At 43.2% G+C, this 138436-nt stretch overlaps 21 protein-coding genes across 27 annotated transcripts; 14 read left to right on the forward strand and 7 right to left on the reverse strand.

The window, feature by feature from the left end:
* The first annotated feature begins 357 nt into the window (after positions 1–357).
* On the forward strand, positions 358–2988 carry LOC4327953 (metacaspase-5). Its single transcript, XM_015766468.2, has 2 exons — positions 358–807; positions 1857–2988. The coding sequence occupies exons 1-2, from the start codon at positions 459–461 to the stop codon at positions 2759–2761; spliced, it is 1254 nt and encodes a 417-aa protein (XP_015621954.1). The 5' UTR covers positions 358–458; the 3' UTR covers positions 2762–2988.
* Positions 2989–9773: 6785 nt separating this feature from the next.
* Positions 9774–12166, forward strand: LOC136355496 (uncharacterized). The gene is made up of 2 exons (XM_066308131.1): positions 9774–9902; positions 11354–12166. The coding sequence occupies exons 1-2, from the start codon at positions 9774–9776 to the stop codon at positions 12164–12166; spliced, it is 942 nt and encodes a 313-aa protein (XP_066164228.1).
* Positions 12167–15959: 3793 nt separating this feature from the next.
* Positions 15960–18785, forward strand: LOC9268592 (phosphoglycerate kinase, cytosolic). Its single transcript, XM_015766808.3, is given in 6 exon segments — positions 15960–16476; positions 17088–17165; positions 17257–17517; positions 17683–18000; positions 18143–18301; positions 18371–18785. Coding segments are annotated over 6 exon segments (1449 nt in total). The 5' UTR covers positions 15960–16038; the 3' UTR covers positions 18566–18785.
* A 601-nt stretch (positions 18786–19386) lies between these two features.
* On the reverse strand, positions 19387–22748 carry LOC4327955 (uncharacterized). Of its 3 annotated transcripts, none has more exons than XR_001542678.3 (3): positions 21485–22748; positions 19973–20023; positions 19387–19815 (listed from the first exon to the last, which is right to left on the reverse strand). XR_001542678.3 is itself a non-coding variant. In XM_015766805.3 (2 exons), exon 1 carries the CDS (start codon positions 22475–22477, stop codon positions 21488–21490), a length of 990 nt encoding a protein of 329 aa, XP_015622291.1. In that variant the 5' UTR covers positions 22478–22748; the 3' UTR covers positions 19387–20023; positions 21485–21487. The 3 variants fall into 3 exon arrangements, 1 of the variants encoding a protein (XP_015622291.1); XR_001542677.3 differs by having other exon boundaries at positions 19387–19873; XM_015766805.3 differs by having other exon boundaries at positions 19387–20023.
* Positions 22749–24892: 2144 nt separating this feature from the next.
* On the forward strand, positions 24893–27151 carry LOC4327956 (pentatricopeptide repeat-containing protein At1g33350). 2 transcript variants are annotated; one of them, XM_015773748.3, is made up of 2 exons: positions 24893–26632; positions 26749–27151. In XM_015773748.3, exon 1 carries the CDS (start codon positions 24983–24985, stop codon positions 26303–26305), a length of 1323 nt encoding a protein of 440 aa, XP_015629234.1. In that variant the 5' UTR covers positions 24893–24982; the 3' UTR covers positions 26306–26632; positions 26749–27151. The 2 variants fall into 2 exon arrangements, with proteins under 2 accessions (XP_015629234.1, XP_015629239.1); XM_015773753.3 differs by having other exon boundaries at positions 24893–26586.
* Positions 27152–28261: 1110 nt separating this feature from the next.
* Positions 28262–35676, forward strand: LOC4327957 (nucleotide pyrophosphatase/phosphodiesterase). The gene is made up of 13 exons (XM_015765889.3): positions 28262–28928; positions 29065–29152; positions 32301–32570; positions 32664–32772; positions 32881–32998; positions 33099–33231; positions 33354–33541; positions 33614–33800; positions 33898–33965; positions 34141–34234; positions 34332–34523; positions 34704–34784; positions 35411–35676. The coding sequence occupies exons 1-13, from the start codon at positions 28627–28629 to the stop codon at positions 35471–35473; spliced, it is 1893 nt and encodes a 630-aa protein (XP_015621375.1). The 5' UTR covers positions 28262–28626; the 3' UTR covers positions 35474–35676.
* Positions 35677–37675: 1999 nt separating this feature from the next.
* LOC107277329 (uncharacterized) lies at positions 37676–40898 on the forward strand. Its single transcript, XM_015791222.3, has 2 exons — positions 37676–38018; positions 40870–40898. Exons 1-2 carry the CDS (start codon positions 37676–37678, stop codon positions 40896–40898), a joined length of 372 nt encoding a protein of 123 aa, XP_015646708.2.
* Positions 40899–44828: 3930 nt separating this feature from the next.
* LOC4327959 (uncharacterized) lies at positions 44829–46739 on the forward strand. Its single transcript, XM_066309314.1, has one exon. It carries the CDS (start codon positions 45971–45973, stop codon positions 46604–46606), a length of 636 nt encoding a protein of 211 aa, XP_066165411.1. The 5' UTR covers positions 44829–45970; the 3' UTR covers positions 46607–46739.
* Positions 46740–48738: 1999 nt separating this feature from the next.
* LOC136355783 (probable F-box protein At5g04010) lies at positions 48739–49909 on the forward strand. The gene has a single exon (XM_066308792.1). It carries the CDS (start codon positions 48878–48880, stop codon positions 49739–49741), a length of 864 nt encoding a protein of 287 aa, XP_066164889.1. The 5' UTR covers positions 48739–48877; the 3' UTR covers positions 49742–49909.
* A 764-nt stretch (positions 49910–50673) lies between these two features.
* On the forward strand, positions 50674–55898 carry LOC4327960 (DNA-(apurinic or apyrimidinic site) endonuclease, chloroplastic). Its single transcript, XM_015770176.3, has 12 exons — positions 50674–50864; positions 51293–51449; positions 51540–51637; positions 51728–51792; positions 52508–52729; positions 52826–53079; positions 53235–53345; positions 53500–53637; positions 53722–53769; positions 54376–54456; positions 54753–54912; positions 55459–55898. The coding sequence occupies exons 1-12, from the start codon at positions 50821–50823 to the stop codon at positions 55578–55580; spliced, it is 1500 nt and encodes a 499-aa protein (XP_015625662.1). The 5' UTR covers positions 50674–50820; the 3' UTR covers positions 55581–55898.
* Positions 55899–57850: 1952 nt separating this feature from the next.
* Positions 57851–61120, forward strand: LOC4327961 (DNA-(apurinic or apyrimidinic site) endonuclease, chloroplastic). Of its 4 annotated transcripts, none has more exons than XM_015771937.2 (8): positions 57851–58040; positions 58632–58950; positions 59126–59230; positions 59355–59492; positions 59590–59637; positions 59807–59887; positions 60032–60185; positions 60701–61120. In XM_015771937.2, the coding sequence occupies exons 1-8, from the start codon at positions 58009–58011 to the stop codon at positions 60820–60822; spliced, it is 999 nt and encodes a 332-aa protein (XP_015627423.1). In that variant the 5' UTR covers positions 57851–58008; the 3' UTR covers positions 60823–61120. The 4 variants fall into 4 exon arrangements, with proteins under 4 accessions (XP_015627423.1, XP_015627440.1, XP_015627431.1 ...); XM_015771954.3 differs by having other exon boundaries at positions 58636–58950; XM_015771945.3 differs by having other exon boundaries at positions 57851–57935.
* A 416-nt stretch (positions 61121–61536) lies between these two features.
* LOC4327962 (uncharacterized) lies at positions 61537–64218 on the reverse strand. The gene is made up of 2 exons (XM_015769850.3): positions 63818–64218; positions 61537–62727 (listed from the first exon to the last, which is right to left on the reverse strand). The coding sequence occupies exons 1-2, from the start codon at positions 63894–63896 to the stop codon at positions 61781–61783; spliced, it is 1026 nt and encodes a 341-aa protein (XP_015625336.1). The 5' UTR covers positions 63897–64218; the 3' UTR covers positions 61537–61780.
* A 16473-nt stretch (positions 64219–80691) lies between these two features.
* LOC4327963 (putative glucan endo-1,3-beta-glucosidase GVI) lies at positions 80692–82993 on the reverse strand. The gene is made up of 2 exons (XM_015788363.3): positions 82796–82993; positions 80692–81838 (listed from the first exon to the last, which is right to left on the reverse strand). The coding sequence occupies exons 1-2, from the start codon at positions 82857–82859 to the stop codon at positions 80889–80891; spliced, it is 1014 nt and encodes a 337-aa protein (XP_015643849.1). The 5' UTR covers positions 82860–82993; the 3' UTR covers positions 80692–80888.
* Positions 82994–83492: 499 nt separating this feature from the next.
* LOC4327964 (probable glycerol-3-phosphate dehydrogenase [NAD(+)] 2, cytosolic) lies at positions 83493–87435 on the reverse strand. The gene is made up of 5 exons (NM_001401740.1): positions 86236–87435; positions 85403–85624; positions 84796–85043; positions 84550–84689; positions 83493–83870 (listed from the first exon to the last, which is right to left on the reverse strand). The coding sequence occupies exons 1-5, from the start codon at positions 86885–86887 to the stop codon at positions 83729–83731; spliced, it is 1404 nt and encodes a 467-aa protein (NP_001388669.1). The 5' UTR covers positions 86888–87435; the 3' UTR covers positions 83493–83728.
* Positions 87436–88052: 617 nt separating this feature from the next.
* LOC4327965 (protein GAMETE CELL DEFECTIVE 1, mitochondrial-like) lies at positions 88053–91404 on the reverse strand. Its single transcript, XM_015762521.3, has 3 exons — positions 90762–91404; positions 89170–89359; positions 88053–88752 (listed from the first exon to the last, which is right to left on the reverse strand). Exons 1-3 carry the CDS (start codon positions 91379–91381, stop codon positions 88525–88527), a joined length of 1038 nt encoding a protein of 345 aa, XP_015618007.1. The 5' UTR covers positions 91382–91404; the 3' UTR covers positions 88053–88524.
* Positions 91405–93164: 1760 nt separating this feature from the next.
* LOC107278258 (uncharacterized) lies at positions 93165–94799 on the forward strand. Its single transcript, XM_066304606.1, has 3 exons — positions 93165–93337; positions 93432–93524; positions 93675–94799. The coding sequence occupies exons 1-3, from the start codon at positions 93312–93314 to the stop codon at positions 94420–94422; spliced, it is 867 nt and encodes a 288-aa protein (XP_066160703.1). The 5' UTR covers positions 93165–93311; the 3' UTR covers positions 94423–94799.
* A 5226-nt stretch (positions 94800–100025) lies between these two features.
* LOC4327967 (probable E3 ubiquitin-protein ligase RHC1A) lies at positions 100026–102148 on the forward strand. Its single transcript, XM_015773478.3, has 2 exons — positions 100026–100323; positions 100886–102148. Exons 1-2 carry the CDS (start codon positions 100047–100049, stop codon positions 101878–101880), a joined length of 1272 nt encoding a protein of 423 aa, XP_015628964.2. The 5' UTR covers positions 100026–100046; the 3' UTR covers positions 101881–102148.
* A 403-nt stretch (positions 102149–102551) lies between these two features.
* Positions 102552–107971, forward strand: LOC4327968 (4-diphosphocytidyl-2-C-methyl-D-erythritol kinase, chloroplastic-like). The gene is made up of 11 exons (NM_001401741.1): positions 102552–102836; positions 103742–103837; positions 103933–104001; positions 104722–104826; positions 104930–104986; positions 105143–105343; positions 105993–106085; positions 106148–106247; positions 106400–106499; positions 106947–107032; positions 107372–107971. Exons 1-11 carry the CDS (start codon positions 102648–102650, stop codon positions 107479–107481), a joined length of 1206 nt encoding a protein of 401 aa, NP_001388670.1. The 5' UTR covers positions 102552–102647; the 3' UTR covers positions 107482–107971.
* Positions 107877–108728, reverse strand: LOC4327969 (uncharacterized). Its single transcript, XM_015766648.3, has one exon. The coding sequence runs from the start codon at positions 108514–108516 to the stop codon at positions 108088–108090; it is 429 nt and encodes a 142-aa protein (XP_015622134.1). The 5' UTR covers positions 108517–108728; the 3' UTR covers positions 107877–108087.
* Positions 108729–128308: 19580 nt separating this feature from the next.
* Positions 128309–129623, forward strand: LOC4327532 (EID1-like F-box protein 3). The gene has a single exon (XM_015790096.3). The coding sequence runs from the start codon at positions 128436–128438 to the stop codon at positions 129339–129341; it is 906 nt and encodes a 301-aa protein (XP_015645582.1). The 5' UTR covers positions 128309–128435; the 3' UTR covers positions 129342–129623.
* A 5401-nt stretch (positions 129624–135024) lies between these two features.
* LOC4327533 (probable auxin efflux carrier component 9) lies at positions 135025–137796 on the reverse strand. The gene is made up of 5 exons (NM_001409128.1): positions 136752–137796; positions 136484–136569; positions 136178–136335; positions 135508–135584; positions 135025–135396 (listed from the first exon to the last, which is right to left on the reverse strand). The coding sequence occupies exons 1-5, from the start codon at positions 137642–137644 to the stop codon at positions 135330–135332; spliced, it is 1281 nt and encodes a 426-aa protein (NP_001396057.1). The 5' UTR covers positions 137645–137796; the 3' UTR covers positions 135025–135329.
* Positions 137797–138436: the final 640 nt, after the last annotated feature.

The raw sequence follows: 138436 nt of genomic DNA on the forward strand, positions 1-138436 counted from the left end.
GAGAAGGAAAAAAAAATCTCGTTTTACACGCATACGTTTCCCAAACAGCTAAATGGTAAATATATATTTTTGTCTACTCAATCCTTTTTTCCCTTCTCTCAAACATTCTCTTCGTAAAAAAAAATAAATCCTGAGTTTGAACCTATACAGGATTGAACAGGATTTGTTTTTGTCTTTTTTACGGAGGGAATAGCGTTCAGCATTGAAGGGGGCGTTGCTCATCGCGCGCGGCACACCTTCACGCTGCACCAATCCGCATCGCACAAGTCCCCACCTGCCAGATCGGAAACGCCAATCAACGCAGCGCACCTTCGGGCAAAAGAAAAAAAGGTAGTAAAATAAAAAAAAAAAGAAAACAAGATCATTCCCCGATCACCAACCGACGAAACCCGCACCCACTCCTCCGGCCACCGACGCCGCAGCCGGCGGCGCAGAGAGGGGAGATCCACGCCGCCGCGATGGGCCGCAAGCGCGCGCTCCTGGTGGGCATCAACTACCCAGGCACCAAGGCTGAGCTCAAGGGCTGCCACAACGATGTGGACCGCATGCACCGCTGCCTCGTCGACCGCTTCGGCTTCGACGAGGATGACATCCGCGTCCTCCTCGACCGCGACTCCTCCGGGACGCAGCCCACCGGCGCCAACATCCGCCGGGCGCTGGCGCAGCTCGTCGGGGACGCGCGCCCCGGGGACTTCCTCTTCTTCCACTACAGCGGCCACGGCACCCGTCTGCCCGCCGAGACAGGGCAGAACGACGACACCGGCTATGACGAGTGCATCGTTCCCAGCGACATGAACCTTATCACAGGTGCGATCGGGAACTGGCCCTTCCCCTTTGTGTTCTTTTCTACCTTTATCATACTGTTGCAATCGATAAGCTGTAAAAGTTAGGAGTTCAAAGTTGTGTGCTGCCTTCAGATGTGAACAACAAACTGGGAAGACGCAGGTCAACGCCGATGTGATGCAGATCTAATTCAGGATTGGTTATTGGGCAATAAAAATACTAGATGGTTCCATTAGATTGTGTTGACAGTTTATGATTTTAGGTCCTATGCAGCTATGCTTCAGATTGATTACTAGATGATTCGATCAGACTACTTTTTTTTTTCTTTCTCTGTGGGGGACAGAGAGTTCATTACTCACGTAGTGTTTATGATTTAGAGCTTATGCTTAAGATCGATTAGGCTTCATTTGTTGTTATTTCCCTGTTGGCTGTTAAACTAAGAGTCCCATTAAATGGTTCTGATCTGCTAAAAGTTTGGATTTCTTATGCCCTGACTTCTGTTGAACTGTTAATTTCAAGATGCAGCTCAACTACTGATACTGTCGGAATTAGAAGGGAATAACTTTTTTTAATATAAATACAGATCATTTATTTATCAAGAACTGGTTTTTTCTTGTCGATCAATGGCTAGATCAACATCTAAATATCTAATAACTCACAAGTTACCTTTTTGTTTCTTAGGGTGAAGCAAAGAATGTCTCTTGCCACTTAGGGAACTTTCTTGTCTGAATTTTGCTTTGGTCTTACCAAATGTTAGTTATCGTGCAGGATTAGCCAATCATTCATGTCTAAGTGAACACTTCTTATCACAAATGCCAAATGCCTGATCGAAAGTGAGAAAATGTTTAGACCAGATTTTAGTTTGTTTCAACCATTTCTGATTCATTCTCTTTTCTAGTTGATAGACTGTTGCTTTCTATCTAGATGATGATTTCCTTCTATCAATATGCCAGGCCAAGCATTTTGGCCTTTTGCGCTCCATATTTCTGCTTTTGATCTGAAAATATACTCTCATATCAAGATGAATACAAACAATTATTATAACTTAATTCATTCGTTGTTGCTATATGCAGATCAAGATTTCAGAGAACTTGTGCAAAAGGTGCCCAATGGTTGCTTATTTACCATCGTCTCTGATTCTTGCCACAGTGGTGGCCTATTGGACAGCGCCAAGGAGCAGATAGGTAATAGTACCAGGCAGAATCAAACCCAGTCCCGTGAACGCGAAGAGCCTTCTGATTCTGGCAGTGGTTTCCGGTCATTTCTCAAAGAAACTGTTCGGGACGTGTTTGAGTCTGAGGGAATCCACCTCCCTCGTAGTCGCCATAGCCAGAGCCACTATGGAGGTGAGGACCAGTATGAGACATACGCTCAACCAACTGATGGCCACACTAAAAATCGGTCACTGCCACTTTCAACTCTTATTGAGATGCTTAAGGAGAAAACTGGGAAGGATGACATTGATGTGGGCTCAATTCGTATGACATTGTTCAACATCTTTGGAGATGATGCTAGCCCAAAGGTCAAGAAATTCATGAAAGTCATGCTTGGGAAATTCCAGCAAGGCCAATCAGGCGAACAGGGTGGTCTCATGGGAATGGTTGGCTCCCTGGCTCAAGAGTTTCTGAAGGTTAAGCTTGAAGGCAACGAGGAAGAAGCTTTCAAGCCAGCTATAGAACAAGAGGTTCACAGTGTTGACGAGGTGTATGCTGGGACTAAGACATGGGCACCTAACAACGGCATTCTGATCAGTGGGTGCCAAAGTAATCAAACATCAGCCGATGCAACCACACCGCAGGGTTCTTCATATGGTGCCCTCAGCAATGCTATCCAGACCATTCTTGCAGACAAGCGCGGAAATGTGTCAAACAAGGACCTTGTGATGAAAGCACGGTCATTGCTGGCTAAGCAAGGATACACTCAGCAGCCTGGACTTTACTGCAGCGATGACCATGTTCATGTGTCTTTTATATGCTGAAACATGTATCATTACACTTTATGGTGTTCTCTTTTTTTTTTTTTTGTGTTGAGCTGTGCATGAGGGCTTGAAGCTTCCCTGGTATACGTTACTGTTGCGTGTCTATGGCAGTACCATTTAAACGCTATGCTTTGATGTAGACCATGTCTATACTAAAATAAGGGTGTGACTAAACATTTATACATAATATATGCATATATATGCAAACAAATTTTCCTTGAGTTTTATCCAATTTGTTTGTATCCCCTGTTATGCTCTTTACATGATACCTACTACAGTACTACTCAACCCATTTGAGTTGATAGCTCTATTTTTCTTGTCTAGTTTGAGTTATGTTCGTGCTTTTGCCATTTTTGCTACTTTTTATTGTCTTAGGTGTATGAAGTTGAGGTAGAATAATCAATTAGTTTGGTTCCAAACGTTTCATTGTCCATCCAAATCTACCAAACATTTCTTCTGGTTCAAAATTGTCCTGCTGCTCACTAAGCTAGCAAAACCTTAGCCTTGGTGGCAAACTTGGATGTGCAAAATTCTTAGACCTCTTGTCGTACATAAAGAAAGAAAAATATGGCCCTATTTAGATCTCCCCTCAAAATTTTTCACCCCGTCACATCAAACGTTGAACACCTGCATGAAGTATTAAATATAGGCTAAAAAATAATTAATTGCATATATTGCGACTAATTTGTGAGACGAATCTTTTAAGCCTAATTGCTCCATAATTTGACAATGTAGTGCTACCGGAAGCATTTGCTAATGATGGATTAATTAGTATTAATAAATTCGTCTCGTGGTTTACTGATGGATTATATAATTACTTCCTCCGTTTCATAATGTAAGACTTTCTAGCATTGCCCACATTCATTTAGATGTTAATGAATCTAGTCATATTTATGTGTTTAGATTCATTAACATCTATATGTATGTGGGCAATGCTAGAAAGTCTTGCATTGTGAAATGGAGGGAGTAGTTTTTTTTATTAGTGCCCAAACACCTCATGCGACACCCTATATAATACCCGATGTGATACGCCGAAACTTTACACTCCTGGATCTAAACACACCTATGTAGCTGTAGATCATGTTAAAATATGTTTGCATGAGAGTATGTGTTGAATCATGATCACATATGTACGATACACAAAAAGGAGACATAGCTTTCCCGTCTTAAGTTACTTCTGTTTTTTTAACATTACTAGCAGGGTGGCCCGCACAATTGCGCGGCTAGCACTGAACTAAAGTTATATTACGATGTAGAATTATCTACATTTGTTCAACTTGAAATATTTTTTAAGAAACAGAATAATCGACCCGCTAGATTTTACAGCTTTTGCAGGGTGGCCCGTGCAATTACACGGCTAGCATTGAAATAAAATTATATTACGATGTAGAATTATCTATATTTGTTCAACTTGAAATCTTTTTTAAGAAACAGAATAATCGATCCGCTAGATTTTATAGCTTTCTTCACTTTGTTACAAACTCTTTTGTGTGCGCGTGTGTGTTTTGGCTATGTGCATCCTAGTTATGCAGAGACCGGGAGCGTTCTTTTATAGCTTTCTTCACTTTGTTACAAACTCTTTTGTGCACGGGTATGTGTTTTGGCTGTGTGCATCGTAGTTATGCAGCGGCCAGAAGTATTCTTAGTATGGTTGTATCAATTTGATGTAGTTGTCTGAGATTAATAGAAGCTTTCTTTATTTAAAAGAATTGCACATATATAGGTATATCTATATGACAGAGAGATTATATTTCTTGAACCATATACTCTCCAAGGGAAATAATTAATAAAGTGACAATAACAATTTTCCTGCTTCGAGTTCAAAATATGATTGAGCATCTCCGACGTACTCCCTATCATGCGCCATTAAATTATAATTTTATAAAAAAAATGTTCCTTCATTTTTATAGTTTTTAGACCATACTAATTTTCCCTCTTTGACTGCAAAATATTGATAATGTATCTTCGACAAACTCCCTATACTATACCATTAAATTTATGATTTATAAACCAACGTTTCTCTGCTTTTTATAGTTTTTAAAAGTCTCGCCAGTCGCTACATCCCTCTGCTCTTCTACATCATGTCCCTTCTCTTCATTTCCATTGCTTGCTGCCCTTCATATTGTCTTTTAGCACCCGCTGCCACTTTGCTACTCCATTGTTGCCCCTCCAATCGACTTACTTTTCTTAGTCAGGCACAATACCTCACCATTTTTTATAGTTTTTAAGAAGCCGTCACCATCAACTTACTCCTCTACAGCCCCTCAGATTGCTCTCCTTGGCAAGTGACACCTCTATACTCCTTTACGCCTCTCCGCTCCTTTCTACATTAGACACCTTACAAATCACATTGAGGTTCTGTTTTTATATTTTGTAGAAGTCACCACCGTCGCCACCCTCTCAGCTTGCTCTCCATGGCAACCACCATCTCGTTGCTTCTTTTGCCGCACGCTCACTTGTAGGCCTATTCTGCCGTCTTTCATCTTTATTATCGTCGATACTTTGTAAAATCGAAGCTCATTATCATTAGGGTTTATTTTTAGAAGCCGTCACTTCCACTTTACTAATTTATATTGCCTCTTGGCTTACTCTCCATTGGCAACCACCATCTCGCTGCTCTTTTGTCGCCTATCCACTCATTAGCCCACATAGTCTCGCTTCTGTTTTGTCATCAATGTCTAGCGAAATCGAAAATTATTCACCGCGATTATGTTAGAAGTTATTATTATATTTGTAATTATAATTTTAATGATTTCATCTTTATCTAGAATTCATATGGAAATCCAGTTTTGAACTTATTTTATTTTTATTTCAAAATTTAGTTAATCCTGTGTTGTGTACTATATGGACTTTTTTCAATATTTCTTATTTTCATCGCAAATTTTAGTAATTTCTAAATTGTTTTCCTACTTTATTCCGAATTTTCATGACATTTTAAAGTTTATTTGGAATTAGTGTTGAAAACCAATTTCAGAATTATTTTTTTCCGAGTTTCAATTACTCTTACTTTTGGATATTTATAGATTGTGTTTTGCTAGACTTCTTCGCATGTAGTCTTTGGTTGTTCAATTTTTATTACTATTTTGAATTTTAGTGACCTTTTTGTGGAATTCGTATTAAAATTCAATTTAAAATTTTATTTTAAACAAAATCCGGCGGCTTGGATCTGTTATTTTGTGATTACCAGCCCTTGTGTGCAGTAGTACGTTGATTGCAACTGACTTGATTTATTGTTTGATTACCCGTGCTATTGGTTTGCTTGGTACTCCATCGGAATCGGTGAAACCGTGAAAGGCTAAGTGGATAGGACTATAGGAGTATTGAAAAGCTTCTACTCTATAAAAGCTATATAGAAATCTCTAATAAGTTGCTGTCACTAATCCGTGCACAATATACTGTTTCACACTTTTGAACTTAAACCGATTCCAAGTCTAAGGCCCTGTTTAGATTCTAATTTTTTTTCTTTAAACTTTTACCTTTTTCGTCACGTCGAACTTTCCTACACACACAAACTTCCAACTTTTCCGTCATATCGTTCCAATTTCTTCAAACTTTCAATTTTAGCGTGGAACTAAACGCAACCTAATTTATTCGGTTTCTATTACACCGTATATATTCTATGGGAAACAAAGTGCAATTTATACAAACTTGTATTAAATCTTACCGTCAAAATCAATACGTACTACGATCCAATAGTTAGTTTAATTTTTATTTTTCTGAAATTTATAGGCCTCCGCAAAGAGCGTGTTGCGTCTTTTAAATATTATCTTAATATATAATACTCTCTTTCATGGTTTATCTCAAATGATAAGAGCCTAACTAATTTTGTAATAGAACTTGGTTTCTACTGTAGTTCTGCACTTTGGCACGTTTGCATGTACGATGTGTTAGATGTAGTTTTTGCCTTTTTATTTCACTGTGATAAATATTTTTTATCTAAAAGATGCATCAATATTTTATTTATCAGAAATGTTTTTATTTATTTATTTTCTCTGAACGGTGTATCGAATTTCATTTTTATTTTTGAAAATCATATATTATCGATATCCAATTGGAAACCTCGGACGTACTTGCAGTTCTCACACGAAGTGGAAAACAGGGAGGCAGTATTGTTCTAATTTTTACATGGACATGAGTTCATTTTTAAGGGACGCAAGCTGTGGATCAATACATTAATTTTAATATGAGAAAAAGTTCAAATACTTCATATAGACAAAACGAATTTAAATATCCCGGTTAGAAATAAACTTTTCCTTTTCAGATTGGTTGGTTTCACATATACGTACAGGCTGTTTATTTAGCCGTATTGATCTCCAAACTCTTTTTTTACTCTGATTCCTAAGTACGTTTCTCCTTTTTACTTCAATTCCTGTTCTTAGTATGTTTCTTTATGCTTCCGTGGAAAGATTTCCATTATCTGTACAACTCTGATATCTTTATCTATTAGATCTGAGGCGTTAAAATCTAGATATACTATGATCTAACAGTTAATATTTTTCTCCTTTTCTCCGATTAATGTGGGAAACGTGGTGCCTTCTTTTAAGGCTGTTTTAATAATATAATAGATACAAATATTTAGCATGTTTTCACATTTTTATGTAAACATACTTTGGCATGATCAACATCTGCATATTTTAAATTACAAGATGTGGAAATATGGAAAGTGGTGATGTACCAAGACTCAGCTGCTAAACTATATGTTTTTTTTAAAAAATTATATATATAGAAATTCCTTTAAAAAATTAAATAAACACATTTTTAAATAGTTAATACTTAAATACTTATTTGCTAATGGCAAAAAAAAAAAGAGGAAAAGCTAATCGGGCTTTGAGCGCTATGATGTGCTGGAACTTTCTCTACTGCATATCCGCCCTCTTTTGTATAAAACAAAAACATGCTACAAACTGAATGAAATACAGGTGCAAACTGAACGGAAAACAAGTGCATAGCTTGAAGGGACAGTCCCACAACGGCACAACTCAATCTTTTCCCACTTGATTTGAGATTAGCGAAGACAGCAATCTCCTCCCACTTTATTAATGAAGTACCAATAGCAGTGCTAAGAAACCAGAGCAGAACAAGTTCTAGAAAACATCAAGGAAGCAGACAAGCAGGAGATCACTACACAGCCACATCGAAGGCAAGCGCGTATACGTGACTACGTGCACAGATCGTCTTGGATGAGACGGATGGGATCACGGATCAGCGATCGCCGGATCGGCGCCGGCGGCCTGGCAGCAGTCCGGGTGGTAGAAGCAGCAAGCCGGCACGGACTCCAGCGCCAAAGGCCGTCCCTGCACCGTCCACGACGACGACGACGCCATCACCACGAGCAGGCAGACCTGCATAACGAAGAAAACCACGAAGGCGTGGAGGCTACTGGTCGACATGGCCTCTATCGGCACAGAGCTAAGAATGATCTGATTCTCTCCCACAGGAACCTCTGGTGTGTGTAACAGGCGGTCAGGCGCTCCTATAAATATTGATGACATCTTCACAGAATCACAGGCAGTGTTTTTTTTTTGGTAAGACAGCTCCTATGGGAACCTCTGGTTTGCAACTTACCAAAATTACCAAATAGCAAACTAATGCTGATTCGAAATCTATCTATCTGTCTATATATCTATCTATTATAATTAGGAAAACTCTATTCATCCCTTAAGGGGACGATATCTCTTCGTTTTTGCATGTCACTTCAAAAATCATCAAAAATTTGAAAATATTTAGTATGATAGATCAATACGTGATATGTCACTTCACAAACACGCATATTCAAATTTAACTTATACAAATAGAAACAAAAATAGTAAATTTGACTATAAAAAGAACGCGTAATTCACGGTCAAATTTGTTTTTTTTTCGAATTGTATAAGTAGAATTTTAACTTGCATCTTTACGAAAAGATATATCATATATTGATCTATCTTGACAATTTTTTTTAAAAAAAAATTGATAGCTGTTTGAACGCCATGCACAAAACAAGGGGATGTCTCCTCGAGAGACAAAAATCTACTTCCATTATAATTAAGACAACTTTAAGAGGCTAAAAAATAGAAATATATCTATCTATTATTAAGGCATCTCGAAATGAGTAGAAAACTAAAATCCAAATATATCTATCTATCTCTCTATCTATAATTAAGATAGCTAGAACAGAGGCTAAAAACTAAAATGCTTACCGATCGATCGATCGATCGATCAATCTATCTATCTATCTATCTATCTATGCAACTCGAAAAGAGACTAGAATACAATTAAGAGATAACTGAAATAATGACAATTCTAAAAAAAATCAGAATAAAGTAGGAATACAATTTAAAAATAAGTAAAATTCATAAAAATATCTTTCGTAATAAAAATATAACAAAACGTGCTCTTGTGATTGATTATGGGCCCTAAAAGAAAGGATCAATATTCACTTTGGATATCTAGAAATTACTACATTAATTAAAGAAAAAAAACAAGAGCGTACACCATATGATGAAATTAGATTATAATTTTGTAGATTAAGAAAAATAAAAATGATGAGCCACAGGCTGTATTTTTATATGTAGATGTATTTTGGAACGGAAGGAGTACTTAATTGATCTGTAGCTATTTTAAATCGATCATAACCTCCTCGTATAAACAGCCCAATAGAAACGTTTGGATTAGAGGATGAAGTAGGCATGCTCTTAATCTTTCCAAGCGGTAGAAATGTATACTTATGGTTATGGATCACACAAACAGAAATGTCGTAAAAATTCTACGAGTGCACCACACTATCGAGTACACGGGGTGAAGAAAACAAGCAACAAACAGGAAACAAGAAGAGAAGATAGCTCGAACTTCTGATAATAATCTCCTTCCATTTTTATTTGCTAAGTACTCATCCGCAATACGATGAACTTCGTTACACCACAACCATATATAAAAAGTACTCGCAGCTAGCAACACGCTTGCTCTGTCGGAGCACTGATACAGAACCGTCGGAGGAGATTACAGGAAGACACAAGAAAGCAGTGCTGCATGAATGGGTCATGGATTGGACTTGGTGGCCAACTGGCCATGGCGGCCGGTGGCTGCAGCACGACAACATTCGGCGAAGCGGGGGCATGGGCAATTAGCCGGGAACATCGCGGTTGCAGACCTTGCATGCACTGTACACGGTGTCGCCAGCAACGCGAGCAGGCAGACCTGCACGACGAGGAGGACCACGAAGACGCGAAGGTTGCCGCCGGTCGACATGGCCTGGATCCGCACTGAGCAAGAACACCACTAATTCTTCCACGGGTACCTCACTACCTCTCGTCTTGTCAAAGCAAAGCAAGGCTTGGATCTAATTTTATATGCAGCAGGGATCATGGCAAACTGCATAGACATAGGCAGATTTGGGAATGGATTGATGTGCAAACCTGGCCATTGATTATCCAGCTAATATTTTAAAAAGTGTGATTGATTCATTCCATATCAAACTTAAGAATGGATGATTATCTAAATGTAAACATTAATAATCCTGTTTATATTTTTAAACCCATTATTGATTCATTCCATATCGAACCCAAATTCATGATATCTTGGCCATGTGCAAACCTGGCCATTGATTATCCAGCTTCATCCGGTAGACATGCATGGCCTCCATCAGCACTGAGCAAGAACACCACTAATTCTTCCACGGGTGCCTCTCATATTGGGTTGCTTCTTATTTACTCTCTTCATCCCAAAAAATTCAATCAAATGTATCTGAACATGCACATTGTCTATATACATCTTAGGAATTGGATTTTTTTTAGATAGAGTAGTATGTGTAATAGGCTAGCAAACACATCAACATAGGCTATTTTTGGAACGGATGGTTATCAAATCTGACCATATATTCCAGCTCATATTTTTAAACCTATGATTGATTGATTCTATATCGAACCCAGAAATGGATGATTATCCAAATCTGACCATCGATAATCCAGCCCATATTTTTAAACCCATGATTGATTCATTCTATATCGAATCTAAGAATGGATGATTATCCAAATTTGACCATTAATAAGCCAAGCTGTATTTCAAACTCATGATCGATTCGTTCCATACCGTGGTATCCAACCCAAATATACTACCATACTGTGGAATTTTATCTCTGACTATACAATTAATTAAAGTAGACAAGAATGGGTAAATCCGTCACTTAATTTTAGGGGATATCTTTTTTAACTTAGAAAAAAAATGGTCAGGCGTGAACTAAGCCAACGGTAACACTCCTGCCTACTGCCTATTTTACCTTAAATAAAATAGATAAGCTATTTGATTTTCTTTTTCCAACCGAGCAAACTTTAACACTATCCAGCTTTATGAAAAACAGGTATAAACAACAAGTTAAGAATACACTAAAAAATCAACGTGTCTCTTGGCTCAATTGCTAATTTGACCCATATTTTTTCCCTGAAGAACATTTTATATTAGGGGCATTTGCTTATTTGACCCTGTTTTGGACTCTAACTACCAATTTGACCCTACTTTTTAGAGTTTGCTTATTTGACCCTCCTTTTTAAAAACGAAGCTCCTCTCTGACTCTATTCCGTTTAGGTGAGTTCACGGTGTTAAGTTAGGGGTAAATAGTCCATTTTGCCCCCCATCTTCCCCATCGTCTTCAAACGCCCCATTGTCTCCATCGTCCCGCCGGAGGCGCGCGGCGGTGGCGGCAGCCGCCGGGAGCACCGGTCCGGGTACCGGACGCCCGAGCCGTCATCGCCCAAGGTCTCCTGCAAGAACGGCGCATGCCCGCTGCCGCCCCGGCCGCTGGCCGACTCCGCCGCCACCGCAGCGCGCAGCCGGCAGAAGAGCTCGCTCGTCGGGAGGGTGCTTTTCCGTCGCAGCAAGTCGAGGAAGGCGTCGCCGTCGCTCCCTTCCTCCGCGAGCCGCCGCCGCAGCCCCCTTCCTCCGCTTCCCGCCGCCGCCGCCCCTTCCCTTCACGGCCGGGCGCCGGCGCGGATCCCGCCGCCGCCGCTCCCTTCCTCCACGAGCCGCCGCCGCCCCCTTCCTCTGCTTCGCGCCGCCGCCGCTCCTTCCCTTCACGGCCGGGCGCCGGCGCGGATCCTGCCGCCGCTACTCCCTTCCTCCGTGAGCCGCCGCCGCCGCTCCTTCCCTTCACGGCCGGGCGCCGGCGCGGATCCCCCCGCCGCCGCTCCCTTCCTCCGCGAGCTGCCGCTGCCGCCGCCCCCTTTCTCCGCTTCCCGCCGCCGCCGCTCTTTCTCTTCATGGCTGGGCGCCGCGCGTGGGTTTGCCGAGCGGGCGCCGGCGGGGGTCGGCTTCACGCCGCCGCTGCTTCCTCAGAGTGCCGCCGTTGCCGCCGCGCCGCCCGACGCCATCGTCGTCGCACCGCCTGACGCCGCCGCAAGCCCACAAGCACAAGAGACACGGAGTTGTGGATAGGGTTTGGATGGATAGGGTATATGAGGGTAATTTAGGCATTACGAATAATAATCATATTTCTTTATTTTTTTAAAATCTAACCTTAACGGAGGTGTGGAAACAGGGTCAAACGGGAGCTTCATTTTTGAAAATGAGGGTCAAATTAGCAAACTCTAAAAAGTAGGGTCAAATTGGTAGTTAGAGTCCAAAACAGGGTCAAATAAGCAAATGCCCCTTTATATTATTTTTAAATCATTTAAAGCATGTGATCATTTTATAGTAATTACTTCAATACTATTATATGTTTTTGTAAATATCAACATATATATGTTTTTGTAAATATCAACATATAAAAGTATTCTTTAGTGTGATTTAGTTTTGTGTTTGTAGAGTACGGATAGAAAAAAAATTCTTTAATGTCATGTCTCACTTTTGTTTTTTTAAATGTTTTAGGTAGTTAGAATTTGTACAATTCAACGAAAACATTGCTACTAATTGTTTTATATTTTCTAGAAATTTAGGATATTAACACTGTCAAGTTACCCGTTTCCAAACATTTTTCACTGACTTCATAAAAAATAGTAAAAATTTGAATAATTATCGAAAATATTTTTATCAAAAAATAGCGGAAAATCTCTCGTTTATCTCGACAAATGGTCTACCCAGGGCTTGAACGATGGGTGAACTTTTCAAAGTATTACTCCTTTTTTTTTTCTAAATGAGCAAAGTGTAGCATTCGCTAGCTTTATGAGAAGCAACAGACTGAGGGCTACAGTACATTTTTGTGCCCCTAATTCAGAAAATATTTTCAGAATTGCAGTACCGCACAGCACATATTCACAAAATCCAGCTGTTATTTTTCTTAGTAGAAGAAAACAAGCTGCAAACTAGACAGAAGACGAATTTACTTAGCCTGAAGACAAGAATCTCTTCCCATTTTATTTGCGAATTATTCTCACAATACCACGAACTCTTAACATTACAGGGACACGAGCCATTTGTTTATTCTGTCACAATGCTGGATACCAAATACCGGGAGGAGATTGACGGAAGCCGCAGGAATGTGGCGTTTCCATGGATGCATAGGTCAAGGCTTGGCCTTGGTGGCATCGCCGCTGCCGCCACCGCCGCCGGCAATGGCGGGGCAACAGCCGGCAATGTGCATAGAGCAGCATACATTCGAAAGCAACGAGACCACAGGTCCGGCCTGTACCGTCCATGGCGCGGCCATCATCGCAAGCAGGTAAACTTGCACGACGAGGAAGACCGCGAAGACGCGGAGGTGACCGGTCGACATGGCCTCGATCAGCAGTGAGCTCGAATACCACTCTAGTTCTTCCGCGAGTACCTTGTTCTCTTGTCAAAATTAACAAGCTTCCCCTCCTATATATAGATCAACAGGGGCCATGACAACTGCATCGGCAAAGGTAGAGTAACGTATGGATAGTGCACAGATTTGGATATCCCATCCAAATCTGGGCATTAATCATCGATGTATCCAAATCTGTGCATTAATTGTCGAAATCATATGTAGTGTCGAAATCATATGTAGTAGGGATAATCTTTGTCTCTACTAGTACTTCCTAAAAAATGACTTCATTCCAAACTGTCCTAGAAAGTAGTAGTTTTTATCCTCTTACCTATTCTAGGTTTATAAATAGAAAATTTTATATCTTATCGCTTTTGAAGCAGAACATTATCTTATTGATAAGGTACACTCTGGTCTTTCATTCTTGCCACTAATTTGTCAATCATCAATGGCTAAAAGTGAAGTCTTTGTAGGGGATGGAGGAAGTAAAGAGCATCACCAAGAGTATCCCAATAATCAATTCCCAAAACTATATTTTTTTGGATCTTCTAAACTGAATATAGGAAGTGAGAAAACTATCACTTAAAAAAAAGCCTAAAATTGATTTCCTATAATGAAAAGTGGGCCCTCCCTTTAACTACCAACGGAGAAAATTAGTTTTTCTATCCCTCCCATATGGGCATTCTCCTTCATCTTGTTATTATTTTTTTTATCGGTGTGTGGTTATTTTTTCTCCGTGCACGCGAGAGAGCGATGGGGAACAAAGAATTGCACCCTTAAAGTGGGGAACGAGATATTAGGAGTTGGGAACCTAGAATATTAAGAGACAGGTTAGTGCTTATGTTGGATGCGATTTTTGACTAAAAATTTTTAAATTTGATAATAGGAAATAGAATAAGAAAGTTGTCGGTAATACTTGTTTCTGTGAGAAATTTTGGTTCATCATTCTCCGTGGCTTCGTCATCATATCAGTGTCCTCCTACCCCGTGCTCGTAGGGAGATTCAGACGCGCTGCGCGAAGCCTCGCTACTCGCTGGGCGGGGTGGATGGGCCTTCTGCAGTTCTGCCTGTCTTTTGCTATCGTGTGTGTTTATCTAAAAAAAAGTATCGTGTGTGTTTATGAACAGTTTCACGGAGGTAGGAGCCTGAAGTACAACGCTATCCCCTTTGATTTGAAAAAAAAAATCTTACCTTTGCATTTTTTTTATTATTTTCTTCTCAATTTTCGACACATGCAAATCGATTTATGATGCCAATTTTCTATCACAATTGATCAGCCATACACAAACGGTCTCACAGTTCAACCGGTGATGGACCAGCTATAGCAGCTTTATGATACCAATCACTATATATTTATACTTACTTTGTGATAGTGTCCACGTAGAAAACACAAATTTTGGTTGTTACCAGATAGTGGTAAGGATGAAAACGGTACGGAAACGGATGGAAACCATCTTTATCGATTTCGTTTTTATATTTTTTTTTTGAATCAGAAACCCCGGATACGAAAACGAAATCAAATTTATCGAAACCGAAATCGAACCGGCGCGAATACGGTAAAGAAAATTTATTAGAATAAAAAATCCCTCAAACTGAAAAACCCAATTCTCAAGTCTCAATGGTCAACAATTCATCATAAAATACAATCATAAGTCCAATTGTTAAGTTTCAACAGTACATCACAAAACACAATCTATGGAATAAATTATCTATGTTTAAGAGAGTAATGTTGTTGATAAATCCCAATGCAGGAAAAAAATATTCTTATGTAACTTCAGATTTGCATAACAAATATTTTTTAAAAAAAAATAAATAACAGCCAAACACTATGGTATTAACTATTCAGTGCTTAAAAAAATCTAGGGTATTTCAATCACACAATTTCCGGAAAGTTTTCGACCAATTCTGAGTTCTGACGGAAATTGCCCTTATCATTTTCGATTCCGTTTCCGAGAAAATATTTCTAAATTTCTTTCCGTTTCCGAAAAATTCTAAAAAAATTCCGATCAACGGATTCTGTTTTCGAAAATAGGTTTGGAATCCGTAAAATTTCCATACCATTTTCACCCCTAGTAGATAGTGGTAGCAAATCTGACACTTCACTTGCTCTCGTTGTAAATTTTGTAAATTATCCCTGAAATTTCTAATATCAAAAAACAGTTTAACCTAAATGCATAGTTACGTATAAATTCAAATAAGAAATATTTCATATAGAAACATATGTGCAACACATTTCATGAAAATTATTTTTTAAATAGATAATATTATAACATACTCTTTTTATTTGTAGGAAGCACTTGCATTTAGCTAGTATATATGCAGTTTGATCCTTCAATTATGTTCGGTTCTTTTGAAATTATCTTCTCCCGTTGTTGCAACGAGAATTTTGCTACTAAATTAAAATGAAAAAAGAAAAAAGTTTGAAAAGAAAGTTTTCTATAAGGGACCGAAGCTTTCACGAAATTTCAATCCAATATTCCAGGAGATGATCCGGTGCTCGCAGTCGCAGATCCTTTCCCTGTCTCCGAAGAAGTCGTCCCTCTCACTCCTTCCCGCTCTGCACGACTGCACCCAACTCCTGCCAATGGCGTCGGTGGCCGCTACCACTTTCCCCTCCATGGCCCGCCCCGCGGCCCGCGGGATCGTGGCCGGCGCCGCCGCCTCCACCGTGCCGCTTCCCCGCGCTGGCGTTGCCTCCCCGTGCCCGACGGCGCGCTCGCTGGGCTTCGCGGCCCGCGGGACCGACCCGCGGCTGGCGATCCACGTCTCGTCGCGGCGTCGAGCGGCCTCGGCGTCGGCGGGGAGCCGCCTGGCGCGCGCCGTGGCGACGATGGCGAAGAAGAGCGTGGGCGACCTGGCAGCCGCGGACCTCGAGGGGAAGCGCGTGCTCTTGCGCGCCGACCTCAATGTGCCCCTCGACGCCAGCCAGAACATCACCGACGACACCCGAGTCATAGCCGCCATCCCCACCATCAAACACCTCATTGGCAACGGGGCCAAGGTCATCCTTTGCAGCCACTTGGTAAGCCGTAAGACTCGCCATCCCGATACTGAATGTTTTGTTTTTAACCGAGTACTGAATGTTTTCTCAGATATAATGTTGTTTGCATACTTCCAGTTGACTAAAACTTGACAATCAAAATGGTCGGATGGTGAAATTTGTAGGCCTGACAGAGGTTCTAGGCTGTGGATTCAGATGTGGTATCGTATATGCGCTTCTATGAGTGCCCGTGGCCATTAGTGGTGCTGAATATTATACTGTACTACATTATTCCTAGATTTACTATAGATGTTATCAGGACATTACTTGATTACTTCTACATCAGGAATTGAATTATTGTATTCACGGACAGAGAAAAGTGTGCAATTCGTTCTATTGATTTTGAGATGACATGCATACACAGTTGTTTACTTTGTATTAGGAGAAATTAACCTTCTGGTTAGCATGTCCTTGGATCTGGCATTATTGATTTGATTATCGTAGATGCAGTTCATTATGCAGGGGTATGTGTAAATTGTGCTGAAATTTTTTATAATTTACTCCTCACCTGCCTTGTTGGTGAACCTTTTCTTCACATACAAAGTATCATAGATTCATAGTGCCAGTCTGATGAGTAGATTCTTATGATTCAGGGCCGTCCTAAGGGTATCACTCCCAAATTTAGCTTAGCTCCTCTTGTACCAAGGTTATCTGAACTTCTTGGCATACAGGTATCTTTCCTCTGTTACAATGTCAACTCTTTTGGTGTACGCATCTGTACTAATTTATGCTAAGAACATTTGCATTTGCATGCACAATCAGGTTCAAAAGGCAGATGATGTTATTGGTCCAGAAGTTGAGAAATCGGTCTCTGTGCTGCCAAACGGCAGTGTTTTACTGCTTGAAAATGTCAGATTTTACAAGGAGGAGGAGAAGAATGACCCAGAGTTTGCGAAGAAGCTTGCCTCCCTCGCTGATCTTTATGTAAACGATGCATTTTGAACTGCTCATAGAGCGCATGCATCAACTGAGGGAGTCACCAACTACTTGAAGCCGTCTGTTGCAGGGTTCCTTTTGCAGAAGGTTTGCATCTCTTCACTTTTTCGCTAACTCCTGAACTTGGAGTATAAACACTCACCTTTAAAAGAAGAATCATTAATTTCTGCTTCCATTTTTTGTTCCTTCAAAGAGTGTCTGAATGACTGAACCTCTCTATTTTTCTTTTTCATTTTTATAACAAAATCACAGGAGCTTGATTACCTTGTTGGAGCTGTTTCAAACCCCAAGCGGCCATTTGCGGCTATTGTAGGTGGTTCCAAAGTGTCATCTAAGATTGGAGTTATTGAATCACTCTTGGAGAAGTGTGACATCCTTCTATTGGGTGGCGGTATGATATTCACATTTTACAAAGCACAAGGATTTCCAGTAGGAGCTTCCTTGGTGGAAGATGACAAACTCGAGCTAGCAACATCTCTCCTTGCAAAGGCAAAAGAAAAGGGTGTATCTCTTATGTTGCCAACAGATGTAATTGTTGCTGATAAGTTTGCTCCTGAGGCTAACTGTCAGGTTTGTTATAGCTCATGATCAATTAATTACCAATAAATACTGGAAGCTTTTCAGTAATTCCTTCAAAAAAAGAGAAAACTTTCCACCCAAATTTGATGGCTGAAAATCTAAGCTTTGATATGCCCATGGGATTGTTCTTTAGGTTGTTTCTGCTTCTGCAATTCCTGATGGATGGATGGGACTGGATATTGGCCCAGATTCAGTTGCTGCATTCAGTTCTGCCTTGGAAACTACTTAGACAGTCATTTGGAATGGGCCCATGGGAGTTTTCGAATTTGAAAAATTCGCAGTAGGAACTGAGGTAATGATTCACTAAAATCCTGTTTGCAGTTGCATGCTAAGAAACATAAACATGAACTGTCTTCTACAGGCAATTGCAAAGAAGCTGGCTGAGCTTAGTGGCAAGGGTGTAACAACAATAATTGGAGGTAAAGACTCTGTTGCAGCTGTTGAGAAGGTAGGAGTTGCCAATGTTATGAGCCATATTTCAACCGGAGGTGGTGCAAGTTTGGAATTGCTGGAAGGAAAGGAACTTCCAGGAGTAGTAGCATTGGACGAAGCTTAGAGCCTGTTGTGCTATATATTAACCAAAATTTTGTTGTATTGAGTCAATATGAAGCTCCTCGGCAACATGTAGGAAATTGAGTGATTCAATCTTCTGTGCATTTTATCCAACGGCTTGAAATTGAGTGAATGTTTTGTAGCTTTTGGAAACCGGCTGAATAATCTGCCAAAAAATTGCTGTATACTCACACTATCTCATCACAAACATTTAGAAAGAAAAACTTCTGTCGATTAATGTTGAAACTTCTCCAAGCTACTCTTGCTGTGACAAAGTACAAATCGTTTTGCTCATCGCTGAGTATTTGAGTAAAGATGTTTCGTTTTGCCTTTTTGTTCCACGTCAGAAGAGAAGACTACGATACTTGAAACTACACGAAGGTTTTGCTTCTCGAGATTTTAGTGTGTACGTGCCAAACTAACATATATTCATTGACGTGTCATTGTCATAGAAATCTGTCACCAAAGTACTCGAAAGAAAGCTTCAGCATTACAACTTCTGTCCTTTGAGGCTTTGACATGCTCACATGCATCTCCAAGACTCCAACAGTGCCCATAGATGTAAGGAATGAGGATCTTGACTCTGACTTTATGTCAGTGGCACAACTGCAAACTGCACAAAGTCAGGGGATCTGTTTCCAGATGTAAGTGTAACTAGGAAGTGCATCACAGCATCAGTGTATTTTATAGCCTTTAGCAGCTGCTATCCTGCTATTGTTGCTGCGTGATAACTCATTTTGCTCCTTCGCTGAGTAATTAAGGATGTTCTAGTTTTGCTACGATACCCAAAATCCAAAACTATGCAAGTTCCTCAAGATTTTAGTGTGTGCCAAACTAACATAAATTCATTGTTATATGTTATTGTCAAAGAAATCTCCCACCAAATTACTCAAAATGAGCAATCGACTGTAACTTGTCCTTTGAGTGCTCACATGCATCTTCAAGAGTGCTATAGGTGAAGTACTAGAGCACTAGGAAGTGCATAAATGCATCATATGTTATCTCATAGCATTTGGCAGCTGCTATAGTGCTATAGCTGCAGTCCCCCCAAATAAAAAAACGAAATGAGCATACGCATGTTCCTGAAATGAGCATACGCATGTTCCTGCTACAAACAACGACGGCTCCATGAATCATCACTCATCAGCGTCCAAATCTCCAGCTCCAGCTTCTGTCGGTCTCAACTCATGGGTGGAATTCCTTGCCCAGTCGGGTGTGTCGATCTCAACTCATGGGTGGAATTCCTTGCCCAGTCTGGTGTTGGGAGCCAGGGTAGTGAATTTGGTGGTTGACAAGTTGAATTTATCAGATGCTACTCTAAGAAGATGGGCAGTTAGCAATAACTGTCGTTATCCTGCCTTTTCAGTCAGGCTCAGCCAGATAAACTACATTAGGAACAGGAGCAGCTCACCAGATTTCTTCAGGTAGTCACCACATTACATATCCCTTGATCTTCACGGTTCTGACAGTAGTGAAGAGACGAATGACGACATTAATGAATACTACTAATCAACAACAGTTTATCTCCAAGACATCCACAAAAACAGATAAAGCCTCACCATAGGGAGAACCATATAGACTGTTAAGAAACAAAAGTTGGATAACATGGGGATTGCATGATGCGTCATAGACTTCTACTTTTCAGTCAGCCAAAAAAACATTGCACACAGCAGCGAAGGCAGGCAAAGCAAAGGTATAATGCATGATGACTTGGGATCAACAATCTGAAGCCAGAAAGCATGTGACCAACTGAAACCCACCAAAGCATATATTCATTTCATGGTTTTCATCAAAATTTGTAAGGTATTACCGTTGCATACTGACTTAGCATCAACAATCTGTAGCCAGCAAGCATGCGAACAACTGAAATCCACCACATCATATATTTATCAGAATTCATAAGTTGTTATTGTTAAATCTTTCTCTCATTGACTCACCATATGTTAGTTTTTGCAGCTTTGCTATCTTCTTTGTACAATTAAGGATAGTAACACACATGAGGTTCCCCCATTATTATCGTCATGCTTTTGACTAAAATATAGTAACCACTAATACTTGATAGAAGAAAATCTAGAAGTCATCGTATGACAAATAACGTCCAAGGTCAAGCTTTTTGAAAGATTTTAAAAGAATGAGAACTAGTCTGAAGAATAAAAGAACCATAATATAAGTTACTACCTCTATTGATTATTGAATCTTTGCATGTTCAAAACAGATTGATACATCATGTGATTATTTGCAATTCAATAAAGTAATCAGCAGAGACGTAGCATAGCACATTTTTGTAGGGCAATGACTAGATTTAATGCTTGTCAATTTCAACAAGTTTGTTCTTCCTATTGAGGTGATGAAAATCAGAATGAAATTTAGTGCCTTTTTATAGTCCTAACAATCATACCAGTGGGTGATCTTTTACAACTAGATACAGCCAAATACTCTCCACCACTAACAATATGATATCTCCAACCCTGCCTTAAACCATCTGTACCTTCCAAATAGTGTAATGTGTAAAATCAACCCTGCCCTAAATCATCTATACCTTCCAAATAGTGTAATGTGTAAAATCATTTTTTTTATCACAGTGCATTATTTATCTAGAACAAGTTTAAGAATCTTTACAAGTGTCATTTAAACCCAGTCGAATATAGCACTGACAAATGAGAACTACTCCTTACACTAGTATAAAGAGAAGAGGAAAAGAAACCCGTATATCATAAATTAGTCATGAATGACAGGAAAATAATGTAAACAGAGACACAATAATGCAAAAGAAAGAGAATTTTCCTTATGCATCTCTGTTCCATTGCATAGACCATTCCATATTATTACTACTTACAGATTACAAAGCATCATAGTGAACTAGATAGAAGAGCACAAAACAAATCCTACTCTCTTCTTTAGAGCAAGATCCAGCAGTTCTTACCCTTTATGCATCAAGGTTCTCCATCTGAATATTGCTCTTGAGAGGCACGTATTCACCAAGGTACCCTCCGAGATGCTCATACAATGCGCTTCGATCAATCTGCTGGTTGTGGAAGGCCTTGCAAGCGTAGTAAAACACGCTCTGCACGAGTAGCCCCAGCAAATTGACGCAGACAAGAACAGACACCAGCACAGCACCAGCAAGCACCCGACCGGGCAAGCTCAGGCCAAGGCTCCCCTCCTCGCCGCGGCCCTTGACTACGGCCGCGCGGAACAGCACAGCGGTAACGCCGCAGGCGGCGAAGTAGGAGACGACGAGCACGCCGGCCGTGCGGGTGCGCCCTTGAAGCAGTTGCTTGCTTTTTGTCATGGCGGCGAGACCGCAGAGCGGCTCGAGCACGGAGATGACGCTGGCGAGGTGCCACAATGCGGAGATGTAGACATGGATCGCGAGGAAGACGAACACGACGACGACAAGGATGAGGACGAAGGGGAGGGAGGGCGGGGAGGAAGATGGGGCGAAGAGCAGGAGGAGGAGGAGGACGGTGAGGGCGAAGACGAGGTGGTAGGCGAGCATGAGGAGCGAGACCCAGAGGAAGGTGCGGAGGAGGCGCGGGAGGATGGGCGGCAGCGCGGCGAGCGAGGAGGCGATGGATGCCGGCTTGGCGGCGTAGAGCGAGGCGACGGTGAAGACGGCGGCGGCGGTGGAGAGGAGGGAGAGGGTGAAGAGGAGGATGAGGTAGAGGAACTGGTACGCGAAGAGCTTGAGCCACTGGGCGGAGTCGGAGGAGGAGTAGTCGCCGTTGGCGCCCTGGAGGCGGAGGATGATGGGGTGGGTGAAGAGGGAGTGGACGAGCACCGCGGCGGAGAGCGGGAAGACGAGGCCCGCGGTGAGCAGCGCGAAGGTGCGCGGCGCCGCGCGCGGGATCGAGGCGGAGACGCGGACGAGGTCGGCCGCGCCCAGCGCCGCGAGGTCGTGCGTCGCAAGCTCCATCGCCTCGGCGGCTCGGCCCGCGGTGCGGCCGCTTTGGGGTTTCACGGGGATTTGGCGATTGCCCGTTTTTCTTCGGTCGTCTTGTGGGAGGGGGGATTCGGGTGGACGCCGCGGCGGTGATGTGGTAGGGGGAAGGCAGGCACGGTCGGTGGGCTTTGGCCGCGGCCGCGTGGGCGAAGAAGGGGAAAGCAAGATGAGAGGAGGGACGGCGAGGCAGGGAACTCGGGCGAGAGGGATGGATGGGGGGAATCCACCGTGGAAAGCTCGTGCCGCCCCCGCGTGGCGTGCCGAGCGTGTTTTGTACTCGCGCGGCGGCGACACGAGCAGGCTGTTCGGCAACACCGGATCGGCCTGGACGCAGCGTGTGCCGCGTGTTGTCAATGTGGTTGGGCCATAACGATGGTGGTAATCTGCCAATCTATCGTGTCTTTTAATACACAGGAAGGCCGGGCCGGACCCAGCTTGGTTGACCGCGGGTACTTCGGCATGAAGCATCTGGAAATGGAGGGTTTCCTTTTACTTTTTTTTTCTAAAGGGCATGTTTAGTTTCCAAAATATTTTTTCTAAAAACATCACATCGGATTTTTGGACACATGCATAAAGCATTAAATATAGATTTTTAAAAATACTAATTACATAGTTAGGGAGGAAATCGCGAGACGAATCTTTTGATTCTAATTAGTGCATGATTAGCAATAAGTGCTATAGTAACCCACGTGTGCTAATGACAGATTAATTAGGCTCAAAAGATTCGTCTCGAGGTTTCCAGTCGAGTTATAAAATTAGTTTTTTTTATTCGTGTCCGAAAACCCCTTCCGACATCCGGTCAAACGTCTAATGTGACATTCAAAAATTTTCTTTTCGCGAACTAAACAGGCCTAAGTATAGTAGTATCTAAACAAGCCAAATAGTTAAAATTCAGAAAATGGATAGCTATTCCCGTGATAATCAACGGAATTTGGTGGAAACAGACGGGGAGTGTTTTGGCCCTCCGTAATCTTTGTTAACTTGTTGTCTTTGCACAGTACATTGGTAGAGTTACAGAGACCAAAGCTATTCAGCAGATGACAAAGCCAGGTGAGGTGACGAAACACCGAGCGGGCATTCTCGTAGCTTGCTGACCGGAGAGCCAAGTGATCACAAAGCTTCATGGTTACTAATGTACATTCAGTTTCTTCTCATGTTGCAAACATGTCTTCGTATGTGGAAGTGAGCGCAAAGGAAGTAGACACATGCCAATCATTTGTGTGTCCTCACAGCAGCCACCGATACGTATTCGTTAAGCAGGCCCTTGTATTGTGCCTCCGCCTGCTGAATTTTAAGGCGTAGTTGATGTTCCTGACCAGTACAACAAATAATTTCATCAGATTTGTCAATTGTTGTGTGGTTTAGCCAAGATGCACTGGTCAGCACTAATGTGTTTGAACTCATTGCAATGTCAAATATAACCTTGAGCAAAAGATCCATCTACGCTGGCTCAAATTCCAAGCACCTGCAAATGGAGAGAAAAAAAACAATGAAATCCTGAGACTTTTAGGCCAAGATTATTATCTGGCAAAAGTAATTAAATTTTATGCTCTTTGGACTTACTCTTGATTCTTGAAGGAGCATTTTATGCTCTAGCTTCAAGTAATTAAATTCATTCAACTCTCGTTCTCCCATATATTGGCACACCTATATCCAAAGTCATCAGCTTTCAATACACATATAGACTATGATGTTAGATAAAAAAAGTATTATCTGAGAGTCAATTGGGCCAATTATAGAATTAATAGAAAATAAATTATTTAGAGTCCAACTCAATAAAAGGGCCCTTGTTGGATTTGATTCCAGTTTCCTTTTGTGGGCTCCATGAATGGAATAAGTTCATTTCAGATCCCTTAACTTGACAACGAGTTCGATTTTCGTCCTTGAACCAAAAACCGAATACAACAAGTCCCTCAACTATCAAAACTTGTGTAATATATATCCCATGGCAGTATACCAGGTAGTTTTGTCCGACGTGACAATCTAAGTCAGTGTGGACCCCATATGTCAAGCACCCTCACCCGTTCTTCCCTCTCTCTCTCTCTTTCTCTCTACATATGAGACCCATGCTGACTAAGATTGTCACGTCGGACAAAACCATCCGGTATACTGCCGTGAGACCTATATTGCACCGATTTCGATAGTTGAGAAATCCGTTGTATCTGGTTTTTCTTTTCAAGGATGAAAATGCAAGTCGCTGTCAATAAGGGACTTAAAATAGACTTACTCCAAAAAGAATTCATCTAAAAATACTGGTCCGTCAAGCAACTGGATGGGCCTGTAGTGATTCCGGTTGCTTGACAGCTCGACCGGCAAGCAGCCCAACCTGTTCGAGCCGCCGCAGATACCCGACCGAAGAACCAACCGGTCGCCTCCCCTCACCTGCCCAGCTGCCCTTGCCCCGCCCAAATTCCAAACCGAGCTCACCAGCGCCGGCGCCGGCGCCGGCACCGCGGCACGCCGTGCCCTTGCTCCCCAATGTCCCATCTCCAGCACCTCGCCGCCGGCGAACTCGTCACCGCACTCCGCGGAGCCTCCTGCCCTTCATCAGCCCTCCGTCTCTACTCCCTCATCCGCATCCACGCCCGCCCCTCCGATCCCGCCCTTTTCGCCTGGCGCCCCGCCGTCCTCGCGCTCAAGCCCCTCTCGGCAGCCGCCTCCCTCCCTCTCCTCTCCCACTTCCACGCCCACCTCATCAGGTCCAACCTCCTCGCCTACCCTCACGTCGCCTCCTCCCTCCTACGCGGTTACTCACTCCTCTCACCCGAACACGCCCACCACCTGTTCGATCAAATACCACCCTCCACCTGCAACCTGGTCGTCGTCAACGTCATGCTCGGGTCCCTCTGCCGATCCTCCGATCTAGCTTCCGCGCGAGCCTTCTTTGATGGCATCCCTGACAAGGACGTGGTTTCTTGGTCAACCATGCTTGCCTGTTATTTCTCCCACAGTCGCGTAGCCGAAGGCCTTGCTTTCTTCCGCACAATGACATTTACCACTCAGCTTGCTGCAGATTATGTGATGCTCGTCACCGTTCTCACGGGTTGTGCATCAGCTGGCTTGCTGCCAGTGTCCTGCAGGGCCATTCATGGATATATTGTCCGGCGCGGAATCACCTTCACCATGCACCTTGGCACGGCTTTGATTGATTGCTATGCCAAGGCTGGCCGCCTTGATTATGCATCCCGTGTGTTTTGCCGAGTCCCTTTGAGGAATGTGATGCACTGGACCGCAATGATTTGTGGGTCGGCAGCGCATCTTGGCAGCGAAAAGGCCATCCAGCTGTTTGAGGAGATGTGTCGGAGTGGAGTGCAACCAAATGAGATGACATTCACAGCTGTTCTCAGTGCATGCGGGCAAGCTGGACTGGTGGATCAAGGGAGGAGGTTCTTTAAACTTATGGTTGACACATATGGCTTTGAGCCGACTATACATCACTATGGCTGCATTGTTGATCTCTATGCAAAGGCTGGGAAACTGGAGGATGCTTATGAGGTTATCAAGACCATGAGAATGGAGCCAAATATCATCATTTGGACTTCATTGTTAGCAGCATGCAAGAAGTTCAAAAATTTTTACATTGCAGTGGAGGGAATAGAGAAAGTCTTGTCAATGGAGATATCAGAAGAAAATGGTGGATTATATGCACTGATTTCTGACCTTTATGCTATGGGTGGACAGTGGGAAGATGTGCTAAGGGTTAGGAGTTTGATGGAGGAACGTAATGTGTGGAAGATCAGAGGGTCAAGCTCCATCAAGGTGGGCGAACCCCAGGACTTTACTTTTCCTGCAGTCAGTTGATTTTTCATATGGTTTCCACAACCTGGAAGTTTTGGGACAGAATGGAAGGACACAGCCTCTTTTGATTGGCTTCACTGCTGAAGTATTCAGAGGATAACTTTACATGCTACTTGGTGAAATCTGTTTGGGGGCATCAGTGGAATGAATACAAGTTTTTACCCGATCTTTTTTCACTGCTGCGTTGAGTATTTGAGATAATCGATGATATTTGGATATGGTTGATCAGGATGATAAACTGGCATATTAGAAGATCATCTGTTTGATGCATGGAGATTACTCAGGTGCATATGAATATATGATCAATTGATGCTTCAAACAAACTAATGAGTATGAGTTGCTCGATATCCTTGTCTTCTGGCTAGTTTACTATGTGTCTAGGTAGTTGTGCCATCACAATTATCTGATTTTGTACTGGTTTTTCCTCTTGTTTATATGGATCACAGGGGATAACAAAGGATATCTCTGAGTAATGGTTTTCATGACTTCTTCCTAGCTGATTTGGCTTTCCAGACACAACCGAAGACAGCTCAACAATTGAGTTTCAGCTCCTTACTTTCATTAAAACTCTACAGTTGATCAATTATCCAGTCTGTTTTGTCGCTAACAGTTTACAAGTCCTGCATCTTCAATAAATTCTGCAAGCTTGTATCCAGGTGACATTTTTCGTAGATTGCAGTTTTTACATGTTATACGGCAAAAAAAAATATTCCTGTTGTGCTCATTGGAAATTCTTTTAGGATCAATGTCCTGGAGTTGCTGTACATTGCTATATCACTTGTATTTGAGTGGATAAACTGTTGGCTAATGTAAAAAAAAAAGCCTTCTGTGAAAACAAATTGATGGAAATCATGAAACTGTTCTGTGTTGCAATGCTTGCAGTATATCCCCCCGTTAGTGCAAAATCATTGCCAAGATAAAGATAATAATAATATTTGAGCAATAGTATTGTCACTGGCAAACTTTTTCATAGTACACTTGTGAGGTGGGCCATAAGCAACTGATACAATAGTCATTAGCATATTCCATTCAAAAATAGTCATTAGCCTATCAAAGTACATTACCTAGTTAGAAAAAGGAAGGATCATACGCTAGTTGGTACATAATCAATTAATGGTAACACGACTGGCCAATGCCATTTGGATCTTCAATTAACTATGTTTGGCAAATCACAACGACGCGACGTGCACGATCGATGGCGTGACGTCCTAGAGTTTGTTCTATGCCAGTTGACAAAAACTGACGGAGAACGTCCACGCTAAGTCACTTTTTAATCTTGATCTTAGTAGCTGATGAAATCTTTTCGGCACGTGCATTTGATATATAGTAGGAGTATATACCAAACGAAGCTGTACTAAGAAACAGATACAGTGTCTGAAATATCGAGAGAACTAGCAAATAGTAGTAGCAACCAAAAGAACCCTTATTTTAAATCATCTATGGTATCGGTGTAATATGTCAAGACAATTTAGCAATAATCGTGTCCTCGCAGCGAAGCAATTGCCCAACGAGAAAACCATTGGCTGCCGGGAACAAAAGCAGTCGAACCGAGCGGCAAATTAATGTATGCCCGGCTTGTTGCGCCTAACATTGTCATGAACCAGTACTGCTGCCCCCATGTTCCATCCGCCCATCACCCATGCGTTTGGTTGGAACACCCTAAAGCCGAAGCCACACCGCCACACGGTTCGGCCACTTGATCACCCCCATCAACTGCCCGCCGATGGCAGCATGGCGCAGATACACTGATACACACAGGGTTCCCCCTTTTCGCCGTTTGACAGGTAACAATCCTGTGAACAAGACATATTCTCGGGCATTTTTCCGGTGTACATGTGAAAAGCTATTACAAATGCAGGAGGGATTGCAATCGCGCGCAAGCGACGTGGTTGCGGACAGCGAAAGGAATTGGCCGCTCCGCCCGTTCCCGCCACGCTCGCCGCGACGTACAGCATATCCCTCTCGATTCCCTCGTCCCCCATATATATTTCCCTTTCAGAGAGGCGCAGATATCACCGATGGCTCCGCGCCCAGAAGCGTCCGCCGCGACGTCTCCCCGTTAATTGTCATCCACATTGTTGGAGGAGGAGCCGTGTGCCCGTGTGTGTGTGTTCACGTCGGCGTACGTGTTTCATCGCAGTGTGCCCGTTATAACGGCCTCGTCTCACCAGTGCGCGCGCGGCCGGGCGCGCGTATAGGTGTAGAGCCAGCCACACGCTCACACGTACTCCCGTGCAGTTGCCAGTTGATTGGTTCAGCGTGGCTGCGCGCGGCGCGGGGCGGACGGGCAGACGCGATCGACGACAGGCACCGGCTCCGGCTCCATGGCGCGCCTCCTTCTTCTGCTCGTGCTCATCGGCGGCATCTGCGCCGCCGCCGCGGCGAGCTCGCCGCTACTCCCGGCGGCGGAGACGATGCGCGTGAGCTTCGCGGGGAAGTCGGAGTTCAGGACGGTGAACAGGAAGCCGCTGGGTACGTGCCTGGACCCGAGCCCGTACCTGGAGATCAGCGTCAGCACCGGCGGGGCGCCGCTCCCCGACGAGGCGTTCCTCAACGTGACCGTCTCCGGCGTCCGCAGGCCCGACCGCTCCCACTGGCTCGCCATGATCACGCCTTCAAACTCCAGGTGAATGAGAAAATGCATGCAAATCGATTTCATCATCACTGTAAACGTCTCTGTTTGAGTTTGATTGGATCGATCTCTTCCTCTGGTAATTAATGCAACTGTGTGCGAGTAAATTAATTCATGGATGCGCATGCAGTGTCTTGGGGTGCCCTCTGAACGGTGTCAATTACATCGAGACAGGTGATCTGGCGAGCCTCCCTCTTCTGTGCCACTACCCTGTCAAGGTGAGTTCTTGCATGCAAAGACAACCGCTTTTTCTATGCTCTTAATTAACTTGATCTAATTTAGCTACTAGTAGCAGTTTGCACCAGTAACTCTTCCACTGTAGTAGGAGGAGGATTTAGTTGCCACACACCAACGTAACCCTGATCAAGCTTGTCGATCAGATCTAGTAGTACGTATATAACGTGACATACGACACTTGCCATATTAAATCCTTGATGATGTCCACCATGTCTGAAGATTTCCTTAAATTGGTTGTTGAGTCCAAGGAAAGACAGCGGCGATAGCAAAATTAATTGGGACATTTCGACAACGACGTGCTAATCAGATCGTTAGTTGCTACACGGTGCAGCAATGCCTGTGCTATATAAGCCTCACATGAATGATCATTCGTGAAGCAATCCTATTTGTCAAGAGCGTCAGGGGCGGCGGACCTAGTTGTCATGGGTCTACATCTGTACACCTAAATACTTTAACAAAAAATTCCAGTATGTATCATGTATTTATACTATGGTTAGATCTAAATAATTGTGTGGTTCCCTCCACCAGAAACACCAGTTTCAACCCAACCAAATCACATGTGGAACTGCCTCTGTTTTAGTGTTTGCTCATAGGCCTCAACTTTTAAATTAACCAATGGTTTCTTGATTAGCTTTATTTTTGAACGAGGATCTTGCTTGATTTACTTTATACACTCATTATGAAATTCCTGCGTTCTCCACTGTCAAGCGTGCTAATGACCTATCGTCAACGTCTCACATGCATGAAGTATATATATATATGGTAACGGCACACACACATGCATGACAGCATGACTCAAATCAGACAACCTCGTAATATCTACTCTAAAACTACCTCAGTCCACACTTTATTCAAAAAAAAATTAATTCTTACCTATAAATCTGAATATAACGTTATCTAGGTTCATTTTTTTTTCTGAGCGAAAAAAATGCCCATACTTATCCATGTTCATAGTTTAAATTTGTTTATTCTTTTTAAGATAGAGGGAGCACCTTATTTGGGTAGAATTTTGTTAATAGAGTCATCAGCAACAACTAGAAAAGTGCTCATGCTTTGTTATAGGTAAAAGACAATACATTACAAAATGCTATAGACAATATATATATTTTTTATCAAATATGCATGTTACTATCACTTCATTGCTTATTTAAATATATATATATTCACTTGTTTGAAATAAATACTGGACTATTCCATAATATCATAAATTATCAATGGCTCATTTATAAAAATTGCAAAAACAAAGGGTGAGTTGGTCGTGGCATATTCAATGTTATCATCATCAGTGGCTTCTAAAGAAGTATATACTCCATCCATTTTATATTATAAGCCGTTTGATTCTTTTATGAAAATTCTTTAGGTTTAATTAAGTTTATAAAAATAATTAGCAACATCCACACCACTAAATTAGTTTTATTAAATTTAATACTGAATATATTTGATACGTTGTTCGTTTTGTATTGAAATGTATTGCTATTTTTTTTCTATAAACTAGCATAGTGGCCCGCGCAAATTGCGCGGCTAGCATCATTATATTTTCTTTCATATAATAGCATATATATTTTCTCAATGTATTATTCAAATATATTAGAATGGCAACATAATTTAAATTTTGTACTAACTTTACGAAACTATTAATGTGTAATATTCATATTGTATTTTATATGCGTGTTAGTTATTAATAATTTTAAATATCAAATTTTAGTTATTTGTAAATTATATTCCTATATGGACTCTAGACTCGTCTTTCAATATTTCTTTTCTTTAATTCCGATTTTTTGTTTTCTGTGAATTGTATTTCTATATAAACTCTAGACTCTTCTTTCAATATTATTTATTTTTAATTCTGAATTTTTATTATTCTAATTGTATTTTTATGTGAACTCTAAACTCATCTTTCAATATTCTTTAATTTTTAATTTCGAATTTCAGTTACTTCTAAATTATATTCTTATATTGACTTTAGACTCTTCTTCCCATGTTTTTTTAATTTCGAATTGTAGTTATTTGTAAATTGTAGTATTTTTATATGAACTCTAAACTCTACTTCTAATTTTATTATGTTTATTCTGAATTTTAGTTAGTTTTAAATTTCAATATGGACTCTATACTCTACTTCTAATATTTCTTATTTTTAATTCTGAATTCCTATTATTTCTTAATTGTATTTCTATACGGACTCTAGTCTCCTCTTCCAATATTCCTTATTTTTAATTCCGAATTTCTATTATTTCTTAATTATATTTCTATATGGACTCTATACTCTACTTCTAATATTCCTTATTTTTAATTCCGAATTTCTATTATTTCTTAATTCTATTTCTGCATGGACTCTAGACTCCTCTTCTAATATTTCTTATTTTTAATTCGGAATTTCTATTATTTCTTAATTGTATTTCTATATGGACTCTACACTCTACTTCTAATATTCCTTATTTTTAATTTCGAATCTATTATATTATTAAAGGAATAGAAAAAGGAGCCTCCACGTTCGCTCTCATGGCCTAGAAATTCTCACATTAATCGGAAATATAATAAGAAAATAATAGAAATTAGGAATTAAAAATAAGGAATATTAGAAGTAGAGTATAGAGTCCATATAGAAATACAATTAAGAAAAGGAATAGAAAAAGGAGCCTCCACGTTCGCTCTCATGGCCTAGAAATTCTCACATTAATCGGAAATATAATAAGAAAATAATAGAAATTAGGAATTAAAAATAAGGAATATTAGAAGTAGAGTATAGAGTCCATATAGAAATACAATTAAGAAAAAAAAAGAAATTCGGAATTAAAAATAAGGAATATTAGAAGTAGAGTATAGAGTTCATATGGGAATTTAAACTAACTAAAATTCAGAATAAACATAATAAAATAAACTTATTTTTAATTCTGAATTTTAACCTTTTCTAAATTGTATTTCTATATGAACTCTGTTTTTCTTTTTCTCCGATTAATATGAGAATTTCTAGGCCGTGAGAGCGAACGTGGAGGCTTCGTTTTCTATTCCTTTAATAAGTTAATAGATTAGTTAAACTTTTGACTAAGAAAAAAAATCAAATAATTTATAATATGAAACGAAGGGAGTAGTTGCGATCCAGCCAAAATTTTAACGGGGCCGGGCGTGCAGGCCCAGTACCTGACAAGCGACCCGGGCTACCTGGGCTGCAAGGCCTCGGCGTGCCAGAAGCGCCGCGCGTCCGGCACCTGCAAGGTCCGGACCTGCGCCGCCACGCTGGCGTTCCACGTCATCAACTTCCGCACCGACGTCGAGTTCGTCCTCTTCTCCGGCGGCTTCGCGACGCCGTGCGTCCTCAAGCGCTCCGGTGCGCTCCCGTTCGCCAACCCCGCCAAGCCGCTCCACGGCCACCTCTCCAGCGTCGACTCCAAGGCCACCTCGGTGAGCACATCTACTATCATCCAAAGCTTTTCCACCTTGCTTTTCTGCAGCTGCAAATGGAGTAATTTGTTGCATTTCTGTATGATGAATCAGATGAGGCTTACGTGGGTGAGCGGAGACGCGAGGCCGCAGCAGGTTCAGTACGGGACGGGCAAGACTGCTACCTCTGTCGCCACGACATTCACTCATAAGGACATGTGCAGTGAGTAGTAATTAATCATGTGTTCATCACTGGGAAAATGCAATGTAAAAGAGGATAATTCAATATCATGTTTATTATCTCAAATGGAATGAAAATTCCAATGTGCAGGCATCGCCGTGCTGCCGAGTCCTGCGAAGGACTTCGGGTGGCATGATCCGGGTTACATCCATTCGGCACTCATGACCGGTCTCCAGCCATCTCAGTCCTACAATTACCGTTACGGAAGGTACAGGTTCCCCCCTTCTTTTTTCACTTTTTTGCTGTAAAAATTAGCAGTTGTCACTTGTCAGTAACATCCTCAATACGGGCTTGCCGCTGATGTGCAGTGATTCCGTGGGTTGGAGTAACACAACCGAATTCAGAACCCCACCAGCTGCAGGTTCAGGCGAGCTGTCCTTCGTGATCTTTGGTGATATGGGGAAGGCTCCACTGGACCCATCAGTGGAACACTACATTCAGGTACACAAAATCCTACATTCCTGCAAATGTTCCATTTTCATTAGCAGCTCGTACATTTCCGCGTGGTATATTTGCTCTGAGACAACGATGATGATTGGTGTTAAACGATGCAAAATTTGCAGCCTGGATCGACCTCCGTGGCCAAAGCAGTAGCTGCAGAGATGCAAACCGGAAAGGTCGACTCGATCTTCCACATCGGAGACATCAGCTACGCCACGGGCTTCCTTGTCGAATGGGATTTCTTCCTTCACCTCATCACGCCGCTCGCGTCGCAGGTGTCCTACATGACCGCCATTGGTAACCACGAGAGGTGATTCCTGCACCCAGAACACTGTGCATATTCTAGGTGTGGATGACAATGAGCTGATGATGCTTTCATCAGAGACTATGCAGGATCTGGATCGGTATATCCGACGCCGGATTCAGGCGGCGAATGTGGAGTCCCCTACGAGTCCTACTTCCCCATGCCTGCTTCCGGTAGGGACAAACCATGGTATTCGATCGAGCAAGGGAGCGTTCACTTCGTTGTGATGTCCACCGAGCACGAGTGGTCAGAGAAGTCAGACCAAGTAAGTGATCAAAGTCACCTTTCTATTCCTTTTCACTTATTCAGGAGTACATCGTTTACATGTTCATGTCACTCTCCAAATTTTGTTGTGTGAGTAGTACAATTGGATGGAAATGGATTTGTCATCGGTTGATAGATCAAGAACACCATGGGTGATCTTCATTGGGTAAGCTAAATGATCTTTTATTCTTCTAAAAAATATATGTTTGCCTAGAGATCAAACAAACAAAAGATATTATTTTCTGAAACAAAACAGGTAAAAAAATATGTTCCGTACTCCAGAATGCAAATTGTCTGATACTAGAAAGAATTAACACTTGTCACTTCAATGACCGCTGCAGGCATAGACCAATGTATTCATCCAGCAGCGGTATTCCGCCCAGCGTTGATCCGAACTTCGTTTCCTCTGTTGAGCCACTCTTGCTTAACCACAAGGTAAGATTGGAATGCAGCTTTAGTCACACTTAAATCTACCTTCATAAGTTCATAGAATACTAGACTATAGAAGGATGTTTTGATTTATGATGAACAGGTCGATTTGGTCTTCTTTGGCCATGTACACAACTACGAGAGAACGTGTGCGGTATACCAGGGCAATTGCAAAGGCATGCCAAAGAAGGACGCAAAAGGAGTTGATACCTACGATAACAGCAACTACGCCGCACCTGTTCATGCCGTTGTTGGAGCAGGGGGGTTCAACTTGGATGGCTTCCCTAAGATTGGTGTAAGAGTCATATCTACACCTTTGTGTATGTTGTTCTCCTAGGCAATTATAGACATCGTTTCAAACTACATAGTATGGTGGTAACAAATTGATATACTCCTAATTGATAAGAACGCATTAACGCCTGAAAACTCACATACTGTTAAAGTGACAAGCTTGTCTTTCTGTTAAATTGTTCAGCTGCATAGCTGGAGCTTATCAAGGATTTCAGAGTTTGGATATGCCAGGGTACATGCGACGAAAACTGATATGTTGGTTCAGGTCAGTCCACATATATATATTCTACCTCGGTTTCTGTTAACACGCTTTTTAAATTACTGAACGGTGGGTTTTGTGTAAAAACTTTATATATATAAGTTCCTTTAAAATATAAAATAAATTTATTTTTTAAGTTTGCAACAATTAAACTTAATTAATTATGTACTGATGGTTTTCTTGTTTTTCTTACTTTAACTTTATCTTCATCTTTATTAGAAAAGAATATCACCTGTCTTAACTCTCAATTCTGTCTCTTGTCTAAATTAAATTCTCATAATGAAATATTCCAACTGGTAAAATCATCATTGCTCACAAGTACTTCCTCCGTTTCACGATATAAGTCATTCTAGTATTTCCCACATTCATATTGATGCTAATGAATCTAGACATATATATATTTGTCTAGATTCATTAGCATCAATATGAATGTGGGAATATATGTCTAGATTCATTAGCATCAATATGAATGTGGGAAATGCTAGAATGACTTACATTGTGAAACGGAGGGAGTAGTAAAATAACTATTGCATGGAATGATTGATTTTTTTTTAAAAAAATGCTACTATCTGAGTAAGCAATGGTGCATGGCTGCATCTCAAGTCTGAACAACTGTTACTCTCTTTTTTCAGTTTGTAAACTCGAACACGTCGGCAGTCCAGGACCAATTTAGGATTGTGAAGGGAGCCAGATGATCCAACCTTACAAGCAACTTGATATTCACAAGGAGAAACAGTAGCTACTTTTTTTTATTTGTTAGTATATATAGCTAGGTACGCTGTAAATAGATGCTGAATTACACACATAAATGCTATAGACTATCAGGCTGTGTACGCGGCTACAATAAAATTAATACTATCATTTTTCTCCCTGATAGTAACATTTACTCCATCGCAAACCTTTGCCTGCTAATATTTCAAGAGTAGAGGGATATTAGATAAACAGTTTGAAGTTGAGGAGTGTGTTGTAGACTTGTTCCATGTGATGATCACTTAGGTATATGAAACTTGTAAAATACGGATCTAGCTCTAATCTTGGTTTAGTGTATCACCCAATTTTCAAAGTGCAGATAAGGCAGCTCGTGCACTAACATCGTTATCCATGGTGATTGGAATTTTGTATTTAGGCTCTTCCACTATAGTATGCTCCTGAATCGATTCCTACCACTCCCAAATCGACCGTTGGTAGAGGAGGTGAAGAGACATTGATTAGGGTAGTGGCAATAGGAGGTCCTTGAAGCCAACATAGATGGTGTAGTAGGATGAGAATGATCCCACGAGTCCGACGTGGCGTGATTGTCTTATTTAAATCGTCTTTGTTCCCCCTCTCTGGCTACAATCTACTACAAGAACACAACTTGCCACCAACAATGGATTCACAAGTTTTGCCCCTTGTTCGCCAGTCCTTGCTGTCCCTCCACAACTAGGGCTGTCAACGAGCCGAGCTCGAGCGAACTCGTCTGCCTAGGCTCGAGCTCGATACAAGCTCGAGCCGAGCCTATAAAATGTCGAGTTTTCTAACAGGCTCGGCTCGAGCTTGACCAAGCTCAAGCTCGACTACCGAGCTTGATTTTTAAGTAAAGCAATATATATTTCAAAAATAATCTTTAAAAAAATAATTAATTTCTAGTTCATCATATTAGTAGAAGAGGAAAAAAAAGAATAAAATAAATATATGATGTCAATATAAGGCATACAAATAACATATTTGATATCCTAATCTATTAAATAACAACAAAAATCATATATTACTAGGCTCGTTGGAAGCTCGAGCTTCGCGAGCTTAGGAAGAGGCTCGGGCTCGGCTCGTCTGGAGCTCGAGCCGAGCTCGAGCAGCTCGCGAGCCTCGAGATTTTTTGACAGCCCTATCCACAACCACTATAGTATGCTTTGCTCCACTGCTACCCTAACAGCCACTGAAGCGTTACATTCTGTCGCTGCTCTAATACGATTCAACAGCGGTAGGGATCGATTTATGAACGCACTATAGCGAAGATGCTAAAATACAAAATTGTCGCCACTGTGGACAACCACGCCAACGCATGAGCTGCGGCATTTGTACTTTGGACCTCGACTTATGTAAAGTATGGATTTCATATGACATAGGAAACTTTTATGGTATCATAGAGACTTTGGAAAAGATGTACAAATTTGTCCTGATATCAAGTATGTTAAACCTGCACGGTGACATCTAAGAACCTATAATTAAAGAGCAATTTTACGGTCCTTAAGGAGGTAACATGAGGTACCATTTTTTCTATTGTAAATTTAGTACCTCTTGGTACCTTGGTACTAGGTACCTAGGTACCAAAGGTACTAAAATTTGGTACCTCATGGTACCTGCTCAAGAACCGTAGAATTGCTCATAATTAAAACCGATGTAGATTGATGTACGGTTGATAAAATGGGTTGGAAATAAAATGATTTTATTTAGTTGTTGTTCATGTATGGAAACTGCAAGTCTACAACAACGTGCCAGTTGAGAAATTTAATAATTGGAGAGGCATGGCTGATTCTGGTGTATATTCTCCATTTCCTCGGTAAAACCCACACCATATCGCCATGCTTAACAGACTCTCAGTTACATACGCTGAAGTCTGGAAGCATAAGGTTAAATCCATATAGTCATTGGCTTTGGCTCCTTTTTGTGCTTTGCCGTATCTAGATGGCTGGCATATCGGTACGGTAAAACCAACGCTTAAGAATTAGCTGCGCACCTAATAAAATAAGTACTGAAGCCATGAATCTACAATAGTAATTGTCCTTTTGCAAACCATGATACTTACATAACCCCAACCAACCATCAGCATTCCACAGTCGTCCATCCATGCACACAGCACACGGGAAGCGAGTCACAACTGACACATGCATTGCAACAAGTACACACACCCTTACCATATGGCAAGGCTGTTCGCCGTGTGCTTCGTTATCCTCAGTTTCGCCATGGCCGCGGCGGCAGCGAGGCCGGCAACGTCGTCGACGGCGGACGCTCCAGCGACGAGCGGCGACTGCAGCAGCGACGTGCAGGACCTGATGGCCAACTGCCAGGACTACGTGATGTTCCCGGCCGACCCGAAGATCGACCCGTCGCAGGCTTGCTGCGCGGCGGTCCAGAGGGCAAACATGCCGTGCGTGTGCAACAAGGTCATCCCGGAGGTCGAGCAGCTGATTTGCATGGACAAGGTTGTGTACGTCGTCGCCTTCTGCAAGAAGCCCTTTCAGCCTGGCTCCAACTGTGGAAGTAAGTCTATATGTCTAATACGCTCGAGTTCCCGCTCCGCGTTCAATTAAGTTTGGGGTATATATCTCCATTCTTTGCTCAAATCATCGCGGACTAAAACACGCACACACCTTCTTCACAAGTTCATTAGTCCCTTAACTGATTTATCTTTAATCCACCAATACTCACTTAGGGGGCTAGATTCGCTTTCAACATGTATCCCACTAGTACACAAACAACTAAAGGTGCCGTTTGGGAAACCCCACCTTTAAGGTGTTTTCAAATGTGCCTTTAAGGTTCCAAAACCCTAAAAATAAGCTCAATGCATTGGCTCGAATCGAGCCGATCCATCGAGCATCTCCACTGCATCCCAAAACAAGACACATACAAGATTAACACATAGAAAAGAACACAACACAAAAACACAATAAACATATCCATGAACACATTAACATCAACAAACATCAAAAAGATTAACATCAACAACACAATAGCGGCCGGCGTCCTTCTCCACCCCTGCCGCTAGCATCCTTCTCCACCCCTTCCGTCGTCACTGAATGGAGAGGGCATGCCGCCGCCTCCGCCGAGCCACCGCCTGGCTGCCGCCGAGACAGAGAGGGCGAGAGAGAGATCAAGAAGGGACGGGATAAGGCCACCTTATATGGATAAGGCCAGCGCTCGATCGGCTTGCTGGCTCGGCTTGGTTTGGTATAGGTGCGGGGTTTTTTTAGAAAACTAACACCTATAATTTATTATAGGCCGGTTTTAGTTAACCGACACCTATAATATATTAAAGGTGCCGATTTTTTTTTTAAAAAAATGGGTACCTATAGTATAGGTGTTAGTTTTTCTTTAGAACCGGCACATATAGCTGCTTAAAGGTACCGGTTTTATGTGTTTTCAGCTCGCAGAGAAGGGAAAAGCACTATAGGTGTCAGTTTTACCTGTTCCGGCACCTATAGTATCTATAGTATCTATCTCTACGTGCTTTTTTAAGTAGTGTATGCATCGACAGTAGCCATCTTGCCATCTCACCTATCAAACATTAGTTGTCCAGAGTCTAGACGCTAGATGTTATTTTTTTCACTACTCTCATCCAAAACATGCAAATACGTATTCAGTACTCTAAATGAGTTCAAATGAAGAAAAAAATTATCAACTAAAAAAATGTAGATCTCGTCAAACTATATAATTTTCATATAAGGTTTGTCTCCATTCATAATCTTTACATATTATAAAAGTTTAAGATGTTTTTGCCAGATGTTTCGTGCGTCATCTGACTTCGATTCCTGCTCGGCTTGCGCACTATCGCCCACTCGTGCGCATCAGAATCGGGTCCGTGTTAGTGTCCGACTTCTCCCCTATACCTGCGCATGTTCACATCCTCTCTCACGAGTTGTTCGCACGCACCAGCCGGAAAAAAAGAGCGGAGCATCGATATGTCAGCAAATCGATCCGACTCTAATCCAAACCGATACGTCACACAAATAATAAAATCAGCATGAGAGATATATATAGACTTATGCTGTGTTCGGCAGCCCCTCTTCCTAACCCATCTCCCTTATTTTCTACACGCACGCTTTTCAAACTGCTAAACGGTGTTTTTTTTTAAAAGTTTCTATACGAAATTTGCTTAAAAAATCAAATTAATCTATTTTTTTAAAAAAATAGCAATTACTTATTTAATCACCCGCTAATAGATCTGCCTTGTCAAAGGATGTCGCACAAACACTCAAGTGGGCACGTGGGTATCTCCGGCCGGTTAGTATCATTTGCCTCGTGAGATTGCTTTGATTTTTTTTTCATGATTTTAAGATACAAATTTCCTTTCTTCAGTGTCGTTCGTTCTCTCAGCTTAGAGACACATTTTTACCGCACTCAAAACGAGAAAACTCATTGACACGTGATTAATTAAGTATTAATCTCTATATCTTCTCTACTATTATAAAAACTGAAGAAGTATTTGTCAGTAATTTGGTACATCATCCGTGTATGAGTTGGTTTTTAAATTCGTTCGCTTTTTGAAATACAGAAGGTGTCGTATAAGAAATATATTTAAAAAACTCGCATGCTAACTTGAGACGATCGGACTTCTAACTGCAGCTTATGATTTTCTAAAAAAAAATATGTTCTTTTTTTGCGAGGAAAAAGATATATGTTCAAGTGAATTCTCAGGGAGAATTTCACTTTAGCTAAACCATATAACAATAATAATATTAAAATAGTCTTTACCCGTTACAACGCACGGGCATTTTTCTAGTCATTTGAAAATTTTAAAAATATGTTTATTCAAATAGATCTAAGAACTTCTAAAACATATTTGGACATGCAAACAATCTCAAGTGAAAGGTCATTAACTTCAAAGTTGTAGATTTCGTCGAGCTCTACAATTTTGATATAAAGTTGGTTTTCATCCAACAACCTCATATGAGAAAGTGGTTTCTAAAAAAATATGCACATATGATATGAGTAGGTCCATTTCTAAAGGCACACCTCTCAAAATAAAATTTTAGAGGTGATCGCTTAAGGCAACCGCCTCTAGAATTGAGGAGGCAATTAAGACGATCGCCTCTAAAAATCTATTTTATAGGTGATTTTCTAATGCAGTTACATAGACCATTCATCACTAGAAATCAGGCTATTTTTAAAGTTGATCTGTTTATATGGCTGCCTCTAAAAATCAATGTCTAGTGGTTGTCCATGACTGCGGGTCCATTATATACGTTGGTTTTCTTATAAACTATATGTACAGTAACAATCACGATAATTTAATATATGTGGTCTCTTAGTTTATGTGTGTGTACGGTGTGTGTATTTATTTGTTTCTTTGCATCTCCATAATCATGGTTATTTTGAATGGTTTGTTTTTCAGGCTACCGTGTTCCTGCTTCCCTCGCTTAATGCTTATGTGTCCTGCCAGTTGCATTATCACGGATAACTGATCATATGCCATTTTATGGCTTCAGTCATAATATATTGTTTTACTAAGTTTGTCTACATGATAAAGAGATACACATGGATCTCTCCTAAATAAAGTCATCATTGATGTCCACATGCATTATTATGTATGTTAATTTACAAGTGATAAAACACATACTACTACTACACCCAAGATGTGGTATAGCTCAAACACACCCCAACGTAGTAATTTTTCTAGTGAGAGAACAATCATATATAGCAAAATATCCTATTGAGCCTGGCGATAATAACTCATAGTAATAATTTTATTATGTAAGAAGTTTGTTTTTAGTTATCACACACACTGGGTGCATCTTAATGCTATATATTTATTTGGCCACACAAAAGTAGTTCTTCCTCTAATGCCTTTCATTCTCAACTTTCATCATTTATTTGTCCTTTTTGTTAGGTTCCGTCAACCTAATATGGGTGAAAAGACAGTTTTCTATTAATATGTTTTAATGCAAGATCTGTGATTTTTATATTTTCTTTTGAGTTACAATTTTTATACTAGCTTATTATGCATGATGGTCGAATATCTCTCATGAACCATAATATTATTTTAGTAATCAAGTGTGATGCAAAATCCTTTAAATTTAGTATATTACATAAAAAAATAATTCTCAATTTCTACTTCTTAGCTTATAGGCTGTGCGCATATAGAATTTGAATTTTAGAAGTTTTAAAGTTGATTTTGGTTTTTTATCATATTTATTTTTAGCACTGACTTTTGAATAGCTAAAATTGAAAAACTTATCGTAAAAAATATTATTATTGGTTGCTTCGTTTATTCTGGATGCATCTTAACATTTACTGTAAAAATATAACCTATGGTTTACTTATATTTAATCAACAATATTTATTGTTAAAAAGTAATAGACAAGAGAAAAACAATCTTTTCTTCCATCTATTAACATTATGTTAATGGACAACTAACGGAAAGGGCAAATAAGATATCAAATTTAAGAATAAGTGTATAAGAGGGGAAGCCAATTTTGTGAGAATAAATAAGGAACCGATCAAGTCTAGAGGACACATAAAGAATTTTCTCATCATGGTGTTCATATAACTAGCCCGTTGAACTGTGAGATTGAATACTTTTGGGATAGTGAAAGAATATTTGACTTAATATTTTTCTTGAACACTACAATCTGCTATTTGTTTCACATATAAAAAAGTGAATATTGCATCCTCAATAAATGATCTAACATAAGGTACATAAATATCTAAATCTTTCTCTATTAATGTGTCATACATGGATGCATATATCTTAGTAAATATCTAAATCTTTCTCTATTAATGTGTGGATTCATACATGGATGCATATATCTTCAATAAGTGAGTAGTAAATATCTAAATCTTTCTCTATTAATGTGTGGATTCATACATGGATGCATATATCTTCAATAAATGAGTAGCAAATGTTTAAATCTTTTCTTTATTAATGTGTGGGTTCAACATGCATGGATGCATATATCTTTAATAAATGAGCCAATTAAATATGAGGTGCACAAATATCCAAATCTTTGCATGCATAGGCTCTCTCTTCACCATTGATTTTACATCCAATGGATACAATTCGAGCAACATGTCAACTTTTCCCCTCGATGGCCTTATATAAACCCAACTATCCCCAACTAGAAGATACACACCACAACAATATAGCCACTGTATTGATATCAAGAAAAAGGTCTATCCTAGCTGCTTTATACTAAAGCAATAGCCATGGGAAAGCTTTATGGTTTGTTCTGGGTTATGGCCTTGGTATTGGCTACGGTGGCTGGTACAAAATCCGATGAGGGTTGCAGTCGTGATCTTCAGGACTTAATTATGGAGTGTCAAAAATATGTTATGAATCCTGCAAACCCAAAGATAGAACCCTCAAACGCATGCTGTAGCGTAATCCAAAAGGCAAACGTCCCATGTTTATGCTCCAAGGTCACTAAAGAGATTGAGAAGATAGTGTGCATGGAGAAGGTCGTGTATGTTGCTGACTATTGCAAGAAGCCACTACAGCCTGGCTCCAAGTGTGGAAGTAAGCTTTAATACAAACTCAACAAAAGCATTTTGTGTTGTTTTATGAATTGTCAATGATATTTATTATTTTCTTCTGAATTACGTTTGCAGGCTACACGATTCCGTCTCTACAACAATAATTGGATATGATCAAGCATGAAGATGATGGCTTTGTCTTTTAGGATAAGTGTAATTTGTGAGGTTGTCCATTGGCAATAATCTATTTTGAGTCATTTGTGGGGAATTGTGGCCAATGTGAGTGGGATATTTAATATTGTAAAATAAATATTAAAAATGAACAAATAATGTCTTTTAGATTTTCTATCTTTTCAGATGACTAGATGGCGCCTCTAACCTTCATCTTCCACGTGGCGGTTCCCCATAGGCTCTCAATGACGGTTGCAAGTGAATCGACGTTGGAAACCGCCATATCCAATCGTCATTGGGCACTATATAAGGAGGAGAAGCTTTCTTGACTTCCCTGATTTTTAGAATCTTATTCTCCCCAAACAGGACCCAAGGCGATTGAGAAGTCATTGAGCATGGAGAAAGTCAACTATGTCGTTGACTACTAAAAGAGGCCATTTCAGGCTGACTCCAAGTGTGAAACTAAACTTTTACAGAAACTTCCATGAAAAAATTTTATGTGTGTTTTTGAATTATCATGCTTTTTTTTTCTCTTTTGAATTATGGTTACAGACTACACAATTCTTTCTCTTCAACAATAATCCGATCTCATTGGGAGAGACGATATTGGCTTTGTCTTCCGATCTCATTGGGAGAGACGATATTGGCTTTGTCTTTTGAGATGTGTAATTTGAGAGTTTGGTCATCGGCGGTCTATTCTAAGGCTGAGTTTGAACCTCCGAGTTCACAACATTTCTCTCTAGCATGAAAAATGGAGTGGCTAATTAGCATGCGATTAATTAAGTATTAGCTATAAAAAACTTAAAAAATATATTAATATATTTTTTTAAAGTAACTTTCCTATAGTTTTTTATAAAAAAAAGCATTGTTTGGCGGTTGCACATGAAAACTAGAGTAAAATTAGGAAATGGAGAAAATAACACACCCTGAGTCACTGGTAATGGTGGCAGCATGGGCGTTGATTGGTTTTTAGTGTGCACTGCTACTAAGTATATTTCCTCATTTATTTAAAACTTAGGTTATTCCGCCATTTTACGAAAGATATGGTCATCATACATTAACAGAATATTGGGTGGTTAATTTGTTTTAACGAGATGGTCAGTGTGAACGGGGCCATGTACAAGTACATTCATATACTTAATTGTTACTGATATAGTGTGATTTGGTGCACATAAAACAAATCAAATCTCTTTAGCTAGCTTTTATTTTGGATGATTCATAATGCATGACAGGACAAGAGAACGGTATATGATAGGCTTGACCTTACCTGCAATTCTATCAACCCTTTTGAGCAGGGGTTAGTGCAACTGTTTCATTGTATAAACACAATTTTTGCACTAAAATAATGAACACAAGTTTGAGAGATCATCTGTATTGTGCCGGGACCCAAACCCATTCAGCTCTTGTAGAGCTCCTTGCAAATTTTTCGATCCTAGTCGGTTAAGGTGCTATGCCATTTTATATTTTATGTATTACATCATGTTTTAAATATTATATAAAATTATATCAATAAGAGTTAATCTTGATTGGTTGAATGTAGTGTATTTAATGATAGTCATTTATTTCACAAATAAATAAAGAGATACTTATTAAAAGATAATTATTGTAACAAGATCTTAAATATCTTAGATGATGATAAAATGAATTGGAGGGAGAGATCAACTGCATTGATAGTGGCAACCGACACGTCCATTCGGGAGGCAGCTGCTCCTCGCGCGCCACGCGGCCCCTTGTTCCACCCTTCACCTGACCACGTGTGCTCCACCCGGCGCACCGGCCCACAGCCAGGACAGCCAGCTTCATTTCCCCCACTGGCCAGTGGCCACCGCTACCCGTTGTCACGCAAGGATCCAATGTCTGAACCACTCCACTGGGAAGCACGTCGAGGAATGCGCGAGCCGACAACGCCGCCGTGGGGAGCACTTCCCATCGTGGTGCCCTTCCTAGACCCCAAGTCCTAGGCGGCGGCCTCCTGCGTCTGCACCTCCTGGAGCGCCGCCTTCGGCGCCGACGGTCTCTGGGTGCAGCTCTGCCGCTCCTAGTTCCCGTCCGCGCTCGGGCTCCTTCACCTGCTCGGCGGCGCCGAGGCTAGAGGCCCCCACTCGTCCCCGCATCGCCGCCTCTTCGGGCTGTTCCACGCCGCCTCCCACGGCCAGCAGGTCAAGCCCCCGCTCTCGCCCTCGACGACGTCTCCTTCGCCGTCGACATCATCGGGGCCAGCGGCAACGCCATCCTCTCCTTCGCAGTTGCCGCCCGAGACGCCGGACCCAAGAACAGTTCCAGTTCGGGGTGGACACGAGCGACAGGAACGCGGCGCTTTTGCCGGGGGAACGCTGGAGCGTGCGGTTGACGGCCGTGCGTGCCGGGGCGGGGCTCGCGCCTACGGCGTTCGTGATGGTGTACGCGGAGAATAAGGAGATGCCTGCGCCCCTCACTATCGGCATTCGCTTGCGTGGGGTGCTCCCCATACCTGGCTGCAGCGCGCGCGGCACGAGCATTCTGGTGGCGGAGGTGGAGATCATGGTGAGCATAGAGGAGAGGTTTGTGCGGGAGGTTAATTTCTGGGTGATGCAGCCTGACTACAGGCCCAGGTTCGTTAGCATCGACGATGGGCTCAGATACTTGCAGCAATTCCTCCTGTGAAATGCGCGTTTCTCTTTTAGCCTTCAGGGTCAGTGTAGCGGTGATGAACCGTTGTTGATCGGCAGAACGTACCTATGTGTTTTGCGTCGTAAATCGATCTCCGTGTTTCTGTTGTAAATCGTCTTAGTTCTCTCTCTGGATAATAAATTGCGCTCTAAATCGTCTTAGTTGTTCTCTATGCGGATAATAAACTGCGTTCCAAATGTTTGATGATCTGGGCGCAGCTCTGCCGCTCCCACTTTCCGTCCGCGCTCGGGCTCCTTCACCTGCTCGATGCCGACGGCGGCGCCGACGCCAGAGGACCCCATCACCCCACTCGTCCCCACACCGCCACCTCCCCCGGCAACCGGGCCCTCCAACCCCCGGGCCTCGCCATCGACATCGAGGCCGACAGCAACAACGTCCTCTCCTTCGCCGTCACCGCCCGCGACGCCGGCCCCAAGAACAGCGTGTTCCAGTTCGGGGTGGACACGGGCGACATGAACGAGGCAGTTGGGCGCGCGGAACGCTGGCGCGTCCGGTTGACGGCTGTGCTGGCGCGGGTCGAGCCGGGGTTCGCGCCTGCGGAATTCATGATGATTGACCCGGTGCCGGAGGAGTTGGAGATTCCGAAAGCGGACGAGATCGGCATGGGCGTGTGCGTGTACGCGGGGCTCCCCGCGCCTGGTGGTTGTGATGACTGGGGCGACGCGATTCCGGAGGCCCGGATGGAGATCAAGGTGACCGGAGAGAAGAGGTTCGTGCAGGAGGTTAATTTCGGGGTGACATTACTGACATCAGATAGTGATAGCGACGGCAGGTACGTGGACGATGGGCTCAGGTACTTGCAGTATTTCCTTATGTAATGCTTCATGCTTGCGTGTTCCGGTCTCTTCCACGATCAGTCCGTCAGTGTAGATGCGGTCTCTTTGGTTTGTGTTGTAAGGGCCTTTTTAGTTCACGAAATAAAATTTTTCTGGATGTCACATCGGACGTTTGACCGAATGTTGGAAAGATTTTTTGAACGCGAATGAAAAAACTAATTTCATAACTCGTCTGGAAACCGCGAGACGAATCTTTTAAACCTAATTAATCCACCATTAGCACATGTGGGTTACTATAGCGTTTATGGCTAATCATTGACTAATTAGGCTCAAAAGATTCGTCTCGCGATTTCCTCTCTAATTGTGCAATTAGTTTTTTTTATTCTACATTTAATGCTGCATGTATGTGTCTGAAGATTCGATATGATATTTTTGGGAAAAACTTTTTGAGAACTAAACGGGGCCAAATCGTCTTAGTTTTATCCCTCTCTTTGGACAATAAACCGCTTTGTAAGTCGTCTTAGTTTTAACTTCTCTCTCAATCTCTCTGTATGGATAGTAAGGTTGTGTTTAATTCAGCGTAAAGTTTGAATTTTAATTGAAATTGGAGATGATGTTACTGAAAATTTATGTGTGTATGACATGTTGATGTGATGGAAAAGAAATAACTTTGGATCTAAACACAGCCTAAACTGCGCTGCGAATGGTTTAGTTTGAATCTTAACCAATGACCGAACATGGAAGTATACATGGAACGAGAGGACCGCCACGGCGCCACTGCACCACTCATGGCAACTGACAACAAATACGCCTCTCACAAACATGCTTCAATTTGTTGTTTGTGCGATCTGGTAGTGCAACTCAGGAGGTGTGAAGTTGCTGAGCGATCACAAATTCACAATAATCTCCTCCTAATTACAGGAAGTGGATTTTGATCCCTCGAGAGGATATCTACTCTCATTTTTTGCATGTCACTTAAATGGTTATTAAAAAATTTAAGAAGATATATTAACATGTGATATATCACTCCATAAATATACAAGTTAAAATTTAACTTCTACATCTCGCAACGAAAAAACAAATTTGACTCTGAATATACGTTAACAAGCTGCGGTTTAATTTATTTTTTTCGTTACAAAATGTAGAAGTTGAATTTGAATTTACATGTTTGTGGAGTATTATATCACATGTTAATACACCTTCTCAAATTGTTTTAAATTTTTTCATAACCATTTGCGTGACATGCAAAGAACGAAAGATATCTTCTCGAGAGATTAAAATAGTTTCTCTAATTACAGGCTACGGATGCAAATATTAATGGCAATTAAGTTATTCCGGTTTGGCCGTTTTGGACACCCTTACATGAGACAATGATAACTTGGAACACTAGCTGTACCGTTAGATAAACCTGTTAAGATAGCTTTTGTTACACATGAAAGTTTCATAATCTGTTAATTTCAGTAAGTCTCACCTTATATGCTTCGGCCTATGACAATCATATCATATTATCAGTGCACTAAACCATGATGTCGCTCTTCCCCGATCCTAGAATTAACACATGATCTCCCTCCCTGTTTATAAAATTGAGCGTGTGAATTAAGGAGACTAAAATTTTATAAAACAAAATGACAATTGTAGCACAAAACAATACTGGATATTCAGCAGTACTTGTTTCGTATCTATGTAACACCAAAAACAAATAGTCAAATACAATCGCAGGCCATTGGGCTTTGAAATCGGACAAATAAACTTCCTCCTTGATTGGGCTGGGTCGCGTACCCGAATCGTGCTCCATTGGATCTCTTCTGTAGAGAGGCAGAAGTGGAGAACAGAAGAACAGCTAACAAGTAACAAAGGCACAAAGCCATCGAAATGACGAAATGTCCAACCCTCGTGCCTCGTCGACGCTTGCATGGGAACGAGCAACTTGGCGACCATCCTCTCGGCACGTTTCTTCCCAAGGCAACTCCGCGCCACGCGCCTTGCTCGTGCCGCGCCACCGTGTTCCTCTCGGACCACGTGTGCGCCACCCGCGCGCACGCACGCGCGCGCGCTCACCGCTGATCGATCTCTAGACCTTTCCACCCCCGTCGCCGCTGTTCAAATTCATATCCGTTGCATTCGTACAGCATCCGGACTCGCCTATAAACAGGTTGATAAACTAGTCGAACTACGGATATGAAACCGTAATCTCATCCAATTTGGCCGTCGTGCTGTACCCACCAACCTGTCGATATAAGGCAAGCCGTTTCGGCGAATCGATTGGTTTCTTTCCGCTACCTGTTTCCCCCTTCCACCTCCAGATTGATTGATATGCTTGCTTGCGCGGCGGTGGAAGCTGACGGCTCGGTCTCGCGTGCGCGGAAAAGGCCGCGCATTGGCGTGAGCGCGGAGCCCGCGCGGCCGACGGCGCCAATGCTGGGATCTGAACCTCCGTGGTTGGTGCTCCGGCTGGTGGGTCCCTTCCTCGACGCCGAGTCGCTCGCGGCGGCCTCCTGCGTCTCCACCGCCTGCCGCGAGGCCTTCACCGCCGAGGACCTCTGGTCCAAGCTCTTGCGCTCCCAGTACCCATCCGCTCTCGGCCTCCTTCCCATGCAGGGCAATGGCGACGACGCCAGCGGCCGGAGCTCGTCGCCGTACCGCCGCCTGTTCGCGCTGTTCCGGTCCGCCTCCGCCCGCCGCCGCGCGCTCCCGCCACCGCGCCTCGCCCTCGACGATGTCACCTTCGCCATCGACATCTTCGCGGCCAGCGGCGAGAACACCCTCTCGTTCGTCGTCGCCGCCCGCGACGCCATCGCCAAGACCGGCCGTTTCCAGTTCGAGGTCGACCTGACCGGCCGGAACGCGGCGGTCGGGCGGGGGGAGTTCTGGAGCGTCCGGTGGACGGCTTTGCGGGCGGGGCTGATCGGGTTTGCCCCCTTGGCGGTCGAGATGATGGACGCGAAGGCCCCGGCGGCGAGGGCGCGCGCGCTGTTCGGTGGCGCGACGGGGGAGACCTGGGCCACGGGGTGTCTCCCGGCGCCTGGCTGCGGCGGCGCGACGGTGGAGGCGGAGGTGGTGTTCGAAGTGTCCAGCGAGGAGAGGCTGTTGGAGAAGGTGAGGTTCGGTGTGATGGCGCAGTGTAGGTACGTGAGCATCGACGATGGGCTCAGATACTTGCAACACTTCCTCCTGTAACGCACGCCCTTCTTCTCCTTCCGATCGTCAGACATGACGTGGCTACTTCAAATTGTAAATCGTGTTAAATAGTACTACTAGCTATCTATTTTCTTCTTGGGATCAATGTTGAAGTTCCAAATATTCGTCGTCGTCGTTGTTTTTTTCAACGTTGCAAATTGTTGGAAACTCGGGGTCTCATCGATCTTTCAGTTATGAGCTTGTTACAAGTCCAAATGGTTTATTAATGATAAAAAGTAATTTATAGATATTTTTTATATATGTAATTAGCGACTTAAAAGTTAATTTTGAAAAAGAAAATACTGATTGGAAATATTTTGAAATTAACTACACACAAAATAAATTGTAAAATTTAAATTTTGGCAAACGGTTGATTTGACGAGTCCTCGATCTTTCGGGGCTAGCCTGTGCTGCAAATTGTTGATGTTGTATAACACCGATGGCAGTTGAGAACGAGTATAACATACTTTTCTGTAAACCACACCTTTCATTCATCGTTCATTAAAGGCAAGTAGGCGACAGTCATCGTCCTTGGCTAACAGTATGACACCGAGAGACGAAAACATGGTGCTTTACTCCTTCCTTTTCTTTTCTTTAAAGGCAGGGCTCTACTTGACTACTACTGCCAAATAAAAACACTTCCAAAATATAACAAGATGTTAGTTTGCCTGAAAACAACAGGTGAGAGAAGCACCCATGGAACACATCAGGATACACTGTTTACATACCTCGTGCGGCCAGTCGCCTGTTACAAACTCCATTGAATTGAATAGCCTTTTCCTGGTTGTCTATCTGCACTACGCGCAGATCAAAGAAAACATTCCGTGTGAATAATCTCGAGCTAGTACGATCCACACGATTACCATCGGACGGCCAGCAGAGAAACCGCTTTCTCGTCCAACATGGGCCGGGCCGGATAACCGATTAACACCAAGATGGGCCATTTCGGATAGCACCGAGAGACTCCGCGGGGGCTCACCGGCGGCACGGCCCGGCCGCCACGGCGCGCATCGCCACGCTCCCCTTCCCTTCTTTAGCGCGGCCACGTCGCGGCGCCTCGCGCCCTAGCTCGCCCGCCCATGCCGCTGCTCCTGCGCGGCGGCTCCCTCTTCCGTCTCTACGGGTACGGTTCCCGTCCCCCCTCCCTTCTCCTGCTCTCCCCGCTCTTACGCGCATTTGTTCTTCCCGTGCCGGTTCGATGCGCAGCAGTTCTGGATACGGGTGTCGTGCTCCTAGGGTTTACCTTTGGTGACGAATCGAAATCCGAGTTCCCAAATTTCTTCTAGACGGTGTCGCATAAATGTGCTACGTACTAGGCCTGAGTTCATTGCATTTGTGGGGATGCATCATTTTTTTAAAAAAAAAAAGAATCCCCTTAGGAATCGCTCACAGTTAACTCTTGTTTGCTCATATTAGCAGTACGGATAGGTCAGGGCGCTGTCAAACGCTGTGGCGTTTCTGCCACTTTGCATTGAGGAAATTCTGTGCTTTTGTTCTGCATTTGGAGTCCTTGGCACAAGAATCACTTGAAACTTGTTTCTGTGACTGTAGGTGTGGCTGTGGGCTTCCAAGCGCAAATTTCAGTCCCAGCAAACTAGCACTGATAAGACTAAGCTTGATGATGGCAGAAACACGAGCCACCTATTCGCGTCGAGCTGCCTCTAAGAATACTGATATCAAGAAAGATGATGAACATGTCCTTGAAAAGGTTAGCCTTTTTATGCCCTTTGTACTAAACAGGTGGCATTATCCACTGTAACTTGTTTATGGTTGGATCACTTATTTGCTTTGACTATAGGAGGATGTTGCTGAAAGCAAATTGGAGATAGAGCAACTTAGGAATGACCCCGATCGACTCCAATCCATGACAGTGAAGGAGCTCAGGGAAATCACGAGGTTTAGATTTACCACATACCCACATCCTTCGTTTATTTTCAGTCGATGATAATTGATTGCCTCTCTAATTTAGTTCTTGTGAATTTAAAGGATGATGGGAATTCCTGTAAAAGGCAACAAGAAAGATTTGGTATCAGCCCTGATGGATTCTCTGGGTAAGGAAAGAAATGGTGTAAATTACTTAGGGTGCGTTTGGATCCAAGGCTAGATCAAGCCTAGCCTAGCCAGGCAAGACCAGGTGTTTGGAATCGTGAAAAAATCCTAACTTTTGAGGGCGAGCTAGCCTGCAGGGGCGAGAAAAAACTGGCTCACGAGGGAGAGCCAAATCGGCTCGCCTCCGACGGCAAACTTCTCACGTGCGACTTTCTTCAACAACCAGGCTTCATTCTTGCCGAACTATAGGGCTAGCAGATCGTGTATCTATTTCGCTGCCATCTTCTTGTTAAATCACTCCATCTTTCCAGTCATGGATGAATGCATACGATACGAGCTGCTAGCTAGCCTGCTACCATTCCAAGCCACAGATAGCAAATGAACCAAACGGACGGGTACGGCAAACCCAGCAAGCAGGCAATGAGTTGGTTTGCCTTTGCCTAGCAAGGCTAGCTAGGCAAGGGAACCAAACGCTCCCTTACACATTTGTAGTAATTCTTGCTCTTCAGAACTAAAACAACAAGCCAATACCTGTCCTTCCACAAACTAATTGTTCCAATCATGCGCCCCCCGGCAGCACTAACATAAGTCATTTTTATTCCTACAAATTCTAATATAGGTACCCAAAGAGATAGCCATCTCATTGCTGTAGCTCTCTACTACTATATAATGTTTCAAGGGTGCCATTTTTACTGGATGCTGGAATCCTTTCTGCAGGTAAAGTGGGAACTTCATCAGTTGAGAAGATTGGTGTGTCTGAAGTACCTTCAAAAAGAAAAGGTGCTTCAGTAGTAGTTGAACAAAACATAGATAGTTCTGAGGTCATTTCTGAAACTCCTAGTAAGAGAAGTAGAGCAAAGAACAAAGGAACCGCTGAGGAGAGTTCTGGGGCTAATGTCAAGCAAAGCAAGACATCAGTCCAGAAGAAAAAGCTAGTTGGTATGTCCATTCATTCTTCCATTAATATTTTCTTAATTAGTTTTTCATTTTAAAAATTACCTCTCTCTTGGCTGATTATGTGATAATCCATTCTAGTCCAAGGTGCCAGTGTGGACCATGAAGAACCTTGGACTGTACTTGTACACAAGAAACCACAACCTGCCTGGATTCCTTATAATCCTAAGGTCATGAGGTCTCCATCTCTTAGCAAGGATACGAAGGCTCTAAAGATTCTGTCATGGAATGTGAATGGATTAAAAGCTTTACTTAAATCGAGGGGCTTCTCTATTCATCAGTTAGCTCAGAGGGAGGACTTCGATATACTATGCCTACAAGAGACAAAAATGCAGGCAAGATATGATTTTAGTTTTTCTTATGCAAAATTACCATCTAAAATTGGACAAAAGGTTCTTTCTTGGGGAAATGGTATCTTTTCTTCTCTCTGAATTGTTTTCATCCTTCACTGCTATAGTTTATTAACCAGGAATTACGTTATTTTGAGCAGGAGAAGGATGTAGAAGTCATTAAGGAAGGTCTACTTGAAGGCTATACCCATAGTTTCTGGACATGCAGTGTATCAAAGCTTGGCTATTCGGGGACTGCAATAATTTCAAGGGTGTGCACTGCTATTCTCACATCCTACCACAATGATCATTGCAAAATGGCTACAACCTCTAATGCATCATATCTCATGTTTGTTGGTTTGCTTCGTTTTGTGCCTTATATCTTGTTTTTATCTATAATGTGTTGTGTTCTGCAAATTCCTTTAGGTGAAACCACTCTCTATCAAGTACGGGCTTGGTGTGCCAGACCATGATACTGAAGGGAGGGTCGTCACAGTGGAGTTCAATGATTTTTACCTCCTGACTGCTTATGTACCAAATTCTGGTGATGGTCTAAAAAGATTGGTAATTCTGCTTATTTTAATCTTGTTATCATTGAGAGTTGATAATTCAGATAAGTTAAATCCATAACCATATATTACCGTGCAGACTTACAGGGTCACAGAATGGGATCCAAGCCTTGGTAACTACATGAAAGTATGCATATCCTTTTTCTCTGATTATTATTTTAAATTAGTCCTGTTACCCATATTCTGTCAACGCTTTTACTAAAGAAGAAACAGAGCGCTGTATTTTACCTTTATTCTTTTTTGTTACTGCATTGTTTTCTCCATATCGTCTTTTGTAGTGGATATGTGTTTAGTTGTAGTTGTATATGGGGTTGACTTGTTCTCGTGATACACATCTGCACATACCAAATCATACTAGAATTTAAAAATAAAGGTAAGATCTGGTTAGAGCTTGGGATGGTAGGCCAAAAGTATTAGAGTTGTGAAGTTTGTCACTGTTTAATCCAACACATTTGTGAATCTTCCATTATGCATCCAATTCCCTTATTGACCATTCAGCACTTTCTATTACTCACACTAATCAACATATTTCAACATTTTTCTTACTTTTGTGGATGCATGCGGGCTAGGATGTTTTTGTGGGACTGTAATAATGACCTTGCATATCAGAAATGCACAACATTCACATGTCATCTCTCCTGCATTTACCTTGTTTCAGTATATCAGTAGCAATAAATGTGCTTTCAAGTGCCAAATGGCATGCTTCTCTGACAAATTTCTTATTATTATGCAGGACTTGGAAAAATCGAAGCCTGTTATACTAACTGGTGATCTTAACTGTGCCCATCAAGAGATTGATATACATGATCCTGCTGTAAGTAATTATTAGTTTCGACCACCCACATATTTCAACCAATACTGTTCCATGCAAAAGCATAGCATTCTTATGGTTGACTGTTTAGTATATGTGATATGGCACATGTGTAGATTACAATGTCATTCAACATTTCTCATTTTGCTGTTAAAATTTTTATTTTTCTGGATCAACATCAGAGGTAAAAGTAGCTATACTAACATCCGAGAACATAAATGTCTAGTTTTGGGGTATCCAGTTGCTTCCCCAAACGTTCCTTTTATACTTGTTAGCTTATAGTTAATGCTCTTATCCAGGGAAATCGTAGAAGTGCAGGCTTTACAATTGAAGAAAGGGAATCATTCGAGACTAATTTTTTGTCCAAAGGTTTTGTTGATACATTTCGAAAACAGCATCCCAATGTTGTTGGATATAGTTACTGGGGTTATAGGCATAATGCCCGGAAGACCAACAAAGGTATGTACTTACTCAATGTCAAGAGCTTTATCATACCATAAAAAATAACTGAAATATTTTTCATATGATTATTTATTTACCTAATATTTTTTTCCTGGGCTGGCGAAGGAGCCAGCCGAACTTCAATAATAATTTCCTAATAACACCATAAAGATCACAAGAGTTGGTAAATAACACCTGTGTTGATGTCTCATTGGCATGTGGGCCATGACCCCAAATTTTATCCTTGGATGTTATTTCCAATTTATACATGTTTGCAGTGTAATTGAACATACTATCCCTGGCATATTAGGCTGCCTAGTCCTCTGGCTTCCTAAATGGAGTTCATCATCGTTGTGTCGTCAGCTGGCCCATCGAGCACCCTTCTTTCATTTCAGACGGAACTCAGAACTTCTTTTAATCCTTATTGATAGCATTTCCCTTAGGAAGAACCACCCGCATTATAGCATATGTCTGCACACTGGATTATGCACACTAGTTTGTTTCCTTGTAACATAAGAGCATGCTAATTATTTGACCGTGTCGCATTTTGTCATTGTTTGGCAGGTTGGCGTCTGGATTATTTTCTTGTGTCTGAATCCATTGCAGAAAGAGTCCATGATTCATACATTATTCCAGACATATCTGCCAGTGATCACAGCCCGCTAGGCCTCGTACTGAAGCTCTAGGCAGGCTGCATGCCTGGAACCCAATACGGACTTCTGGGTTTAGTTAACAATGTTTTCCTGCTGTGAGTCTGTGGGAGGGTATGTGGTTTTGTATCAGTAGGTTCTAATACTAGCCTAACGGATGTGGATGTGTTACACCAATCCGATGTTGGAAAAAAGGCTGGTTTCGATATGTAGCCGAATGAGTCTGGGTGATGTAGTGTTGTTACACTTCCTTAAGCTGCATTGACAGATCGTAATGCGGGGTCTGCACTTTTCACGTTTTCAGTGGAGTAGCTCAGTATTGGAATTCGATGGTAATATCATGATTCGTAGTCATATTTGAGTGTTCTTATGTTCCTAATCATATTTGAGTCATCCTATGTGATGTGCTTGCCAAAGTTTTGTTCTTACAGAAGTGGTACTGACGACAGAGTTTTTTTTCTTTTAAATTCATATAAATCATATTAGATTTTTTTTTTCGCTAAGGCTTCGTTGGGTGGCACTAACGCAGGTAATCGGAGAGTAAAAACATGGTCTGACTCAAAACATAAATGTAGCATAAACGAAGGGGGTTTATATAAGTTCTAAGATTAACATGGATTTATGGGGTTTAATAAGTTTTAAATCTAACACGGATTCTCAGTATTTAGAGTTAATTTTTTTTCTTTAGTGGCATATGATGTATCCGTCGAGAGGGAGGTTTTCATGATAACTTCGATCAGTTTTATTTTAAAAGAATAAAAATCTGGGATTAAATCTCGAGTTCAACAAAACCTAGGGGTATAAATTGCGGGACATATTGGCACATTTAACTTTTTGTCACTTTATGTGGCAATTAATTATTTACCACATGCTGTCTATGACATGTGGACCCTTATGTGTCTATGACACGTGGGTTTAGTGGCAAATCTTTTATCACCACTCGTAAACAGTGGTGGACCCAGGATTTGAACCCAGGGTAAGCCTAGCAAAAAAAATCCTAATGCAATACAATACGATTCGACATAAAATGTGGTAAACGATACGATATATAACTCTAAATGGTTCAATACAAGTAAAAAATAATAAATAAGTTTGAATCTTATACCTAAATAAAAATGTAAATTGTTCAAATATAACATAAGGTCTTTAAATAAATAGGATATTACAGTACTAGTCAAGACTCAAGAGCTTTTGCTTTACGCTTCTTCATGGTCATGAAAGAGTGAATTATGTCTTCCTCACTTGCATTGGAGAAGATATCACGCTAAATAAAGGTGACCAAACAATTATTCAATAACTTATCACTCATATTATTTCTCACTTTAGTCTTTACTAAATTTATTGCAGAAAATACCCTTTCCACACTTACCGTCGCCACCGGTAAGATCAACACCAATTTAAGAAGCAAATACACCAAATCATAAAGATCATGCCTCTTCGTATCAACAAGTTTAATTGAGAGCTCACCAATGTTGTTTAGGCATTTGAATCTATCATCCTCTCTCATATAATCAATATATGTATCAAGTTGGAGCTCAAGTTTCATCAAATCGGAGCCTTCAATGTCCTTAAGGATAAAAAGCTTGCAAGTCTAAGTCTTTTTTTTTTTTGCATCAAATGAGGCAAATGAATTAGACAGATTAAATGCCAACATACAAAGAAGCAACTCCATACTAACTTCATCAAACCGATTCTTAAGCTCTTGACGAATTCTATCGATAACACCAATATACACTTCTCTCCTATAGTGGTCATCAATTGTTTGTTTTGAGTAAAAACGGTGGGATCTTCCATGAGGCACATATTTAGCATCCATTGCGGGAATATCAGTGGAATATTTGGTGCAAAATGACGTAACCTTCCCTAAGAAACCTTCCCAACCATTAGACCTCATTTGTTGTATTTTTTTTCTTTGGCAAACCCACAAGTGACATCGCATTACCACTAGTACCGGTCTACAACTACTAGAACTCTATATTCTAGAAGGGAGAGAGGCCGAGAGGTAGTGAGGGACTAAAGAATTGCTCACCGGAGTCCGAAGAGGAGAGCCGAAGAGGCCGAAAGGGAGTGGGCCACTAGGCGCCTGGGGCCGGCCGGAGGGGAGAATGCACGGGAGAGAACATAGAAGAGAGTTAGGTTTTTTTTTTTGCCAAGCTTTTTTTACAGGCGAAGAAAAATAAATAGGTCTTCTCTAGGGTCTATCTAGACTATTCTTTGAACCCGCCCCTGCTCGTAAGAGTGGTAAATAATTAATTATTACATATTTGTATAAATCGGATGAGGAAGGCTTCCATCTGTTTCTTCTTGTGTGGCACGTAAGAGGCAGAACTCCGCGAGAGATTTTCGCTTTCCTCCCGATCACCCCGACGCATTCTGCTTTCGTCTCCAGAGGTTCGTCTTCTTCTCCTTCCCCCAGCTTTGCGCCTTCGCGCAGCCGCGTAATCTCGTCTGCCCTCGCTGCTGGATGTCGGCGATCCGCGCCTCTTCTCACCGGCTGTATCCCCCTTTCTCCTCCTCCTCCTCCCTCTCTCTCTCTCTCTGAGTTCGTGGTTTAGATTGTTTCTGGAATCTGGTTATATCTCTATTTTTTGGTATCTCTCGTTATGTTCTCCGTGACTGTTGGGAGTAGAGTCCTGAACGGAGAGAAGCCAATCTTTGATTCTTGAAGAGCGTGGGGTCTTAGGGGTTTTGGATTGGGGTTTAGGAAAGGATTCTGCTACGAGAGTTGAAACCCCCCAATATTAGGGCAAAATCTTCAGAGCGATTATTATAGCTTCCGTTACTAGCATATAATTTTGATGCGGCCTTCGTTCTTGTTTGAGAACCGAGCAGTAGAAGCACGCTTTTGGCGACAAAAGGCTATTCTAGTTGGAAGGACAGGTTCTTGATTAGTTTACTTTCGTTGCTCTTTTTGCCCAAATTATTGACAGGCATATGTTTTTTATTATCATTATGGAAGTAGTATAACACTATAACCATAAGTTTTTCAGTGTGCAGCTACCCTTTGTATGACTAATGAAAGATGGAATTCCTATTGTTTCCTTAAGTACTGTTGTTGCAATCGTTGCTGAAGTATTCCTGAATCAGGCAGACAAGAACTGTGGCATTAACAAGGACAAAGATGTCAAGCATGGCAGGCTTGGGAGCTTCTCAGCATGGATATCCTCCCCGAAGTCATGAGCCCTGGACTAAACTTGTACACAGAGAGAGATTACCCGAGTGGTTTGCATACAATCCAAAGACCATGAGGCCTCCACCACTTAGCCATGATACCAAGTGCATGAAGATTTTATCCTGGAATATTAACGGGCTTCATGATGTTGTAACGACAAAGGGGTTTTCTGCACGTGACTTGGCTCAGAGAGAGAATTTTGATGTGTTATGTCTTCAAGAGACACATTTGGAGGCAAGTCTTGGTGTTTCTGCCATAAGACTCTTAATTTATACTGTACCTCTTTGGTGTTATGTCATGGGGCAGTGTTATTCCGAACAACTGTCACCTATTATGATGTGTTTATGGTCTTACATAATGAATTTATGATTAATATACATCGTGTACTGTGTTTTCATTATGTTTTCAGGAAAAGGATGTTGAAAAGTTTAAGAATCTGATAGCAGACTATGACAGCTATTGGTCATGCAGCGTCTCGAGGCTTGGCTATTCAGGGACTGCAGTAATTTCACGGGTATGGTATTTATGTGGTTATGTTCAAGATAAGTTACTGTGCATACTAATTCTAGATAGATAAAATATTTTGATGAAAATTAGATCATAGCATGACTTATGTTGTGCTTCCATTGCCTTTACAGGTTAAACCAATTTCTGTCCAATACGGGATTGGCATACGTGAACATGATCATGAGGGCAGGGTTATTACTCTGGAGTTTGATGGTTTTTACTTGGTAAATGCCTATGTTCCAAATTCTGGTCGTTTTCTACGTAGACTGGTAAGACTGCTTTTCCCATCTAGTATTACTGTTGCTTTATAGTATTTTATTTCAATTGCTTTGATCTAATTTTGTTTTCTTGCATTTTGATTTTCAGAATTACAGGGTCAATAACTGGGATCCGTGTTTCAGCAACTATGTAAAAGTGTGTTCACTTGCCTAACTTTTCAATCTAATTTACTGTTTGACATTAATAGACCATGTGGAGTTGTGTCATGGTTCATATCCGCAACTCCACAATATCTTATTGAACAGATTTGATCCCTGAAATAGTACTATGTAATCTAAGCTGATTTATACCTTTTGATCTGCAGATACTGGAAAAGTCGAAACCAGTGATTGTTGCAGGAGACCTTAACTGTGCTCGTCAAAGCATTGACATTCACAATCCTCCAGTGAGTAACTCTCTTTTCTTTTTGAACAATGTCTCCCTCCAATTTGTTCTGTACTATCATTACATCATTCGAGAGCAGAGTGCTTAGGTTGTTTCAGAATTTCATATATCAGTACACAGATCCTCATTCTGAACCCTTTTTCAGGCAAAAACCAAGTCTGCAGGTTTCACAATTGAAGAGAGAGAGTCATTTGAGACAAACTTTTCTAGCAAAGGCCTTGTGGATACTTTCAGAAAACAGCACCCTAATGCTGTCGGCTATACCTTCTGGGGTGAAAATCAGCGCATAACCAACAAAGGTCAGTACATGCGTGGACTGCTTAATTTCATAAACTTGTGTAGGATTTGGTTAAATTTTGCATTCTAACTACTAAAAGAAGAAACAATCCTGTCTTACAATCGTCATTGTATTTTGCTATTTCTGTGATCGTGTGCCAAAAGGGTGATACTTCCAGACTGGGAAATCTTAGCATGTGTTGTAGTAGTTTTTAGGTAATCCTTTAGATTATAAGATCTACTATATAATATTGAATGTATATGTTGGGGTTTACACTCATTTATACTGAAAAAATGCAGACATGTGATACATAGGACAAATTTTTAAACTGTATAATCAAAGGAATTTATGAAATAGGGAGTATAAGTCCATTTTTTTGGGTCATTGACATACGACCAATTATTTTTCTTACAAATAAAATGTAACAAACCTAAGATTTCTTCTAGACCTTTTAGCCAATGGAACCATTTCTTTTTTTTCCTCCCCTTTGAAAATATAAGCTTCCCTGGTTCTGATGTTTTTTGCTTCATCTAACAGGTTGGCGATTAGATTACTTTCTTGCGTCGGAATCTATTACCGACAAGGTTCATGATTCATACATTCTTCCTGATGTATCATTCAGCGACCACAGTCCAATTGGCCTGGTACTGAAGCTATAGTATCGGCGAGACTCTAAAATTCGAGACCTTACTGAAGCCAACTGTACATAATCACTTGACAAATGCTTATATAAATCTTTGGCCAGCCTGAAATGTTGCAAGATGTGGTAGAGTTAGTCTCCATATCCATTTGCCAGTCAATATTACGATTTGTTCTGTCAGTCTGTCAGGTGTTCGTCCTGAGACCTTCTGTATATAACGCGATGCATTTGTTTGCTGTCTCTGGGCCAAACTTTCATAGGCATTTTATCATGAAATATGATTCCACTAGTGTGGATTCCGCTGTTTTGATACTAAACTGAACCTAAGTTCATTGCCCCGCAAAAAAACATGCACAGTAAGCTTATTCTGATACACAATCTTGGCAGAGGTGTGCCGGCGCTCTTCACCTAGTGGTATGGGACATTCTTTTTTTTTTTCTAAAAGAGAATTATCTGTTTCTCATAAACTGTTCAATGCAAGTGTGGTATGCATGGTTGAACGACCGATTAGAGTGGGCCTCGCATGTTTGTTTTAGAATAATTTTTTTAAGGTTAACTTTCAGAAATTTTAACGCCAACCGAATGCACTTCTGGTTCAGAACATAAGTGCTTCATTTCAGAATTCATTCGAGGACCGTTTATAGCATGATGGAAACTTTGACACAACAATACAACATAGGAACAATATATACCCCTAACAATTCAAAACCGGCCAAAACCACCACACAAGAAATAGTTGAACAGACACCATCTTAATTAATTCCCACTTTGCAACAATGAAGCTGCAATACAGCCAGTAAACAAAAATGACTGAGCTCAAAAACATATACATAGATATAGATATGTACAACGGGCATGCAAATGGCTAGACAAAATCGTCACTCTAGGTTTGTGGTGGTTCGTACTATCTACAAAAACTTCAAGAAAAAAGGAAACATAACCTACACGGGTCCTCATTTTCTGTCCAATGCACTTCCTCACATTGCTAGTGACTGGTTGCAACCAGGATTCTCATAGGAGTACTGCATGTTATTTCTAACTCGGCAGTGCCTCCAGCCATTATTAGCACCATTACGCTCCTCAGAATGGTACTTTGGTTTCATGGCCTTTGAGCTAATGGGACCAACTCTATCTCTACCCCTGCTATTCCTTCTGCTCGACTCATTGTTTCGCCTTTTCCAGTGACCGTAAGACCAGCCCTGGCTGTCAGGTACATAACAGTTCTCTCTATGGTTGTCCCATGAATCTATAGCTGCAGAACCCCAGCCGGAATCACGCTTCCATGCATCCAGAGAGTCACCCTTCATGTCCCAGGTGCCAGGCATGGTTGGTGCCTCCCAGTTATTAGCTTGATCTTGTTGTTTAACATACATGTCCCAATTTCCCGAGCTTTGCTGAACTGTTGCTTGAGGAGGCTGGCTGACATAATTATCCCAATTTACTGAACTTTGCATGCAATTTGCTTCAGTCGGCTGTTTCACGTGATTATTCCAGTTCGTAGGGTATTGCTGACCAGGTGTGTTGCTTGTTTCCCCATCACCCCACCCTGTGGCTGGAACTGGCTTGTTTGTAAATATAAAGGAGTCCCAGCCATCAGGAGCTGTATTATCCCTTTTGGGATAAGAACGCCGCGATTTCTCAAGGTCGGCCACCAATTCAGGATCAACATGTTCATCTTGGTTAACCATGTCAATATACATGTTTGGGTCAGGTAACGGGATATCACAAGGTTGGCCATGGTATACAGCACAGAAACGAGCTTTTGCATCGTTGAAAGTTTCTAATGCAGCTGAATCATCCCAGTCAACCACATTTTTGTACAATGACATCAATTTCTTGGTTTCACAGAGTTTACCCCATGGGATTGCACAAGCATCAGTGCAAAATTTCTTTTCCCACAATGGAACTGAGAAATTTCCATTTCCTGAAAATCACATACACACCATTCTTACATAATAAGTATTAATATATTATGACTTGTGAGCGGCAGAAAATAATATCCTTGTTCCTAGAGTGATAGCAGCACAGTACTACGATGTAAAAACACTGACAAGGAAACATAATGAGAATATGACCGGAAAGAGTGACAGGAGGAAACAATAAAATATTTTTTTTCTTAAATCCTAGCAAAATAATGTGAGCCGATTCATGGTTAGGATAACCTGGGTTGCATATTTAGAACTAAATTGGGATTGTCTGCTAGCTGACCTGTGTCTTTAACATTAAATGCAGTTCTCTCATAAATGAGTGCAGAATATGGGGTGATCGCACATCAAATTTCGTCACATTTTTTAAACTCTGACGCATCACGGGACAATGCACAAACCGTAGGGTTATGTTATAAAATAATCAATTGTTAGAAAAGATCCAGTATGCTAAAGAGTAAAAGTATGTAACCAATACCGCGTTTAAGTGAAATAAAAAATTGCCATCATAGCTATACATAAATCCATCAGAAATTCAGAATGATGCATATTAAACAAATGCAACACAACACATGCAGTGAATTTTCTCAGTACATATGAGTTTTGCCGGACCGGGCAACGACTAGGCCGGCCAAATAGTACATATGATTAACATTAAGTCCACAAAAAAAAATATCAGACTAGCAAAGCAAGCAATAATAAAAGCAATCCGTATCTCCTCCGTCATTTTCATAGCAGAGTTCAATCCCCCGAGAGAATGTACTTACCCCATCGGGGTACTGCACACAAATCACCAAAAGGGCATGCATGCTACCTACATGATGTTACTACCGACCAAGTCAACTTTGCCCAAAATGTTACCGCGTCGCAACATTGCCAAGAACAAATGAAGTCATGGGAACGAGGGAAAGCTCCCCTCCCAAAGTCCCAATCCAGACATATTTCTTCCCTTCCCAGCTCATTTCTAAAATCCCCCATCATCAACCATGAACCACGAAGCCCGCACAAAACAACGCAAAAAAAAAGAAAATAAAAAATCGCTGAAACAATATCAAACGAGCAAGATGAGTACAGGTTAGGAAGACGAACCGTGAGAGCGCGGTGGCCTCCAATACCTTCCCTGCTCGCCGCCCCCTCTGTCCCTGTAGCCGGACCGCCTCTCCCCCATGGAAGACGCCGCCGCGAGAGCCCGAACCACCACCTCACCAAGGCTCCCTCAACACCACGGATTACCCTCCACCGTCCACGCCCCTTGGCCTCCGGCTCCGGGGCCAGCCGCTCCACGACGGAACGGAACCCCCGCGGCGCGGCAAAGAACCGCGCGAAGGGGAGGGGAGGGGAGGGAACGAACGAGGCGATCCGATAAAAACGCGAACCCCGAACGGCCGCGCCCGATTGAAAGGCGGGGGGGTCAAGGAGAGCGAGGAGGTTAAGCGGAAGCGGCGGCGGAGGCGGAGGCGGTTTGGGGTGCCGTCGTTGGTTTCGCAGCCGGAGAGAGAGGAGACCCCGGGGAGGGGATTAAAGAGGAGAAAAAGAGAGGAGACCTCGTGGGACGGCCGGTTTTGAGGTGTCAGTCAGCGGGAGAGTCTCCGAGACGGAGTCTGTGCACGACCGCACGCAGGAATTTCACCATGTGCTTTTTCTACCCGCTTTTATCGGAGTACAGCACTCCCTCCGTCTCATAATATAAGAGATTTTAAGTTTTTATCTGTACTATTTGACCACTCATATTATTTAAAAAATTTTAAAATTATTATTTATTTTTTTACTTATTTTATTATCTAAAGTATTTTAAGTATAATTTTTCGTTTTTTATATTTGCACAAATTTTTTTAATAAGACAAGTGGTCAAATAGCGCAAACAAAAACTCAAAATCGCTTATATTATGTGACGGGGGAGTACTGTAGTAGTAATATCCTATCAGTTCGATCTGGCGTTTTAGATTTTGTTTAAGGTTTTCCTTTGGATAACGATGGTTTTGATTGACTTCAATATTTAAGCATTGATTGATTGATTGATGGGGGAAGTATATTTCCTAATTAGTAATGTAATGAGAGGGGGGATTGTTTTTTAATCCCCTCGGCGAATATGCCTTAAAATTAATTTGCACAGCCATCATGCCCATTTGGTTAGAGACTTAGAGCTGGATCATATGGGGGATCATATTGCAGTTTTAAAAGTGAATCTATATTGTGAGATGAACTTTGTTTTTCTTCTTTTGGATTTGGAAATTAATAAATCGGGAAAACACTCGACTTGAGATTGCACGGAGGGTAGAACTTGGTACTCCCCCTTCCTATCCTAAAGCTGTGTTTAGTTTACACTGAAGTTTGAAAATTTGGTTAAAATTGGTACGATGCGATAGAAAAGTTGTGTGTGTATGAAATGTTTGATGTGATGGAAAGTTGGAATTTTGGAAAAAAAAACTTGGGAACTAAACAGGGCCTAAATACGGAGTAATTTGTACGCGCATGATTCGAGTTTTAACTGATTGTTTGTATTTTTTTCAGACATTTTATTAACACTCAAAAATATATTATATTATTGATGTATGTGGCATTATAAATATAACCAAACAACTTTAATTCATCATAATATAACATTTCAAACGTAATTTATAGTTAAAGTGAGATAACCATAATCAACTATGCCAATTATTTGAGAATAGTAAAGTATTTATTAATTAATTTCATGTTTTAAACCATGAAAAGAACAAAATTGAGACTATAGGCCAAATCCAACCTTTTATTCAAACCATTGGAATTACTTGATCAATAAAACTAAATAAAAAATGCAGGCCTATTTATACTTTAACTTCAAAATTTTGGAATTATTAAATCAAAATATATATTTAATTAAGAAGGTTGGCACATATTTGTTTTATTAAGTTTTAATTTAAAACATAGAATACAAATTGATCCATACGTGAATACACATAAAATCAAATCAATTATTAGAAAATATTAGTTTTTTTCTAAAATATATATGCATAAATTAATTTTAAAGTAGCACTTTATACAACCAAAATCCAAAACCGAATTCAAAAGCCTTGAAAAAGAAATCCATAAATTAATTGTCCTTAGCGACGGAGCCATCTCCCACCAGGTTGGACGGCTACCCGGGCTGCCGCTACAGTCTTCTCTACATATAATCGTCGATCACCAAAAAGATATTGTTTTTTAGGGAACAAAAGATATTATTAGTCGCTCGAGTTTAACAATGACGTTTGGCTCTGCCGCCGATTATACTTATGCATTTCATTATTAGGATTATAAACTTGAGTTTATCTCGAGGCCTCAATTTTTCTCCTGGTGTATGGGCAATTGGGCACTAGCTTCATTTTCCCAATGACGGTAGGATTGACACGACGAAAACCTATGTGACCAATTTCCTATTCTCGGTGGACTAGATGACCTGTTCCATTTGGCTTACGCTGGTCAGAGTCGGAAGGTACAAAATGTACAATTGATGAATTGATATGGGCGATCAAATAAAAACAAACAGGAGCCATGTGTGTCGTACTGCTATTCGAGTAGGGGTGTACTTCCATGCACAGACACCCAAGTAGTTGAAAGGAGGACTAGTAGTACGGTGGGTTACTGTGGACATGTTTGGAGGAGTTTTTAGGTGTTGCAGCTCCTTCTAGAGAATCTCTATATCCCAAATAGTTCAGATTGTCACCCAGATTCTGAAAATCTATAGTTGTAGAATTCAGAAGCTAGAAAACTCAGCTTTTCCAGATTCTCACAAGCTGGCTACCAACTAGCAGATTCTCAGAATCTCAAGCTCCCCCAAACAGAACATATATATTTTTTTTGAAAGAACCACGGTAGGGGAAGCCCCCACCGTTAAGATTTTATATTAATAAAGGGGAAAAAATTACAACAAATTTAATCACTGTAACAATGTATCTCTCTCAGAATTTTTTGACTCTATGAACTAAAAGGGAGAGATCATTCCTAAAGAGAACTCTCCAAGAGGGAACAGAGGGAACAATGTTTTCAAAAATCAAACTATTCCTCTGCTTCCAAATGTTCCAAGCAGCATAAAGCACCTTCTCAACAAAATGGGTAGAGTTATATGAATTTCTGGCCATGACCAACATTTCACCAAAGCTTAAAGAAAGATTCCAAACCACACCAAATTGCGCCCAACATTGAGTGCTCCTCGAAATCGAAGAAAATCTACAGGCATGTAGTATTGGGCTAGCTAACCTCTTAAGAGTTTAATAGTACAGCCAACTGTTGGCTCCAAATCATCTATAGCTAATCTAATAGTCCATTAATACAGTAGCTAACTATAAAAATATACTACACCGTTAATACACGTGTTAACAACCAAATTTGGTAATATCGGCATCGGGAAAGAAGATTAGATCGAAGCAAAGTCGGAGGCGGAGATCGAGTTCGAAAACAGAGCAGAAATCAGCTGGAGTCCAGATCGGCTACGATTAGGATCGGCTGGGTCTGAGTCGGGCTAGGCAAGCCGATGCAGCCGATTCCGACAATGCAACTTGATGTATGACATCGGGTTAAATTGAGGTGCTTCAAGATGATTGCCGCACATGGATAGAGTCCTGAGAAGGCAATTGTATCTATTAATTAGGGTGTTTTATGTAATTTCCTTAGAGATATGCTTGGGCAAAAGTCTGTCGCAAAGGCTTATGGTATCTTAGAGTTTGTTAGAGATAGTTGTTGTGTCCGTTATGGACATATCTTGTAATTTTCGGGTATAAATAGACCCGAGCCCTATGTAACTTTTAACACACACGTTCAATACAATCTCGGTGCATCGCCACCTTTTTGCTTTAGTTTTATTTCGACGAGTTCTTGCTTTCGGGTTGAGCTGCATCGGTTTTGATCTTCAACAAGAGGTAAAACTTGTTATGATGAATTATGTTCTCGGGATTAGTACTTCCATCTTTATGATACTCTAATCTTGTCTATGTAATTCGTCAAGTTATCATATATCTTACATAATCTTCGACAATATCGTCATCTAACCTACAATCGGCTAACATCTGTTAACAGAAGGCAGACGATTTGGTTAAATAGCGACGTTGACCTAGATTATATAAGATATCTACCACTCTATAAAACTTCCAGCGGCTTAATTGTCTAGATATTGTTCTTCTTTTCATACTTAATGCTGCATCAGTTGAGTTTGATCTCTTAAGTCGTGCTTAGAATATCAATCTCTAGCCTGTACTCTGGTTGCCGATTAGGGTAGTGTCGGAGTTTCAGCCGATCTTACCTGATTTAACTACTTTTTATCCTATATGCTTGATTGACATGTTAAATCTGCTCTTTATGTTAAGATCTTGCTGCATTTAAGTATATTAGGCTTTTGTTTAGTATATTCTACTTGCTTTAATATCTTAATATAGAGTGGTATCGGAGTATTAGCCGATACATGCTAGATCTATCTGATCCGCTATGCTATGAATGTATATAGTCTCATTATTAATATATATTTCGATTTAAGTGATTTATACTGTCTCGGCATGGTGACCGATCTATCCCAATCACTTGATTTAAGTATATATCGATACAAAGATTATATATTGTTAATATCTGCAGCCGATCGAGTAGATTTAGTCCCTTCTTATTTATTAATGACTGCCGATCGATGTATATATGACATCGGCTCAAAGATAAATGATATGTCATCGGCACCTAGCCGATCGCCTATCATTTATAGATTTAAATGCGGTTTCTTTGCTTCTATTTCTTGTTTATTACAGGATCAAATCAACTGGCACGCTCATACATTCGAAGGCGAGCTTTGGACCTGTACTGGATTTAAGCAGATCTCCCAGGCCTCGTGTTTTCTGTCAACAACACGGTCCCACCTCTCATACACACACAACGTCTTGGAGTCTGTGTTGCAGCCGGCTACAAATCTGTAGCCCGTTTTCTTCTCACTTCTCTTTTCTTCTCGATACGTGGTTATAGCTGGCTTATAGCTTACTATTGTACCTGCTCTAAGAGCATCTCCAACAGCCTCTCCAAATCGGACTATCCAAACACCCATATAGCCAGCTCTCCAATTGATTTGTCAAGCCAAACTTATTCCTCACTCTAACAGTCTCTTCATCTACACTCTCCATTATAAGCCTATGGCACTGGCGTCAACCTCTACTACACCTTCTTCCTCCTCTTTCTCTCCCTCTTCCTCTTCTCTCGGTCCTCTTCCCGGGCGAAGTGCGACAGAGACCGCGTAGAGGCTGGCGACGACAGCGGCGGCTCTATGCGACGACCTCGACAACGGCGACCTCGATAGTGGTGCCGGATGGTCGGGGACAGGGGCGGATGTGGCTAGGAGCAGATGCGGTGGCGTGGAAAGGCGGAGAGGAGCGACGCCGACGATGGGAGGGCTGCGGGCGGTCGCGTCGGTGTGGCCGGGCGTGGAGGCAGCAGCGCCAAATGTGGCCAGGGGCGGAGGTGGTGGTGCCGGATGTGGCGGCTCAGCCGGGGGAGCCAGATGAGGTGGGAAGGAGCGACGCCGGAATCCTCGCCGTGGGGAGGGCAGGGGAGGTGCAACACTGGCGCTGGAGAGGAGGTGGTCAGATAGGTGGGCAACGGCGCTGGAGGGAAGGTGGCCGGCGCCGGAGAGGGAAGCCAGCAGTGCTCCCTTTTATATTATAAGTTGTTTTGACTTTTTTCTTAGTCAACCTGGTTTAAGTTTGACTAAATTTATAGAAATATTATCAACATTTGCAACACCAGTGCAAGGTGACGGGGGTGCATGGAGTAACATTTGCAACACCAGTGCTAAGTAACAAAAGTGCCACCGACAGCTCTCTAGGAAATCAAGGTGACAATTCTCAAGGAGTCCATGAAGTGCAAGGTGACGGGGTGCATGGAGTTCAAGGTGATGGTACCCAGGGGTTGCAAGGAGGAAATCTTAATCAGAATAGTGATACGGCACAAGATTTTTTCAGTAATTTCCAAAATCGGGTTGACTACGTTGTGCATCATGCTTTGATCAATCAATCTGGGGTGTTAGTCAATACCTTATCAAACATGATGAAGTCCATAGCCGATGGTTCAATAGCTGAGCATCAGGCTGCAGGCCCGGTTTATTTGCAAGGAGGTGTCTTTCCAAATTATCGGTCTTTGATTACCGATGTTCAGCCATCAACTCAGACGGTTCCCTTTGTTGCATCATGAGAAATACGGTGATGGTTTTGATCCTCGTTGGGGTTGTGAGTTCTTTAGATTATGCTGGAACGAAGGTATGAGGTTGCCATCTATTGAAAACTGCCCTGGGTGCAGTGATATCGTCGAGAACTCAAGCCGATCATATAATAGGGGCAATCGGTTAAGGTAGACAAGAGTTTCTGTTCATCAAAGATTGGGCCCAGTAAATAAAAATCATGGCCAAGAGGACAATGTAATCAGGAAGAATCAATGGTGTCCTTCTGGTATTTTCACGAAGAATCAGAAGAGAAGGGTTCAGAGATTGAGGAACAGGGAGCGCCTTCAGGAGGTTGAACAAGAAATTAATCATCGGCTGAAGAACGCAAAGCCAAGGTAGGAGCAGTGTGTTAAGAATCAGGTTCCTGTAGCCGATGATGTTGCAGCCGATGAGGCAAAGAGGTTGGCAAAAGGGAAGAGTGTTGTGACGGCACCGGTTAACATGGTCTTTACCCTGCCAGCCGAATTCAGGATCGACCAAGCCGATGTCGACGAGGTGGAAGAGGAATCGGCTAAGTTGATTCTGTCACCAAAACATACAGTGTTCGAGAAACCCGAGGGGACAGAGAATCGGCATCTTAAACCATTATATATAAACGGCTACGTCAATGGGAAGCCGATGTCTAAAATGATGGTTGATGGTGGAGCCGCGGTAAATTTGATGCCCTATGCTACGTTCAGGAAGTTGGGTAGAAATGCCGAGGATCTCATCAAGACAAACATGGTGCTCAAAGATTTTGGTGGCAATCCATCAGAAACCAAAGGTGTTCTAAATGTGGAGCTGACAGTCAACAGTAAGACTATTCCTACCACGTTTTTTTATCATCGAAGGGAAAGGTTCTTACAGCTTGTTGCTTGGAAGGGATTGGATTCACGCCAATTGTTGCATTCCTTCAACTATGCATCAATGTTTGATTCAGTGGCAAGGCGACAAAATAGAGATCGTGCCAGCCGACAGGTCAGTTAATATTGCCAATGCCGATTTAGCTCTTTGGGAGATGGATGGCCTTGATTGTTTATCTGGAAAAGTCTAGGATGGTGATTTTCTAAAAGTGTCCGATTCTGATATACAGCCAATTGAAGATGGAGAACCCAAGCTATTATTTTGAGGGCATCGTGGAGGGTTCAAATGTCTACACTACGGACACGGTAGATGATCTCGATGACAAGTAAGGTCAAGGTTTCATGTCGGCCGATGATTTGGAAGAAGTGGACATAGGTCCAGGCGATCGGCCAAGGCCGACATTTATTAGTAGGAACTTATCTCCAGAGTTTAGAACCAAGCTGATAGAGCTCTTAAAAGAGTTTAGAGATTGCTTCGGTTGGGAGTATTACGAGATGCCTGGACTCAGCCGATCGATTGTTGAACATCGGCTACCTATCAAACCAGGGGTTAGGCCACATCAACAACCTCTGAGGAGATGCAAGGCTGACATGCTTGAACCGGTCAAGGCTGAGATTAAAAGATTATATGATGCTGGTTTTATTCGTCCTTGCCGATATGCTGAGTGGGTTTCTAGTATAGTTCCTCTTATCAAGAAAAACGGCAAGGTCAGGGTATGCATTGATTTCCGAAATTTGAATAAGGCTACCCCGAAAGATGAATACCCAATGCCAGTAGCCGATCAACTAGTTGATGCCGCTTCGGGACATAAGATTTTGAGTTTTATGGACGGAAACGCAGGATACAATCAAATTTTTATGGCTGAAGAAGAAATTCATAAGACAGCTTTTAGGTGTCCTGGTACAATCGGCTTATTTGAATGGGTTGTCATGACTTTCGGCTTGAAAAGTGCTAGAGCTATGAATTACATATATCATGATCTAATCGGCTGGTTGGTTGAAGTCTACATTGATGATGTGGTTGTTAAGTCTAAAGAAATAAAGGACCATATAGCTGATTTGAGGAAGGTTTTCGAGAGAACCAGAAAATATGGCCTGAAGATGAATCCGACAAAATGTGCTTTTGGTGTATCGGCTGTCCAGTTTTTGGGATTTCTTGTTCATGAGAGGGCGATCGAGGTAACTCAAAGGAGTGTTAATGCGATCAAGAAGATTCAGCCTCCGAAGAATAAGACAGAATTACAAGAGATGATCGGCAAGATAAATTTTGTTAGAAGGTTTATTTCTAATTTGTCTAGAAGGTTAGAACCTTTTACACCATTGTTGAGACTGAAAGCCGATCAGTAGTTTACTTGGGGGGCAGAGCAGCAAAAGGCTTTGGACAATATTAAGGAATATCTTAGCTCTCCTCCTGTTTTGATTCCTCCACAAAAAGGAATACCGTTTAGGTTATATTTATTAGCCGGTGAGAAGTCAATCGGCTCGGTCTTGATTCAGGAGTTGGAATGAAAGGAACGAGTTGTATTATATCTCAGTCGTCGGCTCTTGGATGCTGAAACTAGATATTCCCCTGTGGAGAAGTTATGCTTGTGTCTGTATTTTTCGTGTACAAGGTTGAGGCATTATCTACTGTCCAACGAGTGTACTGTTATATGCAAGGCCGATGTTGTCAAGTATATGCTATCGGCTCCAATATTGAAAGGAAGGGTTGGAAAGTGGATATTTTCTTTAACCGAGTTTGATCTTCGGTATGAGTCGCCGAGGGCGATTAAGGGACAAGCTATAGCTGATTTTATTGTGGAACATCGTGATGATTCAATCGGCTCGGTTGAAATAGTGCCATGGACTTTATTCTTTGATGGATCGGTGTGTAATCATGGTTGTGGTATCGGCCTAGTTATAATTTCCCCTAGGGGGGCATGTTTCGAGTTTGCTTATACTATTAAACCGTATGCGATTAATAATCAAGCTGAGTATGAGGCAGTGCTCAAAGGGTTGCAATTACTCAAGGAAGTTGAAGCCGATACCATTGAAATCATGGGGGATTTTTTGCTAGTAATCAGTCAATTGGCAGGAGAGTATGAATGCAAGAATGATACATTGATGGTTTATAATGAGAAGTGCCAAGAACTAATGAAGGAGTTTCGGCTGGTTACTTTAAAGCATGTCTCTCGAGAACAAAATATTGAAGCTAATGATTTGGCCCAAGGGGCATCGGGGTATAAGCCGATGATTAAAGATGTTAAGGTTGAAATTGCAGCAATGACAGCCGATGATTGGAGGTATGATGTGCATCAGTATTTGCATAATCCGTCTCAATCAGCTTCTAGGAAATTGAGATATAAGGTATTAAAGTATACTCTGTTGGATGATGAGCTTTATTATCGGACGATTGATGGAGTGTTACTTAAGTGTTTGAGCGCCGATCAGGCTAAAGTTGCAATCGGCGAGGTTCATGAAGGAATTTGTGGTACTCATCAATCGACTCATAAGATGAAGTGGCTACTTCGGCGTGCAGGGTATTTTTGGCCGACAATGCTGGAGGATTGTTTCAGATATTATAGGGGGTGTCAAGATTGTCAGAAGTTTGGGGCAATTCAGCGAGCTCCGGCATCAGCTATGAATCCTATTATTAAGCCATGGCCATTCCGAGGTTGGGGAATTGATATGATCAGTATGATAAACCCACCATCGAGTAAAGGACATAAGTGTATATTGGTGGCGACTGATTATTTCACCAAGTGGGTGGAGGCGATTCCTTTGAAGAAATTTGATTCTCGGGATGCAATTCAATTCGTTCAAGAACATATAATCTATCGATTTGGTATTCCTCAAACTATTACAGCTGATCAGGGGTCAATCTTCGTGTCTGACGAGTTTGTTCAGTTTGCCGATAGCATGGGTATCAAATTATTGAATTCTTCACCTTATTATGCACAAGCTAATGGGCAAGCCGAGGCGTCTAATAAAAGTTTGATCAAATTGATTAAGCGGAAAATTTCTGATTATCCTCGGCAATGGCATACTCGGTTGGCCGAAGCATTGTGGTCTTATAGGATGGCTTGTCATGGATCGATCCAAGTCCCTCCTAACAAACTTGTTTATGGGCATGAGGCTGTTTTGCCGTGGGAGGTTAGAATCGGCTCTCGAAGAACAAAATTACAAAACGATTTAACAGCTGATGAGTATTACAACCTTATGGCCGATGAGAGGGAGGATCTGGTTCAGTCACGATTGCGAGCCCTTGCAAAGGTTACCAAGGATAAGGAACGTATTGCTCGGCATTATAATAAGAAGGTGGTACCTAAGGATTTTTCGGAAGGAGAACTTGTATGGAAATTGATTTTGCCGGTTGGTACTCGTGATAGTAAATTCGGCAAGTGGTCGCCGAATTGGGAAAGACCGTTCCAAATTTATAAGGTTGTGTCTAAGGGAGCATATATGTTGCAAGGGCTTGATGGTGAAGTCTATGGGCGAGCGCTCAATGGCAAGTATTTGAAGAAATATTACCCAAGTGTTTGGGTTAACGCATGATCGGCTAGTATTGCCGATGCATGACAGCCAATGTGTTTGCATCGCCTTGAGATGGCCGATATTGTTATATCGCCCTTAGTTGTTTTTCATGGTGTAATCGGTTGTGATTTGCCGATGTACAATGGCCGATATTGTTATATCACCCTTAGTTGTTTTATAATTTTATCAATGCTTTTGTCATTGTAAAATTAGGGGGGCACATATATATCAAAATGCAATATATCAAAATGCAATGCAAATTTTTTGAGGCAAAATTTTTTGAGCGAATTTCAAAGTCATATTAATCGGCACAATGGATTGTCAAGACAGTAAAGTACTAGAGCATCTTAGCTGATTACAAAAAATTTTTGAGTCCTATTACACAAAAGTTATTGAGACAAGTATCGCTGGATAGCCAAAATAGTCCTTTGCCTGATTTGTTCTACTTCTTTAATAGCTTGGGCGTCTTGAGCATCAGTTCCAGAGATGACTTTCAGAGACTTTGTTAGGTCAGCAACATTCTTGATAGCCGATTTGAGCCTTGCTTTTTGTTCTTCAATTGATTTTGAGAGATCGGCTAGCTTTTTGTGTTCTATATCTAGCTCGGTATTGCATTCTTCAAGTTGCGCCAAGAGCTCAATTTTGCGAGCTTTGAGCCGATCTCAATTTTGCGAGCTTTGAGCCGATCAATATTGGATTTGATCGGACCTTCAGATAGCTGATCAAGTTTGGTTTTTTCTTCATGCACAAGCTGCCGATTAGCTTGGATTGTGGCCTCAATCTCTTTGCGATCACGGCGTTCGGCTAGTCTTAGCTTGGCTTTTTCCAGCTTGGACTGATATTGCTCGAGATAAGCGGCTGGAGTTAGAACATCGGCCAGATCTTCGGGAATCAGAGCTTGAACTTCATGCAGTCGTGTCCTAATTGACCCACAGTCAACTACCAAACTGTCAAAAGAAGAGGCTTCTAGCCGATGAGAGATGTCTTCAAGTGTTTTTCTCACATCATCGGATAGGGGAGCTAGGGCTTTGCTTGAAGTGTCTTCTTCTGCCTCATCAAGGTAATCTCTAATGTCAAAAGAGAAGAGATCGGCTAGAGCCTGCAGAGACAATTTCGGAAAGAATAAGAGCTGGGTAAATTATAGCTGATCTAATTGTTGAGACAAAGGGAAACTTACTGGGATAGCAGGAGCAGTTGGTTGTTCTTCCTCTTCGACATGATGACTCCCCACAGCGGATGGAGTCTGATCACTTGACGATTGCTGTACAGGTGGAGAAGGAGGGGGAGGCTGCGAAATAGACAAGTGTTATATAGAATCAGTTGAGATTGATTAAGTAAAAGAATTAAGGACATCTTACTGGTGGAGCCGATTTAACAATTGTTGCTGCTGTTTTTTTCTTCATAGCAGTTTTCTTCTTCTGTAACCACAAAGTCTATGGGTAATTAGCCGAAGAGTGAGGTGATTTCAGAAAAAGTCAGAGAGAGGTACTTACTCTTGTAAAATGAACGGGGACAGAAGGAGTTGGAGGCGTTTGCTTGGGTGAAGCCGATGGTGTTATTTCTGTGTCACTCATTTCGGCTATAGCTTGGTCAACATCTTCACCAATTTCCTCTTCATCTAAAGCTTGTTCAATAGATGGATCCAAGGCGGGCAGATCATCAGTCGACGTATCAGTTGGTTGTGGTTGAGTTTTCTTGAATTTGGTCTTTTTCTTTGGAGCCAAGGCTAAGGTACTCAGGGCTGATGATCTGGTTTTCCTTTTCTTGCCTGCATCGGCTGGTTCTCTAGTTAGGCCGTGAAGGAGAGTTGAAGTCTTGGGGCATGGTAGCCGATGAAAGGGGGAGATAGTCCACCTCCATTCGGAATTAGACCAGAAGCAAATTCAATGTTCTTGCCACTGTTACTTTGATGGGGAGGGGAGGACTCTGTTGTCTGCAAAACAGGAGCAAGAGGTTAGTCAAGTAATGAATCGGCTAACTGGTTATGCAATTTAGTAATGACAAAGTTTACCTGGGGCATGACGTCAGGGAATATATCTGTTATATACATTGAAGCCGATTGATGAAATAGATGCAGCTTCCATTCACCCCACCATCTGTCAAAGTTTTTGCTTCTAAATCCTGCCAACTCAATATTATCAATGTTGCCCAGAGGGGGTCCTGGTAGGTTAAGTAGCCGATCCATCATTAGAGTGGAAGTGATTTGTCCTCGGCACTGAATCTTGTCGGCAAAGAATAAGCCGATTGGGAGTTGGCCCAATCCAAGTTGTCTAGCCGAGTTCATTGGGTGATAAAACTCGTAGGAGACTTGGATGTTTCTCCCTTGGTGAATGCCAACAGGGAGGATGCATGGGTTGATTGCAGCTATAAGAATTTCTCTGGATTTTTGGAATTTTTCATGATTAATGTCTTCGAATCTAAAGTCTGACGGAAGTTCAAGGTCTGCTGAGTCTTCGTACGGAAACCAGATTCGTGCATCTTTCTTAAAACCTTTGTAGAAGCTGCAGAACCAGTCCTTGAGTAGCTCAGCCGATAGCTTCGCTCCAGCATCGGTTGGTGTGGATGCATATTCTCCATATGACATGCATCTGCGATGGGTGCGCTCTTCTCCGTCATCTTCCACAATCGGCTCTGGCAATGGGAATTCAGCTTCTGCCACATAGGGCCGATTGACAACCTTCATGACTATCAGGTTTAACCAAGTTTGCAGCAGCCACCATGGTCCACCTGCTCCAACTATTGAGCCGACGGCTATTTTAGCCAATGCATTGTTCAACATCTAGTACAGATAGCCGAGAAGGATTTTGCCCAAAGGAAATTCTTTCCTTGATTCTAAGGCTTCGGCTACGAATTGCCAGTTGGTTGTAGGGCCACAACTGGATCCACAGAAGAGAAACTTTTGCAGCCACATGAGCAAGAAAGCTACATGCTCTCGAGGGGTAACAGACCCTTGGCCCATATATGCCGCCACATAGCCAAACCAGCCACCTATGCTTTTAGTCTTGAAGTCGAATTGGTTCTTGGTGTTCATGTTCATAGGGTTACCCGATGAAGTTACATCTAATCCAGTAATCATGGTGATGTCGATTAAAGTTAGAGTCATCGGCTCTTGGTTGAATAAGAAAGCATTGATGGTGTTGGACCAGAAGTAGGTGGCGGCAGCCATCAAGGGTTCATCCTTAGCAGAATTGGCTATGGTGAGAGCGAGTGCTTGGCCGATTCCAATTTCATCCCAGTGAACTTTCTTACTAGCCGATACGCGTTAGTACCAGATAGTCCAGCTCTTATCAGTAGTAGGTTTTTCTAGAGATGGCCAAGACTTGAAGGTATTCTTCCAGTGACCCAGGTTAGGGTTGGCTAGTCTAAAGGGGATCCGGTTAGTTTCACCGATGATGAAATCAGTGGGGTCGAGATTGCCGATTGGGCCAAGAAAATAGTGGTTTTTGTGTGAAAGGCTGGGAATCGCGACTAGGTTGGAAAGGTGCTGCAAATCCAAAGGAATTGGGAAGTAGAAAACGTGAGGTGAAAAGGAGAAATCGATTTCATGCGAGGAAAAGGGATCTAGCTGGTGAGGACTTACCTCGGCGTACTCGGCCGATGGCGCAGTAGAAGGGCTGGTGGAAGACGACATCGCCGCGGGTGGAGATCTGGTCGAGAACGAAATCGCCTGGGGATCGCCTGAGATGCTGAGGCCACAGCCTATTCTTAAAATTAGTTTTTGACACGATTTATTTTTAAAACAAGTTTTTTAAAAGGGTCAATTTGTTAAAATTACGGAATTTTTGGGGAAACCTCCCTGCATGAGTGTACAAATTAACAAAGTCGAAGATACCGCCGGCCAGTTGCAGACGTGTACTCGTCCAACAGTTCTGAAACTTGACGCTCTAGTCAATTCACAGTATGCCTTAGGCCGAGTTTAGTTTCAAACTTTTTCTTCAAACTTTTAACTTTTTCATCACATCAAAATTTTCCTACACACCTAAATATCTAACTTTTCTGTTACATCATTTCAATTTTAACCAAACTTCTAATTTTGATGTGAACTAAACACACCCTCAGTTACAGCAGTGAACCAGTGTGCCTTTCACGGAGTTTTAGCACGCGCCTGCTCTCCTCCGCGTGCTTTTCTGTGATGTTGACACGGCAAATCTGGAAAATGACGTCTTTATACTACCTCCGTCCCAAAATAAGTGCAGTTTTACACTATTCATCTCCAAAGTTTGATCGTTCGTCTTATTTGAAAATTTTTTATGATTACTATTTTTATTGTTATTACATGATAAAACATGAATAGTATTTTATGTGTGACTAATTTTTTTAAAAATTTTCATAAATTTTTCAAATAAGACGGACGGTTAAACGTTGGACACGGATTTTCACGGCTGCACTTATTTTGAAACGGAGGTAGCAGAAGACTGTCGATCAACCGGTACCGTACGAGTATTACATCGAATTGTCAGTATTACCATAACAATGATGAAAATTGTTTCCGGTGGCTAGCCGCCGAGCCAGCTTCACTCTACAAAGACTGTGTTTAGTTCACGCTAAAATTATAAGCTTAGTTAAAATTGAAATGGTGTGATGGAAAAGTTAGAAGTTTACGTGTGTAGAAAAATTTTGATACGATGAAAAAAATAGAAGTTTGAAACTAAACTCAGCCAAAAACCCACAAATCCTGAGGGAAAGAAGCAGCCAAGCCAGATCAGGCCGTCGATGAGATGGGAGTAGGAAACGAGAAATGCTTACCGGATGCTTGCGTTGCGTGCACGCCTTCCTATAAAGTTGAGCGTGTCAAATCAGTCCTGCCTCCTGGAGGACAGCGCTGAGGAGTACTCCTACTCAACTTCCGATATAGGCTAGGGATTGGGTCATTGGGACTTTGGGAGGCAACCTGGCTTTGCTTGCAAGGTTGTGCTTCCGGTTCCGGCTGAATTTTTCGATTGGTTGTCCGGCCCCCGTTCGCCGCCGTATGTCGAAAATGGCTTTTCTCCTTCAGATGTCCGCGGCAGATACAACAGTGGTAAAGCAGTAATGCTTCCGTCATGTATGATGAACAAGAACCAGCAGGCAGTAGAGTGCACGAGTGCGGCTCGATCTGGTGATGAGGCCGCACGTGAAACGAGCCCACCAGCGAAGGCATGCGATGTGAGCCAATGCGGTGATGACAGGTCCCCGGCAGTGTGATGAAACGACGACCAGTAGAGACTAGAGAGTCGCTGGCTCTGCCTCGCGGTCTGCAGAACTGTATCGTTGGGCAGCGTGCCACGAAAAATTGACGAAAAGAAATGAGCCCTACAGTAATCCTGTAGTAGCGGTGTACTCCCTCCGTCCCACAATATAAGGGATTTTCAGTTTTTGCTTGTAACGTTTGACCACTCGTCTTATTCAAATTTTTTTTGCAAATATAAAAAATAAAAAGTTGTGCTTAAAGTACTATAGATAATAAAGTAAGTCACAAATAAAATAATTAATAATTTCAAAAAATTTTGAATAAGACGAGTGGTCAAACGTTACAAGCAAAAACTCAAAATCCCTTATATTATGGGACGGAGGGAGTACGAAGTAGGATGCCGTCTTGTTGCTGAGAAATCGCGAGTATATAGAATTGAAGCCACCGGTGGCGGGGGAAGCTTCAATTCTCAGCGGCTGCTAACCTGCCATAAGCGGCGGCGCACTATTGGTCGCCTTGTTTTACTTGCGTCGATTCCGTCCACCAGCGAATCACACCAATTCTCCATCCCTCCTCCCATGCTGCGGCGACACAGCCAACCCAACCTCATCTTCTACCGCGGCTAAGGGCTGGAAAAGGCTGTGACTAGGTACGGCCCATATTACTTGGGCCGGAACATGTGCTATCATAGTTGGGCTGGAAGGGATTGCGCACGGATTCGTAGCTGAGCCGACGGATCGCTCTCGGTCGCAGTGACGATGGTGGCCGCCTGTCACCGTGTTCGCCCCAGAAAGGTCCTCCTCGCCGGCGACCCTTCCAGCTGCCAGATGCGCAGCAAGTGCATGCATGAATTAAAGAACAATGGCCTAAAAATGAAACACGCTTTAAGTTCTAGGAGATGCTCGTAAAACAAGAAGATCTCGCATCGTCTCGGTTCGCAAGGAGGAACTTGGAAGTTGGAGGCGACGTTCTATATACTCCCTCCATTCCAAAATATTTAACGCCGTTGACTTTTTAAAAAATATTTAACAGTTCGTCTTATTCAAAAAATTTAAGTAATTATTAATTCTTTTCTTATCATTTGATTTATTGTTAAGTATACTTTTACGTATACATATAGTTTTACACATTTCACAAAAGTTTTTGAATAAGACGAACGGTCAAACATGTTTAAAAAAGTCAACGGCGTTAAACATTTAGGAAAGAAGGGAGTAATAGTTACTTCCAAGCAAGAATCTGAATCAGAGAAACAGGTGAATGCTGGTAATTAATCAGAAATGCAGCGGAATCATATACATATCGATGTCAAATATCTTTGTCCAATATTGTAATCATACTACTAACTTCCTAAAATTGGTACTTAAGTAACTCATGCACACGATGAGTCCAAATCCATGGAGCGTCGCCCCCGCCGTCGCTGCCTGATTAAGATGATCACGCCGAGAAGTCGACGTGGTAGACCGCGCTCATGTCCGGGTGGAACAGGCCGAAGTTCTGCTCCACGCCCTCGGGCTTCTGGTTCTCGTTGAACATGGCGAAGATGTACGTCTCCACGGCCTTCCCGGGCCGCCGCGGCGTGCCGCGCCCGACGTGGCGCACCAGGTTGTTGCTGTACGCCGCCGCGTTCTCCACGCTGGCGCCGGCCCCGCCGCCGCCCGACGGCCACCCGGTCTCCGACACCACCACCTCCAGGCCCTGCCCGCCCGCCTTCTCCAGCGCCGCGTACACCGCGTCCAGGATGGCGTCGAACATGTTGGTGTACGTGACACCGCCGTCCGTCACGGCCGCCGACGTCGACGGCGACAGCAGCGCGTAGTCGAGCCGCACCGACGACGGGTCGGCGGAGTAGGCGAAGTACGGGTACACGTTCACCAGCAGGGGCGTCCCGCTCGACGCCAGGAAGGAGACGATCGGCGCCACCGTCGGCAGCGCGGCCTCGGAGAACGCGCCCTGCGACGGCGGGTACGAGGAGCCCAGCACCGACGTCGCGACGACCGTCGTGACCGGCACGCCGAGCCCCGCGGCGCGCAGCGCCGACTGGAGGTTCCTCATGGCCGGGAGGACGCTCGCCGCCTCGTCCCCAGGGATGACCTCGTTGCCGGCGTTGATGTAGCGGAAGCGGACGGCGCCGGCGAAGGGCTGCACGTACGACTGGACCCACGACGCCGCGAACGAGGCGTCGGTGGCGAGGCGTGCCAGGTCCTCGTTGAGCGTGCCGAGCACGACGCCGAGGCCCGAGCCGCGGAGCGCGGCGAGCACGGTGGTGTCCGGGTGGAAGAGGCGGATGTCGGTGATGTTGCTGGCTCTGTACAGGGCGATGACCTTGTCCGGCGACGGGAGGTTGTTGCCGATCATGCCATAGTTCACACCGATACCTTCCACTCCTGCACGATCAATACACACGCCATACACGTACTGGTAAACAAGCAAAGAAACTACTCAACCTAGCTTGTACTACTACATTACCATTTCATCTTTCCACAGATTCACTAGTTAATTAACGGCATTTTGATGAAAGATTTCTTACTAACTATCGCTGCAAAGGTGCATATATGCGCATATGATTACATTACCCTTTTCATGAAAGGAACACTCATTTTGAAATTGGAAAGGGCAAGCTAGAAACAGTTCTTGTGGATCAAAAGTTACCATCCATAATTAAGGAGTGCATTGTACTACAACCAAACATTAGGTCCCGTCGGTTCTACTTGACCATGAGAGATCGACCACACTTCAAAAGATTTGAAACGAATTGAAGACGGTGGTTTGAATTGACAGAGAAACAAAGATGCCAAGATATTTCCATTGTATCCCCAGTAAGGCCTTGTTCGGTTACGCGCGGATTCAATCCGGACCGGGAATGAGGAGTATAGTAACAAATTTATGATAGAGTAATGAGAGACTGGGATTTATTCCGAGCCGGGAACCAATTTACTCATAATAGGTATAACAAAACATCCGGTAAAGAAACACCACATCTAAATATCTCTGCTTGATCCAACGGTGCACCCGTGAATGCATGCAAAGATATTCCAAGGATACCGCTTTTAGAGAAGATTATGGCAGATCCTAACCAATAACACAATGAACAAAACAGAGAGGAACCGGATAATGACAAGAACAATTTCCAAGAAGCATTCCCACTAAGATCGATCGAAATCAACCGCGTTTCAGAGAAGTTTTCACGCATCGCAAATATACTCGAAACTGATTAACGGCGCAGCAAGGGGAGTACTGATAAACACAAGAGAGAACACCAATCTAGTAGCTACTACTAACAACCAATCTAGCTACTACTAACTGATCACCAGAGAAGTAGATCAACCGATGCGTTCACTCACCTGAAACCGAGCAGCCGCAGAGCAGCAACCCGAAGATGGCGGCGGTAACCAACACAGCATCCATCTCGCCGATCTTCTGCAGCGCGCGGCAGCAAAGGTAGCAGAAACTATCTGAGAACTGTATCTCCTTTCCGACTCCTCTCCTTCCTCCTCCTGTGCGGCGGCGGTCTATATATACAGGGGGAGGCTTTGCAGCGTGCAGCAACTACCGAGGGCCCCACGACCCCCCTGGGGATGCGTTTTTACGTGGTTACGTCAAACCCTTGATACGGTTGATGGGGAGATCGATGGACATGGTGTTTGCACGTTCAGTAACGGCAGGTGGTGGTACAGTACTACTAGTGGACTTCTTCCACGAATGAACCGCCTCTGAAACTGACGCTATATATCGCTGCTCTGACCGCAATCTACTCGACCTTGGCGATGTCGCTGTTGAGAATTCAGTGGCACGATGTCCCAGTTTCCGTGGATTGGATTTCAAACGAGTCGGTTCGTGGATGAGAAAGTAACATGTGTTACAAGTGTCGAAATGGATGCCTGAAATAGTGAAATGGGTGTTCTGTCTGTTCGAGTAGGTTGGAAGTTCGGAGGATAAATCAATTTAAGTACTGAAGATTTCTTTGCATAAATCGGTACTGTACGTAATAAGGTGGACATTAATGATGCATTGTACAGGCATCGTGGACAAATATATTTTGAACATTACCTTTTGCATATTTTATTATTGGATCACACAAAACAACGTCTATGTACACATTTCAGGCGTTTAACAAATCAAACTACATAACAAGCTCAACAAGTCTTGAAGCAATCAACTGAGATCTTGGTCCCTTGCTGGAACTCACTAGTGTTACAACAACAGCAGCAGCAGCAAGCATAATAGCACACAGAGCTTACAGGATATCTAGCACCAAAAAAAAAAGGAAGAACTGCCTAAGCTTTGGCATCTCCTTTAGGTTGACCAAGAAGAGATGGCCGGTAAAGTGAATGGCCCTGCGCCATCTCAATTCTTTCACGTGGATCATACATTGTTTCATCTCTTATGGCCTGAAGGATCGAATCAGGAGGAAGTTCCCTGTAAATACAAATGAACAAATTGAGTAGGCTGTGGCACAAATACGCTACGACTGCACTGTCAGCTAGTAGTATGAGGGTGGAGAAAAGGAGCCCCCCAAAAGCTTGAAAAAAAATATGGAATTTATTCAAATTTGAGCAAATCTCAAAATATTGGCACTGCTGGCCTCCTCTATTTGCACAACGGAGTTGCTAGAAATATGGCGCCATATGCTACAGTCGATTTTTTTCAGCCACTTACACAGTAGTTACACCTCATTTACACCCCACCTACATATGTAATTAGTATGTAATTTTCGAATTTACATATGTAATTTTAGTACTTACATATGTAATTTTGAGACTTACATTGTAAATATACTAAAATTACATATGTACTTTAGGAACTTACAATGTAAATACATGTCGACTATTTTTTTATGAAAAATATGGCGCCATAAATATAGCTACACCCTTGCACAATCCTACATTTTAGCTGCCACTGATTTAGTGCCTTGAGAAAATGACGATAACAGCTGGAACTGACCAAGAGAACTAGACTTTCAAATGTCTGCTGTGATTATAATTACTAGAGTACGAATTCAATAAGGACTAAAGGGAACTTTGCTCGGTCACGTGGGTTTAAATATGTTGAAAAAAGTATGGGATATTGATATAACATCCAAAAAGAACATACTAACCTCTTGATCAAAATTTTGTACAGTGCCTTCAGGATTGGGCACATCTCAACCGGTGCAACAGATCTGTTGGCTTCAGGATGCATTACGCTTAAGCTATCCTGACTCAGGAGTTCATAAAATGCATTGACTGCAGAGACACCCTGGAATAAAATGATAACAAAATTAAGTACATGGCCATCAGACCATCATAAGGTGCATCATTTCCTCAGTTATTGATATTTCAGAAACCAAGACGGAAGGGCAAACCTGAATGGTTCCTTTGCCTTTTATGCTGTCACCCATCTCTAGTGTCAGTTCACCTTTAGCTAGTTTCTGCCCATACCATGCATTACGACCCTTCAGCAATGTGACATAAGTGTCAGCCAATAATGGCCCAGCAAGTTTTTCAGGCTCTTCTTCCAAAAGGTGGGTTATGTAAATCATTTCAGATGTGCAAAGAGCAAAGTAAACGGATTTGCTGGTTGCACTCTCATTTGTTAGAGCTGCCACCATACCTGCAGGATAACAAAATTTCAGAAAATTAACAGAAGCATAAACCAAGAAAAAAAAAGGCAGATGACCACGACAAGATTAAAACGCGACGTAAAGCATAGCAACATAGATGAAGCCACAATATACCGCACATATTTCTATAGTTGTATTTATGGTATATTTCTTCCTGGAGAAAACATTGTATATATCTTGATGGTAACAGTGCATTCTGAAAAATATAAAACAAGGCAGAGTACGCAAAACATCAACTAAAGCTGACCAGTGCATTCCAACATACCCCATGCTAAATATCACAACAGTATATGCTCTACCGTGATTACAGAAGATAGCAAAAACAATCAAGAGAGGAAATAGAAATTACCGGCACCAATGGCATACACATTTTTCAAACCTCCCATGACTTCATGTGTAATGAGATCACTATTATCCCATACAATAAAATGAGGCTGCCTCAAAAATTTAGCAAGAGGTTTTCTCCATTTGTCAGCTCCACATATACGAGCATTTGCATATTCTTTATTGTAAATTTCTGAAGCAATGTTAGGGCCTCCAAGATAAAGAATGTTTTCCAATGGAACCCCCGCTGCAGAAAACAAAACAAATATAAATTGCAGAAATAAATTGGAAGGATATAATTCAAAACAGTTAAGAAGTAAAACCAAGCATGAACACTCGGCCGTTAACAGTAACACACACCACAAATGATCAGGTTTAAACATATTAACCTGAATTGAGTTTAAAATAAAAGGGAGAATCTAAATAATTCATTTTATTTATGTGGAAAGACAGAAACTGGAGTTATACCAATTCATGTAACATATCTAGCAGCTAAACAGCTAAAGGACTATTGAACAACAGAGGACATGAATAAAGGCAATGTTTGTCCCATCCAGTTCTTTTTTTGCCAGCGTTGTCATTTTCAGACTTGTGCCTTTGTATGTTCAACATAGACTTACTTTTGTGTAAATTATGTTAGGGCATAGAGCTGAAGTAAACAAACTATTCATCCTCAAATCATACAAAGTTACAAATTTCTAATGTAGTCTAAAGCAAAGATAAACTGCATTTGTCAATACCAGATTAAAGAATATCCTAGTTACGGATAAGCACAAACAAAGAACAAAGAACAAGTTAATTCAAGCAAAGAGTGCACATGATGGTAAGATTGTGTAAAGAAAAGGAAAGGAATCTCACTTGCATTGCTAATCATCTGTGTGGGAGTTATGATCCGTGGCAGGGGATCCAGGGAGGCCTCTATCCCTTTGGCCAGAGAGAGGATGATGGGGGCAGTAATCCTCTCCTTCCAGTACCTCCCAATCTCCCCGAAGACTTCCCTGGTGTCCGTGGACGGCAGCCCGTTGATGACAATGTCGGCGTCCCAGACGGCCTCCTGGAGGTTGGTGACGACCTTGAGCGGGCAGAGCGGCGTGTCGATCATGTTGAGGCAGAAGCCGTCCCTGAGTATCTCGTCGGCGTAGAGGGTGCGGTCGCCGAGGCGGCCCTCGACGTACTTGAGGTAGGCGCAGCGGCGGATCAGGCGGCGGAGGACGTCCTCCCGGGCGTTGATGACCTCGAAGAGGTGCTCGGCGGTGGCGCGGTCGACGGCGCGGCCCGGGCGGCGCCAGATGCGGACCTGCACCTTGTCGCGGAGGTGTCCGTACGCGTCCTGCATCAGCGCGCAGAAGACGCTCCCCCAGGCCCCGGCGCCGACGCCGACGATCCGGAGCGGGTCGCCGTCGGCCTTGCCCAGCAGGCGCCGCAGCTCGTCCAGCTTCTCCTCCACGGTGGCCCCATTCCCGTGCCCGTTCGCCGCCGCCGCGCGCGGCGCGTCCTCCGCCCCGCCCATTGCTCCCTCCTCCACCTCTCCGCCTTCCCTTGTCGTCGCTGCAAGCAAAATCGAGCAGGCACCGGAGAGCCCAACGGCACACGCTACATAACCGACTACTTAATTACGGGGATCGGCGAGCGAACGAACCAAATCCCACAGAAAAGTATAGTAAAAACGACGCACTATTTTTTTTCCCTTCTCTATCTACTAAGACCAGCCTGCCCACCCCAGCATGTGACGCGATCTGAGGAGTCGTCCGCCAATTTTTGGTGGCTGCTGGTAGGTTTGGCCGCCGAATCACTGTCGGCCGGAGAGACCGAGGCGGCTTGGCTTGGCTTGGCTGCCGGCACCGCCCCGGGACGTTTGCCGCCTGTTGCGCCTCCGCTGCTCGCGTCGCGACCCGCGAACGAGGCGAAGCGAAAGCGAACAGGGTCGGGTGGAATGGAAAGCGAGGTGGTGGTGGTCCTCGTCCTGTGCGGTACGGCGGAAGGAACAGGGCGCGGTGGGAGCCGAGGTGGCAGGGTGGATTGGTGGAAAGGATCGGACGGGGCTGTGGACTGACGACTGGTTCAATCGCAAAACGAAACCCCCGTATTTGCTGAGGTGACGGTGACGGTGGCATGGCGGATTGGGACCAGGATCTCGCGGGTGGTCGCGTGGCACCGGGGGGCCGCATCAGGTTCAGGTGGGCGCTGCTTCGATGGCCGATGGCGCATTCACGAGCGCGTCCACCCGAAATAATAGTGCTAGTAGCAACTGTAGCACAATTCGGATGTGTACTGTGTACCAAGAAGCATTAGGCCATGAAAATTGGAGGACACTTTAGTAGAAAGACAACCGGGAGACAATCGCCACGTACGAGTACTGTTCATGGCCTTAGAGTAGTGCTAACCAGCACAAACTGGGATACGCTGTACCAAGAAGCATTGGCGTCACCATGCCACGGGGAAAAAAGAACTCCTTTCCGTCACGTTACTGATAGTGACGACAGGGAGCAACAAAATTTAGTGACGCGTACATGCCTACCTTCCCCTTGCGTGCCAAACATGTTCCACGCACAGGTAAGAAGCTGGGGATTTGTTCAACACAAAAATCATATAAAAGAACTTGAATGTCTCATCTCACTTACCACGGTAGCAGCTACTCATTGATATATAATTCACACTTGTGAGTCGTGATGAGATTTAAGCGGAAAAAACGCACTACGATTTTATTAAGACAATCAGAAAAGCATATCTCCCCGGATCACAAATGTATCTTAGGAAGATCACCAATGTATTTTAGGCCTTCCATCCACAGCTACAAGCAACCTTAATTATGGACTACTTCCTTACTTGCATTAAACATAACTGTGCATCACATTGCAAAAGGTGATTTTATGAAATGTTGACTACAAGTTGCCTGGCAACCCAAGGTTATCGAGTGTGCTGCCTGGCAATGAGGTGATGGTGATACGCCAACAGTTCAAATATAGAAGGGGGCAACGGAACTTGCTACAAATGACATGAATACAATAACCACCTCCCTATGCTGCAAAAGGACAGGACCAACACTGGTGGTTAAAACTTGAGACGGTTTCAGTATTTCTGCTTTCCTGAATAATGCCAAAAGAGTGTTAAGAAAACCTGCAAAACGGTAAGTAGAGTGTATTCTTGTTACTTGAAGGGTGCCATTATCCTCCTCCGCCGTTTTGGAGTCTCCCTCTTCACATACATCTTCTCCATATCGTTTAGTGGGCGGCTTGATCCATCAGGTAAACTGGCGAACTTCCAGCCACCTCCAGAGCCCCGCTTTGACTGCGCTCCAAGTTTCTCAACCATGTAGGTCCATCCATCGTCGGGCCGTCGTCGGCTGTACTTATGACACTTCACCTCGCCTGCCACCTGCAATTCAAAAAAAAAAAAAGAAGGAAGGAAGGTCAGAATCCTATCACTCATCACTTAAGGGAAAACACAGAAGATCCATTAAGATGGTCAGTAACCAATGGACCTTAAGTCTTTAAACATCATGTATTTTCTGGCTCATATGCATATAGCTTGGCATGAAGTTATCTTACACAGAAGATACTCCATAGCTTCGAGTGTTTTATCTTCCAATACAAAAGGAAACAAATTCCAACAAATTATTATCATGGGTCTCCCATGTTTGCCTTTCCATATCAAAAGAGAACATCAAATTCACTAATCACTACATATAAACAGCAGGAGCTTTAACTGAGACTTAACAAAAACAAAGACAACACTACCAAATTATTTAATTAAAGATGATGAAAGGGAGAAATAGAAATGTAAGATCCTCACCTTCTTCTTGTTGAACTGTAACCGTTGAACAAATTCCTCATACAGCATCTGATCTTCCTTCATTGAAATCTCATACAGAACCTCATCAGGATCTCTGGTTGTGCCATCCCAGCCCTCAGGCATAACTTTGAAGTCAGGTTTATAAGGAAGTGATGCAACATGAAATTCCCTATCATGGGAATTGAAAAACCTGCATAGGAGAGGAAAATAAGTAAGATGCCGCATATCTCAGCAAGAATATTATTGAAGGGGCAGAAATAAGAATAAACACGCACATAAACTGCATGCGACAAGATCAACACAAGAAGATAATTCTACATGATTAAAGCAGAGAAACCAATATGAATTTCCAGGCTGCAGATTCAAGAACCATAAATAGTTTGTAAACCAGTAAGCTCACTATATCGGAGTATTAACGTCATAAGAGATTTTTTTTAATCACATGCAAACTGACACACACAGCTTATCACTTCTTATATACCGATTATTCAAGAATAAGGCAACCTGGGGCGAATTCATGTTAGTACAACATGATGCACAGGACACAGGTTGAATTTCTTGTTTTCACTGTAACAGCCTATGCACATGCATTGCGACAATCCCTAGCCTGATTGGACACCTGTTAGCCTGCAAGCAACAAAATAACAGCTTTGTATGTCCTTTTGCGTGCTATTGTAGTTGGATACTCATATTTTGCTTAATACCATCATACGTTTTGATTTTGGTAAGCGTTCAGACTCATCATTTTGCTTATGCTTATGCTTATAAACTAAATTTTAAATTTTAGAACTTAATTTTGGAGTTAATTTTGTGGTTTTTTATCCTAATTTATTTTACAACATTTGCTTTTGAATCGTATATAAAAGTTTTACCCAAAAAATATTTTTTTGATTAATAAAAAGCTGTCCGGATATGCATAAGCATAAGCGAAACCATAGGGTTGTAATATTGATTGCCGTTAAATACAAGGTGCTCTTTTATTTTGAGTATTGTAGAGATTTAGTGCTATGCATGGGACAGCGGGTCATTTTTGTTCTGGATTCACCCCTGAAGGCAACTAAGATTAACAGAAGGATTTGATGCCAATAGTAATTCTATTTCTAACAAATAACATTAAGACAAACAAAATCATCACTTCATACTGGGTTCTGGACCTCTTGGCATCCTCATCCCCTCTAAGATTTCAGACATCATCACATTCCTTTGTGTACATATGTAAGCACAAAACACATGTCGTAGAGCTTCCAACTGTCACTTGCATTAGAAACCAGTCGCTTCATCCTAGATCACACCGCTCTAACTTAATCTTAGCTAAAGTATTAACAACAGAAGATATGATCCAGTGAAATGTGCAATACTATTCAGGAATAATTTAATAATTCAGCAGACTTTTCAAGTTATTATAGATGAAATGGTCCTCTTTCTGTTTCTAATTGCCATCGGTTTACTATCAAAATGTTCTTTTGCAGGTTAAACCTATGATTTTAACTATTCCAGTTGTCCCTCACCTTCAAAAGAATCCATCCAATCAGAACCTGATCTAATTAGTATTACCAACACAAAGTTAGGAAGTAAACAAACTCCTCACGTACTCTGGGCAACTGTCGAGGAGGACCTCGACGGAGTCGTCGAGCGGCTTGCCCAGCTTCCTCTCCTCCTCTTCCTCCATCTCCTTGAGCCACAGGATGGCGTGCACCCGCTGCCGCATGACGCGGAAGTCCTTGGCGAGGCGCTCCACGGTGTACGTCTCGGGGTCCTCCTTGTGCAGCCGGTACATCTCCTGCTTCTCCGAGTCCTTGAGGTAGGATCCCCGGGAGCCCGGCTCGCGCACCTGCTTCAGCAGCTCGCACGTCTCCCGCATCCGGTCGCCCCACGAGTCCACGTACGCCTTGGCCTCCCTGTTGTCGCGCTCCATGGCGCGGAAGATCTCGTCCTCCTCGTCCATGGCCCGGACGGCCGCAAGCTCAGGGGAGACCGGCTTGGACGGGGAGGTGACCGGGCGGCCGACCGCGGCGTCGGAGCCGTCGAAGTGTTCCTTGGTGATGCCGGTGGACCAGGACGAGCCCCATTCGTCCCCGCCCTGCCCGTCTCCGGGAGAAGAGGAGAGGCGACGGAGGAGGGCGGGGATCCTAGACGCGATGGCGGCGGCGGCGGCGGCCGGCGGCGCGGCGGGGAGGCGGCCGTGGAGGAGGGTTTTGCGGAGGGCGAGCATTTTGCTTGGCTCCGTGTGCTTCTGACTGGGCTGCTGCGCTTGCGTGGTCTCAAATCAATGGAGGTAGGAAGCCGACACTAGCGGGCCTTGGGCCGAACAAGCTAGAAGGCCCATTTACATTTTTATTCGGCCAATCGAAAAAAAATCAGTCAATTTCTCACCCGTTGGATAGAGATCCAACGCATGTGCCTTTTCACGGGGAGGGTCGAGCACTCGAGCCCTAGCGCCGCCTCGCCGTCACCAGCACCATCGCCGCTGAGCTCCCACGCCGGCGACGAGGGCTGTGTTCCTCAGCTCTCCGTTGCGTCGATTTCCCCCGCGCTTCCTGTTCACCCCCACCACCAGTCCACCACCCTCGCTCGCTGCCTAAGGCGCCTCCGTTGGCGGCAGCGAAGATCAATGGCGACAGGCGCGAAACAAAGGCTAACAAAGGCGAAAAAGAAGAGAGGCTAAAAGGCTATGGTGGAGCAAGTGGGGGCGTTCCGGAGGAGGGGGCAAGCTTCGGTTGTGTGGTGTTCGTTGGCTGCGCTGGCAAGCCGGCTTCGCTGGATGAGGACGCGCGATGCGCCGGTGGTGCACCGCTCGCCTGGATCGACAAGCCTCGCGGTGGAGGAAGAAGTCATCGGAGACGGAGAAGAACACACGACGAAATCGAGCCTATAGCACAGTAAGAAATTCGAGTGAAATCGCCTTTACAAAAAAGCACTTGGCAGAAGCATAGCAATTGTCCCATTCAGAAGTTGGTAGCTTTTCTTGGATACTAGTTGGGAAAAAAATGGGTATTCTTTTTATATATTCGATATTGTTACATCTATTGTGAATTGTGATTGCTTGCATGTTGTTGAGGAATAATATCAGAACCTACAAGTAATCTCATGTGTTCCTAGCGCTTTGGCTAATGCTAATGCCGCATGATGTGAAATGTCGATAATTCAACAGCACTTCTTCTGTTGACGACATACAATAAAGTGGTCAATTATTGCTCTATCCTAATCCAAACTGCATATAATCTATGTTTGGGTTCTTGGGCCGTGGGCATTACTGTGCCAGCATGCCGCACTCCCACTGGCTGTTATTGTCACATGTCACTTTCATTTTAGCTGTATTTTGTTATATTATTACATGGAACCATGCGGGCTATAACTCTGTAAGTAACACAGGAGAGCCATTAGGATCACGAGATTCATAAAAGTCTAGTGTATAAATGTGAACTAAAATTAGCTAACATAGTTCACATAACCAATCAATAGTCAATTTGAGAATTTGCCACTTCATTTGTTGCCATTTTAGAATTCTAGCCCATGCCTCACTTGCATGTATCCCTTCTCAGATGTTAGTGAGACCTTCAGTGTAAAATCTTCAATTAACAACGAATTGATTGGCAAATTCTTTAAGTCCTTGTTAGCAGTTGATAGCAAGGAATTAGAGGAGGAAAAGAAAATGCACATGGCTTCCAAATTGTCATTGGACCTGCTGTATTCTTGTCCAATGAAATATTCCCATTAATAGTCGCGTGCTTCAAAAGGGATCATATTCTAAGATAATAATTCTGTCAAGTTGCTAGAATACTAGCTGAATCCCACCTTGCCAAATGCTGCTGGTTGAAATGAATAGCAAAAGAATCTCAACATTAAATCACTGTGTAGAAAGAAATGCCATGAATAGTCACAAAGAACTAGGATTCTCTCCCTTTCTATCCTCTCTACTCCTCCAATAACATCACTTTCCAATGCTTTCCTCCCTCTATTTTTATAGTTGCCTTACCTCTGAGATATCCAAAATAAAATAATAGAGAAGGCAAGCAAACATTAAGAAAAGATTGGTGGAGAGGAGATGGACTGAAAAGTGTAGGGAAAAGGCAAAGAAGGCTTCTTCTCTTGCGAGGACAATCCATCAATTCTAGCCTTCCCCTCGTCAATATGAGTTCTTGATGCGCTTCGTAGTTCAGGAGTTTGGGTACTTTTCAACTCTCTTGTGTTCACTTTCTTGAATAACCTGCTCTCATATACTGATGTTATTTCTCCCATTTGGACACCAAACACTTATGCAGGAAGTTTTGTCCTAATTGCGATCTTGTGAGGTTTTGCTATTTAGTGGTGATAGTTGTCCATATGTTCATGCTTCTGGCCATCATGGGAATTTGGTACTTACATGATCTTTTGACTATTAAATCACTAATCAATAATCTAGGGGTTACATGAATTTGCTTTAGTTTTGTTCTTGCTCACATAAGATTTTGCTAAATCGGTAAGCTTTTATGGAACAAGGTCACCTAGTTCTTGAGTTGTTGAAGTGCTTTTGGCACTTTTCTCCAACTTGCACAGTTAAACCATAGGAGGAGAGTTTTCTTGGCACATTTTGTGACTATGGATGATGAAGTTCACCTACCAATTCCAAGCCACCTTCTGTTTTCACATCCCGAGATCTCCCATGGCTTTGATGAACTCCTAAAGAACACAACTACGTGTACTCACTCACACACTTGCAATCCACCGGGTCCATCAGTTGCTATGCATACTCACACATGCCTCCACACACACATTCAAGTCATGGCTTCTGGTGAAAACAATGTTGAAGAGGAGCTGAGAAAGACCCGTAAGCCTCTGGGAAATAGAGAAGCAGTGCGCAAGTACCGAGAGAAGAAGAAAGCGCATGCAGCTTTCTTGGAGGAGGAAGTCAAGAAACTTCGCACCACAAATCAGCAGCTCTTGAGGAGATTGCAGGGGCATATATCACTCGAGGCTGAGGTGGTGAGGTTAAGAGCCCTTTTGTTTGATATCCGAGGCAAGATTGATGCAGAGATTGGTACTTTCCCCTTTCAGAAGCAGTGCAGTTTTGGTTCTGTTACTTGTACAGACCATTCTCCGTGCTTTAACACTAGCACTGAGGTAGCAGTCCGGGAAGAGAGCTCTAGACCAACAATTGTGGATTGCGGGATTGATGGAACTGGCATTATTTCGCACGAGCTTGATATTCCCAAAATGGTGAATTCAGTGGATGTCATTCCAAGCTTTGTGAATTCTGCCTCATTGACTGAATGAAACTATCAAGTTCCTCATAAGTTCTCCATGCTAGCTCCGGTTGCTTGATGTTGCGACCTTGTGGGTAATAGCTTTCCGTTGTTATAGCCTGCTCGAATAAAATGGTGGCTATGATACGAGTAAAAGTCTAAAATTAGTCTACCAATGCAGATGTTACTGACTGTAAGTGTTGGGTACTTATGATTTATTATGAAGTGTGATATGTGCTGTACTGTATGATAGTATTAGAAGAGGCCAATAGTCAGTATGCCAAAATGTGGTTTACGTTCTGCAGAATACTGCAAGCGTCAAGACGAGCTGAACTTTATTCCTGATGTTGGTTTCTCTTGCTAGAACTATTTTCGCCAGATACTAATACTAATATATCTTTTCAGGTAGCTGTTATAATGAGACAGAGATGTATGTACATGCCATTTTTTTTGCTCGCTGGACATAATTCTATCTAGGTGATGTTTGTTATTACCATATGTTGCTTATCTGGCTATTCAAGAGTCAAAACTCGAGACTACACAGACTTTGATTTCCTCGTGTACAAGAGAAGGATCACCATCTGTTCAGTGAAAACTATCGCTGACGAAAGTATGCTCTGAAGCACTATTGCTGTGAAATGGCTCGCTGTGCTTGCGCGTTTGTATACATGCATTCCATTCAACTTCATATTCTTGCCTGCTAAACATCTCTGAGTGTCTAGCCTTCACTAACCTCGGAACCAGTTTCTACAGCGGATTTATGTATCAGGATGTATAAAACCAACCGTGCTATCTAGGGTAAAAGTTCCCTACTTCATCCATCTCAGAAGAAGATATCTTTTGTATATAAATCTATACATAACATTCCAGAACAAGATAACTTTTATATATAAATATGGGACATACGACACTAAATTCATAGGATTTTAAAAGTTCCATTCTTTCAATCGATAGGATATTATAGGAATAAAATCCTAATGAAACTTTTTGGAAGAGAGAGCTGTAGTACTATAGACTACTTGTAACTACGCTCCCAAAAAGCTTTAGCTTTAGAGCAAGCAGACTAGTCCACGTCGAGGAGGGCAAAGGTTCTCTTCTACGGGATATGTTGTCTCCCATAGTTCATAACTCATCTTAATTAATCATAGCTAATACTTAATTAATCATGTGTTAATCTATCGCTTCGTTTTGCTTGCGGAGGGGAGAGGTTCCCAACCCCTCCAAAAGAACACAACTGATATACAACAAATACAGCTACATTCGAAATCTCGACTGAAGTACGGCCCAGTGAAAAGTCCGACGGCGGCAGAAGGCCAAGCCAGTGTGACGTCCCTAAAGGCAAGTACTATAAAGTTCTAAGCACAAACTCTAAAGTGTCATGTATGCTTAAATGATGATTTGGAGGAGAGAGAGAGAGGAGGAGGAGGAGGAGGACTCACCCCTCATGCAAGGAGCAACCTCCATACGAATTTCAAGAACAAGAGAAAATGAGAGGGGTTTATTGGTGACAAGTGTATTGGGACTAGTGTATTAAATGCAATGCATTTATATAAGTTAGTTTTAATTTTATGGATGGATGATGTGGATAAAATTGGAGATGACTACCACCTCTATATAAAACTTGCCCTAATAACGACTCTCATGGTATTGTTGACTGTGCGGTGCCGGGGCGCGCCACGCCACCTAGCGTCCTCCCGCACGCGACGGGCATGTTGAAATAAATTTTGTCTCAAACAACGCAACTTAAAATTGATCTAATAAAAATAAGAAGAAAATGGATAGTTTTCTAGATTATATTGTGCTTGCATGTTATTTTGGTAAAAGAGTGTTATTTTTTAGTGTTGGCTGGAGGGTAATCGCTATTATGGAAGGAAACATCTTTAAAAAATAGTTTCCCTTTAAATCAATAATAATCAAATTAATTTGGTGCGACTGAGGTGTCTTAATTGATCTCATCCGTAGAAACATACGAATGGCTATGAATTTGCCAAATTCTCCTATAGATTGTCAAATGGGTTGGGTCCTTCTGTGTCTTCCTAGGCCCACATGTCCCACATGTGCAGCTCGCAGGCTCGCAGCCCAGGAACAAAACAGTATGTTTGGCTGAGGGTCATGCAGGCACGACCCATCTAGCCATGTCGTGCTTGGGCTGCTACCCAGCCTGACGTGCCAACACAATAAGTGCATGTAGTGAGCCAGTATGATATGGCCCAGGAATAGCACACAGCTTGGCCCGTGCGATATGATGGCGACCAACGACAAGCGAACAACCGCTAGTCGAGCAACTGTCATCCGAGCAAGAGCCAGGAGAAAAGTAGAACGGAAAAAATCGATGAAGCCAGGGGCTCAGGGCGAAGGAAGCGATGGAGGATGCTCTTCAGCGTAGGCCTGCATGGTAGCATCGTGGTGTGGCCAACTCTATTCATGAGCACAACCGCTAAGCATGTCGATCATTGTGGGCTTACCGGTTTGGGGCAAACGAAGTTGGAAGTGAAGAGCCAAGGTGGTGTGCCGAAGTTTGTGCAGTAGGATGCAACAGATTCTATTCGCATTTTTTTCTTGGCATATATCAAATTTGGGCTAACCAGCCTTCACACCTCCCACGTAACCTTGCCATGCCAACATAACATGACCTGACGTCTCACTAGGTTGTGTCTTGGTTTCAGACTCAACACGTGGGGCCAACATGGCAAGATCTTGCCATGCCAACATGACATGACCCGACATCTCACTAGGTTGTGTATAGGCTTCAGACACCACACATGGGGCCAACATGGCAAAATCTAAATTGAAAGCACTCTTCTTTTGTCCTATCGCGCAACATTGGATCAACGAGCGACGCTGACCATGTGAGAGAACTACTACTCCACGTCTAAAGTTTGCTATTAGGTCATGCATGTCTTTTTTTTTTTACTTATTATAGAAATTTCTCTTAAAATACTTATATGATTTACGATTCGATTACGCTGCTGTATTCATTGCAATAAAATCTTGATAACAAGATCTCACATGATTACATCCTGATAAAATATATATGTGTTTTAAATTACTTTTATCGTATATGTAAACTACTTTTCTATTTGACTAAAATACTTTTTAGACATTTATGAAAGAAAATTCGATAATACCTAAAAGTAAATTATATAAATAATTAAAGTAACTTAGCACAAAATATAAGTAAGTTGTCACGACATTATAAGTAAATCCGTTTTAGGGGTGAAAACATGAGTCCACCTAGAAACTAAATTAAATCAGCACAAATTATGGAACTGACTAAACACGGTAATAAAAGTAAACAGATCAAAACATTATGAATGTATAAGAAGTAATTTAATCAAATCTAAAACATATATATATATATATATATATATATATATATATATATATATATATATATATATATATATATATATATATATATATATATATAGGACACTCATATGGGGCACCATGGTGCCCGGGCACCATGATATCAAATACACAAAATCACTCAAATTTTTCAAAATTTTCAAATTGTGAGTATATACCTAGTTATAATAACTCGATTCATACCTATACCTATCAACAAAACAACTCAAATTTAACTTTATTTCACAATCCATGATTACATACCTAACTAATTATATGCATGGATGCTATATACCTAGAATCAAAATCTAACAAAAACAAGTTCAAATTCAGTTCAAACTTGCTTTGAACTAGTTAGTAAAGTAGCTAATGTTAATATCTAAGTAATTGAAAAAGTTTCATACTCATTTGAATTAGGTATATACTCAATTTCAACAATGGTGCCCGGGCACCATGGAGCACCAAACAAATTTACTATATATATATACATATATATATATATATATATATATATATATATATATATATATATATATATATATATATATATATATATATATATATATATATATATATATATATATATATATACATACATATATATACTACCTCCGTTTTTTAATAGATGACGCCATTAACTTTTTTTCACATATTTGACCATTCGTCTTATTCAAAAAATTTATATAATTATAATTTATTTTGTTATGAGTTGTTTTATTACTCATAGTACTTTTTAAGTGTGATTTATATCTTATACATTTGCATAAAATTTTTGAATAAGACGAATGGTCAAACATGTGAGAAAAAGTCAACGGCGTCATCTATTAAAAAACGGAGGGAGTATATGATAAAAAGTAACTTACATATATAATAAACGTAATTTAAAACATAGATATTTTTATCAGATATAATCATGTAAGTTTTCATTGTAAAGATTTAGTTATAACGAACACAATAATATAATTGGATTATAAACCGAATATGTAATTTAAGAGAAAAATTTATTTAAAATTTAGATGTTAGGAGGTAGGTGGGTCTGGGATAAAGGTAACTATGAAATTGAAAGAGTGAGAGGTACGCGCACTTTTTTTTTTTGGATTTTGGAGAGTGAGGTAGAAGGTTATGATATTCCAGTGCACACTCTAGTTGTCAGTTGTGTCTCCATTATTTATCATCTTAACCCTATAGAAAAAGTAAAATAAAAAAAATCCAATGTCTCAAAGATCATCATCTTCAGAAGCTCCGTATGGGCCGGGGGGATGGGATGTGCAAAGCAAGTGCTAGTCCAAATTACTAAACTATCCTCGCCATTTTGACGCCTCTCTGTCAGTCTGTCGTGCGTGAGTTTGCCCTTGCCCACCGGCCACCACCGCCGATCCCCATCCATCCCGCGAGAAAATTGACATTTAGCCATCGTCAGGATGGGGTTTCGCCAGAATGCCACTCCGGATTGTGGCTTCGTTATAATGCCATTTTCGGACGACGCCACATTGCTACTTTGCCATTTTGACAAAATTAGCTGATTTGCAAATGATTTCCACCGTGGTGTGACAAAATTGCCCCTGTGACCATTTAGTTGACTTGCGTGGAGGAGATGGATCCCCGGCGCCGGCGCGGCTGGGGACGGAGATGATGCCGGCGTGGGTGGAGAAGGCTGCTCGGCTCAGCGGCGTGGCTGGGACGACGGTGGCGCCGGCGACGCCATCCGCGGCGACGTAGGATAACATCCCCACTTGCCCCAACCATGTCGGCGCCGCCGCCATCCCCGTCCCCGTCCCCGTCCCCAGCCGTGTCGCCGCCTTCCCCATCCCCAGCTGCACCGACGCCACCGCCTGTATGTCCACATGCTCCACCGTCGCCATCCCTCCCTCACGCAAGAAGCATCCCGATGACACACACGACGGTGGTGCGACGGACGGCTAGATCTGAGGGCAAGGCGGCTGCTACATCTGAGGCCAGGGTGACAGTGGCGGCTATGGCGGAGGCGGCATCAGCTAGGTTTGGGGGCAGCCTTCCCCACCCACGCCGGCGTCGTCCCCGTCCCCGTCCCCAGCTTAGCTGGCGTCGTCCCCGTCCACAGCCACGCCGCCGAGCCGTGCTGTGTATATGCAACGGAGAGGAAGAAGAGAGAGAGATGAGATAGGATAAAGGGTATTTTAGTCATCTCAGCAAAAAAAACACTACAAAAATCATTAAATTGAGAAGAAATGGATAAAATGGCATTACAACATGTTGCCCCTGTTTGAGGATGGTATTTTAACGAAACCACTTTTGGGAGTGGCATTCGAGCGAAACCCCGTTTTGACAATGGCAAAATGTCAATTTTCTCCCATCCCGCGAGCGATTGCGGCTTCGTCGCTCGTCCTGCCGCTTCCGCCGCATCCTGGTGAGCACATCCTCCGCCACCGCTGCCTGCTCCGATCCCCATTCATCGCGCGAGCGAGTACGGCTTCGTCGCTCGTCCTGCCGCTTCCGCCGCATCCTGGTGAGCACATCCTCCGCCACCGCCGCCTGCTCCGATCCCCATCCATCGCGCGAGCGAGCGAGGGTCGCCGTCGCTCATCCTGCTGCTTCCGCCGCATCGGTACATCCTCTTTCCCATCTCTCTCTCTCTACCCACGCACTTTTTTTCTCGAATTTGCGTTAACCCTATCTTCTGTTCTAGAAATTAGCCTTAACCTTAATAATAGTAACAGGTTGATGATTCCTAACAAGTGTTTGGGGTTCAACTGAACCCCCATGTCCCATGTTAGATCCGCCAGTGAGCCATGTTGTTAGTGACAGTATGTTTTAGATAGTGGGGTAAGAATTCACTATTCAGTGATCAATACCTCACTCCAACTCTCACATACGTTTGATTACATAGTTCCGTAGAGTATACTACTCGTAGTACTATGTAAATCCTAGTAATGGGTTCTCCCTACAGAGCCCTGCCTGGGGTTTCATTCCCAAAATTAGCCAGTCGTAGTGATCAAATCTGTCTTATAAACATCAATTGGGTGTAACTGTTCCCTCATCCTCCAAGTAAGTGTGATCTGTAGCAAATTGTATTGTAGCCTTGGAGTACATGTTTCAATATTTTTTTTGCTTGGTACTTTCTTTGTAGAAAATATTTTCTAATGCTGATTGCTTAATTTTTCACACAGACAAGATGCCAAATAGAGCCACGCATTGGTGTTATGCCTGCCGACGTCCAATTCGTGTTAGTGGACAAGATATTACATGCCCCAACTGCAATGATGGTTTTATACAAGAAATCAGTGAGATAGGTGGTTCATTGAACACTTATGGTATCTTTGACCCGAGCTTTGATGAGCGTCGAGATAGAAGTTTTGGAATGGTGGAGGCTATGTCTGACCTTATGCGACAACGGATGGCAGAAATGGGCAGAAATCGTGTGTTGGATTTCCATGGTACGAGAGGGGCAAGTTCCCATCAAGGAAGGCAGCCAACTGTTAGACCAATGCTCATATTTGGCAGCAATGCACCTGATCGTGTAAGCAGCAGTAGTGAAGAAGCAGATATACTCCTCAGGCAAGGCCGCAGAATTGGCGCGGACCGTCCAAATTTCAGTCGTTTCCTAGTCGGTCCCAGTCTTGAAGCTCTATTCGAACAGCTGCTCCTGCATAATAACCGTCAAGGACCACCACCAGCTCCACAGTCTGCAATTGACTCCATGCCTGTGGTAAAGATAAACCTCAGGCACCTTAGAGATGATCCTCACTGTCCAGTTTGCACAGACAAATTTGAGGTTGGAACAGAGGCACGGGAGATGCCATGCAAGCATCTGTACCATGCTGAATGCATCATTCCCTGGCTGGTTCAGCACAATTCTTGTCCAGTTTGCCGCCATCCACTGCCGTCATCTTCCCACCGTTCAGGCAGCACCCGTTCATCGTCAACCCACTCTAACGAAGCTATTAGCCATGGGGTTGCCAGATCTGATGCTGATCCTGTTCCTGTTGCAAGAAGCGACGACAGCAGAAACCATGAAATGCACGGTTCTTTCTCGTTTCTCTGGCCATTTGATTCACCTACTCCTGATTCCAGTTCCTACACGCACGAAGGAGGTGTTGGTGAGCCTACAGTTCATGACGATGCTGGCCAGATGACCTATTCTGAGTGGCATTACGACTACTGAACTTCCTGCAGCAAGACCCCCCAACATATCAGTGTCCACTCCTCTTGGCTTCAACCTCTTAAAGAGGAGGTGGATAATTTATGGGTGTCGTGTTGGGTGTGTGAGGCTTTCGCCTAGAACAAACCTTGTGTTGCATGTGCCGTTCTATCCCATATGCTGGGGCTGTGTATAACTGTACATCAACTATTGAGCAATGAGCTATATGCTGTACTGCCAGGGATGCTATGGTAAACTACAAGTGAATATGTGATATGTCTGATCATTCGTATGGATTATGGACTATGAAAACGTCCTGATGAGCAGAATCCAATCAGAAAACGCATGCTCGATTTTCCATTCCTTAGCATAAGAAAAGCATGCTAGCTCAATAGTCAGTACAGTACCCACTACCCAGAGACGTCAGGATGCTGATTGCGAATTTTTTGAATTGCCGAGCTCCGACCACGCCTAACACGAGTCTTGGCACGAGGTGGAAGTCGCGCCTTTTGAGCATAATCCCATTCTGTCCTTCAGCGCAGCGAGCAGACTACTAGTAGTAATTTTATTTTAGGAGAAAAGCAAACTGCCAATACTAATTTAGTCATAATTTTCTCACATCAGAGTATTGGACTATCTAAACCCATCCCTAGTAGCTCCAAATTCCAAACACATGTCGACGACCTCTTGACCGAAGCGGCGCTCAATCCCCGTCATCTCCAAGAGCCTTCACCCATTGCGCTCCTCTTCGCCTCTGGTAAGCAGCAGCAGCAGCATCCGCAGGAGCAGCCATGGCTTGCTCCACCCACCTCCTGTCCCAGAGCCTCTACCCGCTCAACCGCGCTAACCCGGCAGCCGCGCGCGGGCACCTCCGGTTCCAGGCTTCTCCCAGTGTGAGGCTCGGCTCCGGCACCAGTCGCCGCCGGGCGCTGGGCCTGAGAGTCGCCGCGTCGGCGGAGCAAGGGAGGAGGCAAGTGGAGGTAAGCTGCCGTCGCGTTCGCCCCCATATTACCTGCTTGGATTGGGAGGGATTAATTTCATAATTTGGATTGCAGCGGAGAAGCGCGTAGAATTAGCTTTGATGTTCGTCCGTTTTGGTTTCGTACTAAACTAGAGGAATGCACGGAGGAAGATTTTGAGCTGATGCAAAGCAATCACGCTAAACTCAGAGGCGAATCACCAGCTTGATTTTGAAAACTTCCTACGGGCGAGGGCGAGCTAGAGGTGCCGCGTTCAGCTGTCGCTGAGCCGTCGGTGGCACGAAGGTCCCGTCGCGGGGGACGTTCCCTGCCGATCCTCTCGCTCGACGCCGGAGTCGTCCATCGCTGAATTCCGTCTTGCTCGGGGTTGGCGGTCGGACGTTCGCCGTCGGCGTCATTTCCACCACCAGCCGCGACCACGTTTGGCTTCTTCCGTGCTGCCGCAATCTCTCCCCGCGTGCACTCGATGATAAGAGAGCAAAAGTGCAAAACTTCCCCTATTTGATTGGAACCAGGGCGCAATGCCGAAGAGCACATGGATATGGATAAGAAGGCTGACTGCCTGCTCTTGGAATCGTCATCTGTTAATTACGTTTTCTCCCTGTTCCTGCTATTTCATTGAGTATTTGTGTTTCCAAACCAGGTCTGCACTCGCATTTCCTTTCCATTTCCCGGGTTCCAAATGGATCCAATTTCTTAATGATGACACCCCTTGGTTAGATCATCATACTATAACTTCTGTTGTTCAGTTTGAATCTTACCCATTATGCTCAAATAGCTTCCTTTCTTAATGCTTATCCTTTCTTTATAAATTCTGTTTTCTTGGGAGCTTCTAAAAATTCTTCTGAAGTCCTTTTCTTTTCCTGACACAATAAGTATATAGTTTATAATGGTGTGTACTTTAGGTTGAGTATGATCTACAAGCAAAGTTCAACAAGCTAGCGGACCAAATTGACCAGAATGCTGGGATTACACGGCTGAACCTATTCTCACCTTGCAAAGTATGTACCCAGCGATTTTGTTTTAAGAATAGTTTAAAGCTTGATCGTTTCTATTGTGCTTCTGACTCATTTTATATACCTTTTTTTTGGTGTAGATTAATGTGTTCTTGAGGATAACGGGTAAGAGACCAGATGGGTTCCATGACCTGGCTTCTCTGTTTCATGTGAGCATTTTACTTGTACCTGCTTTGATATGTCATGCATGAACGTACAAAGGTGTTTTACAGTTCATAATATATCCATTTTTTTCAATGTTCAAAAATAGTTTGCTGGGATAATAGACATTGTTATTATTTGTCCAAGCAAGAGACTATATGCAGCGATCAGGAATTTATGTGATTTAACATGCCAAAGGACAAAATAGAAAACAGAAAAGTATTACTGGTTTACTACATAAAGCAATCACTATAGGAAAAAATATGCAAAAACAATTTCATCTTCTATTTCCTGACATCAACAGACATATGAAACTCCGACCATTCCTCTTTGCAACCTTCCATGGTGTACAACATAAATATAAATATGCTGATTCTGAATGATAAACTAGAGTTGTTAGCGACATTTATATTTAAACCAAGGTGAACTCTTGACTCTTGAGCAATTGCACCTGCTTTGGGCAACAGGAAAAAAAATATACATTAGGAGTTAGGAAAGGGACTTTATGAACTTCCGATCACATGCTGATATGCACCCATTTTGGTTCGTGCAATTTTAAATAAAACTAACTTACAGGGGCCTATGTCGTATTGTCTGCAATTATAGGATGCAATCTAACATATCATTATGTTACAGTGGTTCCTTCCTATTAGTGTGGTCATATACTTATTGTGCTGCATAAATTTGTTTTGATTTCACTTTTAATAATTCTGTTAAGGAAATCTTAGGTGATAAGTTTGGGTGATACTATCAAATTCTCATTGTCACCAAGTAAGAGCAAAGATCGCTTGTCAACCAATGTAGCAGGTGTCCCAGTTGATGAAAGCAATTTGGTATGTGGCTACAGATACTTCTGCCATTCTTCATCTTACTAATAAATGCTCTATATGTATTTCTAGCTGACTAACTTTACTATTCTATTTCATGAATCTGCAGATCATCAAGGCACTCAATCTTTACCGCAAGAAAACTGGAACTGACAACTTTTTTTGGGTAATGCCAATTGCACATTTCTACCAAGGGATTATACATCAATTTTTGCTACTAGTATAAAGTTTTCTCTATCAAAGAGACTGAATTCTGTTCTGTTTATTTTTTTTCTTTGGTATGCTGGGGCTTATCTTTACTTTTCTCTTAATTGAAAAACAGATTCATCTTGATAAGAAGGTCCCTACTGGTGCTGGTCTTGGTGGTGGAAGCAGTAATGCTGCAACTGCGCTGTGGGCCGCCAACCAGTTTAGTGGCTGCATTGCTTCAGAAAAGGAGCTTCAGGAGTGGTCTGGAGAGATAGGATCGGATATTCCCTTCTTCTTTTCACAAGGAGCAGCGTATTGTACCGGTAGAGGAGAGGTATTTCACAAACTGCTTCTAATTGCCGTGAATAGTTTGTAGTTCATTTCAGCATGTACAGTGTTCCCTAATTTGCTCAAGTTGCTGTGTTGGCTGATGTCATGTTCTTATATTGACCTTTCATCTCTGTCTAGCAACCTTGGTAGTACAGTTCAGTTTTCCGAAAGTACAGTACCTCTAGAGTTACAGTCTATATGAATGTATTCTTATTTTTTAGCTTGTTCCATGTTTTTGCCTGTCAACTTAATGAAACTTTTTTTACCAGATTATGAGCAATATGTTGAAATGGTTTGCAATGAAAGCCATCTCATTCTTGACTAGAAACTGCAGTGTTTATTGATTTGTTGGTATCAACTTATTAATGGTTGCCCGCTTAGTTGATTTAGCTGGTCATGCTATTGCAATTGGCTCATTATATGCTAGCGATTGCTTATTTATAAAATTCCCCTTGCTCTATCTGTTCCAAGTATATGGCTATATGCTCTCTTAGAGAGGAATTGTACTAAATTGCTGCTTGAAAAAGTACCTATTAGTTATTAATTTGTTATTTTTGACAACATTGGTATGGAGATGTATATCTTTGATCAATATTGCCTTGCTCCAAAAATGTCTGATCATAATCTCCAACTCTGGACTTAAATGTATGAAGATTGTTGAAGATATTCGGAATCCATTGCCAGCAAATTTGCCGATGGTACTAGTAAAGCCACCTGAAGCATGCTCAACAGCTGAAGTTTACAAGGTAACATATTTTCATAGCATGAATTTTGAAATGAATCATTTACTAAAATACTTGCACTGCAGCGGCTCAGGTTAGAGCACACAAGTCAAACTGATCCCTTGGTATTGCTCAAGGAAATTACTGAAAATGGGATATCACAGGATGCCTGTGTTAATGATCTAGGTATGCAATTTGGTATCAGCAATTGTCGTATGCTAGTCCCGTACCAGAACTTATGTTATATTCAATAATGTTTTTAAAATTACATCCAGTAAGCATCCCCTGAAAAATAACATTCAGTGAAATATGGTACGTGTGCTTGCCATCTTTTCCAGAACCTCCAGCATTTGAGGTGTTGCCATCACTAAAGAGGTTGAAGAAACGTATAATTGCTGCTAACCGGGGAGATTATGATGCTGTTTTTATGTCAGGAAGGTAAGGGGGCCACATTTTTCAATCGCTTAAGCTAGTTCATGAATTTATTTATTCTTTTTCCTTTTCAATTTTGAAAGCAATCATATTCCCAAACATAGCATTCATAGTGTAGCCATTTTCAAAGTGTCTCTGGAGAGCTTCAGTTATGAAATTTTGGTTGTGTAATTTTCATTGATATCTAAAATGTTAAAAGTCAAAAAATGATGTTTAATTAGTCATTATATTATTTTAGAGCTTTAGTTATGAAATTTTGGTTGTGTAATCACCAGTTATATCGAAAATGCCAAAAGTCAAAAAATGATGTTTAATTAATCATTCTACCAATTTAGCATCGTAAGCATATTTAAGGTGGAGGTTATATATTGCATATATCAAGTATATCTATGTTTTATGGAACATTGTTCAATCATAAATTACGTGATATAATATTGTATATGTACCACGCAGTGGAAGCACAATTGTTGGGATTGGTTCACCAGATCCGCCTGCATTTGTGTATGATGATGATGACTACAAGGATACTTTTGTGTCAGGTTTGTTAAGTTCCCCATCACTATATTCATGTTTTCATTTCAGTACTGTGACAAGGTTTTACAATTGCTGAATATATGGCAAAACTAGAGGGTGTGTTTAGATAATGGGAAATGAGGAGTGGGATTGGAATTGGGAAATGAATGAAATGTTTGGATTAAATGGAACGGGGAGAATGAATGGTTAGGATTTAAAGATGCATTTTGGTGGGTGGGAAATCATTTCCCTATCCCATTAGCCAAACACTCCCAGAGTTCTAAAATATAAATAGACACAAGAGAGAGAGAGAGAGTAGCTATCATGGCTGTCATCTTTAACGTTCCATGTTTTTTTTGGTGCAGAGGCCTGCTTCCTCACTCGTAATGAGAACGAGTGGTACAGAGAACCAATCTCATCGAAAATCACTAGCGAGGAAGATTTACCTCCGGAGGTAGCATCAGTTTCTGACTGAGGGAGTGGATTCTATATTAGATCTCATTTTGCGGTTATACAGGATACAACATACAGGTGTGCACTCACTGTGATTAGCTTTAAAATGGTACTTCCACTAGGAAAAGAACCATTCCACCTTGAAATTTGTTAACGGGACTAGGAGTATCAATCATTGATTTTGAAGTGTAGGTAAGATCGTTTACTGTGTGTATTTGCAGCATGCGTCGTAGAAACTTGTTACGGGCATACCAAGTGACACACTTGATATGACAGAATACATCCTCCCTGCAAAAACTGTTTGCACTTCCTGTGAGTAGAAAGCACCAGGTTTGGATTTTACAAAAGAAGTGTTTGTTAGGAGTGATGGCCGCAGCCGACGGGAGAAGCTCATTTGGTACACATGTTACATCAGCATTTTTGAAGAAAATTTCCATTCCATAACAAATGTAACAACCCATGACTGCAACAGAAATGAGCAACAATGGTGATGCACAACTGCATCGACACCAAGAGAAAAATGGGACCAATTTACACAAAAAAAAAAAAAGTAGACGTAAACTACGAGTTGGCTACCGCTCCAAGCAAACTTTGCATGGCTGGTCAAAAGTCAAAACAAAGTCAGCACTCATGTCTTCTGCCCCTGAACGCCCGGCCCCACTAACTGCGAATTCCCGTCTTTGGCCTCAGCCTCCTCGCGAGCCGGTCCCCCTTCCTCCTCCGGCGAGCCCTGCCCGGCACCGGCAGGCGGCGCAGGCTTCGGGCCGACGGCAGCCGCGGCGGGCGGGTTGAAGGACCCGAACTTGGGGGTCGTCTCGAGCACCACGAAGCCGCCGCGCGCGTGCTGGAAGGAGAAGGACGAGCCGTCCCCGTCAACCAGCGGCGGCGCGGCGCAGGGGACGCTGTCGAGCGCCGCGACGCACGCTCTGCGCCGCTTCGGCTCGGGCCGCTCCTCCTCCCTCCCGGCGTCACCCGAGAGCACGCGCTTCTCGGGGGAGGCCGCGGCGGGTACGACGACGGGCGCGGCGGGGCTCTCGGCCCGAGCCTCCGCCGCCATTGGGGGCTATAATAGCAACAGGAACAGCCCCCGGCGTAGGGGGAAGTGAATTCGCGCGGCGGGAGGCACGGGGGGCGGACGGCGAGCTGTTCGCCGGTCGGGGGATGGTTTGGGGAAACTAGGAGGAGGGGGAGGGTGCACTGGCCGACTCAGCTCACCTACGCATCCGGCGCATCGCTTCGCGGCCCCCGCGCGACCGCGCGTGCGCCCGTGGTGGTGGATCGGGAGATGGCGACATGTCAGCCTTGTGGGACGGGACAACACCGCCCACGCAGGCAACACGCTGTCCACTTCCCGCGTGTCGTTTCTGCCGTGCCGCAACTTTGGCCTCCGACGACGCGAGCCCCCCCCACTGCGGCTGCAGCTTTGTTGCAGAAGTGCCCGTGCAGACGCAGATGTGGTCGGTCACTCCGGTCGAATCTTACTAGGATCTACTACAGTAGTATCTTCTCGTACCTAGCGCCTGCTGCGAGTCGTATGTATGAAACTGTATTTCAACCGCCAGCGCTAACTATGTGTCTTACAGGAGTAGTTGGTTGATGTTTGCTGGGCAATTAGCAACCATCAAACAGGTATACAGAACAACAGATCCAAGTCAGGGCAGTTTCTTGGGGTGTCAGTTCTCAAACTGGTGTCTGCACACAACACTCCATCTGGAAAACTGGAAACTAATACTAGTAAGTTCAGGATACGGAGTACGTTTTATCTGGCAATGGCTGATTTTGAACGACGGCGCTTCTGGCATGGAGCCCAGTGCCACAGTTTGCGAGTTGGAGCCTTGGAGGCATGGAGCCCTGTAAGACCAGGAACAATCTTTTGGCTATACGTGCCACAGTGCAAGTTGCTTCTTGTGTGTTTTTTGTGGGTCCCACTAGTACCAGCTTTACTATTTTTTTCTCTCTGCTCTCTCTCATGTCCAATTTTCCCCACCGCACAGAGAGTGCCGAGCGCATCGGGCGGAGCAGCCAAGCGCAACGGCGCCGACCGGAGGGGCGACGGACCTGGTGCTCGCCGGCACACCACCCTCATCTCCCTCCCCCTCCCCCATGCGAAACAACAGCGAGTGCTTGCGCGCAGAAGAGGTGGACAGGTCGGCGGCGGAGGAATCGGCAGCGACGGCGGTGAGGGCGGCGAGATACACCACCCCTCTCTTCTCCCAAAGCGGTGGCGAGGGGCGGCGAGATCCACTGCCCCTCTTCTCCCCCGAAGCGGAGGCGAGGGCGACGGGGCAGCGACGGCGAGATCCACCCCCCCCCCCCCCCCCCCTTTCTCCTCCCCCGAAGCGGCGGTGAGGACAGCGAGGTAGCGACCGCGGTGGCGGGGCGGCGACCACGACAGCGGCGTCGGGCAGGGCTCCACGCTGGGGCGGCGGGTGAAAGACGCGAACGATGGCGACGCCGAGCAGAGCAGCAGACGACGGCGCCTCCCCCTATCCCCTTTCTCTCTTCTTTCCCATCCTTGACGGCACGGAGTGAGAGTGTGGTCCCACAAGCGACGAGGAACCCGTAGCCAAAGTTGGCTACGCGGTCCTAAGGAGGCTGCATAGATTGATGATGTGGCAAGGAATACTCGTTTTTGGGTGGTGATGAGGCTGAATGCCACGGAGACCCATTGTGAATGCCTTAACAAGAATAAAAATTAGTAGTAATTTCAAAACTGAATGTTGTTGGAAGCCGGCTAATTTGAACCGCCACATTTCTTATCCTGAAGTCAGGCCCAACACGAGGTCACGAGGTTTGCACTTCTTCTTGCGGGTACTTTCTTTTCAAGGCCCATGCGATTTCCTCGTCCGTACAAATTAGCTGGTGAAGGGTTAAGGTAGCCGACGGCGCGTTGGCGTTGGCTCTGTGCCTGTGTCGTAACATTCAAGGTAACAGAATGTGCTACTTCTTCTGCTATGCATAGTTCATGGTACTAGCTATATTTATAATGCCATATTTTTTATTAAATTGTCCTAAAATTACATATATAAATCCCAAAATTACATATTAATTACAGTAAATTTGTATAAATACATAATTACAACAACAAAATTGACTGCTACAAACCCATAGCAATTCCGGATCAACAAATAAAATAAAAAAATTGCAAAGGGATAAACAGGTGGAGAAACGGATGTGCATCGTGCACACGATGTCCAGCGCAGCGTATCCCAGCCGTTAAAATTCGACTGTACTCAGTCACATAATGTGGCGACACTTTTTCAGCAAATCCGTAGTTCATTGACCCGTTATCTTCCTGACAGGCAACAGTTATCCACTTATCCTCCCAAGTTCCAAAATGATAAAGAGTATATATACTCCCGACGACGGGCCCATATAACTGGCCGGATCCACCTAGTGCCATTAATTTGCCTGAAGTCGCCGTCTTACATATATTTTGTTTAGTATCTATGTATTCAGAAATCTGTTAGAATAATTGGGCTAGGCCCAACTTATAATATTAAATCTCAAAGGCCCATAATAATTGTTGAGGATAATAATACCACCTCAGGATTTAAGCGAGAAATATCTCAACCTAAATAGGGAGTTATTGGAGGCTCCCTGTTGACCAGTTGAGGTAGGGGTCGGAATGCCACGCGCGCGCGCGCGCGCCGGGCCGTGGGCGAGGTCGCGGCGCGCGTCACGTCGCTATCCTTTTGCAGGCACTAACCCACGTTCCCACGATTCCCTCCGCAACAGCTCGTCCACGTTCTTTCTCCTGATAGATAAGGAGGCCGCGAGTCCGATCCGTTTTCTTAGCTTCTTTCCCGGTGCGAGTCCGATCCGTTTTCTTAGCTTATTTCCCGGTGTTAGTTTCTTCTTCTCCGCGCCTGAGTTGCTCTCGCTTCCTCGCTTCTGATCTCTTGCGCGCATGAGAGATTGGAAGGAGCAGTGCCTCTGAAACCACACCTTCGCCTGAGATCTGCACCGGGTAGGCGGGTGATCAGGTTTTTGGGGAGTGCCTCCCGCACGACTGCTCATCGCCATGTCTGGAGTTGCCGCCGCTACTGCTGGCGGAGGTGGTACGCCGCCGACAGGAGCTGGATCTGGAGCTGGTGCGCCAGGAGGTGCCGTGAACGACAACAACAACGGAGTCAATTCTGCCTCACCATCCAGCGGAGGGCCATTCTCGGGGTATACTCTTCTCCTCCTGCTACTGTTGTTAGCGCTATTCCTGTTCCCATTGTTAGCGCTATCGCTATACTATGTGCGCTATGTTCTTGTTCCTGTTCTACATGATGCCTCTAGCATGTTATCGCGTTACTGGTATGTTCCTGTTCCTGACATTCATGATGCGCATAGTATGCTACTGGTTATGTTAAGATCACCCTACACTGCTTATGCCATGATCATTGCTTTAACTTTTTGGATTAAAATATGCCGATTAATGACTATATTTCCAACAATCCAAAAACCTGATAGGTCATTTTCGGTAGTTGGCTTTGCTGCTGCACTGAAACCACATGCTTTTGATGGTTCAAACTATAAGAGATGGAAAGCACGTGCACTATTGTGGTTGACAGCGATGCAGTGCTTCTATGTTTCACGGGGCAAACGAAGTGAACCACCTCTTTCTCCTGAGGAAGAGGCTAAGTTCGAGGCTTCGGATTGCCTGTTCCGTGGAGCATTGATCAGTGTACTCGCTGACAACATAGTGGACGTGTACATGCACATGCCTTCTGGGAAGGACATGTGGGATGCACTTGAGGCCAAGTTCGGAGTTTCTGACGCCGGCAGTGAGCTGTATGTCATGGAGCAGTTCTATGACTACAAGATGGTCGATGACCGTTCTGTAGTAGAACAAGCTCATGAGATTCAGATGCTGGCTAAAGAACTTGAGAACAACAACTGTGAGTTGCCGGACAAGTTTGTGGCGGGTGGCATTATTGCCAAACTACCACCTTCTTGGTCGGACTTTGCCACTTCTCTAAAGCACAAGAGACAAGAGTTCAGTGTTCCTGATCTCATTGGCTCTTTGGGTGTTGAGGAGAAGGCGAGGGCAAAGGACGTGCGGGGCAAAAAGGTTGAGGGAGGTTCTAGTGCCAATATGGTACAGAAGAAGAACCCTCATGCATCCCACAACAACAAGAAAGTCAAGCCTGATGTCAAACCCAAGGCTGCAACCAATTTTAAGAAGAAAGGCAAGGGAAAGGCAAAGGGAGATTGCTTTGTGTGTGGCAAGTCTGGGCATTGGGCCAAGGACTGTCCTGAGCGCAAAGACAGGAAGTCTACCAACATGGTCATTAGCGAGGGCAGAGGAACATCGGGGTACGGTAAAATATTACCTACAGTTCTCTCTGTTTTTCATTCACCTGATTGGTGGGTGGATACTGGTGCTAATATTCATGTATGTGCTGACATTTCTCTGTTTTCTTCTTATCAGGTCGGGAGAGGTTCCTCCTTGTTGATGGGAAACGGGTCGCTTGCGGCTGTTCATGGTGTTGGTACGGTCGATCTGAAGTTTACTTCGGGAAAGACCGTGCAGCTGAAGAACGTGCAGCATGTCCCTTCAATAAAGAAGAATCTAGTTAGCTGCTCTCTATTGTGTAGAGAAGGTTTTAGACTTGTGTTTGAGTCCAATAAATGTGTCGTTTCTAAATATGGGACTTTTGTTGGAAAAGGTTATGACAGCGGAGGCTTGTTCCGCTTTTCTTTGAATGACATGTATAATAATCATAATGCTGTGAACCATATTAGCGAGAATGATGAGTCTAATGTGTGGCATTCGCGACTCTGTCATGTGAATTTCGGGTGTATGACGCGCTTAGCTAACATGAGTTTAATTCCAAAATTCACTTTGGTCAAAGGTTCCAAGTGCCATACTTATGTTCAATCGAAACAACCTCGCAAGCCTCACAAGGCGTCTGAGGCGAGGAATTTGGCACCTCTAGAACTTGTTCATTCCGATTTGTGCGAAATGAACGGCGTGTTGACTAAAGGGGGAAAGAAATATTTCATGACACTGATAGATGATTGCACTAGATTTTGCTATGTGTATCTATTGAAAACAAAGGATGAGACATTGCATTACTTTAAAATCTATAAAGCTGAGGTAGAAAACCAACTTCAAAGGAAAATCAAACTGTTGAGGTCTGATAGAGGTGGGGAGTATTTTTCCAATGAGTTTGCATCCTTTTGCCAAGAGTTTGGAATTATTCATGAGATGACGCCTCCCTATTCACCCCTATCAAATGGGGTGGCCGAAAGAAAGAACCGTACTCTAACTGAGATGGTGAATGCCATGTTAGACACTGCGGGGCTTTCCAAGGAATTGTGGGGTGAGGCAGTTTTGACTGCGTGTCATATCCTGAATAAAATTCCAATGAAGCATAAGGAAGTAACACCATTCGAGGAATGGGAAAGGAAGAAGTTAAATCTCTCATACCTACGAACATGGGGCTGTTTGGCCAAGGTAAATGTACCTATAGCCAAAAGGCGGAAACTTGGACCAAAAACTGTTGATTGTGTGTTTCTTGGTTATGCTATCCACAGTGTGGGTTATAGATTCTTAATAGTAAACTCTGGAGTACCCGACATGCATGCTGGTACAATTTTTGAGTCCAGAGATGCTACATTCTTTGAGAATGAATTTCCTATGAAATATACACCTAGCACTTCTAGTAAAGAAACTGTCATGCCCCATGAGCACTTTGCACCGATAGAACACAATGATCAAACGCCTGAGGAAAATCCTGAGGAGGACAACATTGTAGATGCTCGCAAGAGTAAGAGACAAAGGGTTGCAAAATCCTTTGGAGATGACTACATTGTATACCTCGTAGATGACACCCCAAGAACCATAGAAGAGGCATATTCATCTCCTGACGCTGACTACTGGAAGGAAGCAGTACGCAGTGAAATGGACTCGATTATGTCTAATGGTACTTGGGAAGTCGTTGAGCGTCCATATGGGTGCAAGCCCGTAGGATGCAAATGGGTTTTCAAGAAAAAGCTTAGGCCTGATGGTACAATCGAAAAGTACAAGGCAAGGCTTGTGGCCAAGGGTTATACCCAAAAGGAAGGCGAGGACTTCTTCGACACATACTCACCAGTTGCTCGCTTGACCACGATTCGAGTACTACTTGCTCTGGCAGCCTCTCATGGTCTTCTCGTCCATCAGATGGACGTTAAGACAGCTTTCCTAAACGGAGAGCTGGAGGAGAAGATCTATATGGATCAACCGGACGGGTATGTACTAGAAGGTCAGGAGGGAATGGTGTGTAAACTATTGAAATCCTTGTATGGCCTCAAGCAAGCACCTAAGCAATGGCATGAAAAGTTTGACACCACGCTTACATCTGCAGGCTTTGTTGTGATCGAAGCTGACAAATGTGTATACTATCGCTATGGTGGGGGAGAAGGGGTGATCTTGTGCTTATATGTCGATGACATACTGATCTTTGGGACCAGCCTTAATGTGATTGAGGAGGTCAAAGACTATCTGTCCAAGAGTTTTGAAATGAAGGATTTGGGAGAGGCTGTCACGCCCGGAATTTCTATCCAAAATTCCAAACGCTTACATGTGTGTGAACCCTCGTCCAGGAATCAGCCGAGACACACAATAACAAATTGATAATAGAGTACAATTATTACTCTAATTAATAAGCGAATAAAATGTCTTTACAGAGGTAGATAGTTCCTCTCAATCAATAAAGATCTAAGCAGCGGAAAATAAGATAAACGGCACAGACGGCTCCACTCCACAGGCAGCTTGACCAAGGCTACACCTAATCCTCCACACCATCAGCCTCATTGTAGAACTCTTCTTCTGATGAATGATTGCAAGGTGAGTATATGACATACTCAGCAAGCCACGCAGTAAATATGCAAGTGCACAGGATAACAAAGGATGGCATAATATGGTTCCATTTGCATAAACAGCATTTAGCAAACATTTGAGAATTTAAAAAAACAGTTAAGTAATTAAACAATATTAATCCAACGCTATACAACATACCCTGTTGTATAGGCCCAACCATTCTGAACAACCATCCCGGCTGCACAGTTCTATCTCCAAACCAGGAATGTACCATTCCAAACCAGGAGCTAATCAATTTATTACCAATTATAGCATCATTTACTATGGTGAGAGGTGTGAAACTAATCACGAAAGACATTGTTAGACCCGCCCATAACCGCGGGCACGGCTATTCGAATAGTTTTACTCTGATCAGAGGTGTACCACTGTACCCACAAGACACAACCCCACATCATGTCACCATGTGCCTCAATACCACCACGGTACCTCGGAAAGGAGTTGTGACAATACCCCTTGCATAACACAATCCACCGCAGCGCACCTTTCCTGGATCATAATCACCCCCTTATAAACAAGGCATGGACTCCCCAGCGACCCCCGTGGGCTTATCTCCGCCACTTCTCAGTCTGGTGCCCCGCAATGAACCATGCTATACAAAAGATAAAGCCGTTGCCCATGCTGGCTTGTGGTTGGCACGGTTAATGTTTCACAACCGAAACTCGTGAACCGGTCCTTAATTGTCATGAGCACGACCATCAAAACCATGTGCTCACAACCCACCATTATCCGGTTTTAGTTGGCACATTAATTAATTAACCAATCACGATTGACCATCGTGAACTATCATTAAGCCCTCATTAAATCATAGTGAGTCATAAGTTATCCCAATAGTGAGCTAATGTTTCTAAGCAGGGCTAAGCAATTATATCTAATATCTAGTTGAACCAATATAAATAAAGCTCAACTAGTCAAATTATAATAACCCAAGGTATCAAGGAATAAGGTAATCAAGAACAAAAGGGCTATAACAAACAATAGGTTAATTCCACCCAGTGACATTCGAAAATAAATGCAATAGTTGAATGGAAACAATAGCTTTAAATAGGATCAACATGCTCAAAGGGTTGTTTGGGATCTGTGTGACTTGCCTTGCTGGCCTTGGAACTCTTCAAACTCTTCTCCTGCGAAAACGGACTCTCCGGAAACGACGGAATCTAAGCAGAAAAGAGCAAAATCACCAAAACAGCACATAAACAAGCATGAACAGTACATGTGGATATTTTTAACATGTAGATCTCAATTTTAGAAAAATTTAGAGACTTGAACCAACTAAATCGGAGCTAAGATGAATTAGTTATGAATTTTTGAAGATTTAATCGGATTAAAACACTTATTTTGATTTTAATTGAATTATGACGCAATAATGAATTATTTTTGAAAAGGAAAAGAGGATTTATTGCGTCAGCGGGCTAGGGTTTCGGTGGACCGGGCACACGGCGGCGGTTCACGCGAACGGACGGCCGAGATCAACCCTATCCAAAACGGACGGCCGAGATCGGTCGGCCCACGACCGGCTCACGGCAGACGGCCCCGATGACGTCAACGGTGACGTCATCACCGGCGGCGGCTCGGGCGGCGCAAGCCCGCCGGCGAACGACGGCGCGAGGACGCGAACGGAGGGCACCAGGACGTAGAGCGCGGCGCGACGAACTCACCGGTGACCAAAACCACGGCGGAAGGGCAACGGACGGCGCCGGCGACGAGGAAGAAGCGGCGGCGGCCTTCGGGTCGACGACGGCGACGGTGCTCCGGCGGTCTTCGGTGGCGGCGAAGGAGCGGACAAGGACGGCGACAACTTGGCGATCACGACGGTGGCCTTCCCGAGCGACGACGACGACCGAGACGGCGGCGGCGCACGGCTGGAGCGACGGCGGCGACGGCGGCGCTAGATTGCACGGCGCTAGAGCTCTTCCGGCGACGAGAGGCGAAGGCGAGGGTGGCGGCGGGTAGAGGAGACACCGGGGGTCCTTTTAAAGGGGCTAGCGAGCGGCGGCAAAGGCCCACGGCGGCCGGCGACGGCGAAGGAAACTTCGGGAAGAACGAATCCGAAACAAACTCGAATCCATCGATTTCCAAACCGAAGTAGAGGATGATTCCAAAAGAGAAAAGGTAGAGGAGATCCCGGAGATTGTTTCCCCTCTATTGATTCGGCCGGAGAAGGAAAGGATCGACCGAATTTTGGAAGGAGACGGCGGCGGCGGCGCGACGAAGACGATGGATCCGACAAGCGGGCCCCACCTGTCAGCGAGCAAGGGCGCGCGCGCGGCGGCTGCGGACTGGGCCGGCTGGGCCGAGGAGAGAGAGAGGGGTTTTGGGCCGACTTTCGGCCCAAAGCCAAAAAAGACTTTTTTTAAAACCTTTTTCAATTTAAATTATTTCTTAAATGTAATTCCATTTATTAAAAATACTTTCTTAGCTCAAATAAATCCCAGAAAAATCTAGGAATTATAGAATTAAGCAAAGTATTTAATGAAATTTTATCTGGCCCCTTTTTATATTGGAATTTATTAATTAAAAATTAGATCTTCTCTTCTAGGCTTTTAAATTTATTTCTAAAAATTCCATTTAAACAACAATTTATAAATTTTGAATTTTCAGGGTGTGACAGAGGCTGATGTTATTCTTAACATCAAACTACAACGAGGAGATGAGGGTGGGATTACACTTGTGCAATCCCACTATGTGGACAAGGTTTTAAGTCGCTTTGGATATAGTGACTGCAAGCCAGCTCCTACTCCTTATGATCCCAGCGTGCTATTAAGGAAAAACCGAAGAATAGTAAGGGATCAACTGAGATACTCTCAAATCATTGGTTCATTGATGTACTTGGCTAGCGCAACGAGACCTGACATCTCATTTGCTGTAAGCAAGCTGAGCCGGTTTGTCTAAAATCCGGGAGATGATCATTGGCAGGCTCTGGAAAGAGTAATGCGCTATCTAAAGGGCACTATGAGCTATGGAATTCACTATACCGGGTATCCAAAAGTACTAGAAGGGTATAGTGACTCAAACTGGATATCTAATGCTGATGAGATAAAAGCCACAAGTGGATAAGTGTTCACACTTGGAGGTGGCGCTGTTTCCTGGAAGTCTTGCAAGCAGACCATCTTAACGAGGTCAACAATGGAAGCAGAACTTACAGCACTAGATACTGCGACAGTTGAGGCCGAGTGGCTTCGTGAACTCCTGATGGATTTGCCGGTGGTTGAAAAACCAGTGCCAGCTATCCTAATGAACTGCGATAATTAAACAGTGATTATTAAAGTGAACAATTCAAAGGACAACATGAAGTCATCTAGACACATCATGAGAAGACTGAAATCTGTCAGAAAGCAGAAAAACTCCGGAGTGATAGCATTGGACTATGTCCAAACGGCTAGAAATCTGGCAGATCAGTTTACCAAGGGGCTACCACGTAATGTGATAGACAGTGCATCGAGAGAAATGGGCTTGATACCCACCTAAGGTTGCATAATAGTGGAAACCTGTCCATTGTGATCGGAGATCCCGTGAATTTGGATGGTGAAACAAACTATTGTGTGACTGAGAGAAGAGACCCTTGAAAGGGGCTCACTTTCATGATGTGCTTCTCTTCTTTCCTGCATGGTAGGATGGCTTATGTCTTAATGTGATCCGAGTGGCTTTTCCAAGCAGAGATGTTGACCTGCAGAACATCTCAGAAGGAACACACCTATATGAGTTCGACTGCTAGTCACAGTCTATGAGGTTTGAGCGATCTCTAGATACTCATGAAAGGCCTGGAGTTTGACTTATATGCTCCAAACAGAGGGGATGCGAACGGCAGCCCAGTACCAGTCAAGGTTCTGAGTGAAATCTGATCACACAAAACTCACAATTCAAGGCATAGTCCATTGTTCAGTTGTGGTCTGATGTAGCTCATTTCCTAGGTGGAAGTTCAACTTAACAGTCTCCACCAAAACCCTGGTATATCAAACAGGCACAACATTGAGAACATTTCTTATGAGCCTTGAAATTTGGTGGGGATTGTTAGAATAATTGGGCTAGGCCCAACTTATAATATTAAATCTCAAAGGCCCATAATAAGTGTTGAGGATAATAATACCACCTCAGGATTTAAGCGAGAAATATCTCAACCTAAATAGGGAGTTATTGGAGGCTCCCTGTTGACCAGTTGAGGTAGGGGTCGGAATGATACACGCGCGCGCGCGCCGGGCTGGGCCGGGCCGGGCCGTGGGCGAGGGCGTGGGCGTGGCGTGGCGTGGCTGGCAGCGTGCGTGCGTCACGTCACGTCGCTATCCTTTTGCAGGCACTAACCCACGTTCCCACGATTCCCTCCGCAACAGCTCGTCCACGTTCTTTCTCCTGATAGATAAGGAGGCCGCGAGTCCGATCCGTTTTCTTAGCTTCTTTCCCAGTGTTAGTTTCTTCTTCTCCGCGCCTGAGTTGCTCTCGCTTCCTCGCTTCTGATCTCTTGCGCGCACGAGAGATTGGAAGGAGCAGTGCCTCCGAAACCACACCTTCGCCTGAGATCTGCACCGGGTAGGCGGGTGATCAGGTTTTTGGGGAGTGCCTCCCGCACGACTGCTCATCGCCATGTCTGGAGTTGCCGCCGCTACTGCTGGCGGAGGTGGTACGCCGCCGACAGGAGCTGGATCCGGAGCTGGTGCGCCAGGAGGTGCCGTGAACGACAACAACAACGGAGGCAATTCTGCCTCACCATCCAGCGGAGGGCCATTCTCGGGGTATACTCTTCTCCTCCTGCCTACTGTTGTTAGCGCTATTCTTGTTCCCATTGTTAGCGCTATCGCTATACTATGTGCGCTATGTTCTTGTTCCTGTTCTACATGATGCCTCTAGCATGTTATTGCGTTACTGGTATGTTCCTGTTCCTGACATTCATGATGCGCATAGTATGCTACTGGTTATGTTAAGATCACCCTACACTGCTTATGCCATGATCATTGCTTTAACTTTTTGGATTAAAATATGCCGATTAATGACTATATTTCCAACAAAATCTACTCATGTTTCATAGATTCATAATAGCTTATGCTGTGAGCCTGTGACATGGCTCAATGGTGCAAGTAGGCAGACCAACAAACATACTTATACTACCCGCTTATTTGTATTATAAATATGTTTGCGGATTTGCCTGCTTACACTTGACCGCTCGATTCATGTCATCTTGAAACTAAAGTGAGGTTAGTGTTTACACCCAAATTTAACACCTAGAAATAAAATAGAGAAAATTGCCAAAGTTTGAAAGTCTGCCGGTTTTCCTCTAATTAGGCCGGTCTGACCGCCGTGTATAGGCCGGTCAGATCGCCGACAGAAGGCCGGTCAGAAATCTACTCATGTTTCGTAGATTCATAATAGCTTATGCTGTGAGCCTGTGACATGGCTCAATGGTGCAAGTAGGCAGACCAACAAACATACTTATACTACCCGCTTATTTGTATTATAAATATGTTTGTGGGTTTGCCTGCTTACACCTGACTGCTCGATTCATGTCATCTTGAAACTAAAGTGAGGTTAGTGTTTACACTCAAATTTAACACCTAGAAATAAAATAGAGAAAATTGCCAAAGTTTGGAAGTCTGTCGGTTTTCCTCTAATTAGGCCGGTCTGACCGCCGTGTATAGGCCGGTCAAACCGCCGACAGAAGGCCGGTCAGACCGGTAGTATGTGGCCGGTCTGACCGGCAGAGTCCGAATCCAGGACTGTTTCGTCGGATCTCGAAGTTTCCTTGCTCGGTAAGGCATGTTTCGGTTTTCCTTTGGATTCTATAGCGAATTGGATGTGGAGAAGGGCATATAGAAGGCAAGACCAACCCCTATATAAGGGGCATGGCCGGTTCAATTGTTACTAATCAACCAACTATCAATCAATCGAATCGTTTTTCATATTGCTTTTAATTTTCTCTTAGTTTGTCCATCTTTGTCGATTTGCGCTGTAAATCGTCCGCCCCGCTGCGAGAGTGCGACACCTCTTTGTAGGTTTGTCCTGAAAACCTTCCGTTTTGCCCACGAGACGGGTAGTATCTAGAATCGGCTCCGCTAGCCAGTTTCTAGAATCGGCTCACACTAGCCGGTTTAGTTATCAAAACCCATCTTGGTTTAGCTTTTGTTAGATTGAGGTAATTAGCGACTCTAAGATCACCGCAAATGTTAGGTGCTATAATTGTGCTTGTCAATTTGTCAAAAAAAAAAGTTACCAACAGTTAGTTCAACATCTCTTCCATAAGGAAAATCCAGTCGAACATGTTCGCGCTACTGAAAAAGCTTCGGGCAAGTTTCAATCACGTAGTAGCAACTCAAGATTGTCCCACTGTATCCTTCAGCATTATCCTGCGTGCCTTTTATATATGCTCTCCACGTTGTCTGCCAACGAAGCCCACGAGCGTGAGATCACCATGATAGTAGAACACTAGATATTTCTCCTCAGATGCATCGCTATTCACCACATGAACATTCCTTGCCTTTACATCTAGACTCTAGACTTCTAGAGCATTTTCATGACAGACCGCCAATAACAACAATTGATTACAGCTTAATGCCACCCAATACCCGCGTTTTAGCTGAAAAAGACGACGGGTGAATAAGCCTGCCAGTGGGCTGAGATCCAATTTGAATCCACCCCAGCCCACCTCCTCATGGAATGGCATGCCAAACCAACCCACCCCATTTCCTCTCCTCCAAAATCCAAACCTACCCACCCCGCATCAGATTTCAGTCCAACCCACCCCAAACCATTACACTAAAATGGGTTTAGCCCACTTCACTGGAATGGATTCAATCCATGGATCCCAGCTACACTACAGAGAGCTTGGAGCCAGGAGGCCTCGTTACTTCTTTAGCCATGGATCTCAGCTACAGTATAGAGAGCAGCAGTGTAGACACACGTGCAGACAATTAATTCAAAACAGAAATATTAAAAGAACATCATTGCTTGCTGAAACACTGAAAATTGGGCAAAAACAAGAAAATGAAACAAAAAAAATACTCAGAATGATACGCATCGCATTGTTTGTTAGCTGATCCAGCACTGAAATGAATACCAGAAGACTAATGATGTCATATAATTACAATTAAGTCAATTGCTCACTACTACAGCAATAATAAGGGCCATAATAAGGTTTATATCTTCAACAAAAACTACCAAAACATCATCTATGCCTTGATCCATATGCAGTTGTAGATAATCTGGAAGAGAAAGAAGCCATCAGAAATTTATATTTCAGAAATAACATTGAAAGATTACAAGTTGAATATTATTATTTCTATAAGATATGACTAGCATGAGTTAGTGGACACACTAGTAAGAATGAAGAATGAATCCATCCATCCCCACTATTCAACTAAATATCTATACTACTATATACAACCACAAGGACTTTCAAGAAATGGAAAAAAAAACAGAGAGGAAGAAAACAAGGTTGAGAGCCCCAAAATTCTGCAGCCAGAATCAACATAGTAGGATACAACATATCATATCAAACAATTTTGCAAGAGAAAGAAAAGATTTTTCTCTATTTCTACCAAGTACTCTACTAACTCTTCCTAAAAAAAAGTACTCTACTAACTGCTGACCTAATTAGCTCATGGAAGCTCAAATCATGGACTAGAGAACACCCTGAAGCCCTGAACTAATCTGAACCCTTTTGAGTACAAAACAAAACATTTGGCCTGAGCAGCCTCATCAAGAGGAGAAATTGAGCGGATTGATCTGAGCTGAGCACATCAAACAGAAAGAAAAGATTCAGAGACAGAGAGTTAGAGCTGAAGATGTTACCTGGCAGAGGATGACAGAGGCCTGGTTGGGGCCTTTTTTGCCCCTCTGGGAGAAGAGAGAGGCCACCTTCCTTGCTTATCCTTCACATACACAATGCTCTCATCTATCTCCTGAACATGCTCTAGCTGCTCAAATAAGAATATATACAAGTAAGGATACAACTAATAGATATAAAAGGCATTGCAAGGTGTTACAAATTCCGCCTAACATTTCACCAACTGATGAACAAAAAACAATATTAAGTTACTGAGCACAGGGACCCCACCATTGTAAAAAAAAACAGCCATCATACCAAACCTTCTTCACAAAACATCATATGGTCAGTACTCAGTACGAACCTAGATCAAAGAAAATTTGGCACAAATATTAGTAATACTGGTGGGCACTCAGACAAATTAATCTAGATTTTGTGACTAATCAAACAATATAAAATGAAAACACATCTACAATTACTATTTGTATGGCACAGACCACAAAGTCTGAGACGAAATACAAGGCGTGAGATATTATACCTTTAATCCCCTTGTTTTTTGGCTCTATGTAGCCAATCTTTTGCACAAACAAGTGCCTCGAGCATCTCTGGTGTCAATGAGCTTCTTGTGTCTCCAAGAATCCTTCCTCCACTGCTGAAAGCGGACTCTGAGGGCACGGTGCTAAGTGGAATTGCAAGAAAGTCTCGAGCCATAATTGCCAACACAGGAAACTTTTTGGAATTTTTCTTCCACCATGCCAAAACATCAAAATCCTCACTATCATCCTCACATACTTCTTCTAAATATGTATCAATCTCTGACTTCTGAGTACGTGCAACCTTCCGGTTTGACTTGAAGAGGGTGAATTCATGCTCTAGCTTTCTTTTTCCCAAAACAGGTGAGCCTACAACACTAACTCTCTCACTAGACTGTGACATGTAGGATACACCCATTTTTCTTGCAATTCCTTCATATACATGAAAGTATGATTTCATCTCCTCTATAATAGAGTCCACTTTACTTTCAACATTAGAACCATGGGGAGACACCTTCTCATAAAAGAAATCCAAATAGTCTCTTTTCCTTCTTGGATCTAACACAGTGGTAATGACAAGTGCCAAATTGAAGTTGTTTGCCAATTTTTCATCCCAATATTTTGCAAACTTGGTGTGCATAGGAGCAGCCAATCGTTTTAAAAGATCGCTGGTTTGCCAATCAGGATCACTCAAAGCATGACGGATACAAAGAACATGGGGCAAGAATGTGTGTGCAGTTGGTGTCCTATGAGCTGATACACCTCTAGTAGCCTCTTCAAAAGCCTTAAGAAATTCACAAATTGATTCAGCATGCAACCATTCTTCATCAGTTGGTAGAAGTTCACAATTTTCAGAGGCATAGCTATTGAGGATAGCCTTGTAAGGCAATATTTCTCTAATCATCTTGAAGGTCGAGTTCCAACGGGTTGGTACATCAAGAGTGAAACCAGATTTTGGAGGAAGACTTTTACTAGAAGCAATTGAATTAAACGCTTGAATGCGTGAGGGTGAATGCTCAATGTACTTTAGGATCTCACGGATCTTATCTATTGCTGCACGAATCACCCTCATCCCATCTTGAACCAACAAATTGAGGATGTGTGCACAACACCTCACATGAAAATGTTTGCCTTCCAAAACCAACTCATCCTTGAGAGTTTTCACTAATTCTTGACAAGCAGCGGTGTTGTTACTAGCATTGTCTAAAGTTAAGGTGAACAGTTTGCTACTCAAGCCCCACTCAGTCAAACACCTCATCATGGCTTCTTCAATTGCAAAGCTAGTGTGTGGATACTTCACAGGCTTCAAACTTATAATTTTCTTTTTCATTTTGAATTCAGCATCAACATAGTGGGCTGTGACAACCATGTATCCTAGGTTTTGATTTGAGGTCCACATGTCCGATGTTAGGCATACACGCGAATCAAGATTCTCTAATTCAGCATGCAATTCTTGTTTCAGCCTATTGTAATAGTTGTAAATCTTGTCGCGGATTGATTGACGACCCACAAGTTTAAAAGTTGGCTGCATGGATGCCATCCAATCATCCAAGTAGGGATCCTCAATTTTATGGAATGGTATCTCAGCATGGATGAAATATTTTATCATCAACTCTTCAGTCTTTTTAGGATCAAACACAAAATTTTCCACGGGTTGTTTCCTAACTGTTGATATAAACCTATTTCTAACTTCACCATCAACTAGTGGACAAGATTCGCAAATATGGTTTATGAGATGGCTAGTTCCTGATTTTCTAGTCGCTGACAACATTAAGCCACAATATTTGCATTGTGCTTTTGGAAGACCATCTATCATGACAAGCTCCTGCTCAAAATGTTCCCACACTTTTGCTCTCTTACGTGTTTGTGAAGGCAGCTCATGACTAGAACTATTGGCAGATGAACTTTCAGAATTTTGCATAGACATGTTTAATAAACCTGTGTTTGACAAGAATAGAAAATTAATATCTACATTTGCTACTTGTGCAGAATTAATATTTACATTTACTACTTGTGCTAAAAACTAGTGAAATGATAAGCATACCCAACAGCAACCTGTTATACACCGTAATCATGCATCTAGCATTTGGGGGCTGGACATGTTTCTTTTCAAAGAACCGTGCATAAATATTCTTGTGCACTTTTTTTTTCACCTTTTGAAACTCCACTAATAACATAATGAATATCAAATCACATCTTTGAACAAGAAAGACAGGCCTCATGTCATGTCAACACATAAAATAGTTAGCTACTTAATACTACAGTGAAAGACAGCCACCTAAATCAACAGATTAGTAGTTATATGGAACTGAATGAACTGACATTCAAAATGTTTTATCCTTTGACCAACAGCTTAAAAGTTTAAGTGCTGGATTTTCTAGATGCGCTCAACAGTCACCATTAAGCAGCAAAAAAGCTGCATGCTTAATAAACATGACTTAGAGGTTGGGATTTGGGAAAGGGTGCAATTGCACTGATATATTATAAACAACCATCTGACAGAATTAATTGCGAATAACAGAACATTGCTAGCAATCAATTTGTGTAATTCCAATTTGTTCAAATCTCCAACATCTTTTTTTTTTCTTTTTCAGTAGCATTGCAGTATACCAGAGATCTAGATGACTTCTCAAGGTTAGATGAGACATTGGTACTGCTAATTTGGCAATAGCTTCATAAGTCTTTACCTTTCAAGAGTTAAGACCTAATTATTGTGACTAATCCTGATGTCTGATGGCACACATACTACAATCCAGCAGAGTATGTATCACATGAGACAACTAAGATGGGACATCAGCTGCGGCATTAAACCCAACAGAAACCCACCACTCTTCAGCATCTCCAATCGAACCAACCCACATTATCTAAAAATCGAAACAAAGAAAAAGCACAAAAATAGCCAAGGTACCATACCAGGATGCTCCCAAGAACCACTTCCAAGAACAGTCCCCCCAGCTCACCGAGATCCAAGATGGAGGTCACGCAACCGCAGATCTGCCACCTCCCTGCCCACAGCAAGAACATATATCAGCGGAGCTCGACCAAGCAGAGAGAGAACGCCACTTCAAGAAACATGAAAGATGAGTCACCTTCTTGAGTGAGTCCGGCGACTGTGGCGGCGAACGGCGGTGACGGCGCTCGGCGGTGGCAGCGAACGGCGGTGACGGCACGCGGCGGTGACGGCGCGCGGTTGTGGCGGCGGCGGCGGCAGTGCGCGGCGGCGCACCGCGCACAGGCGCGTGCGGGGAGTGTAGGGTTTGGAATGGAGTGGGGATAGTTCGGTTTGTTTTGGAGGCTAACCCATGGGCTGAATCCATGGATAGTCTTCACAGGCCAACCCGCATCCACTCCAGCCCAAACCGCAATTCTTCACAGGCCAACCCGCTCCAATCCAAAATTAATATCAGCCCATTTGAATCCAACCACCACCATCCAAATCAACATCCAATCCATTTCGCCCAATAAAATCCAGCCCACTGGCAGGCTTACGGGTGAAACGAGCTGAACGAACCTAAAGCACTTGCCATGGCCAAATAATGTCGATCGGCCTAGGCTGAGAACCAAGCGTCTCCCCGGCAAGCTCGCCACGTATACGCGTACGGCCCAGATTCCCCCAATCCAGTCCCCCCACCAAACCCCAGCCCGGAAACCCTCTCCCGCCCCGACACGTGCTCCCCCCCGCCCAACCCGTCGCTGCCACGCTTCCCGAGCGGATATTTCCGCCCCCGCCTCGGCTGCACGTGTCGGTCTCCTCGCCCGGCACCTGGCGCACCGTGAAAAGCCCAGAATCCGGCACAAAACCGCGGATAAAAAAATTTGTCGCCGCAGCAGCACGCGCGGGCGGGGCCGGCACGACGGGGGAGGAGACGGATGCGCGACGCGCGTCGCCCCCGAACCGCCCGACTCGCGCGCGGCGAGCGACACGCGGCCGGCTGCGCGGGCGCCGTCCCGAGGCGGGTGGGGGCGCGCGGGCGCGGGCGTTTTTTTCCCTCTCCGGGATTCGGCACTGACACGTGTGTACCTCCGCCGAGTCGGTCTCCCCGCCCATGAAAATGGCCTGTTTCCCGGCTCGTCTACCGTCTCCCCGCTCTTGGGGCGCCTCACGAGTCAAGCCGGCAGCACAGCACGCCCAGCTGCTGTCGATTAGGAAAGGTGGCGATGGAGTTAAGTAATGTGACGTCTGACAGCGGAGGCTCGTGTAAACAATGCGTGCGATGCTTGATTGATGCGTGGGACGACATGGACACCCAGAAATAGAGAAGCAAATGCGTGTAGAAATGGCAACTGCCGGGTCGTGTGACCCGGATTTTGTCAGGTCGTGACGAACAGTACCCAGATTGGGTATGGATTAGGTGGTATGATTGAGATGCCACACTGCCTTACTAGTGCTGATGAGATACATCCTTACGTTTAATGAAAGAGCTAATACTTGATTTTGTTGAAGCAAGGAGATTAGAGACGGGGGATATTTGGACGCAGAAAAAGTTGCTGCTCGATGGGTTATGACTTTAGCTTTGGTCGTATCTACGATCCATCTAGCCCGAGGATGGATATAGGGATCTTGAAGCTCGAGTGGTCCATTTGTCAAGCGCGCGACCGTGACACGGCTGCCTGGGCGGTCCGCCCTGCCGCGACACCACGCCTTTCGGGGAGCACGAGAAGCCCCCGCCACGGCTGTATATATACCGCCCCTCCTGGCGTCTCCGCCTCCGCCGCGTTGCGAGCTGCACATTCCGCTGCTTGCTTGGCCTACGTGCGTGCGAACCGACCCAAGTACCCAACCCCAAGATACCTGTGCGCGCGGCGCTGTGGCGTGACGCTCGCGAGGGTGTGAAGCGATGAGCGGAGGCACGCGGAACACGCGCCAGTTCTTCGAATCGTCGAGCAGCGGCGGCGGCGGCAGAACTAGCATTGACGAAGGGAGGGGCGTCCGGGATGGTGGTGGCGGTCGCGTTGCGGCGGCGCGGGGCAGCGGCGTGAACACGGGGATCCTGGACGAGCACGTGCTGTCCCTGGTGTTCCGGTCGATCAACTGGGACCCGCAGGCGGTGTGCACGGCGGCGTGCGTGAGCCGGCGGATGCGCGCCGTCGCGGAGCGGGTGCTGTGGCGGGAGCTCTGCATCTCCAGGGCGCCGCGGATGGTGGCGTCGCTCGCGGGCGCCGGCGCCGGCGGCGCGGCGCCCCCGCCGGGGCGCATTGTCGGCGGCTGGCCCGCGCTGGCGAAGATGCTCTTCTTCTGCTGCGGCGCGGCGGGGCCGGGCGTGCCGGGGCACTTCACCCGGATGTCCCGCTTCTCCAAGACGTCCGGGCGGAGCTTCCTGTCGCGGCGGTGCAGGAGCGACCTGCTGTACGTGTCCGACCCGTGCGAGCACGCGGTGGCCGGCGCGGGCGACGACCTGGGCGCCTACCGGGGCGTCTTCCGCGGGTTCATGCGGTCCCGGACGCGGGCCTGCCTGGTGGGGCGCCAGGCCGCGCTGGACCCGCGCGTGCGCTGCCCCTACTGCGGCGCGCGCGTCTGGAGCATGGTCGCCGCGGGGATGGTGCCGCGCACCGCGTGGCGGAGGCTGGGCTGCCTCGAGGGCCGCCTCGAGTACTACGTCTGCGTCAGCGGTCACCTCCACGGCAACTGCTGGCTCGCCCGCCTCACCTCCAGCGAAGGCGAGCACGACGCCGGCTCCGGCTCCGACTCCGACGCGTCGACGCAAGGCGGCGGCAGCGACGACGATGGCCATGTAGCGCTGTGACTCCGGTCAGCGCATGGGCCACCTCACCACCGTCCACCGCCATGTGCGCCATGGATTATTTTGTTCTCAATGAGTCAGTGACTCACTCAGCGTTGTGTACTAGAGTAGACGAGAGAGGATGGGTCCGATAGTTGATCACTTGCTCTGCTTGAGGCAGTAGAGGCTAGAGCCACCATTCCTTCCGGCCATTCTGCGGCACGTGGTGTTCAGGTGGCTCGGTTCAGGTTGCTCAATGTCGTTGTGAATTGTGAGTTTTGATGTGGTTTGACTTCGTTTGATTCATTGAGGGGCAAAATGTTTTGTCGGCGGGCAGGCATCCTCTGTTCCATCTCGAATCCGCCGTCGCGTGCTCATTTCAACGAGACCTCCTCGCTGTCGACCACGTATCGCCGTGCGCCGACTTGTCTGCCGCGCGGCGGAAACGTGCGATCGCGGGCGATCCACGCGCCGTCCTCACTCCTCCTGACAGGACGACGATGGACCGCACGGCCCGGTGATCCCGCTGTGACCGAGACGCCCGGGGTAATAGTAATTTAGTGGTACAGCAACGTCTCACGCATTGGCCGTATTCGATACGAGTATACGATAGGGCTGTCGCTGTGTCCCCTGCTGTGGTCTGTGGAAGCTGCAGCAGCGGGTGATGCCTCCCTCTTGTCTCCGTGTCTCTGATAGTCTGATGGGCAGCTACGGCCCCGGTTGCCTTCGCAATGAAACAGGGGAGGTTGACTAGTGCATTTTCTTGAAGGGCTTGTGTTCAGGAATTGGGTGCTGCACGAACGAATTAAAGTCGTCGATGACCGGCCGGTAATGTCCTTTTCAAATGCCCTTTTCAAACCGAGTGCGACATCCTAGAGTTCTTTCGTCATCTGTTCAAAAGGACCTCGCTAGGTGAAATTATTGGCCAAGCATTCTTATCCTGGTGACCGACCTGTATTTTGGACCGTGTGGCCAGAATAATATCTTCAAATTTGAATTTGAAATTCTAAATAGACATTCATGGCTGGTCCTGGATCCAAACTGGTTACTAGCCGGTATAATTGCCAGTTTTTCGATCCATGGAATGGACACAATATTGAGATTTCAGACACAATACTCCATACATGATTTACATGGACCCTTGGCTTTATACATCATCGTTCCCTTGGGGCTTCGCCACGATATTTCCAACACTGTAACAACACATCTTAAACTCTCAAAGTTACATATTAGAGATTGATGAAATAAAAACAGCAGTGTTATATATTTAAATATGAAGGTAGTGCAATAGTATAATATTGCCCGTCTGATTATTTTATTATATTAGACGGTGACGTAAAAGGAGATGTAGATGGAAAAGAGGATATGATCTCATAGCTATAGATAGATTATAAAATTAATCATCAATAGTATTTTTGTGTGTACTGTATATTTAGATATAGCGTTCGCGAAATATATTGAGATATAAACTTTTATATAAAAAAGAAGTAGGAAACTTGTTATAGAGTTGTCTATAAAATTCTTTCCATGTTTTTACATACTGCAATTGTTTGTATATGCCCTTAGCCAATGGAACTATAGCTATCTATACCATTGTAATTCTAATCACCGTGTATGTTGGGCTTTGCTCTAAAAAAAATCTATTAGGACTTTATTGAAGGGTGGAAACAACTTTTAAAATAAGAAAAATAGTAAAATAGAATGTCATGACTTGGTACGATATTTCTCAATATTTTCTCCATATTTTGCTGCATTTCACCCCGTTTTCCCTCCATTTGCCCTATGTTTTTTATTCAAAATTTCCCTTTTTTCCCCCTATTCTCCCACATTTTATTCATTTCCCCCTCCTATCCCCCCACCCTTGACCTTTTTCTCTTATTTTTATTCAACGTGCAGAAGCATCGACCCCTCCCATGCCTACAAATTCCAAGCAGTAAAATTCTACAATTCTTAAACCAGGCTTACAAGTTCGAACACAATATTAATTTATTTTCATTACACGGAAGCTCACGATATTTGGATTTTAGACATGCTACTGGATAATTTTAAGTGGAAATTTGCTTCTTCTTTTTCATAAAGAAATTAGCACATACTACCGGCCAATTTCTGAATTTTGGTAGCTCTTTGGTTTCTCCGCCACGCTCCTCATTGTAGCATTTTTTTGGCTCACTAAAATATGTTCCAACACTTATAACAACATAACTTTAACTCTCTATTGCCCTGGTTTTATTGAAGTAATAGTAGGTCTTATGCTTTTTTTTAAAAAAAAAGTGTAAGATATGTTTGCAGTTCTTAAGCTTGTAGGAGATGTCAACTAGGTCGTCAAACTTGCAAAATACAAATTCAGGATTCCAGGTCCCTAAATTTGCTAAAATATGTCGTTTAGTTCCATAATCGTCTTATAACCTTGTAGCACTGATGTGGATCGTGATGTAGCACAGGACCATGCATGTGATGTGGCACATAAATAAGAAAAAAATAATAAAAATGGCGAGGTTCCCTTTTCCATCACTCCCCTACGAGGAGGGAGAGATGCGTGAGATGCTAGCCACATCAGTGTCAAGCAATCTCCTAGAGAGATGTACACGTGGCAGATTCAGACCTACAAGATTTATGTTTAGAAACCTATATCTGTATTTTATAAGATTATGGTCCTAACTGATACCTACTTACAAATTTACAAGTTTTCAGGACCACCGGTATATTTTACTCTTCTTCGAAAAGCTACAAGATCTTTGCATTTTTCACATCCTCTCTTCTTATGGAATATACAATAGTATGACATCATTGTACGTTTACTTCTCCATATAAGATATGTTGACGTGAAGGAGATGGCGGTGGAAGAGACAAGGGATATCTTCTTATAGCTAATAGATAGATTATAAAACCGTCAACATTATTGTGTGAGCTATATATTTGTATATAGTCAACACTTCAATTTTATATGAATCTATTATAGAAAACTAAAGTAGGCAACACGTTATACAATTGTAAATAATATTCTCAAAAAATAGCATCGAATTTTATTAATACCACGGTTGTTCCCAGTCTTCGCACCATTGTAAATGTCCTTAGCCATTGGACCTATAGTTTATACAGTAGTTCCCTTTTTTCAAGACAAGGTAGATTGTAAATGCCCTTAGGGTAGTTTGTTTTGATTATCTGCTCTACCAATTTTATTGGTAGTGTCAAACTTTACGCAAGTTTTATTAGTATAAATTTTTATTATGGTAGATTTGTATTCATTGTATTGTTTTGAGATCAAAATATTGGCTTCAATGAAAGATCCAGTAGATATTAGGGGTCCCTAGATATTTACTAAAGTTGCCAAATACTTGACTTTAAACCAAAATGACCCTAAGTTTTGTTCTAAGTCAAAGTTCTATTAAATTTTCCCTCAAAAAAGTTCTATTAAATTTATAGAATTAATATTTAACATATATAATACCAAATAGATATTACTATCAAGAAATATTTTATGGTAGATTTTAATGAAACTTGTTGTAGCTGGAGGCAAACACCATCCTTCTATTTGACCCAAACACTCTTCCAATACTAACCGAGGTGACAGGAAAAAAAACGATAACCACGGAACACTGCCCGAAGGCTAGCTTGGAAAGTGGTATTCAAACTCATCACAAGAGGAAAATACTATTTGACAAGGGAGCAAGGAGTTTGATGGTCACACCATCAAGCTTGGAATATTCCCCCAAGAAGATGCTATGGGACCGCTCCAACCACTCCGGCAAGTTGGCCTTAGTAGTTCACGGGGATCACTCAAATGTACAGTTAAACCTTTAGGGTTCATAACTTTAGGAGGATATTATTGTATATTTCGGTGCACCCTTGGGGGTAAAATTGTAACTTTATGTGTACCTTCGGGGGCTATATAAGCCAGTCCAATCATATAGCAAGGTACATAACATAATTCATATCAATATACCACACCATTTGTTGGTGAATATTTTTCAAGTTCACCTCATCCTCAAGATAGGTGGGGAAAAGAGTATTTCCCTGCTTAATATCTCTGATTTGTCCGTGACTCGGTGTCTCGACAAAATTAATTTGATGTTGTAGATGTCGATATATTTTCTATACTTAGTTAAAGTTAGGAAAGTTTTGACTTATGAAATAAATAAAATTGTCTTACAATATGAATGGCATTAAGGGAGTAAGGCAGTAAGAGCCATGCATTAGTTCTCACAAAACATATTAAACTTCTCCAACTTTAAAGCCTTAGCCAGCAGTGCACCATTCAGCCATTCCACTATTCCAGCCCAACAGATTGGAAGCAGGAGGCCTAATTCCCAATGAAAATATTCCCAGGCGGCTGCTCCGTATGACCTAGCGTGGTTGAAGGCCTTGAATGGCGTGGTTTTATTTGTGAAGACAGCCTTTGAATTGTGCCAGGATAGAACAAAATGAAGAAGAAAAAATAATATTCAAGTTAGTATAGTAAAGTACTTCTAACTTCACCAGGACTCAAAGGATGTTCAATCTTTTTCTATTTTAGCTATTTCTTGAAATTTCAATGTCTAATTAAGTTCTTACCAGACAGTTTGTCCGTAGGTTGTAGTTTCTAAATATTGTTTAATTTTTTCAGTTGATATAAGGTAGTCAATTGGGTATAATCTCCATTGAACAAAATAGACGATGGAAGTTATAATATTTAATTTCTCCTTTTATCAATATGTTCATATGTATTAAGTTTTTTTAAAACAAATGTGTTACGTTGTTAAGTTATGAATAGGAAACCGGTAAAAAAGAAGTCATGAAGAGCAAGGAACCAGTAGATTTTCACCGAGCTAGCAAAGAAATGCTGGCCAAATTTATTAACAAGAGAAGGGCCGTCATCATAAGAAGAGGAAGAAACCAATAGATTGCTTTATATTGAGAATGGTTTAGCTCCTAGCTAAGGTCTCATCTTTTCTCTTATGCTTATGCTTATCAGCTAAAATTTAAATTTTCAACTCTAAATTTGGAGCTGATTTTGAGTTTTTTTTATCAAAGTATATTTTTCAGTTTTTGTTTTTAGATCATTAAGAACACGTATATAAAAATTTTATTCACAAATTACTCTCTATTTACAAATATGAAACGTTGGCTCAAAAGTTATAATCCAGCGTACATGATTGCTCGAATAGTCTAATCCTAATACTGCTGACGTTCAAGACCAAAATATTTCACCATCAACAGAAGTTCCACTTTTTTTTTTTAGAAAATGGATCAACAGAAGTTCCACTTGGTTCTTACGTATGATAATGCTGGGATACTTAATACTAGTAGGCATGTAAGCAGTGAGCTTTTTTCCTTTTTTTTTTTGCTATAGTACTATGCTATCAACCATATGTTGCTCTCTTTCGTTATTTTTGATTTTTAAATTGCACCAAAATGTGAATTGAGCCTAGCTCAACTACTGATTAAGTTCCTAAAACCTTTCGACCAGCTTTGAGTCTCTCTAACTTGTAGCATGGGTGTTCGTATTTACAACTATTTATTTTCAACGATAGATGACAAGAATGAAGCGTATACGGTAAATTCGTCAATCTAAGGTACACAGACTAGTAGTCTCTCCGAGGTGCTTTGTGTGGGTGTGCACGCGTTCATAGAGTTAAGTTAATGCATGTGTGTTTAGAGTTATATGCCCAAAAAAAAAAAAAAGAGCACCAGCCATTCTGATTTGTACTCAGTTTGCTTACGTTTTAAATTTCGAAGAATCAACTGGTGGGCTGTAATAAGCCCTGTTCATTGTATACTTGCTGTACATTGCAAAAGTTTCAGCATATATGCCGCGTTTTTGTGACATCTTATTATTACCAAACATTACAGTCACATCTCACTGTATCTCTCGCCAGAACCCCAATCTTCAGGCTCCGGAGGGAAATCAATTCACCTTGTTGTCATCCTTCAGTATTTTTACTGTTTGTATTCTGTCTTCCTACATATATGCACATCAGCACACATGCAACTTTAATTAGCCTTCGACTAAATTTAGATGTCTCAATCACAGGCTCACAGCCCCAACAGAATATAGTAAACAATTGTCACAGGAAGTGATATAAATATCCCAAGAATAACCCTGCAAGGCACAAAAAGAAATCCAAAATGATCAGTCAGATGGGCACTTGCATTAATCAGAAGAGAATTGAAATACTTCTGAACCTTAACAGTATTTGGTTAAGAAACAAACCCTGTGCTCATGATGTCTGCGTGGACCTTGTACTCTTCAGCGTACACAAATGATGTCACTGCCAGGGGGAGAGCCGCCTGCATGCATGTGAAAAATTGTGGTCAGAGAAATACTCCTGTACTCCAACCAAAATAAGTTGGCTAGATTTCTTAAATTGTGTTACTACTCGTATTAATTGATCACATCAAACGAGGGTGCCGAAATACTCCTGTACTCCAACCAAAATAAGTTGGCTAGATTTCTGAAATTGTGTTACTACTCGTATTAATTGATCACATCAAACTAGAAAGTACTACTCTACATGAATACTACTCCCTCCGTCTGCTATATTTTAAAATGGAGGAAGTACAGCTTTGCAACTAACTTTTCCTTCTTGGACGTACGTCTCCTCACTTCTACAAGCGTGAACAATCATCTTTCACTATGCCATTTTCCGTTATCTGCAACTGAAATGGCGGCTAGGACAATCCGTCAAGAAAAAATAACCCTTTTTCGCGTAGGCGTCCTCACTTTGAAGCATATTTGCGTTATGTTTTTTTTTTCATGTCGAATTTGGAATTCATGTGTATAATTTCTGTCCACTTAATTTTAATGGGCAGAAATGTGCACAAGGTGATGTGTAAACTTTTTTGATAAGTCGGTGATGTGTAAACTGCTCGTGTGATCTCACCTGCACAACAGCGATGTGCAGAAGTGTGCCGTGCATGCCGATGACGAGCGAGGCGAACAGCATCACAACCGGGCCTATCAGAAACTTGATGACCATGGAGAACGACGCTATCTTGTATCCGCACGGCACGAACCGCGACTGCCGCGCTATGAACGTCCCTGCAGAAACGCAAAAAAAAATCACGCTTAATTACATTAGCAGATGACGAGGTAATAATCTCCTCTTTGGAGGAAGCAGGCCCACGGTTGAAGTCCAACAGTTCCAAATGTAAACGGAGATGTCAATACGTCATGTCGTCGTACTAACCTGAAGAAAACATGCTTAGGCCTACAGCGGTGGTACGAATGGTGAACAGAGAGTCCTCGACGATTTTTGGCATCGAGAATCCACACCTGCAAAACACACAAGTGCATGTCCATTAAAAAGAGGGATTTCAATTTTTTTTTTTGTGACTGCAGGGGAGAACTAAAATAGAACAATTCCGGACAGAGATAGTACGGTACAGTACGTACACGTGAGAGATGTTGCTAAGTGTAGTTGGTAGTAGTACGAGACATGGATGAAAAAGACGTACTTGAATGCGATTAGAGACCAGATGAGGCCAAGGAAGCTTGCATAGGTATTCGGAATCTGTAGCAGCTTCTTCACCGCCATCCAGATGACGTGCTTCATCGACGGCGCTGGCGCAGACGCCTCCTCCTCTTCCACCGGAGCAACTTCACCAGAGCTCACCTCCTTGGCGGCCGCCGTCGTCTCGCCGGACACGCCGTCTCGTGCCGTGGACGCCGCCATCTCCGTGATTTCGATGTTCACCGCCACTTCTTGCGGCCGGTCGGCCGCGACAGCATTGCCGTTTGTGTCCGCCGCCGCCGCAGCAGCTTTCACCGGCGACGAAGGGCTGATCTTGGCGCTGCCCTCCGACGACGCCGGCGGCGGCGCCGAGGCCGATCTACGCGCCGCCATGTACTCGTAGAGGAAGATGATGACGTTGTACCAGATGCAGAACTGCATGACGACGATCTGCTTCATGAGGTCCTTGGACACGGGCCCGTACATGCCGTTGAGGAGCGGGACGCCCATGATGATGGTGTTGGGCAGCGACGCGACGGAGAAGCAGGTGATGACCCACTGCAGCGGCGACGACACCGCCGCCTTGGCCTTGGCCCCGGCGCCGCGCGCGCGCGACCGCTCCCAGAGCGCCCACGCCATGAGGCCCAGCAGCAGCACGGCCTTCTGCAGCGTGTCGGCGGCGATGAGGCGGCCGTTCATCTTGTACACGTTGTTGGTGGACACCATGTCGAAGATGAGCACCGGCACGGCGTAGAGCGCCACGAAGTGGTTGATCCCGGCGCACTGCTCGTTGGAGAACGCCTTCAGCCACCGCACCGACCCGTACCCCAGCGCCGCCGCCGTGTACAGCGGCGCCATCGCCTCCACCACCTGGTACACCTCCGAACCCGTAATCATCTTTGCCCTAACTTAGCTACTACTACCCTCCCCTCAACCCCTTTCTAAATCAACGGTGGTAGATTAAACGATCTATTAAACCTGGATCTCGTGATGACGCTTACTAGTCTCACTAGTAGTAGTGTGTTGTGGTTGTTGTAGTGTGAGAGTTTGGGTTTTTGGCTTGGAACTGGACGTGTTTATATAGTGGCTCGAGTCTTGGACAAGCTAGTAGTACTAGATTACGAGTTGACGCGGACATTGGCACAGCGTTCGTTCGTAAGCCAGGTCGATCCGGTGGTTTTTCTTGTCCATGGTTTTGGATCATGGAAAAAGACAGGTTTTTCGTCCCAGGGAGGAGAGAAACTGGAAAGGCATAAGCTGGCCGGCCCTTTCTATGTATGTAACGCATTACGCAGAGATGGAATCGTAGTTTTTCTCGTACGTTAATGGTGGTGACGCACTGACGCCACTTGGGATCTGCAAGCGCAACAAAAGCGCGAGTTGTCTTGGTGCTGGAGACACTAGCGCAGGCGCGGCTAGCTCTCGCTGTGCTAGCTAGCTGTACTGCTGTATGTACACATGATGAGCTATACGTCGTACAGCTCTACAGATTAATTTTTTCACTGGCTGGATTCCCTTTTTTTGCATACAGATAATCAATGCGATGCATTTTGCTCCGCGCGCGTGCATGTTATTATGGCAAAAGTATTTTCTACCCCTAAGTGCCATGGCATCACCTAGGTGTATGCATGCAATTTAAAAAGTTATATAAAAATTTTATAAAATTTGATAAGATAGATTATGATAATA

This window comes from Oryza sativa, chromosome 1, assembly GCF_034140825.1.
Source record: "Oryza sativa Japonica Group chromosome 1, ASM3414082v1".
NCBI lineage: Eukaryota > Viridiplantae > Streptophyta > Magnoliopsida > Poales > Poaceae > Oryza > Oryza sativa.

Bases quoted from the DNA above. Each gene is read 5' to 3' on its own strand.
- LOC4327969 (XM_015766648.3), bottom strand. From the start codon at position 108,516: ATGGCGGCGGAGGCTCGGGCCGAGAGCCCCGCCGCGCCCGTCGTCGTA.
- LOC4327956 (XM_015773748.3), top strand. From the start codon at position 24,983: ATGTCCCATCTCCAGCACCTCGCCGCCGGCGAACTCGTCACCGCACTC.
- LOC4327963 (XM_015788363.3), bottom strand. From the start codon at position 82,859: ATGGATGCTGTGTTGGTTACCGCCGCCATCTTCGGGTTGCTGCTCTGC. The intron at 81,839-82,795 runs GTGAGTGAACGC...TTGATCGTGCAG, and splicing joins CTGCGGCTGCTCGGTTTCAG to GAGTGGAAGGTATCGGTGTG.
- LOC4327960 (XM_015770176.3), top strand. From the start codon at position 50,821: ATGCCGCTGCTCCTGCGCGGCGGCTCCCTCTTCCGTCTCTACGG. The intron at 50,865-51,292 runs GTACGGTTCCCG...CTGTGACTGTAG, and splicing joins TCCCTCTTCCGTCTCTACGG to GTGTGGCTGTGGGCTTCCAA. The intron at 52,730-52,825 runs GTATGTCCATTC...AATCCATTCTAG, and splicing joins CCAGAAGAAAAAGCTAGTTG to TCCAAGGTGCCAGTGTGGAC.
- LOC4327953 (XM_015766468.2), top strand. From the start codon at position 459: ATGGGCCGCAAGCGCGCGCTCCTGGTGGGCATCAACTACCCAGGCACC. The intron at 808-1,856 runs GTGCGATCGGGA...TGCTATATGCAG, and splicing joins CGACATGAACCTTATCACAG to ATCAAGATTTCAGAGAACTT.
- LOC4327957 (XM_015765889.3), top strand. From the start codon at position 28,627: ATGGCGCGCCTCCTTCTTCTGCTCGTGCTCATCGGCGGCATCTGCGCC. The intron at 32,999-33,098 runs GTACAGGTTCCC...GCTGATGTGCAG, and splicing joins TACAATTACCGTTACGGAAG to TGATTCCGTGGGTTGGAGTA. The intron at 34,785-35,410 runs GTCAGTCCACAT...CTCTTTTTTCAG, and splicing joins AAACTGATATGTTGGTTCAG to TTTGTAAACTCGAACACGTC.
- LOC4327962 (XM_015769850.3), bottom strand. From the start codon at position 63,896: ATGGGGGAGAGGCGGTCCGGCTACAGGGACAGAGGGGGCGGCGAGCAG. The intron at 62,728-63,817 runs GTTCGTCTTCCT...TGTGATTTTCAG, and splicing joins GAGGCCACCGCGCTCTCACG to GAAATGGAAATTTCTCAGTT.
- LOC4327968 (NM_001401741.1), top strand. From the start codon at position 102,648: ATGGCTTGCTCCACCCACCTCCTGTCCCAGAGCCTCTACCCGCTCAAC. The intron at 104,002-104,721 runs GTGAGCATTTTA...AGGAAATCTTAG, and splicing joins ACCTGGCTTCTCTGTTTCAT to GTGATAAGTTTGGGTGATAC. The intron at 104,827-104,929 runs GTATGTGGCTAC...ATGAATCTGCAG, and splicing joins CAGTTGATGAAAGCAATTTG to ATCATCAAGGCACTCAATCT.
- LOC4327964 (NM_001401740.1), bottom strand. From the start codon at position 86,887: ATGGGCGGGGCGGAGGACGCGCCGCGCGCGGCGGCGGCGAACGGGCAC. The intron at 85,625-86,235 runs GTGAGATTCCTT...TGTTTTCTGCAG, and splicing joins ACAGATGATTAGCAATGCAA to CGGGGGTTCCATTGGAAAAC. The intron at 85,044-85,402 runs GTAATTTCTATT...GTTATCCTGCAG, and splicing joins TGTGTATGCCATTGGTGCCG to GTATGGTGGCAGCTCTAACA.
- LOC136355496 (XM_066308131.1), top strand. From the start codon at position 9,774: ATGGGTCATGGATTGGACTTGGTGGCCAACTGGCCATGGCGGCCGGTG. The intron at 9,903-11,353 runs GTACACGGTGTC...AGGGGTAAATAG, and splicing joins TTGCAGACCTTGCATGCACT to TCCATTTTGCCCCCCATCTT.
- LOC4327959 (XM_066309314.1), top strand. From the start codon at position 45,971: ATGATCTGGGCGCAGCTCTGCCGCTCCCACTTTCCGTCCGCGCTCGGG.
- LOC4327961 (XM_015771937.2), top strand. From the start codon at position 58,009: ATGTCGGCGATCCGCGCCTCTTCTCACCGGCT. The intron at 59,231-59,354 runs GTATGGTATTTA...TTGCCTTTACAG, and splicing joins GGACTGCAGTAATTTCACGG to GTTAAACCAATTTCTGTCCA. The intron at 59,888-60,031 runs GTGAGTAACTCT...ACCCTTTTTCAG, and splicing joins TTGACATTCACAATCCTCCA to GCAAAAACCAAGTCTGCAGG.
- LOC4327967 (XM_015773478.3), top strand. From the start codon at position 100,047: ATGGCAAAATGTCAATTTTCTCCCATCCCGCGAGCGATTGCGGCTTCG. The intron at 100,324-100,885 runs GTACATCCTCTT...TTTTTCACACAG, and splicing joins CTGCTGCTTCCGCCGCATCG to ACAAGATGCCAAATAGAGCC.
- LOC4327965 (XM_015762521.3), bottom strand. From the start codon at position 91,381: ATGCTCGCCCTCCGCAAAACCCTCCTCCACGGCCGCCTCCCCGCCGCG. The intron at 89,360-90,761 runs GTACGTGAGGAG...TCTCCTATGCAG, and splicing joins CTCCTCGACAGTTGCCCAGA to GTTTTTCAATTCCCATGATA. The intron at 88,753-89,169 runs GTGAGGATCTTA...TTTGAATTGCAG, and splicing joins TACAGTTCAACAAGAAGAAG to GTGGCAGGCGAGGTGAAGTG.
- LOC107278258 (XM_066304606.1), top strand. From the start codon at position 93,312: ATGCGCTTCGTAGTTCAGGAGTTTGG. The intron at 93,338-93,431 runs GTACTTTTCAAC...ACACTTATGCAG, and splicing joins TTCGTAGTTCAGGAGTTTGG to GAAGTTTTGTCCTAATTGCG. The intron at 93,525-93,674 runs GTACTTACATGA...GAGTTGTTGAAG, and splicing joins CTGGCCATCATGGGAATTTG to TGCTTTTGGCACTTTTCTCC.
- LOC107277329 (XM_015791222.3), top strand. From the start codon at position 37,676: ATGGCAAGGCTGTTCGCCGTGTGCTTCGTTATCCTCAGTTTCGCCATG. The intron at 38,019-40,869 runs GTAAGTCTATAT...TTTGTTTTTCAG, and splicing joins GCCTGGCTCCAACTGTGGAA to GCTACCGTGTTCCTGCTTCC.
- LOC4327533 (NM_001409128.1), bottom strand. From the start codon at position 137,644: ATGATTACGGGTTCGGAGGTGTACCAGGTGGTGGAGGCGATGGCGCCG. The intron at 136,570-136,751 runs GTACGTCTTTTT...TGTGTTTTGCAG, and splicing joins TGGTCTCTAATCGCATTCAA to GTGTGGATTCTCGATGCCAA. The intron at 135,585-136,177 runs GTGAGATCACAC...ACATGCATGCAG, and splicing joins TGCACATCGCTGTTGTGCAG to GCGGCTCTCCCCCTGGCAGT.
- LOC4327532 (XM_015790096.3), top strand. From the start codon at position 128,436: ATGAGCGGAGGCACGCGGAACACGCGCCAGTTCTTCGAATCGTCGAGC.
- LOC136355783 (XM_066308792.1), top strand. From the start codon at position 48,878: ATGCTTGCTTGCGCGGCGGTGGAAGCTGACGGCTCGGTCTCGCGTGCG.
- LOC4327955 (XM_015766805.3), bottom strand. From the start codon at position 22,477: ATGGAGCTTGCGACGCACGACCTCGCGGCGCTGGGCGCGGCCGACCTC.